This window comes from Rosa rugosa, chromosome 6, assembly GCF_958449725.1.
Source record: "Rosa rugosa chromosome 6, drRosRugo1.1, whole genome shotgun sequence".
Classification (NCBI taxonomy): domain Eukaryota; kingdom Viridiplantae; phylum Streptophyta; class Magnoliopsida; order Rosales; family Rosaceae; genus Rosa; species Rosa rugosa.
The window spans coordinates 47,548,882-47,653,902 of record NC_084825.1 but is presented as its reverse complement, the minus strand read 5'-3'; the positions used below and the strand labels follow the sequence as shown (position 1 = coordinate 47,653,902).

The 105,021-nt window shown below is 37.5% G+C and overlaps 10 protein-coding genes, 4 long non-coding RNA genes and 1 pseudogene across 17 annotated transcripts in view; 4 read left to right on the top strand and 11 right to left on the bottom strand.

The window, feature by feature from the left end:
* Window positions 1–7,092: 7,092 nt before the first annotated feature.
* LOC133717180 (probable LRR receptor-like serine/threonine-protein kinase At3g47570) lies at window positions 7,093–12,296 on the bottom strand. Its single transcript, XM_062143844.1, has 3 exons — window positions 9,475–12,296; window positions 8,589–9,064; window positions 7,093–8,476 (listed from the first exon to the last, which is right to left on the bottom strand). Exons 1-2 carry the CDS (start codon window positions 12,281–12,283, stop codon window positions 8,589–8,591), a joined length of 3,285 nt encoding a protein of 1,094 aa, XP_061999828.1. The 5' UTR covers window positions 12,284–12,296; the 3' UTR covers window positions 7,093–8,476.
* A 1,405-nt stretch (window positions 12,297–13,701) lies between these two features.
* Window positions 13,702–18,311, bottom strand: LOC133716897 (probable LRR receptor-like serine/threonine-protein kinase At3g47570; annotated as a pseudogene).
* Window positions 18,312–21,985: 3,674 nt separating this feature from the next.
* Window positions 21,986–24,714, bottom strand: LOC133717181 (uncharacterized). The gene is made up of 4 exons (XR_009849455.1): window positions 24,134–24,714; window positions 23,994–24,046; window positions 23,465–23,525; window positions 21,986–22,351 (listed from the first exon to the last, which is right to left on the bottom strand). It is a non-coding gene; the product is annotated as an uncharacterized LOC133717181 (long non-coding RNA).
* Window positions 24,715–31,746: 7,032 nt separating this feature from the next.
* LOC133717228 (uncharacterized) lies at window positions 31,747–35,758 on the bottom strand. 2 transcript variants are annotated; one of them, XM_062143906.1, is made up of 8 exons: window positions 35,643–35,758; window positions 35,472–35,545; window positions 35,229–35,355; window positions 34,629–35,035; window positions 34,316–34,543; window positions 34,132–34,224; window positions 33,541–33,654; window positions 31,747–32,656 (listed from the first exon to the last, which is right to left on the bottom strand). In XM_062143906.1, exons 4-8 carry the CDS (start codon window positions 35,031–35,033, stop codon window positions 32,063–32,065), a joined length of 1,434 nt encoding a protein of 477 aa, XP_061999890.1. In that variant the 5' UTR covers window positions 35,034–35,035; window positions 35,229–35,355; window positions 35,472–35,545; window positions 35,643–35,758; the 3' UTR covers window positions 31,747–32,062. The 2 variants fall into 2 exon arrangements, with proteins under 2 accessions (XP_061999890.1, XP_061999889.1); XM_062143905.1 differs by lacking the exon at window positions 35,229–35,355.
* Window positions 35,759–37,859: 2,101 nt separating this feature from the next.
* LOC133716896 (uncharacterized) lies at window positions 37,860–40,028 on the bottom strand. The gene has a single exon (XM_062143539.1). It carries the CDS (start codon window positions 40,026–40,028, stop codon window positions 37,860–37,862), a length of 2,169 nt encoding a protein of 722 aa, XP_061999523.1.
* Window positions 40,029–42,243: 2,215 nt separating this feature from the next.
* LOC133717723 (uncharacterized) lies at window positions 42,244–43,843 on the bottom strand. The gene is made up of 3 exons (XR_009849897.1): window positions 43,428–43,843; window positions 43,137–43,202; window positions 42,244–42,474 (listed from the first exon to the last, which is right to left on the bottom strand). It is a non-coding gene; the product is annotated as an uncharacterized LOC133717723 (long non-coding RNA).
* Window positions 43,844–44,630: 787 nt separating this feature from the next.
* Window positions 44,631–53,562, top strand: LOC133718241 (uncharacterized). 3 transcript variants are annotated; one of them, XM_062145061.1, is made up of 24 exons: window positions 44,631–45,096; window positions 45,452–45,567; window positions 45,855–45,939; window positions 46,101–46,154; window positions 46,296–46,387; window positions 46,482–46,585; window positions 46,922–46,997; window positions 47,496–47,955; window positions 48,236–48,571; window positions 48,767–48,976; window positions 49,113–49,211; window positions 49,302–49,374; window positions 49,820–49,947; window positions 50,057–50,612; window positions 50,749–50,990; window positions 51,072–51,196; window positions 51,381–51,498; window positions 51,684–51,739; window positions 51,860–51,947; window positions 52,038–52,227; window positions 52,306–52,374; window positions 52,450–52,556; window positions 52,645–52,707; window positions 52,869–53,562. In XM_062145061.1, the coding sequence occupies exons 1-24, from the start codon at window positions 44,857–44,859 to the stop codon at window positions 52,974–52,976; spliced, it is 3,795 nt and encodes a 1,264-aa protein (XP_062001045.1). In that variant the 5' UTR covers window positions 44,631–44,856; the 3' UTR covers window positions 52,977–53,562. The 3 variants fall into 3 exon arrangements, with proteins under 3 accessions (XP_062001045.1, XP_062001047.1, XP_062001048.1); XM_062145063.1 differs by having other exon boundaries at window positions 44,633–45,096; window positions 52,453–52,556; XM_062145064.1 differs by lacking the exons at window positions 44,631–45,096; window positions 45,452–45,567 and having other exon boundaries at window positions 46,279–46,387.
* A 1,945-nt stretch (window positions 53,563–55,507) lies between these two features.
* LOC133714669 (omega-3 fatty acid desaturase, chloroplastic-like) lies at window positions 55,508–58,092 on the top strand. The gene is made up of 8 exons (XM_062140838.1): window positions 55,508–56,214; window positions 56,305–56,394; window positions 56,495–56,561; window positions 56,655–56,747; window positions 56,866–57,051; window positions 57,146–57,226; window positions 57,419–57,556; window positions 57,646–58,092. Exons 1-8 carry the CDS (start codon window positions 55,733–55,735, stop codon window positions 57,817–57,819), a joined length of 1,311 nt encoding a protein of 436 aa, XP_061996822.1. The 5' UTR covers window positions 55,508–55,732; the 3' UTR covers window positions 57,820–58,092.
* LOC133714670 (N-(5'-phosphoribosyl)anthranilate isomerase 1, chloroplastic-like) lies at window positions 58,039–59,735 on the bottom strand. The gene is made up of 5 exons (XM_062140839.1): window positions 59,549–59,735; window positions 59,207–59,272; window positions 58,764–59,119; window positions 58,509–58,672; window positions 58,039–58,398 (listed from the first exon to the last, which is right to left on the bottom strand). Exons 1-5 carry the CDS (start codon window positions 59,556–59,558, stop codon window positions 58,173–58,175), a joined length of 822 nt encoding a protein of 273 aa, XP_061996823.1. The 5' UTR covers window positions 59,559–59,735; the 3' UTR covers window positions 58,039–58,172.
* A 2,813-nt stretch (window positions 59,736–62,548) lies between these two features.
* Window positions 62,549–64,398, top strand: LOC133718617 (uncharacterized). Its single transcript, XR_009850415.1, has 3 exons — window positions 62,549–63,230; window positions 63,307–63,370; window positions 64,088–64,398. It is a non-coding gene; the product is annotated as an uncharacterized LOC133718617 (long non-coding RNA).
* An 888-nt stretch (window positions 64,399–65,286) lies between these two features.
* Window positions 65,287–73,402, bottom strand: LOC133718779 (uncharacterized). The gene is made up of 4 exons (XR_009850574.1): window positions 73,142–73,402; window positions 72,512–72,685; window positions 66,028–66,160; window positions 65,287–65,694 (listed from the first exon to the last, which is right to left on the bottom strand). It is a non-coding gene; the product is annotated as an uncharacterized LOC133718779 (long non-coding RNA).
* A 2,868-nt stretch (window positions 73,403–76,270) lies between these two features.
* On the bottom strand, window positions 76,271–79,224 carry LOC133717403 (zinc finger CCCH domain-containing protein 29-like). Its single transcript, XM_062144108.1, has 2 exons — window positions 79,011–79,224; window positions 76,271–78,595 (listed from the first exon to the last, which is right to left on the bottom strand). The coding sequence occupies exon 2, from the start codon at window positions 78,583–78,585 to the stop codon at window positions 76,573–76,575; it is 2,013 nt and encodes a 670-aa protein (XP_062000092.1). The 5' UTR covers window positions 78,586–78,595; window positions 79,011–79,224; the 3' UTR covers window positions 76,271–76,572.
* Window positions 79,225–88,989: 9,765 nt separating this feature from the next.
* LOC133715880 (jasmonate-induced oxygenase 2-like) lies at window positions 88,990–91,576 on the top strand. The gene is made up of 3 exons (XM_062142570.1): window positions 88,990–89,657; window positions 90,138–90,468; window positions 91,198–91,576. The coding sequence occupies exons 1-3, from the start codon at window positions 89,167–89,169 to the stop codon at window positions 91,447–91,449; spliced, it is 1,074 nt and encodes a 357-aa protein (XP_061998554.1). The 5' UTR covers window positions 88,990–89,166; the 3' UTR covers window positions 91,450–91,576.
* Window positions 91,577–97,237: 5,661 nt separating this feature from the next.
* LOC133717202 (PHD finger protein ALFIN-LIKE 2-like) lies at window positions 97,238–100,171 on the bottom strand. The gene is made up of 5 exons (XM_062143875.1): window positions 100,039–100,171; window positions 99,872–99,904; window positions 99,408–99,630; window positions 97,830–97,950; window positions 97,238–97,729 (listed from the first exon to the last, which is right to left on the bottom strand). Exons 1-5 carry the CDS (start codon window positions 100,124–100,126, stop codon window positions 97,481–97,483), a joined length of 714 nt encoding a protein of 237 aa, XP_061999859.1. The 5' UTR covers window positions 100,127–100,171; the 3' UTR covers window positions 97,238–97,480.
* A 162-nt stretch (window positions 100,172–100,333) lies between these two features.
* LOC133717200 (protein SMAX1-LIKE 7-like) overlaps window positions 100,334–105,021 on the bottom strand; it is a 5,620-nt gene continuing 932 nt past the window's right edge. Inside the window, exons 1-3 of the mRNA XM_062143874.1 lie at window positions 104,218–105,021; window positions 102,955–103,198; window positions 100,334–102,433 (exon numbers count right to left, since the gene is read on the bottom strand). The exon at window positions 104,218–105,021 is cut by the window's right edge and continues 932 nt beyond it. Of these exons, the coding sequence (XP_061999858.1) occupies window positions 100,601–102,433; window positions 102,955–103,198; window positions 104,218–105,021 (2,881 nt within the window). The 3' untranslated portion in view covers window positions 100,334–100,600. The remainder of the gene's footprint in view (window positions 102,434–102,954; window positions 103,199–104,217) is intronic.

The window sequence follows — 105,021 nt, the reverse complement described above, 5'->3', positions numbered from 1 at the left end:
CCTAGATCGTCCTAGATCAAGCGTTGAAGTTGGATTAATCTCGTGCGTCTGATCAGATTTCAGATTAAATCAGGGACGTCGAAAAAGTCAAACCATGATCTAGCGTTCTATACACAAAATCGTGATGAAAGGCTTACATGGGGATGATCAGCATGAAGAGGAGATCACGAAAATGGGAACGATCGGCCCATGCAACGCAGGAAAAGTGGTTTTCCGGTCGGGTCGGGTTCTAGCTTCGGGGGGGCTTCGATCCAGGTCTGGGGGCAGCGGCGGTGCAAGGGGAGGCCACGAGGCGGCTGGGCGTGGCACGGCGAGTCCGGAGAGGGCCGGGTCGTGGCCGGAGGACGCCGGGAAGTGCCCTTTCCGGCCGGGTCGGGTCGGCAGAAACCCGGCGGGTCTGAGGCCGAGAGAGAGAGACCGGAGGGACTGTTCCGCAAAAATGAGATTTTTTCGTCCTTAATGAAAAATTCTGATTTTTCTGCTATTTATAGAAAAATCTCAATTTTCAAATATTCATAACTTATTCATACGAACTCCGAATATTGCGTTCCACATATGCACGCGATCGTATCGACGAGCTCTACAACTTTCATGAAGGAAGTTTTCCCAAATTTTGAACGCATAAAAAGTCAACTTTGTTGACCCCCTAAAAAAACGTTCGTTTTCGAAAATAAAATCGTTCGAACTAATTCCACAACTTCTCCAAGCTCCGTATTCGCTCCTACTATCGTAAAATCATTTCTAAAAATCCATGGAATTTAATTTGGATTTTTCGGGGTATTACAAGATGAATCACCAAACCAGTCAGCTGCTGAAGTGTCAAAACCAATCAAAACTAAAGCATGCTCAACAAGACAAGCTCCGGATAAGGATAACCTGCACAACTCAAATGGAGCTCAGAGACAAAATACAACTCTGCAAAACAAAGCCAAAAGACACATTGCCATGGTGCAACAGATGTAGCAGAGACCAGACCTGTGTGTTGCCATATTACTGATGTAATTAGGATCACACAAGTGTCAATACACAGATGAATAGCAATAGGACCATTACAGCCTTCAGAAGGCACTCTAGCTTGTATAAATACACACCAGATTGTAAAGTTCAAGTATTGAATGAAACACAAAGTTCTCAAACAAATTTTAGTCATTCAATCATGCTTTTACTCTGTTTATTTATGCATTTCTATCATGGTATCAGAGCTGATGCCTAACGGCCTGATTCACCGTTCTTCAAGTTCATTCACCCATTAATCTTTGTTCTACTCCACTCCTCAATTTTTCTATTTCTACTTCAACAACTCAATATCCTTTTTTTTTTTTTTTTCTCTTCATAAACACCTTGTCTCTTCTTCTTTCTGCAATACTCAACACACTTTCTCTCTCACATCAGTACACCCGTATTTCATTCCTTCACCATCAATATGGTTGATGCAACGAATCCACAGGCTACTCCACCAAATACACCTCCAAACATGAACAACACCGCACCACCAGTTTTTCAACTTTCTCCTGAGGTCAGTGCCCAACTTCTTAATCCAACTGTTACCCCTCAACAAATTTCGTCTCTTGTGCCTATCAAATTGAACACGGGCAATTATGTGCTATGGAGATCTCTTCTCACTCCCATCCTACAACAATACAATATGTTTGGCATTGCTAATGACACAGAACCTTGCCCTCCCATTTTTCTATCAGATTCAACCGAAATCAATCCGGCATATACAGAGTGGTTGAAGCGAGATCGTACCTGTCGAATATGGTTGACTGCTACCCTCTCTGATGCTGTTCTTCCATTCCAAGTGGGCACAACGACAGCTCAGTCTCTGTGGGTGACCCTTGAGCGACGACTTGCGGCCACAACTCGCTCCCATGTCTTACAGCTACGCCGTCGACTTCAAACTCTCCAGAAGGGTAACTCAAGTATGCATGCATACCTCCAACAATTGAAAGAGATCTCTGATGCTCTCGCTCATGCTGGTGAACCCCTTGCCGACGCTGACCTCGTGGCTCACACTCTCCATGGTCTCCCACCAGATTATGATGCATTTGCAACCTCAATTAGAGTCAGAGCAGACCCAATTTTACCTGAAGAGCTTCATGGCTTTCTTCTTAGCGAGGAGGTTGAGCTCCTTCGCCGAACAGAATCCCTCAATCCCCATCTCAACCCTAACCCACCTCAAGCCTTTGCTGCTTTTACTCAGCACCAAAACCCGGCCCGGCCCAATAACAACACTTTCTTTCGACCCAGAGGTCTACCACCACACCCAAATGTTCAGCGCCCACTTCAGCCACGCAACCCCAACACCCTTCCACGCTCATTTTTCAGACCACCATCCCACACACCACGTCCCTCCTTCAACTCCGGTGGTCCAAGGGTTCGCTGTCAAATCTGTGGCCGTAACAATCACATTGCCCTCAACTACTTCCAACGCATGAATTATGCGTTTCAAGGACGAGCACCACCTGCTCGATTTCAGGCAAACTATGCTACTCAAGCTCCACCACAACCACCATCTCTTCCGGCCTCTGTCACCACTTGGTATGCTGACTCTGGTGCTACCAACCACATCACCAATGACCTCTCCACCATGTCTATTGCCTCAGAATACACTGGCCCTGATAATGTCTCAACTGCAAATGGTGAGCAGCTCCCCATCACACACATTGGCTCGTCCTCTGCAACTCCTGCAAACATTGGGTCCTCTGCTCAATCTGGTTCAGTCCTTAAACTTAACAACATTCTTCATGTTCCATCTGCTTCACAAAATTTACTTTCCGTCAATCAATTTTCTCATGACAATCATTGTTACTTCGTTCTTACTCCATATTCTTGTGTTGTAAAGGAATCTACATCGGGGAAAGTTCTGTTTCAAGGCCTTATTTAAGGAGCCCTCTATCCCATTCATCTCCACATTCATCGACCGTCCCCTCCAGCAGCTCTTTTTACCTCAACTGTTTCTTCTTCTCTTTGGCACAGTAGGCTTGGTCATCCTTCCACTCCGGTGCTCAACCACATTTTGTCCACCTTCCAACTCCCTGCATCCAAGACCAAGAACAAGTCTAGTTTTTGTTCGGATTGTCAGCTTGCTAGAAGCTCTAGATTACCATTCAGTCTTTCCAAATGTAACAATACTGCTCCTCTTCAAATCATCCATTCGGATGTTTGGGGGCCTGCACCTGTAACATCTTTGAGCAATTTCAATTACTATGTTACTTTTATCGATGATTGGTCTCGTTATACTTGGATTTTCCCCATTCATTCCAAAGCCAATGTCTTCCATGTTTTTAAACAATTCAAGAGCTCAGTAGAGAAACAATTTGATCTCTCCATTAAAACATTGAGAACGGACAATGGTGGTGAATATTGTAGCAATCAATTTGCTAGTTTTCTTGCCGATCATGGCATTTCTCATCAGTTTTCTTGTCCCCATACTCCTGAGCAAAATGGCTTGGCGGAAAGAAAACACCGACACATCATTGAACTCACCAGAATTTTATTCTCCCAATCTGGATTACCTCATCAATATTAGGCAGAAATTGTGCATACAGCTGTCTATTTGATCAATAGACTTCCCTTTAAAACCCTTCAGAACATCAGTCCACTTCAAAAGTTGTTACATTGTGCTCCTGACTACAAATTTCTGAAAGCCTATGGATGTGTGTGTTACCCTTGGCGTCGACCCTATACCAGTAACAAATTTGATCTTCGGAGCAAGGCCTGTGTGTTCATTGGTTATGCCATTCATCACAAGGGTTATAGATGTCTTGATCCTCAATCTGGCAGAGTCTATATATCTCGGCATGTCGTGTTTGATGAATCTCAGTTCCCATTCAAGATCCTACAATCTCAATCCTCTCTCTCAAACACACAATCTCAACCTTCTCTCTCAAACACCACTTTATCACCCACAATCTTTCCACCAGCTCCTCTTCTGTTTTCGCATCAAATTCCTTCACACCAATCGACTTCGCTTACACCATCTTCCCCTGAAGCACCAATCGAACCTCCTACTTTTAATCCTCCACTCTTTCCTTCCTCACCATGGTCACCGCCATCTGATTCACCTTCTCCGCCACCTCCTCGTCAAACTTCTAGACGACAACCCAAACCACTCCCACCTCCTCACCCAATGACTACCAGATCCAAAGTTGGTATCTTCAAGCCAAAGGTATACCAAATCAAACATCCATTTCATTCAGCTTTTCTTTCTTCAGTTAACACTTCATCCCTTCCCACCACATTCCACCAAGCTGCCAAAGATTCAAATTGGCTCCAAGCTATGCATGAAGAGATCAATGCCCTTCATCAGACTAACACTTGGTCTTTGGTCCCTTACCAACCTCATATGAACTTAATTGGATGCAAATGGGTTTTTCGAATCAAACAAAAGCAAGATGGGTCAGTTGAGAGATTCAAAGCCCGACTCGTAGCAAAGGGATTTCATCAACAACAAGGCATCGACTTTACCGAAACTTTCAGTCCTGTGGCAAAACCTGCTACCATCCGATTGATTCTTACAATTGTTGTACAACATGACTGGTGCTTAAGACAACTTGATGTGTCCAATGCCTTCCTTCATGGGACCTTACATGAAGAGGTCTATATGATCCCACCTCTTGGTTTTGTCGACCATGCTCGCCCAACACATGTGTGCAAGTTACGCAAGTCTATTTATGGCCTCAAACAAGCACCACGGTCTTGGTATGAAGAATTGCACCACATTTACTTTCTTTGGGTTTTAGAGCATCCATTTTAGACACCTCTCTTTTCATCAAAATGACTCCACCATCACCTTTCTCTTGGTCTATGTTGACGACATAATACTCACAGGCAGCTCTCCGAGCTATTGTGATTCTCTGATTGCCCAACTGAGCACCAAGTTTGCTATGAAAGACCTAGGCCCCTTGCACTATTTTCTTGGCATAGAGGTTACTCGTGATTCGAATGGCCTTTACCTCTCTCAATCCAAATACATTTGTGATCTTCTTCACAAAACCTCCATGATTGAGGCCAAACCTTTTCCCTCTCCAGCCTCTCCCACTAATCTTGATTACCATAGTGGAGAACCCCTCAAAGATCCTTCCTCCTATCGGTCAATAGTCGGTGCCCTTCAATATTTAACATGGACGAGGCCTGATATAGCCTTCTCTGTTAACAGGGTTTGTCAATTTATGCACAACCCGAGAACTTCTCACCTCATTGCCGTGAAAAGAATCTTGCGTTACCTCAAAAGTACACCAGACATGGGTCTTCACTTCACAAAAGGGGCTGCTGCACTAACCATCTTCTCTGATGCAGATTGGGGGGGTTGTCCCACTGATCGCCGCTCAACTACCGGGTATTGCATCTACTTAGGCAACAACTTGATCTCCTGGTGTGCCAAGAAGCAACCCACTGTGTCCAGGTCATCCACCGAAGCTGAATATAGGGCTTTAGCATACTCCCTTGCAGATACTGTATGGACTCTCAACCTCCTAAAAGAGCTTAGCATTTTTCTTCCTTCTCCACCCTCCTTTTATTGTGACAATGTCAGTGCAATTGCCCTCACAGCCAATCCAGTCTTTCACTCTAGAACCAAGCACATCGACATGGATTATCACTATATTCGCGAGTTTGTAGCCCATAAGTTGATCACCATCCATCATATTCCCTCTCTTTTTCAAATAGCCGACATCTTTACCAAACCTCTCCCAATTCAGCGTTTTGCTCTTATCAGTTCCAAGCTGACATCTCTCATTCCCAATGTCAGCTTGCGGGGGGATGTTGACAGTATGCATCATAACTCACACATCATCACTGACCTGGACAGAGTAGAAGATGAATGATCACCAAACCAGTCAGCTGCTGAAGTGTCAAAACCAATCAAAACTAAAGCATGCTCAATAAGACAAGCTCCGGATAAGGATAACCTGCACAACTCAAATGGAGCTCAGAGACAAAATACAACTCTGCAAAACAAAGCCAAAAGACACATTGCCATGGTGCAACAGATGTAGCAGAGACCAGACCTGTGTGTTGCCATAGTACTGATGTAATTAGGATCACACAAGTGTCAATACACAGATGAATAGCAATAGGACCATTACAGCCTTCACAAGGCACTCTAGCTTGTATAAATACACACTAGATTGTAAAGTTCAAGTATTGAATGAAACACAAAGTTCTCAAACAAATTTTAGTCATTCAATCATGCTTTTACTCTGTTTATTTATGCATTTCGATCAATTTTCTCTGGAGATGCCTAAATTTTTGTTTTTTTGGTGTAAAAGAAAATGCTTCATTGTTTAGGGAAAAAAGAAAGTGCTTAATTGTGTAGTTTTGGGGTTACTGATGCCTCTGGCAAGGGTGTCACGAGCTGATTTGGATCCAAGAATTGTTTTTCACTAGGGGATTCCATCTACTGCATCAATTCTTGCACTTGATTGCACACAGAGCTTGTTGGCAATTGGAACCCTGTGAGTTACTAATTTACCATCCCTAGTAATGTTTTTCCGAATTTCTTATATTATAAGTGTCCAGAATGCGTTTTATTTGCCACATTATCTTGTTCACTTTAGTTGAAGCGTTCATTGATCAAATAGTAGTTCTCGAATGTGAGGTGGTTTCGCAATTTATTGGAAACTTTTGAGTGTATGGACTGCGTAGAAAAGCTAATGAGTCCGGCGGTATTATCCAAAAGATAGGAGCTTTTTAACTTTGTTGACTTTATTCTGGACTGAATGCAGAGAGCAGTATAAAAGTGATCCGCGGTGATAATATTGAAGCCTGCAATTTGAATTTTGAAGGGCTTCTGATAAGATGCCATTTAAATACTTGGTGGTTAGTGACGTAGTGTTATAATTGCAGTTAGTAGTTAGTATGTTGTTTTCTTCCTCCCAGTAATCTCTGTTCGGTGTACCATTGTTGTCTTTTATGTGACTTTGTCTTGCTCTTGCTCATACAGACAGTATGATTATTCCCATCTTCCTTTTCTCTGACAGTTTGTATTTTTATTCTAATTTTTTGCAGTTCTTAGAAAATCAAGGTTTTCTAGCTAGTGTCTCGAGTTAAAATGAAATTCAGGTATTAAAGCAGATCCAGATTTGTAGTTAATAATACATCAGCTACTAGGGACTATCCAGTATCAATATAATTCTGTCATCTTCAACATCCGTTACGGTACTAAAAGTATTGATTGGTTTAATCGAAGAGTCTTCTGTGGACCAAGTCCACCTGCACCAAGCCGTAATTCCGCGCCTGACTGACACGCGCGGTTACCTAACCGCATATGGGCATCTGGTATACAACAGCACGGAGCACCTAACAAAAAACCATTAACACAGCAGCGTTGCCATCCAAGTCCACTTCGTCTCTCATTCACTCCAAACCATGGCGTCAGTGGCCACCATCCTCCGCCGGAAGGTCACGGGCAAGCCATTCCACTTCCGAATACCATCACTCCGATCATTCTCCGACTTGCCGGAGAGAATCGAGAAGATTCTGATAGCCAACAGAGGCAAAATTGCGTGCAGGATCATGAGGACCGCAAAGAGACTCGGAATTCAAACTATTGCGTGTCAGATCTGCAGACGAGGTCGTTCGTATCGGTCCGGCTCCGGCTCCGGCTCCGGCTCCGCTCAGGTACCTCAACGCCTCGTCGATTCCTGATGCCACAGTTCGTACTGGTGCTATAGGTGTTCGGTGCCGGCCTGGGTTAATGGAAGAGGCTAGGACGTAAGATTGGGGACCCACGACGTCTGAAGCAATGGTATTTCACTTGCCATATAGCCGCGCGTGCTGTTCACGCGCCAAACATAACCATGGTCCATAGTAGAATTTTCGTTGGTCTAAATCTTGTGTCCAGTGGTAGAGAGGGCTTCTGATATTCGCCCCCAAAGGCGATATATTGACGTTGGCAGGTTTGGGATTTGGAACAGAAGCAAATAGCTGGTTCTTTACAGTGAGAATGCTATATAACTGCCTTCTCTGTTATTTATGGCACAAATTACATGTACAGCACTTGTAGAACTGGTTATTGTGCTACATCTTCATTTGATATTCATTGGCTGCGTTTAGTAAATTTCGGTGATGTAATATAACACCCACATTTCATTACTCCAAGTAAAGATAGTGTGATTTCCATGCCAATGTGTGAATGTTTATGCATCAGGATTCAGGTGTTTGATTGCTAAACAATCGTATTACCTTCACTAATATATTACACATAATTAAGCTACAACATGGCTAGTCTCCCTTAGCTCTTTCAGAAAATCCACAGAAGAAAGACCTCATAAACTAGAATTTGAAATTAAGCACTCGCATTATTTAGCTACAACATATATATTCCACATTATCAGGCAGAGTCAATAGGACAAAGCTGCACGTGCACGTTCAGGCTATCATGTTGGCTTTAGATTTTAGAAGCCTGCAGTACTACCAGGATTCAATGCCATGTAACTTGCAGGATACCAACACCTCGCTCCCATGCCATACTCTGTTAGTTATTTGCACAAAAAAGAAACATGGATTATGCGGTCGTACATTAAGATTTTGAAAAAAGAAAAATAATTTTCTGGCAAATGTCACAAAGAAGAAAATAACAGCACCTATCTTCTTCTTGGTCTCTCTTGACGGATCTGAACACCATTGTAACCTTTTTGTATATGGTGTAGGTCCTTGTGTACATCCTCCATAGACATTCTGTTCCTTGGTAATTCTTCCGAGCATGCAAGTCCGATCTTAAGGATAGGAAAAATGCAGTTCCACAGATAAGCATTCATCTTGCACAAATCATCATTATCTGTGTTCTGTTCTCCTGCTTCAACTTCGTTGTTGTAACGACTCATCTTGGTCAATTCATTTTCTGTGGTTGCAGTTGCTGTCTCTTCTAAAGTGGCTAGAAGAGCAGGGTCCACAATCTTCACAAGCCTTCCTGGTATTGCCATCTTAACAAAATTGTGGAGATTCAAACCGTCTCTGAACAATTCGTCGGTGGGCCGTCTTCCTGTGAACATTTCCAATACAAGGATTCCATAACTATATACATCTCCTTGTTTTGATGCCTCCACACCACTTGCATACTCTGTAAGTACAGGATACAATTAAGTATATCAATGTTCTGTATGTCTGTATAGTATATGCAAACTTTCATCATGAATGGTTACTGAGTCAGTGATCAACATATGAATATGTTATCTAACTAAAAGAATTTCATTATCAGGATGAGACACAGAGAATCATATTCATTCTATCTTAAATAAACTAATAAAGTGATCAAGCATATCTTATCTTTTACCATTACAATGATAGAGATGTCATGTCTTCAATCATATCTATAGTTTCCCAACTTAACAACTTTCTCATTTGTTGTCTGTGCATCTCAGATTATAACCTACCATACTCCAATTTTTGAATACTTGTGTCCTTGTTTATATTTATCTTCTTCAATAATTATGTAAAAAGACAATAGCAATTTATGTAGAAGATTGTTACCTGGAGCAGCATAACCGATGGTTCCCTTTATTCCAACGGTGCTAGTTTGATTTTGAGAGGAGTCCATGATGAGTCTTGCTAACCCAAAATCACCAACACGAGCAACCATGTCATCGTCGAGAAGAACATTACTTGGCTTCATGTCACGGTGAATGATTTGTGGTTCACTATGCTCATGAAGATAACATAATGCAGAAGCCACATCAACAGCAATGTTCAGTCTTTGAAGAAGGTTCAAGCTCCTTGATTGGTCTTCACTATGCAGCCACTCCTCTAAGCTTCCGTTTGACATATATTCAAACACTAGAGCTTTGAATTCATTACCATTGTTATCCATGCTGGCGCAACACGTTAGGATCTTCACAAGATTTCTGTGTCGGATATTTCTCAGTGCATTGCATTCTGCTGTGAAACTCTTGGAAGCTCCTTTCTGTTGAAGGTTGAGGACCTTTATGGCAACCGCCTTGTTTTCTTCCTGGTCAAGAATCCCTTTGTATACAGAGCCAAAACTGCCTGATCCAATTAGAGTGCTTGGGGAGAATCCACCGGTAGCTTGATAGATTGTCTGGTATGAAACCTTTGAAAGGAAACTGATTGATGATTCTGCAGATAATGGTTTCTTCTTCTGTTTTCTCCTCCAATAAAGAGCAAACAAGAACGCAAACAAAAGAGAGCATCCAGCCACTAGAGAAACTGTTAACTTTAGGTTGAAACCATGGCTCTTTCTCTGGTTTGGTGCTTTGACGGGGCATGCTGGCAGCTGCAATTCCGAAACACCACCGCATAGTTTGGGATTTCCAACCAACAATATTGCGCTAGTATTTCGAAAAGCTCCTTCTTTTGGTACCTCACCCTCCAGATTATTGAAAGAAAGGTTCAAATGTAGCAAGAATGGAAGTGTTTGTAGATTTTTTGGAATTTTTCCTGAGAAGTTGTTTCGGGATAGATCTAGATACTCAAGGTTTTTCAAAGAAGCCAAAGAAGAAGGTATGATTCCTTGAAAGAGATTTCCTTGTAGAAAGAGAAATTGAAGGCCCAGACAGGTTCCAATGATATCTGGAATTTCTCCGGACAAATTGTTATCAGAGATGTCCAGTGTATTGATATTCTTCAGCTTACCCACTTCCACAGGCAGATTGCCAGTTAGTGAGTTTTGTGATAAGTTGAGTAAGAGAGATAAGGAGGAAAGACCAATAACCTGTGGTGGTATATTTCCACTGAGGCTATTATGTGAAACGGTCATGTACTGCAAGTTTTGGCAGTTTCCAATACTTTGGGGAATGCTACCTTCTAAGTTATTTTCTTCTAGGAGGAGTTGAAATAATTGAGTGAGGTTTCCTATGGAAGATGGGATCTGTCCTGATAATCGATTAACATCTAAACCCAACTTTTGCAGCTTTTGGAACTTTGAAAAAGAAGTAGGAATGACACCTGTGAAAAGGTTATCATGCAGGTCCAGTACTATTAGATTGTTGAGATTTGCTAAGGCTGCAGGAATCATTCCTGAGATATGGTTGACACCAAAATAGAGTTTAGTTAGTTGGGTTGACAAATTGGCTACAGAGTTGGGCAAAATACCTCCAAAATTGTTTTCACTCATATCAAGTACTTCTAGTTTGCTGCAATTTGTCAAGGATGTTACAACTCCCAAATCATTAGATGAATTACTTCCTAGATTATTGGTACTTAAACCGAGCCACCGGAGATCTGGAAGATTTCCAATACTTGAGGGAATTTGCCCCACAAAAAAGTTGTTGGGAATATCAAGTATTTGAAGGTGAGAAGAATTTGAAAATGAAGCTGGGAATTGTCCAGATAATTCATTTTCACCAAGTTCAAATATTTGGAGATTAGGCATGGTTACGCCTACACCAGGTGGAATACTGCCCTTAAAATTATTACTTGTAAGTGCCAAGTCTTTCATAGATGATATATTAAAGATGGAGGGAGGTATCGTACCAGAGAACTGATTGTCATCGATGTAGAATACGGATAAGCTTTGCAATCGTCCAATCTCCTCTGGAACACTACCCACCAAATTGTTAAATCCTAAGATGAGACGGCTAATTGATGAGAGATTTCCCAAGGAAGGTGGGATACGTCCAGTCAGATTGTTTTTGTAAATTTCAAGATGCTCAAGCTTCTCCAATAAGCCAATCTCTGACGGAATTTGGCCGTTAAGGATGTTTTTTGCAAGACTTATGATGCTCAATTCTGGGCAGAATGTGAGGTTGACTGGAATTCCCCCCTCCAACATGTTGTAACTTAGGTTGAGATGGCGCAGTCGGAATAAATGATCTACTTGTTGTGGAATCTTGCCGGAGAAGCTGTTATTTCGAAGGTTGATGAACCTAAGAAATGAGAGGTTGCCAATGTAAGGTGATATGGTTCCATGCAAATCAGAATGAGAAAGGTTCATGGCTACTACTCTTTGATGCCTTCTGCCGCAAGTGATCCCATGCCAATTGCAATAGTGCAAGGAGTCATTCCATGAGTTCAAGAACCCATATGGATCAGTGGCTATGGCTTCTTTGAATTTCAGCAAAGCCAATCGATCAGTGTCATTTCGAATTGCCTTTACATGAGTGGTAGGATGGAAAAGGAAAAGGATTATGACGTGAAGGTACATATACCAAAATGCTGAAAAATTGGGTACATGAGAAAGCTCCATTAATTTGGTTTGCAGAAGCAGGGAATCTAGATGGTGAGAAACTTGTGCATGGCATACTTGAACTATCAAAATGCCGTATTTAAAGACACATATAGGGAGAAAAGTCTTATTGGAAGAAATGGCAGCAGACATGAACATGTGATGGCTTGTTTGCGTTATGGTCTAGTCGTCCCCTCCTGGCCCAGAACTGTTGTCAACCATAGTGAAAGAAGACTTCGTTTAATTTGTAGACAGAAATCCTATTAGACCAAAGCAATAATATCTTGATGATATTACAAGAGCCCAAGAAACCAAAAGGGTAGTTGGAATGTTATAGAATCTTGATCGAATAGGTTGCCTATGGCTCACGCAATTTGAGAGTTTAAACTAACAACTACACGAAGGTAGTGTATCAAGACTAAGAGTGAAGACTTGGAATTAATTGGACAGAGGATGGCTCCACGGGCATCAATTTGGTGGAAGAAGAAACTTGTAATATGTGCCAATCATCTCATCAGATATACTTTGTCATAATGATCAAATTAACTTCAGTTAACTTCAGCCATACCTTATCTTCGTATGGATGATCTGGGATTTCCTTACCTTCGCCATGTTTAACTCTCTTTCTTGCATGGGTTGGTGTTGGACTTGTTTTAACAGTTGGAAGTTGGGAAAATTTGAGGTTCTGCTTCAATTTTTTCACTTCCTTTTGTCTTTCTTTCTAGCTTTTGGGGTAAGGTTTATGCCCCCCCCCCCCCCCATTCTTTAGGTTGTATTTTCTTTTTATGTTATTAATAAAATAAAAATAGAGGGATGGGCGGTGGGTTCCCAGAGTGTGGCAAACCCCTCTCCTTCGGGATAGAGAGTGGGACTTGTTCCCTACATCGTTTGCCTCCGAAGAGCTAATATCGCCTAATCTCTTATTCATTAAAAAAAAAAAAAAACGTGGTACACGAATCTTGAAATCCCACCACGACTAAATGGATCACTTACATAAGTCTTTTGTACTAACGCCATAAAACAAGCCGTCTCTACTTAATGAAAATGATTGACTTGAGCTTTCTGTAACCCAAATAACAAGTTGAGGCAAAGACTCAAGATAGGTTGATCCGTTGATGTGATACTTACGCTAATAACTTAAGACTCAAATTTTTCATCAAAAAAAACTTAAGACTCAAATTTGATTGGACTGTGGACTATTTTCTAGCTTGATTACAATGTGATGACCAAATCAGTAACATATAGCGATGGGACTCTGTTGGGGTGGAAAACTTGAAATTTCGAAATGCATAATTTTGGTTTTTTTGGTGTAAAAGAATGCTCCGTACGTTGCGTGTATACTATAATTTTATTTTACTCGTGAAAGTTAAACGTACTTTTCCCCTTTTCTTTTCACTGCAATGGATCAACGACGTCGGATGATGTATGATGAAGACGCTGATTGAATTAGAACCATAGGAGAAAAAAGATTAGAGGCTATGGAGCCTAAGATGACCTTCAAATAAACGAGGACCAAATTGATCCATGAACGACTAGGTACTCCCAAGAACCCAATTGTATTGTTAAACATAATTAAGCTACTTATAGTTTCCCTTTGCTTTCTGGGAAAACCGGCACAACAAGCAATACATAACCTACAAATTGAAATTAAGCACTTACATAATATATAGCTACAACTATTTTCTTAATTACATACGTTCAGGAAAGAGTCATGGAGATCATCCTAGCCTGTTGCCTTTGGACGTCTCCAGTACTCCTAGGATATATTCCATATCTATATAACGTGGAGACTAATCACACCTCGCTTCCCATGCCATCCTCTTTAATTTATTAGCACAGAAACCTATGAATTATACAGACGTCATATGTTCGAATTTGAAAAGAAAATTATAATCAATTTTCTGGCACATATGATAAAAGAAGAAATTAACACCTGTTGTTTAGGTTCTTCTTGGTCTCTCTCGACCGATCTCTTCAGTGTGGTAAGCTTTTTGTCCTTGAGCACATCCTCCATACACATTCTATTCATTGCCATCATTGGTGATACTTCCGAGCATGCAAGTCCAATCTTAATGATAGGAAAAATGCAGTTCCACAGATAAGCATTCAAATTCTCAGAGTCAGTATTTTGTTCTTCTGCTTCAATTTCGTTGTTGTAACCACTCGTGTTGGTCACTTCATTTTCTGTTGCTGCAGGAGACAATTCTAGAGTGGCTAGAAGAGCAGGGTCCACAATCTGCACGAGTCTTCCTGGTATGGGCGTCTTAACAAAGTTGTGGAGATCCAAACCGTCTTTGAACAATTCGTCGGTGGTTCGTCTTCCTGTGAACATTTCCAATACAAGGATCCCATGACTATATACATCTCCTTTTTTTGATCCCTCCACACCACTTGCATACTCTGTGAACTCAGGATACAATTAAGTATATCAAATGCTCTGTAAGTCTGTATAATATGCAAAAAATTTCATCATGAATGGTTTCTTACTTTCTTAGTCGGTGAACAACTTATGAATATATTATACTAAATAGATGAATTTCATTATCAGGATGAGACGCAGAAAATCATATTCTTTCTACCTTAAATAAAGTGATCAATCGTATCTTATCATTTACCATCACAATCATTGAGATGGTCATGTCATGTCATCAATCATGTCTATTGTTTCCCAACTTAAAAACTTTCTCATTTGTTGTCTGTGTATCTCAGACTATAATCTTCCGTGCTCCTATAATCTTCACATTCATGTTAAAAAACATAGCAATTTCTAAAGTGGTATGTAGAAGATTGTTACCTGGAGCAGCATAACCAATGGTATCCTTTATTCCAACTGTGCTACTGATGCAGGAAGCGTGAACACGATAGTAAGAGGCTCCGTCAAGCGTCGAAAGTCATATGAGATTAGCTAGAATCCACTAGCAATTACAGGCACAGCCGTAAGACACATAGAGAAACTTCTCTAATATTGGGTTTTTTTATTGATAAGTTGAATGAAAATTACAATCTAAGAGGTGTCTTATATAAGAGGGCACATATAGCATAAACCTAATACAACTAGAAAACAAAAAGAACATTTTATTGTAGACTAAAACTAGGAAACCTAATTAAACCTGATTAAATAAAAATCGAAAATAGAATCCTAGATACTAAAGAATATTACACTTGGAATCCCAATCAAGATTTTGCACGAGAATCCCGATATATCCAAAAGAGTAATTTATGATTAATTCCATCATTAAGAAGCCTATTTGAATACCAATTTCCAATATTCAAATTATTCTTCTTAATGTGAAAATGCTTCTTCCTTTTCGAGATTTTTTGTTGAAATTGGCTAAAATCTCATCCTACATCAGTCTCCTCCACTTGAAAAGAACTCGACCTCGAGTTCCTCTTGTATGCAGCTCGATCATTAGTAGGAATAAAACATGATAAGCCATCAACTTCAATATTCTCGAAATTAAAAGGTATCACCATGAATCCAATACCGTAGACAAGTTTAGAATAAGCATCTTGAAACTTGAACTCCTTCACTTGAAAAGGAATGGGCATTGGCTTCTCTTTGGGTTGATCTTGAACACAATTAGGCGTGCATGACATGGATATCGATGTGATGAATGAATCAGCTTCCTTGTCCTTAATGAGTTTCTCTTCAATCTTCAAAGTGGTTTCTTCATGTTCATTTTCACACACCTCAGGATGGTCATTCTTGATGTTCTTCCTTCCTGGCTTGATTTTAATTTTGTGTGACTCCCACCTAAATAAATATGTGTTGTCTTTGCAATAAGCACCTTTGACGCTTTCATACCATGGTCTTCCAAAAAGCACATTAGTGTCGTCCATGTCAATAACATGACAAGTAATCTCTTATTTATAAAATTTTCCCATAGAGACAGGAACTTTACAAACCTCTGTTACTTGTGCATATTCATCCTCTCCAAATGAAATCTAGTATGGATCACTCAGCTTCACTGTCGATAATTGAAAATAATCCACAACTTTGTTCGCTACAAAGTCCATGTCTTTTATGATACATGTAGTTCGAAAGTCGTCATAATCCGGCGTTGTGAATATCCAACGTTCCATGTTTCTTCTTCTTTTTTTTCCTTTTTTTTTTTTGGATTGATGAGGTTGTCCTAGGGCGAATCCCTCAACATGTTCCTCTTCAACGAAACTTTCTTTGATAGATCTCTACGACCAGCGTCGTTGAGGTTGGTGGTAGTGAACTTCTCCCTTGGATCGTCATCTGCTAAGGAGCGGGCGATACCCGCTCTGATACCAAATGATGGGGGAAGCGTGAACACGATAGTAAGAGGCTCCGTCAAGCGTCGAAAGCCATATGAGATGAGCTAGAATCCACTAGCAATTACGGGCACAGCCGTAAGACACATAGAGAAACTTCTCTAATATTGGGTTTTTTTATTGATAAGTTGAATGAAAATTACAATCTAAGAGGTGCCTTATATAGGGCACATAGCATAAACCTAATACAACTAGAAAACAAAAAGAACAATTTATTGTAGACTAAAACTAGGAAACCTAATTAAACCTGATTAAATAAAAATCGAAAATAGAATCCTAGATACTAAAGAATATTACGCGTGGAATCCCAATCAAGATTTTGCTCGAGAATCCCGATATATCCAAAAGAGTAATTTATGATTAATTCTATCATTAAGAAGCCTATTTGAATACCAATTTCCAATATTCAAATTATTCTTCTTAATGTGAAAATGCTTCTTTCTTTTCGAGATTTTTTGTTGAAATTGGCTAAAATCTCGTCCTACATCAGCTACTTTGATTTTGAGAGGAGTCCATGATGAGTCTTGCTAATCCAAAATCACCAACATGAGCAACCATGTCATCATCAAGAAAAACGTTACTTGGCTTCATGTCACGGTGAATAATTGTGGTTCACAATGGTCATGAAGATGACATAATGCAGAAGTCACGTCAACAACGATGTTCAATCTTTGAAGAAGGTTCAAGCTCCTTGATTGGTCTTCCTTGTGCAGCCACTCCTCTAAGCTTCCGTTTGACATATATTCAAACACGAGAGCTTTGAATTCATTACCATTGTGATCCATGCTGGAGCAACACGTCAGAATCTTCACAAGATTTATGTGCCGGATATTTCTCAGTGCATTGCACTCTGATGTGAAACTCTTGGACGCTCCTTTTGTTGAAGGTTGAGGACCTTTACGGCAACTACATTATTTTCTTCCTGATCAAGAATTCCTTTGTATAGAGTACCAAAACCACCTGATCCAATCAGCATGCTTGGGGAGAATCCACTGGTAGCTTGATGAAGTGCCTGATATGAAACCCTGGGAAGGAAACTGATTGATGAGTCTACAGATAATGATTTCGTCTTATGTTTTCTCCTCCAACGAAGAACAAATAAGAATGAAAACAGAAGAGAGCATCCAGCAACAAAAGAAACCTTGAACTTTAGTATGAAACCATGTGCCTTTCTCTGCTTTGATGCATTTACCGGGCATGCAGGTAGCTGTAATTCTGAAACACCACCACAAAGGTTTTGATTTCCGACCAATGATATTGCACTTTTGTTTCGAAAAGCTCCTTCTTTTGGTACCTCACCCTCCAGATTATTGAAAGAAATATTCAAATATAGCAGGTATGGAAGTCTCTGTTGGTCTTTTGGAATTTCTCCTGACAAATTGTTATGTGATAGATCTAACTGCCGAAGAGCTCTCAAAGAAGTCAAAGATGAAGGTATCTTACCTTCAAAGAGATTGGCTTGTAGGTCGAGATATTCAAGGTCCACACAGTCACCAATATTGTCTGGAATTTGTCCAGTCAAATTGTTTTCACTGATGTCCAGTGCAAAGGTATTCTTCAGCTTACCCACTTCTGCAGCTAGGCTGCCGTTTAGTGAGTTTAGAGATATGTTGAGATAGAAAAGTGAGAAAATACTAAAGACCTGTGGTGGTATTTCTCCACTAAGCCTATTATGTGTTATCTCAATCTCCTGCAAACTCTGGCAGTTTCCAATACTTGGAGGAATGCTTCCTTCTAATTCATTTGCTGATGAGAAGAGTTCATATAATTAATTGAGTGAGGTTTCCTATGGAAGATGGGATATGGCTGACAATCTGTTTTCATGTAAACCTAATTGTCGCAGGCTTTGTAATTTCCCAACTGAGGTAGGAATGACACCTGTGAACATGTTTCCATTAATTCAGACCCAAGGCTGTTAAATTGTAGAGATTCTCTAGAGTTGCAGGAATAGTTCCCGATATTCCATTGTTCCCAAGGTATAGATAATTCAAATGGGTTGATAGATTGGCTAAAGAGTTTGGTAAAACACCCCCAAATTTGTTGGTAGACAAACCAAGATAATATAGTTTGCTGCAATTTGTCAAGGATGTAATAAAATCCAAGTCATTGGCTGAATAGTTTCCTAGGTTGTTGAAATTTAAACCCAGATATCTTAGTTCTAAATGATTCCCAAAAATTTTAGGAATTTTCCCCACAAAATAGTTTTTGTAAAACCATAGATACATGCTCACAACATATGCACAACAATCATAAAAGGATTAAGGCTTACCTTCAGCAATAACAGGCATGGATTCCATCTTATGCAACTGCTTAACTCGATCACTGAATGTGGTCTTCTGTTACTTACCAACTTGCTTCTCAATGGACAGAACTTATGCAATAGTCGTGGTAGTAATCAGGGACCAATTCATCTGTATATATATGAGACTTAGACCTCAATAAACTTCCCATTAAAGCATTCCTTGTCGGTTTAGGTTTCACTATTAGATTCCTAATGTATCACAACTTGTAGCCTTTCTTGTCGACTAAGCAATGGATTACTATCCTTAATGAATTGATACACTACTTCATTAAGTCACTAGTATTGATTTACTGTTTGTATCCATGTTAAACTAGGATTGATATTAAGCTAATCCTCAATTACTTTATGATGATATGTGTTATGTCCATATTTGATCTTACAATCTCCCCCTTGGACTCACACATATCATGCTCGATGATTTGCACCAGAGAACATCAAAACCTACTTAACTTACTGAAGTGCGCGCCAGATAACAAACTCAAATCGAAAATCCATTCCAACATAGTCAGATCACAGTTACTTATGCAGAGCAAGAAACAGTATACATTTTAACAAAAATGCAGAGTTTCAAAACCACTAACACAAGCTTCTGCAATCCACATATGTTCAACCAGAAGTGATACAATATATGTTAATGTGTATCAACAAGTAAACATATATTAGGTCCTACTTTATGTTTCTAAAACCAGAAACTCAAGCAAATTCACTGAACACTGATGGCTTAAAAATATTGCTTGAACCTTAACATCATGCTTCACATGATTTAAGCCATCTGATAGCAAGTATAACTTTAAACACAAAATCGATAATTTTCAGAACATTCAACAAAAAACTGCAGCAATAACCAGAATCTGAAAATACCTCAAAATTTATTAATAATAAAATCTGTCATTACAAATAAGTTGTGATAAATAAAGTCAAAAGATCACAACTAAAAAAATACAAGAACTCAAAAACCTTAGAAATTTAAATTGCTCCAACTGGATTAACTCTCTACTGAACCTAAGCATCTAGATTAGCTAAAACTCAAATGCTGGCTGTATGTTTCTGGAATGCTGCTACTGACAAGGCCTTGGTGAAGGGGTCTGCTAGCTGCGAATTTGTGTCAATGCTCAAAACAACTATCTCACTATGCTTAACCCTTTCTCTAACACTGTAATACTTTAAATCAATGTGTTTAGAATTATTTAACCTTTTACTGTTCTTACTGAAGAAAACAGCTGCTTCATTATCACAATAAATCACAAGTGTGCCTGCCACAATGTGACTTAACACTTTGGTCTGCATCAAGAAATTCCTGATCCATAGTCCTTCACACACAGTTTCATATACTGCAATAAATTCAGCTTGCATGGTGGAGGTTGAAACTAGTGTTTGCTTCATGGTTTTCCAAGCAACTGCACCTCCTGCTAGCATGTACACATATCCACAAGTTGACTTCTTGGAGTCTGGATAGTTCCCTGCGAAATTAGAATCTGAAAATCCAACGAGTTTCAGATCCTCCACTTGCCTATAAACTAGCATGTAATTCTTTGTTTTCTGCAGGTACCTCAACACTTTCTTCCCAGCTACCCAATGTTCATGGCCTGGATTAGACTGGAATCTCGATAAAATCCCTACTGCAAAAGACAAGTCTGGCCTAGTGCAGACTTGTGCATACATGAGACTTCCTACAAGTCTAGCATAAGGCTTTGACTCCATATCTTCTTTCTCAACATCACTTTTGGAACTTTGCTTCTTGGTTAGTTTATCTCCTTTGGACATGGGGACTTCTCCAGCTGCACACTTCTCCATACCAAATCTCTTCAAAACTTTGGTAATATAATTCTGTTGAGACAAACCAAGTAGTCTCTGTGCTCTATCTCTTTTAATCTCAATGCCTAGTACATAGGATGCTTCTCCTAAGTCTTTCATGTCAAAATTCTTTGACAGAAAGCTCTTGGTGTCTTTAAGCAGTTTAAAGTTACTGCTAGCCAAAAGTATATCATCGACATAGAGTACTAGGAAAATAAAATTGTTCCCAACTGTCTTCAAGTAAACACACTCATCAACAAGATTCTCTGTAAATCCAAAAGTAGAAATCACAGAATCAAATTTCTTGTACCACTGTCTAGAAGCTTGTTTAAGGCCATAAATTGATTTTCTTAACCTGCATACTAAGTTTTCACTTCCAGCTTGCACAAAACCTTCTGGCTGCCTCATATAAATCACTTCATCTAGTTCACCATTCAAGAAGGCTGTTTTAACATCCATTTGGTGCAGTTCCATATCAAAATGAGCCACTAAAGCCATGATTATCCTAAACGAATCTTTTGTAGAAACTGGAGAAAAAGTCTCAGTAAAATCAATGCCCTCCTTCTGTGTAAAACCCTTGGCAACTAATCTTGCTTTATGTCTCTCTACATTGCCATGCATTTGCATCTCTTTTGGTTTTGAAAACCCATTTACAACCTATAGGTTTCTGATTAGGGTCAGGTTCAACTAATTCCCAAACTGCATTTTGGCTCATGGAATCAATTTCTACTTCCATTGCTAGCTGCCATTGGTGAGATTCATTACTTTCAATAGCCTGGTTAAATGTAGTTGGATCATTGTCCTCTGCACAGTCCATTTCAATTTCTGCTTCTTGCAGATAAACAATGTAGTCACTATCTTCCCCCCCATAAGTTGGTTTTCTTGCTCTCTGTGATCTTCTAGGCTGAGGGTTGACAGGGACTTGATCAGTTACAAGGTCAGTTACTTGACCAGTGACAGTTACTTGGTTAGTTACTTGACCAGTGACATGGTCAGTTACTTGTCCAGCGACAGTTACTTGATCAGTGACTTGACCAGTGACAGGTACTTGACCAGTTACATGGTCAGTTACATGACCAGGTACAGTTACTTGGTCAGTGACATGACCGGTTACTTGATCAGGGACAGTTACGTGGTCAGTTACTCGACCAGTGACTCGATCAGTTACATCTTGTTCTAAAGGCAATACAACACTTATATTCTCATCCGACACAATTTCCTCAAAATCTGAGGTTAAATCCTCAAGGTTTGTATTGTGAACTCTTTCACTTAGAAACTTTACTTGATGTGTTTCAAAAATTCTAGGTGAATGATGAGCAGAATATAATTTATAGCCTTTAGATTTATCTGGATAACCTATAAAATAGCAACTAACTGTCTTAGGATCAAGTTTATTCAAGCTTGGATTATAAATCCTAGCTTCTGCATGACATCCCCAAACATGGCAGTGATGAAGACTAGTGACAGGACCCGCCCCAGATTTCACCCTGAAATCCGAAGTGGCCCTGCGGGGCCCACTTTAGAAGAGATTCTACCAAAAATTTGGCGGAACTTCCCCTAAAAGTAGGCTACCCAAAACCTGTAGGAAAACATTTACACTTCTAAATCATCCATCCTTAATCTTCTGGAGTCATCTGCTCCCCAAATCACAACTCCAATTTCACAAATATCAGTCTTAACCCAAAAACAATATTAATCCCATAGGTTATCAGAGCAATACTAATCCACTAGGTAACAAAGAAAAACAGAAATAGAATGAGTACGCGGAAGTAATGCTGTTGGCTATGCCTCGACTCCATGTACACCCGACCTCAACTAATTTCGCCTGCAAACTGGGCATTTGAAACCGAAGGGCCCAGGGGAAAAGTATTGAAAAACACGTTAGCGTGAGTGGACAAAAATAAACAAATTTTAACAAAAGGAAATTTAATACTTTCCCCATTTATTTCTCTAAAAACTCCCGATGCATGCAATGTTTAAAGACAACAAAACAAGAGAAGTTCTGTACAAGAAAAATCGACTAGCCCCGCTAGTCACAACTAAAAGAAAAGATTGAAACTCCGGTACTCAATAAAAATAGGACCAGCCCCGCTGGTTAAACGGAAATCGAACTAGCCCCGCTAGTCAAAAATAGTAAAGTGAGTAGGGGAAGACGATAGCCATACGAGTGAGCCTCCTAGGCTCGGGTGATAGCCTCCCAGGCTAAAGTACTCCCATTACTCCCGTAATATACCCTTACGCCACTATGTGTAGCGATAGGATACTGGGCTTGAGAATTACTGTCACAGAGACAGTAACCAGCGCCACAAAGGCGGAGGGCTTCGGTGATCCCATCACCTCGCCACAAAGGCGGAAGATCAATGCTAGCAATGATAATAGTCACCCAAAGTATGGCAAAAGAAATCCGAAAACCAAGTAAATCCATAAATACATAAGGCTCCCCCATCTCTCGTAAAAGAATTTCCAATGACGTGTCCCACACGCCAAGATAAACTCAAATTCAAAAGTAAATAAAAGAAAATAAGCATAGTCCAATGACGTGACCCCGCACGCCATAAAATCTTCAAATAATCAAAGTTCTCAAACCGACATTATTGCTAAGGCATTCCCAATGCCAAAACCAAGGATCAAATAAATAAACAAGAAAATAATTCCATCGAAATCCCATTTCGAAAACCTTTCCAAAAATCTCAAATCCATGAATAGGAATATAACTAAAAAGTAAAATTCCGGAAATCACCTCGGAAATAAATAATTCATCAAATAAAATTATAAATCATAAGCAACTTCGGAAACGAATCATTATCGAAAGTAATTATATGAGATAAAACGAAATCCATCTCCGAAATCGAATCACATGCTCGAAATGTAAAATGATAAATAATTAGAGCATAATCAAAGAATAAATGCATGCATCATTTACTTAAAAACAAAAGTCCACTCACAGTACTATTGGGCGACCACGCAAACGAGTTCCTCCATTTAACCGTAGCTCGCGGCATTGCCCTGTACACAATTATATTTCCGTAAACGACAATCCGATAAAATAATTACGAACCTAAACGAAACCCGAAAATCCCAATCTCCATCACTTCTCAAATTCAACCCAAATCTCTTCCACAACACCAATTCCTCAATTTATATATTCCACAACGAAAACGAGGGAAATCCGACGGCCGGATTTCCCACAATTCAATCACAAAACTTCAAACTTCGAAAATTCACAAATAATTCCAAACCCCTCCAAAATTCACCAAACTTCACATACAAGCTCTACAACAATTCTACAATTTAATGGGCTAAAAAAACTGAAATTAAAACACTGCCCTACACGCCTCCACGCGCCACCAACAGTGGCAGCGCGTGGGCCCCACGCACCACCGGCAACCACCTCCGATGGCCACCAAAATTTGGCAACATCATCTACTCAACAAACCCAACCTCTTTCTAAACTCCAACAAGTTCCAATTTTACCTGGAAGAGCTCCAATTTGGCCGTTGAACACAAGCCCAGAAAACCCAAGAACCCTAGAAATTGAAATTGTTAATTCGACCTCTACACTGCAAATTGAAATGAAAGACCTTAGGGGAAATTATCTATGTCAAAAACCGAACCTTCGATGCCAGTTTGGTGGCCGGAGACTTCCGGAATCGGAAAATATCGGCGTTGACTCAAAACTGCTACAGTGACCGTCCTCTTCTTCTCGTTTCTGCACCTTCCACAGTTCATATTAAGCTACGAAACGAACCCAGAAATGAAGAATAGGAAGAGAGCTTTCCAACGACATCTTATACGTCAAAATCCGTCGCCGGATGGAGGAGTTATGGCCGGAAGAAGGTGAAGAGGTCGGAGAGGAAGAGAGGGTCGGGGAGAGAGAAGGGAGAGGGCTCGGTAAGTTTCCGAAAATGGAAACTTACCACAGTAACTCGGCTATTTATAGAAACTTACCATATGAACAGTAACTTTAGTATTTCGCTTATAACTTTCACATACGAACTCCGATTTTTACGTACCACATATGCACGCGCTCGGTTTAACGTCCTCTACAACTTTCATGAAGAACATTTTCTCAAATTTTGACCCGAACAAAAAGTCAACTTTTAGGGCCACTAAAGTTACCGAAAAAGAGTAAAAGTAAATCAAATTGTCGTTTACTGTCCAAATGACTAGTAAACCGGTGAATTAAGATACGGGATGTTACAACTAGGTTTTCTGCCACACCAAAGCTCAAAAGCAGTATTTTCTATGGCTTTGCTAGGTGTTCTGTTGCAAATATAATTTGCAGTTTTTAAAGCCTCACCCCACAGAAATTTAGGCAAACCTGTTGTACACATCATACATCTAACCATGTTCAAAAGAGTCCTATTCTTTCTCTCTGCAACACCATTCTGTTGTGGGTTATAGGGTGTTGTATATTGAGCTTTAATTCCATTGTCTTGCAAAAACAAGGAAAATGGACCCTTTTGTTGGCCGGATTCAGTGTACTTGCCATAGAACTCACCCCCTCTATCTGATCTTACTGTTTTGATTTTCTTTTCTAGTTGATTTTCTACCTCAGACTTAAAGATTTGAAAAGCTTTCAATGCTTGTGCCTTTTCTGAAAGTAGATAAACATAACTGTATCTAGAAAAATCATCAATGAATGTGATAAAATACACATTCCCACAGATAGTTTGATGCCTAAATGGTCCACATATATCAGTGTGTATGAGTTCTAATAAATTTTGGCTTCTATATGCAGTCTTCTTTCTAGTATTAGTTATTTTTCCCTTAAAGCATTCAACACAGTCTGTTAGATCAGAAAAATCAAGTTAATTTAGGATGTTGTTTTTCACTAAAATTTTCAGTCTCTCTTTTGAAACATGGCCGAGTCTTCTATGCCATAAAAATGCAGACTTTTCATTTAGTTTGGTTCTTTTAACACCTGTTAAAGTGCTAGTACTGTTGGTGTTATTTTCAACAAGTAAAATTTCTTGTTGAGCCATTGAACAATTTAACTGTAAATAATCATTCATAATAACACCAGAACCAATTTGAACAGAATTTTTAGAAATAAGAATTCCATTACTATCCATAACAAGTCTACAACCAGATTTTACTAAAAGAGAAACTGAAACCAAATTCCTTCTCATGGAAGGTACATAAAAAACATTGTCCAGAACTAATAATTTTCCTAATCCTAAATTGAGCTTTAAGGTTCCAATAGCCTTGACTGCCACTCTCATGCCATTGCCTACACACAGGTTCACTTCATCACTTTTTGGGATTCTCCTCCTTATGAATCCCTGCAGAGAATTAGTAATATGAATAGGTGAGCCTGAATCTATCCACCAAGACTGTGGTTCAACATTTATAAGATTAATTTCTAAGGAAAAAACTGTATTAGAAAAAATCTTACCCTTTTTGGCTAACCAATTCTTATAGCCAGTGCAGTCCTTTTTCATGTGTCCTACTCTTTTGCAAAAGTAGCACTTGAACCTGAATGGCCTGTTTTCCTTGGCCACTGCAGCTGTTGAACTCTTAGTTATGGCTTTGGTAGGCTTGAGCTTATTCTGGGGCTTTTTCCTTTTAGGCTTCTCAATAAGGTTAATGGTTGTAGCAAGTTCCTTTTCTTCCTTGATCCTAGATTCCTCATCCACACAGATGGATATAAGTTCATCTAGAGTCCAGTTTCCCTTTTGAGAGTTGTAACTGGTCCTAAGATGACTAAAACTGTTAGGCAAGGAATGTAGTGCATAATGCACTACTTGCTCATCCCTAACCCCCATTAAGAGTTCCCTGAGTCTGCCATTTATATTGATCATCTTCATAATATGCTCTCTAACTCCCCCTGAACCCATGTACTTCAAATCATGAAACTCCTTGGTTAGCCTAGCTGCTTCTGCTTTTTCACTTTCTTTAAACTTAACACCTATGAGTTCCAGAAAATCTGATGCTAGCTCAGGCTCTTCTATACTTCCCCTGACAGTCTTAGACATAGATGTTCTGATGAGGTTCTTAGCCATTCTATTGGATCTATGCCACTTCTTGTAAAGGTCAGTATCTTTCTTGGTGCTCTTTTCATTTAACTCTTCAGGCTTATCCTCAGTAAAGCAGTAGTCTATGTTCTCATGCATTCCCATATAATTTTCCACAGAGTCTAGCCAAGCTCTATAGTTGGTTCCAGTTAACATCATGACACTGTTCAAGTTCATGTAAGAGTTACCTAAGGAGCAAGACAAAAATTCGAGTGAGTTCTCAGTTTGTAAAGAAAATATGTTTAAGTTTTCTGTGTTTTATTTAGCTTTAAGTAACCAAAACAAGAACATACAGAAAACCTAAACAACCATACTTGCATTCATGTCAGTCCATAACAAAAACAATATTAAGCATCACTTTTGAGCAGAAACTTAATATCCTGGAGTTCTTTATCAATATGCCATGTTCAATGAAAACAAGTTATCCAAAGAAATTTATCCACATCTTTAGACAGAAGAAAAATTTCGAAGTATCTGTATTTATTTTCATCAAGCATGCATACTGCTGTTTTGTATTCTAAAACCATACTTAACCACTTCTTTGGAAGACAAAATTGAAGCATAGTTTTAAAACACAAAACACAATTTCAGTTTTGTTACTCGATCAGGTACAGTTACTTGGTCAGTTACTTGACCAGTTACACGTACCTGATCAATGTTTTCTGCCAACATCAATGAAGGATGCTTTGTGCATCATAATCACTTATGCCAACAGAAAACCACAAAACATATGAGCTCTTTTACTTTACATTCTATCCAGATTCATCCTTGTAAGAAAATTAAGCTCTTGTATCTGTCAACTTTAACAACGTGTAAACAAAATCTGGGAGATTTCTGTTCTTCATACAATTTTACACAATCACAGATACAATACCATATCATCAATCAATTCAACATGCATATTCAAGCATAACCAAAATTGATTCGATTCCAAGAAACCACAGAACAATCAAGAAATTGTAAATTTCATCCGGTCACCATCTACTCTAGCCTAACGCACGCCGGGAATGCAACTAGGGTTCTTGGGCACAATCAAAAATTCAATTATCATGCTATGAATCAAAATCAATCTCACAGAAAAACCTGTTTTTGCTTTTTCCCCAATTTGCTGCTAAAAAAAAACATAGCGGAAGCGTGAATTTTATAATTAACCAGATGCAGCAGTCGACTTTAAGTAACTTTTTCCCCAATTTGCTGCTAAAAAAAAACATAGCGGAAGCGTGAATTTTATAATTAACCAGATGCAGCAGTCGACTTTAAGTAACTTACCTTGATCAGGTACCTGACCAGTTACTTGGTCAGTTACCTAGTCAGTTACTTACTTGGTCAGGTACCTGATCAGTTACATGACCAGTGACTCGGTCAGTAGCCTTATCAGTTACTTGACCCGTAAAGCGAAAAACCCTTAAAAAAAAAAAATTTATGTTTGTTTTGCAAAACCCTAAAACGATTTTTCATATTTGTGAGCCTATGCTCTGATACCAATTGTAAAACCATAGATACATGCTCACAACATATGCACAACAATCATAAAAGGATTAAGGCTTACCTTCAGCAATAACAGGCATGGATTCCATCTTATGCAACTGCTTAACTCGATCACTGAATGTGGTCTTCTGTTACTTACCAACTTGCTTCTCAATGGACAGAACTTATGCAATAGTCGTGGTAGTAATCAGGGACCAATTCATCTGTATATATATGAGACTTAAACCTCAATAAGCTTCCCATTAAAGCATTCCTTGTCGGTTTAGGTTTCACTATTAGATTCCTAATGTATCACAACTTGTAGCCTTTCTTGTCGACTAAGCAATGGATTACTATCCTTAATGAATTGATACACTACTTCATTAAGTCACTAGTATTGATTTACTGTTTGTATCCATGTTAAACTAGGATTGATATTAAGCTAATCATCAATTACTTTATGATGATATGTGTTATGTCCATATTTGATCTTACAGTTTTGTGTCATATCATGTATTTGAAGCTGAGAAGCATTGGCAAATGAAGCTGGGATTTGTCCAGAGAATTGATTTCCACCAATCAGAAAAACTTGGAGATTAGGCTTGTTCAGGCCTATATCAGGGGGAATACTGCCCTCGAAATTATTACCTGAAATTGAGAAGTAGTTCATGGATGATATGTTAAAAAGGGAGGGAGGTATCGTACCAGAGAGGTTATTAATTGGAAGCAATTAAAAAAAAGGGAGAATAGTCACTTTGGTCACTCAACTATGACTCATTCGATACTTTGGTCACTCAAGTTTCAAACGTGTTGTTATTGAGAAGCTGTTGTTTTGAAGGTTGAGAAACCTAAGAAAGGAGAGGTTAAGGCCGTTACTCTTTGATGTGGTGCCATGCAAATCATGGCCTTGTAGGTTCAAGGCCGTTACTCTTTGATGTCTTCTGCCGCAAGTAATTAATTCCTTGCCATTTGCAGAAGGGAATAGAGTCATCCCATGAGTTGAACGACCCTTGTGGGTCAGTGACTATGGATTCTTTGAGCTTGAGCAAAGCAAATCGATCAGTTTCATTGTCGAATGCATCTACAACAATGATAGGTTGGAAAAAGGTAATGAAAAGAAGAATGGTAAGCACATAAATGTATAGAGATCAGCAGAAACTGGGTATACGAATTAGCTCCATTAATTGAGGTTGCAGATACCTGAATGGTTATACTGCATGATCAGCTTATATATAGTGTAAAGGTGGCGGTAGTTTAAGGTAGAGTGAACTATCAAACTGCCATTATATTATCACTATATAGGCTTTGGCTCCTCAGCCATCATCACTACATTAAAGAAAGAGCAACTGTTTCTTGAGGAGAAACAGGATGTTATTTTTTCTGTTCTTTTTTTTTTTTTTTTTTTTTTTTTCTGTTCAGTATTGGCATGGTTTATAAACCTATTTTTTATACGCATTGCCATTCTGTTAGAATGTTACTGAAAACCATTCAATTCAAAATGTGTCCATACACTAGGTTAGAAAAAGTTGTTTAATCCCACCACGATTAGATTATTGTAATGTCTTACAAGTTTGACCGAAGTACGTAGCTGGGGAAGTACATGTCTACAAACCTACTCAACTTCTAAGTTTTTTGAGAAGTCTATGAAAAAAGAGTTTTCCTATTGGAACCTCCAAATTTACTCACTTGACCTCTATGCTTTTTACACCTCTTATCAAATTTTCAAATACTAAATTTACTTACTAAACTTCCTCAAATAACCTCACTCATATAATTTGCAAACATATAATTTCCAATTAATTTCACTACATTTTATTTGAAAGACGGACCTTTTTTTCATGAGAGTTTCTATTGGGACCTATTATATTTGTTTTATGTAGACTTTCCAATTTAATAATATTATTAAATTATATGAGTGAGGTTATTAAATCTAATATTCCTTTTTTTCACTCATATAAGGAATACAATCTAATATTATTAAATTGAAAAGTCTACATAAAATAAATATAATAGGTCCCAATAGAAACTCTCATGAAAAAAAGGGCAAGTTTTCCTTATCTTTGCAATCAATATGAAAGACGGACGTTTTATTTGAAAATTTTGAAGTTCGCGAATTATACGCGAATTTACTAACTAGGGTTATAACTAAAAGTACAAATCCATACACATAAGTAATTACTAGCCTTCCTGCACGCGCTATGCGCGTGCGAAAGGACTGCGCTCGCGCGTGCGAGTTTTGTTTTTGGACAATACATTTCGCTTATGCACATTGTCATTCCTCTCTTACTATGCGTGTGTCAGATTTCCTCGGGAGTGCAATATAATTTCCGTATTGCACATTACCTAACTCTCTCAGATGCAAGCATTATACTATAGTGGTATTTGGTTTTAGCAATTCATTAGTAAAAAAACCATTAAACTTTTTTTTTGAGAATGGTAAAAAACATTAAACTTCATATAAATATATGCACCAATATATACAAATGTTTACAATAGGAACATACTTTTTAAAAAGAAACTCCTATATACATATTTTTATACATGTTTGTTTAATAAAGTCGACATGCTCCAATCAACTCCATCTCCTATATACATATTTTTATACATGTTTTTTTTTTTAAGCGGAAATGAAACGAACAATATTTGTGTATTGCGTGTGATGGTTCTTTTGCTTTTACACATTTACTAAAATTATTTTCGCATGGTGTTAAGACAGTAATTGACAAATATTTTTTGATTAAAGCGTGTACAATTAATGCGATTAGGAAAAAAAAACAATAATTTATCAAGTTAGCTCTTTTTTTCTTTTACTGCTTTGACCCATATAATAAATTTTGTGTTGTTGAGGAAGGCTACTCTCAGAGTGGAATGCTACTTGCACCCACGAAGCTACGGTCAAAGAGCTTTCTTTAGCTGAAGATGAATGGATCATAAGTCTTAAATTGAGTTTAGTACTTAACAGAATTTTAACTTGTTAGAGACAAAATCATTCCGCTTTAAATTATATAATTGTTTTTTGGGTCTCCCTCTCCCGTCTATGATAATTATTATGCCATTTGTTCTTTTGCCTGTCAGTACACCAAAATAAAAAATTACACACAATTTTGTAAACTAATACAAACTGTTTCCAGTCATGTAAGTCAATAGGTATAAAAGGAAAAATCTTTCACAAATTAGGACTACAAAAGAACATGAAAATCTTTCCCAGAAAAGCTAATTAAAAAGATTCAATTGCTCAATTGGTTCACCCAAGTAGCATCTAAATTACAAATCGCACATCAACCACATATTTCTTTGAACACACTACTAGCAAAACTGACTTTACACACTGATTCAAATCAGTGAATATAAACTCAAATAGCCACTGATATCTGTGTGGGAAGCCCTATAGCCACCCTACACTCACACATTTAATTTCTGTCCCATTTGAGGGGGGTGGCCTTTGGTCTCTCCACACTGATAGAAAAATCAGTGTGAATTATTTTGTGGGACCCATTCGTTTATCAGAATATATAAATAAAATTAGAATGTAAAATTAACTTCAAAAAATCTGTGAGAACTATTACAAAACTAAAATCAGTGAGGCAAAGTAAGAAACATTAATCTGTGAGAGAGAGTAAAATTTCATTCTCCACCTTCAGTAATTTATTACACAGTAAAAAAGTAAAATTCAAATACACTAGGATTTTTCCAGAACCTGTACCAGTAACTTATTGCATACTAAAAGACCTCATTCCAACACATTAAATCGAAATAGATATTAATTTCTCATTTCTAAAGCATAATTGTTCACATAATTACAAAATACAATTCATATAGTTTCCAGAATACATTCCTTAATGCATTGAAAGTTCTTGGAAATCAAAACAAGGTAATTGTTGATGAAGGTGGAAGACCACTATGACTTTCCCCTTCAACAACAAATTCCTTGTCCAAGAACATCACTATTCTAGCCCACCTATATTTACCATGTCCACTTCATTAAGATTAGGCTGAGAGTAGTTTATCACAAAAACAAAAGCTACTCTCATGATATTTACATTGCCATAACTCACCATGTCAGTTTGTCAAAGTTCTTGGCATTTCTGGGCGATATCCATGCTGCATAGATGGAGTTGGAATGACTGGAATATTACTTTGTGGCTGGGTTGAAGTAGCTTGTGTAATCTGCTCCACAAACGCTTGTGATGCGGTGTCTATGCCTGAAAATCCAGCTTCTTTCATCCATTGACCCATTCTTAGAACTGCTCTTTGCTCCACCATCTTCAAGTTATCTTCCATTATTCTCATCTGATCTCTTTTAAATTTTTCCATCTCTTCAACCATTTTCTTCTCCCGTTCAGCAAGTTCAGATCTGATCCTTTCCTCTCTCTTAGCAGCCTCAACCTTCTCCCTTTCAGCTTCACTTCTTAATCTTGCAGCCTCCAACCGTTGTTCCTCGAATTTAGCTTGCAAAGCCTCCACAGTTTTTGAAACTGCCCTCTTTTCAGTATGAATGTAAGGAACATCCCGCCATTTGACTCCTGCTCCAAGCCCCCTCACTATATTGCGCTTTTCTACCCCAAGAACTTCCGCGTATATATCTTCTCTAACTTGTGGAGTTATTTCAATATTCAACTTCTTTCTTTCCTCCTCGGCATGTTCATATTCCATCTGCAATCAAGTTATATAGAGTATGAACTACTGATTCAATGATAACAAGCAGCAACAATAGTTTAACAAGCTTGATCACAAACTGCAGTATAATAAATGGCAATGATATTTGCTGCAATATATGATTGCTTTACAATGTTATCTATCTTATACATTTAATATTTACCATAACAGAACTTCAGACTAATATATGAGAGGGCATAATGTGGATAAGCAAGTAAAAATAAAAAAATAAAAGTTTAATAACTTAAACTAAGATAGACAAGTAATCTCATGCAACTTCAGACCAAATAAGCTTCAATCACTTAAACTTAGGCCTCAAAAGTTGGAAACAACCATGAGACATCCAAAAGCACAAAAAATAAAAGAATAATACACAAACAGAGAGAGAGAGAGAGAGAGATCCCACTACATTTCTTTATAGTGCATAGAAAACCATGCTCAGTATAGCAATTCATTTGCTAAATCATACTTGATTTATTGGGGACATATTAATTAATTACAGAATCTTTTACAGTTATGTTAAGACCTTTTTGTTCTTTAGTTTCCATCTGACTTACAACTACTGATAGAAGTTGCAACCAGATACAATCAGATTGATTGATTAAGATCTGTCTTCTGTTTGCTTTCTGATCAAGATCCTTTACAAAGTTCCAAAAGTCACTGAACTCAAATTACTTGAGCAATACATTGTGGATATGACTTAATCTACAATCTGTTTAACATATATCAATACTAAAATAGAAACTGATACAAGAGATGAGCCAGATCTGTTTAACATATCAACACTAAATCAAAAGCATTTTCAGAGATGTTTCTTCAATATGAGTACTAACTTGAGTAATAATGAAGCCACAACTTAAAAAGAAAAAATCAATACTCACCACTGCCTTGGTAGATGCATCATCAACATATTGGTCTTTACAGCCTTTCTTAGAATGAGTCAACTTGAATATCTCCCACCTATCAGGTTGCTCCTCAACTCCATTTTCAACTTGCTGCAAATCAGAATGAGTTATTATATCAGCAATTATTATATTTCATTCTATTATATATTGCATTGAAGTTGTGATTGTCCAACATTATAAGTCTACGTATTTTTCTTATTGATACTCAACCCCAAAAGTTTATAATTAGCAGATTACTTGTGTAGATGAATGAAAATTGAACATATTGGAAAGTTAGCACATGTTCATGATGAAGCAGATATATATACACAAGAGATCGCAGAAGCATCCACCCTACCAAACATTTTGGCAACTCTAGTATCAAATATTGCTCTTAATGCCCATGCTAATGGGTGATAACAAGTATTAATGTCTGATTTGAAATTTTTCTGCCATGTAATGTTGGTACGGCTGAAAAACTGAAATGAACAAACAGAATTATGTCAGGAATGCATGCAAAATACTATAACTATTAAATCCTTTAACTAATATGCTTCCTATTTGAAATGCACTTTTATCAACACTTACCCATTCATGTACAACAGCCGGAAAAGTCCTTGTTCCTGTGCTATGATGCATTATCCTTTGAGAACGATTACTAACATTTATGGCAGCCTTCGTCTGTCAAAAATGACAAGTAATATGTTAATTAGAATTTGAGTTCAAAACACATATTTATAGCTTACATTACTTTGACAATTATTTCCATTACCTGAGTATCTTCCTCATCCAAATATTGAACAAACTCCTTCCACTGAATTTGATCCACCAATTCAAGATTGCAATTAAATCGTTCAGGTTTCCCTTGATTCGGTAGCCAATATTTCTGCTTCAATTGTGACTTGTGATGCTTCCAACGGTCCTGAAGCCTCTTAAAAACATAGCTTTTTATTGCAGATCTCCTAGAAGCCGTATGTGGATCTGCCCAATCAATAGTGCCCTACATTTGATTCAAAATTTCAGATCATGAGATATTCACATTTCGTGTAAAAAAATCAGTGAAATAACGTAAATCATATCCATACCTTCACCCGTTCCCATGCCCTTTTATGACTCTCACTTTTCAAGTGACGCCAATCACTAATATTGATAGGATAGAACCCACCATCAGCAGCTAAAGACCCAATAAAATTTGAGAATTGTGCACACTTCTTTCTTGGCCACAAAGGCGCTCCAAACTTGTCCCACTTAATTCTTTCTCTAACTCCATCTTCTCCCCAATGAATAATATTTGGACCTCTTGACTTTTTTGTACAACTTACATTGACTTCTACATTTTCATTGACTTCAACTTGAGCATTATACAGACCTCCTACATCTTGTGTTTCACTATCATCAAAAGGCACATTGTTGGGAAGCTGTGATTGGTTTACATTGTCCAAGTCAATGTCCTCATAGTTAAAGTCCACATTGCCGTCATAATTTGACATTACTACAAAACAACAAGGACAGATACAACAAAGACAAACAATCAAACCAGAATCTAACAAATAGCGTGGAGAAAAAACTAAACTTCAATTAGCCTTTCCACTGATGTACATAACACGATACAACAATAATACTACCACTCATTTCACAAACAAATAGAATACCACAGAATACCACAGCAAATTTACAAATATTACCTGTCTATTCCTTTTTTACTTCATAAAAGCCAAATATGATTCTCAAGAAAATTAAGCACGAAGCTTCAGAAAATGACTCCGAAAGCTAACCCAAATACTAATATCCAAGCCTATTCCTTTTTTTCATCTAGATAGAGAGAAAACGATAGAAGAGAATTAAGGCAACTCAAATACGATTCGAGCATTCACTATAACCATAACACTCACAAAAAACAATAGACTAACTCAGCTTGAATGACTTACATATTGTAGAGAAAGTGAACCTTCAACTCCAGAATCAATTTCGCTGATAATCAATTCCCCCAAAATCGTATGTCCTGTAACCAAATGAAAAATAGAGATTCAATAGAGAGACAATCAATTTCAATTAAATGAAAGGATTTCAAGATTGAGAAAGGAGATTGAGAGAATTACCTCTTTCCTTGCAAGAGGAAACATCAATTTGGAGGAAACGGCAAAATGGGTTTTGGGTTTGTAAGAAACGGCAAAATGGAATGGCTGTGAGTAGTTATGATCAAGGAAACCTAAATGGCTAGATTTAGGGAAATTATTAAATATTATTATTATTAATTTTTAATAAACGGCTACAGAAATCAGTGTGACCACCCAAATATAGAGCGCGAACTAAATGTCCCCTACCCCGCTTTTGAGATTTGGTTTTTTCAAGTCCCGCTTTTTTTATTTCATTTTTTTTTCGCAATGAATTTTTTTTCTTCTTTTTTTGGTTACATGCAATGAATTATTTTTTCCTTTGGAAGGAAAAATGAATGATTTTGAAACTTTTACTGACGATAAAAGAGTATGAATTTTAGTAAACGATAATTATTTTTTGTTGATAAAAAAAATTAGTTTTTTGCCACAAAGGGTAAGATCAAATAAAATTAATTTTCTAATAAAAAAAAGAGATTAATTACATTATTCACTTATTAGTGGATTTTAAAATTTATAATTTTTTTACCATATTGATCAAATTATCTCTATTATTCTTTCCACAAAGCATATCAATTCTGATTGAAAAAAAATAGGTAATTATCTCTTAGCGTATAAATCAAACAAGATTAAACTCATTAATGGCACTTGAAATGTTATACAATCTTTACCATAGAAATCAAATCAACCATAATTATCCATCCACATTATAGGTAAAGATTCCACATAATTCAAAATCTGTCCGAACTTAAATTCAAGATGACCTAGTCCAGATTAACACTGGCCATATCTGTCCGTGCTATTGTGACATCTTCTTCGTCATTGCTTGCACGGGTTATAAGCTGAGGCGCGTAAGGCTCTGGATCAAGATTGATACCCATATCAAAAAAATCCCTCGGTTTTGTTGTCACAACAACTTTCCAGTCTGTTTCAACAGGATCTTTCACATAGAACACTTGTAGCGCTTGGCTTGCAAATATAAACGTATCTGGTGGTGGAAGCAAGTGATTAAAGTTTACTAAGATGAAACCAAACTCGTCCTTCTTAACCCCGCGATTGGGAACCCTTCCATCAGCCCAATCTGCTTCAAATAGCAGCACTTTCCTATCATTGTAATAGTCAAGTTCTATAATATCCGATAGTACACCGTAGTAGTCGAGCATGGCATCTCTTGGTCGACGATCATTGGCAGTAGCATAGCAATTACTTGAAGCATTCACAAAAACTCCACTGTTTTGTGCATTTGATTCAGTGTCAAGTGACTTAACGTGAAATCGATATCCATTCATGATGTACTTCTTGAACCGTTTGACTTCGTTGTTAGGTCGGTTAGCCAATGCACGAATGTCCGGGTCGATATCCTCACCTTGATTTATTTTTTCTTCTATCTACATAATAAAAACTACATTTAGTTAAAATCACCCAACTTTTGAGATTTTCAAGCATCAACTAGTATTGTATATAATGAGTAATTACCAAATCTTTAAAATACTCATGAAATGATAGATTCGCCATTTTCTCAGAATCTTGTACTGAACGTCTACCCTTTTTTCTTTTCTCGATTTCCACGTGTTGTCTATTAATAGAAACATATAAGGTAAAACATCAAATTAGTTATATGAATTTATAAATTGAAGACAATAGTATATAAAAGCAATAGTTTACATAATTTACTTGAGGTGGTGACTGATTTCTGGACAGTTGATAAGCACATGCGTATGGGCACGATTTCGCTCTTCATCGGTCAACTTTACCTTCTGTGGACGTTCTAAGGCACGTCCTTTTTTAACAAACAATGGTAATCCGGGCCTTATGGTGTTTGTTGGGTCGTCAGCATTGCGACCTAATTTTGTTCGTTTTGACTCAGTTTTATCAGATAGATACATGGAACAAAATGACAAGCATTCATCTATAAGGTATCCCTCAGCAATGCTTCCTTCAGGATTACTTTTGTTGCGCACGTACTCCTTAAGAGTATGTAGATACCTGTATAAATTTTATAAATAAAATGGATATATATAAACAATAAAAACTTAAATGTTTAACTATTAAATAAAGTGATCAAAATATACCTCTCAATCGGGTACATCCATCTATACTGAACAGGGCCTGCTAATGCAGCTTCATCAGCTAGATGAATGGGGAGATGCTCCATTATGTCAAAGAATGCAGGCGGCATTATGTTCTCCAAGTCGCATAGGGTTAAGGTAAACAGATTGTCCAAATTTTCAAAATGCTTTGCTGAACCAACTTTGGTACACAACTTTGGTACACAATTTTCAATTCTAGCAACACCTTAATCAACTTCTTGGATCTAATGGGCCGCCGAATGGCAATTGGAAGTAGGTGTTGCATCAATATATGACAATCATGACTCTTCAAACCAACAAGTTTTCTTTCCTCGACACGTACACAATTTTTAATATTAGATGACCACCCATCTGGTGGTTGAACATCAGAAAGTACCTCACACATTGTAGTTTTCTCCCCATTTAACAAATTAAAGCTAGCTGGAGGATATTTTAGTCCATTGCTTCCTTCCGTAGGATGAAGACCATGCTTGACATTGAGAAGAACCATGTCTTTTCGAGCATTCACACTGTCTTTGTTTTTCCCTTCTATCCCAAGTAATGTACCAACTACACTGTCTGTTACATTTTTCTCAATGTGCATGACATCCAAATTATGACGTAACAACAAATGCTCCCAGTAAGGCAATTCGAAAAATATACTTTTCTTCCTCCAATTACCATAATCCAGCTCAGGGGGATCTTGAGTTGCTCGTTTGCGTTTGCGAGGCTTGTTCTTCTTGTTATTCCCTTTTCCAAATTGAACTTTCAAACCATGCAATGACCGTAGAATTTCAGAACCTGTCTTCGGTTTTGGTCTTGTCCTTCGTTCAGGAAAACCATTGAAGTTGTTTCTCCATCCACGATAGTAATGATCATTAGGCAACCACCTACGATGCCCCATAAATGATTCCTTTTTTCCATTTTGCAATCTAATGGACTCTGTATCTTCAGCACACACCGGACAAGCTTTTTTACCTTTTGTACTATATCCTGATAACATGGCATAAGCAGGAAAGTCATTGATTGTCCAAAGCACAGCAGCTCGCATGGTAAATACCTCTTTATTAAATGCATCATATGTTTGAAGCCCTTCTGTCCATAACATCTTTAACTCTTCCACTAATGGTTGCAAGTACACATCTATATTATTACCCGGTCCTTTTGGACCCGGAATGAGCAAGGATAAGATCAGGTAAGGTTGCTTCATGCACAACCATGGAGGTAAATTATAAACAGACAACACAACAGGCCATGTACTGTGAGAAGAGCTCATAATTCCAAAAGGGTTGAAACCATCACTAGCCAACCCCAACCGAACATTACGATACTCATGTCCGAAATTTGGATATTTGTCATCCAATTTCGCCCATGCTGGAGAATCAGCTGGATGTCGGAGCTGCCCATCTTTAGGCCTTTTATCAGAATGCCATGCCATTGACTCTGCAGTATGACGAGACATGTATAAACGTTGCAATCTAGGACCCAATGGAAAATAACGTAGAATTTTGGTGGGTTTTTTTTTTCCCCGCACAATTGCATCATTGCCCAACTTATTTTGTTTCCATCGGCTAATTCCACAAACATTACAACACTCATCATTTTTATGCTCTTTCCAATATAACATACAATCATTGGGGCATGCATCAATCTTCTCATATGACAATCCAATGTCCTTAATCATTTTCTTTGTCTTATAGAAACTATCGGGAAGAGTTTCACCCTCAGGAAATGATTCCTTCAATAGATCCAGTGTTTCAGAAAAAGATACATCACTATTGTTGTGTAAACACTTAATCTTGTACAACCTGACAATAAAATCAAGCTTCTTAATTCGTGCACCGGGAAACAAATCAGTGTCAGCATCTTTAAGTAGCTCATAGAATTTTCTTGCATCCGGGGTTGGACCAGAGTCATGATCATCAATTGGTTGTGTCGAAGATTCCGGCATATTGTTATCACTATGAATCCCAAATGCATCCTCCAACATATCGGGCATATCATGGTCGGGCATAGGATGGTGTGTGCCTGAGGGACCGGCCATATCGGGAGTAGATGAATGGGGTAATTGCTCACCATGTGACTGCCAAGGCATATTTACATATCTATTCCACATGCCGATATCACGCATATGTTCCGCTACCACCATTGCAGTTTTATAATACCGATTCTTACATTCCTTACAAGGGCATTTGATCTTATCTACAAAAGGAGAAATTTCGAGTGAACGATTGATAAATGCCTGTAGCCCTGAAATATATTCATCGCTTCTTCGATCAAGAAATACCCATTTCTTGTCCATCTTCGTCAACTGTGAACTGTGATCAACAACTGCATGATAAGAAAATTATTAAAATCTCACATTATGAATGAATCAACTATCACCTTATATCTTCATTCCTAAGGTGTAGATCCTAACCCATTCAGTAATGTTATATTATGTATTGCCTTATGGACACCTATTCATTGCTACATGTTTTTGAAAAATTCGGCAGCACTCCGCCTCTGATCCCACATGTACACAAACTTAATATGCACAAATGGGATCATAGGTTCGAGCCGACAAAAGTTTCAGAAACATATAACAACAAATAGATATCATAAGCAATACATAATATAACATTACTAAACTGTCCAAAAATGGGACAATTCAAGAATTAGGCATGGAGGCATCAAATTCCAATACCTAATTCTTAAACGGGTACTAAGGTTCTAATGAATGCATATTCTGAAAAATTGAATGTTAAAATAGCATTCAATTTTTCAAAGAGAGATATACCATCAATAAAATATTAACCTTTGAAAAAAAAATCAAAATCAATCTAAAATCTGTATCTTGAATATATTGGAAATACACTCTATAACAATCAAACATTTATAACAAGCATCAGTTATAACATGAATATACATATCTGATCCAGCATTTATAACAAAAACATTCTATAAATAGAAAAGGCAATATATCATCATCCTCTACAACATAAAACTAATAAGTAACTAATTTATGTAATGGAATTTTTATTGAAGAGGTAGAACATCTATTTTATCCAAAAAGATAAAAACTCATAAATATGACAAAAATGGTAGATTTCTTCTAATATGAAGTGGATAGAGTAAAGCCAAACCTCTTCAAAATTATCTAGGAGCTATGATGAGGGAGGGCTTCCATCAAAATGAACAAGGAGAACATCCATTAAAATGAAGAGAAGATCAGAATGATGAGCGAGAGAAGATAAGAGACACAAAAGGGTTTAATCTGTTCCTGATTGTTTTTAATCCTCAATTCACACTGATATCTGTGTGTATTAACAAGAGTAAAGAAACTGATATCCGTGTGAGATGAAAACATGTCACGTCATCTGTCAGTCAAAGATTCGCACGGTTATCTGTGGGAAAGTAGCAGTTGCTACAGATAACTGTGTAAATCTTCATACAGATATCAGTGCCCTTTGACATTCCTCAATTCACACTGATATCTGTGTGTATTAACCTCAATTCACACTGATATCTGTGTGTATTAACAAGATTAATGCTGTGAGAAATGCATACATGTCATCTCCATATATGTCAATTAAAGATTCACACAGATATTTGTGGGAACCAACAATTGCTACAGATAACCGTGTAAAATTTCCTACAGATATCAGTGCATTTTTGACATTCCTCAATTCACACTGATATCTGTGTGTATTAACCTTGACATTCCTCAATTCACACTGATATCTGTGTGTATTAACAAGATTAATACAGACTGATACCTGTGAGAAATGTAAACATGTCATCTCCATATTTGTCAATTAAAGATTCACACAGATATTTGTGGGAACCAACAATTGCTATAGATAACCGTGTAAAATTTCCTACAGATATCAGTGCCTTTTTGACATTCCTCAATTCACATTGATATCTGTGTGTCTTAACAAGAATAATACAAACTGATATCTGTGTGAGATGCAAACATGTCATGTTCCTATATCAATCCAATATTTAGACGGATGTCCGTGAGATAGTAGTAATTTCTACGGATAACTGTGTAAAACTTCATACAGTTATCAGTGCCTTTTCGATTTTCACACAGACAACAGTGTGAAAACTCATTGTAACAGATGTATGTATGAATGAAAATTAGTTTGCAGATTATAATTTTATTATTTTTGACTGATATGTGTGTATGAATGAAAATTAGTTTGCAGATTATAACTCACACAAATATCAGTACAAATTAAATAATTAGTGCATACAGACATCTGTGTGTAAATAACTCACACAAATATCAGTACTAATCAAATACTTAGTGCGTATAGACAACTGTGACAAAATAAAGTCACACTGATTTCAGTGAGAAAAAGTGTAAACATTTGCTTCCATGGGACCCATATAATTAGTTCACACGGATATCTGTTTCTATAAGTTAAAACCCACTGATTAAAAATCAGTGTGAAAGTCAGTGTGTTTAAAATCAGTGTGGATTGCTGATTTTGCTAGTAGTGACATTTTACGTAGTGGTAGCCCTCTGAGCAGCCAAGTCTTCTCTTGTTCCCATCTGCAATGGCCAGCTCAATACCTTTTACTCGAGAAGGAACACTCAAGCCTTTGTACTCTTACAAATGCGGAACACATTACTGAGCCATGGAAGACGCAAATAATCACAGCCCTGAATATATGCTTCTCCCTATCATCAATGACTTAAATACGTCCCCCTGTGTCTTGTGTCTTCCACCAGTGACCACAACCTTCCCATGATCAAACTGAAGGAATGAAACTGTTTTGAGAAAGATATTACATTCAATGAAAATTACACACCAATTTTGAGAGCCACTTAGACATGAGCAGCATCAAGGACACACTAAAAAAGAAAAAAGAAGCCATACAGACTACAGTACATTGCTAGTAGCCACTACTAACTGTTCATACCCAAACCCACGAATCTGGGATATGAAGATGAAAAAAGGTAAGCCAAAGAAAAGAATGAAAAAAGTGAAAAATTAATGGAAGGGAGCAAACTCTATCACCCAAGTAGTTTATACTCCTTTTCGGTCTTCCACTCTGTTCCATCCTATTCCCTCGTAATCTGTATAGGAATAACAAAAAAACTCTAGAAGCCAATAACCAAGAGCCAAACCCTCACTTACTAAATAAGTAAATAGTGAATAGAACTTAATTAGAATGCTATAGATGAATTCATTTCTACACCTAGAATGATGCAGATATATCTCACATGCTGCAAAAAGGTTTAATGAACCTTGGATGCTTGAACTAATTAACCTCAACATCATCCCAACCTGAAGCATAATACTGTAATGATCAAACCTAGACATCTGACTATTTTTCAAAGTGAATTGTTCGAGTGCACCCATAGTATGAAGCAGGAAAGATTTCAAACACACAACATGCAAAATGATGAACCTACCAGCTTTATACTTCTTTCTTCCCCAGTTCTCCGATTTGTTATACAGGAAATACCATAGAAAAGAAACTACAAAGAATAAGAGGAGAATAGAATTCAATTAAAGAAAACCAACCACAGAAAAGATAGTACGTAGGACTATTATAGATTGATTAGAGACCGAGCAGTACAAATACAATCACTGCAATCCATTTAAAATGAAATTTAACATAATACTGCATGTTCAAGATTCCCATCTACTTAGCATAGAGAAACAATATTGAACACATTTAAGACTCAAAGCAATAAACACACCTGTGTCTTTGTTTTCCTTCTTCACTGACCCGGTTCAGAGACCATCCAAATGACAGCCATCTTATATCTTTACAAAGACCTACATAAATCACTGGAAAACAAAATCTCAAAATTACCCAATGACAATTAGGTGAATCTGTAATCAGGTTTTGTAGGAGGAAGATGAGGAGGATAGTAACTGCAATCAGTTTGGGTTTCTCCGGTGTTCAACCGAACGTGGGAGTAACTGTGTTTATCCTCTTCTTTTCCGCTACATAGGTACAATTTTGCCCTTCTTTTATTTAATCCATTTACCGTAGAGTTATATATTTGGAGGGGCAATATAGGAAAACAATACCACCGTTCAGAAAACAATTAATCAATATTAGAGTTGTATAAGACTGTCTTCTTATCTTCTTCTGTTAGTTCAATCAATATTTACGTAGTAAAGTAAACTTATGGGAACTTCACCTGTAGGAACTGTTCAATCAATAAGAACATCAAGTCCCACTGGTGCACCCAGATCTATTCCTCGGGATTTGGCAAATTCATAGAAACATTTGTACCCGAAGAATGCAAACAATCAGTTTCTTATATGCAATTGAACAATAATACTTTTTAACTCATCAGCAGTAAAATCAAACAAAGTCCTTGTGGCCACAATATACAGATAACAGAGAACACGAAGAGAAGACAGTAAACAAATGTGTAGCATCCGACTGATTTCACTCGCAAATCTGGTGAACACTCGATTACTGGAGATGAATTAAAGTAATGTCACAACACTCAGAGCATAGCAAAATTCCTTCGTTTCTATTATGCAAATCACAACATAACAGAGACCAAAACAACAATCAAGCAAAATCTCGAGTTCTGACCCACAAATGATTTAATGGGCCCATTTATGATGTGTCAAAACTTATGAAAAGTCATCATGTGAGTTAGTATTATTAAGAAGGAAAAATCGGCAGCTGTACCACGTGGATAATGTTGTTGCCGATCAAAATCCAACACATAATTTAAAATTTCAGAAATTGTCTTACTTATCCACTATAAAATACCAAAATCACCCCACATGATTGGTCCATTGTACCATCCACATAGCACAGCGAACGTACTGAAAATTTTTCTAATCCAATTTCAGTATCGGCATGTCAGCCAATTTTTTTTTAATTCGGAATGCCATTTTGTTGGACTCGATTGGTTTTCCATTCAATTTTATTTTCTTCGTCTAAAATGTGTTCATCCACCAACAACGTACTCTTTTCAATCTCACCACTATTCGTTGCTCCCAGTATCATCATCAATTTATTATTTTCCACTAATTAATTATCCCCTAATCCCCTATGAACTTTGAAGTAGTTATGCCTAATCCATGACAATGAGACTCAAACAACAACACTAAACTAGACCAAGTCATATATATAAAAACGCTCTCGTTTTTGAATCAATGAATCGTACGGTCGGTGAGTCCTCCTCCGCCCTCGCATCACCGTCCACCTCACACTCAATTCGCGCCTCACCATCGTCGTCGTCCGAAACGTTTCAGAAACCGAAACCAAACGCCATATTCTTGTTTTTCCTTCCCTCCTTTCAAATCAGACCAAGAACACGAAACAGTAGCTGCATTATCATCACTATGTTGGCTAAACTCTTCAAAAGACCCTCACAAAATCAACATCATCCTCAGGTTCTCTCTCTCTCTCTCTGTAATTTGATTTCAGGTACCAACGCTGCATTTCTTTATCTTCTTCTTCGTTGTTTACGGATTGAAAACTGCCGACGACGTCGTTTAGTGGAGACCCTGATCGGATTAGAATGATTAGAGGCGAACAGAGCTTCTACGGAGCTCAATGTCGATCATGAATTATTTGAATTTTTATAACAAATCAGGATCGAATGAGATAATGTACCAAATGTGATTGATTTTCTCTGGAAATGCTTAAATTTTTGATTTTTTTGGTGTAAACAAAACAATGCTTGATTGTTTAGGAGGGAAAAAAAAAGTGCTTAATTGTATAGTTTTGGGGTTACTGATGCCACAGGCAAGGGTGTCACAAGCTGATTTGGGTCCAAGAATTGTTTTTCACTATGGGATTCCATCTACTGCATCGATTCTCGCACTTGATCGCACTCAGAGCTTGCTGGCAATTGGAACCCTGTGAGTTACTAATTTACCATCCCTAGTAAAAAAATTCCGAATTCATTTCGTCTATTCTAAATGTCCTCAATGCGTTTTATCTGCCACATTATCTTGTTCAGTTTAGTTGAAGCGTTTATTGATCAAATAGTAGAGTTCTTGAATGATGAGGTGGTTTCGCAATTTTGTTAGAAACTTTTTGAGTGTGGACTGTCTAGAAAAGCTAATGAGTATATGTCCGGCGGTATATATTGTCCAAAAGATAGGAGCTTTTTAACTTTGGTGACTTTATTCTGGACTGACTGCAGGGATGGGAGGATAAAAGTGATTGGTGGCGATAATATTGAAGGGCTTCTGATATCTCCTGAGCCATTGGCATTTAAATACTTGGAGGTTAGTGTTTTAATTGCAGTTAGTAGTTAGTATGCTGTTTTCTTCCTGTTAGTACTCTTCCTGTTAGTAGTGTTTTCTTCCTGAGCCATTGTCGTCTTCTATTCCATCTTCCTTTTCTCTGACAAGTTGACAGTTTGTATTTTTATTCTAAATTTTTGCAGTTCTTAGAAAATCAAGGTTTTTTAGCTAGTGTCTCAAGTGAAAATGAAATTCAGGTACTGCTTTTAATCCAAATTTATAGTTAATAATACGTCTGCTACTAGGGACTGTCCAGTATCAATATAATTGTGTCGTCTTCAACATCTGCTATGGTACTAACGGTATTGATTGGTTTAATAGGTTATTGATGTTGGCAGGTTTGGGATTTGGAACAGAAGCAAATAGCCGGTTCTTTACAGTGGGAATGCAATATAACTGCCTTCTCTGTTATTTATGGCACCAATTACATGTACAGCACCTGTAGAACTGGTTATTGTGGATACATCTTCATTTGTTATTCATTGGAGGTGATAGAATATAACACCACATATCATTACTGTCAGGTATATTGGAAGCGAATATGCAATGGTGTCTATGGTGAAGTATGATGCTGAAGATCGAAAAATCAATTTACTGCCATATTATATTACTGCAAACTTCATAGCTGGTAATTTCATAATCTCTATATATGTGGTTGATGCCATACTTTGTTGTAATGCAAACCTCGCATTAGTCTCTGATTGGGGAGCAGGGGGTGGGATAATTAGCATTACTATTTCATCAGCCTGACAAATCAAGTAACATCTCTTACACGATTATTTTGTGTAATTAAAGAAATTCAAATTTTATAATATTACTGAGAACCACAAGAATTTAGAGATGAATTTCATTGCCTTTTACTACAAGAATTTCAACACTATGGCCATTTGTGCTATGTCAACACTTCTGCAGCTATGTATTGTCTACTATATTCAAATGCTAAACTTATCTATCAATATTGCAGAAGCAGCTGGAATGTCATTGCCTGATAATCTTTCTGTTGTTGGAGTTCTCCATCAACCTAGTTCTCAGGGAAACAGGCAAGACAAATCCTTATGAAAACAGTGCCGAGATTTTTCTATATAACCAATGCACTAGGCTGTCACATGTTTTTCTACTATTGCAAACTTAGTTTCTTGTTGAGATTATAATGCTTCTAATCCAAAAGCAAATTGACAGGCTGAACTGGAGGGGCAAGAACATGAGGGGTTCAGCCTTTTAGGCATATAGTTTATAAATTGAATTATTCTTTTAGTGATTATCAGAGTCGATACGGCCTCCTTTTAATTTAGGGCCTAAGCTTGATGCATCACTAGGGAAAAAAATATGTTTGCACACACACTCGTGCCCAAACAAACACATTGACGCATGCGCATATACACACATATAAATTTATGTGTATAGCTACTGTCATGTACATTTTCTTATTCACATCAACTAAAATACTAATTCATAGATGAAACAAGATGCTGCAGTTTCATATGTAGTTGGGTTATTTGTTCTAGTTAGCACATTTAGAAAATTATGTCCTTTTGCAGACTGCTGATTGCATATGAGAATGGTCTGATTGTTCTCTGGGATGCTTTAGAAGATCGAGTTGTGCTTGTAAGAGGTTCCAAGGACCTGCAAGTGAAGGAAGAAACAGTCCATAATTCTTTTGAAGGCACAAGAACTGAGCTGACTGATGCTACATCAGACAGCAAACAGGTGGAGAAAGAGATAAGCTCTCTTTGTTGGGTATGCGATAATGGGTCAAGTCTTGCTGTTGGCTATGTAGATGGTGATATAATGTTTTGGGATATATCAACTGCTGAGTCTACCAAGGATCATAGATCTAAAAAGTTAGCTAACAATGTTGCGAAGCTAGAGTTATCATCAGATGACAAGAGACTCCCTGTCATAGTTTTACACTGGTCTGCAAATAGGTTAAGTCATCATCCTAGGGGCCAACTCTTTGTTTATGGAGGTGAAGGAATTGGGTCTGAAGAAGTTCTCACGGTATGATTTCAACTCAATTGATCTTGTTTTGTACTTTGTTGTTAGTTCTGTTACTTATATCTATGTTCCTGTGATACTCAATATTACTGTTAGAGGTACTGGTAATAGTATTTGTTAAAGACAGATTCATTTCAGCCCTTGACAATAACAGTTAAGAATTCATGTAAAGCATTTCGCCCTGGAGACTTGCATAATTAACTCTGCATGTCTGCTCCTGGATCTAGATATTTCATTCGTCTTCTCTAATTCAACTTTGCAATAATTTCTCTCTAAATCACAGGTTCTGAGCGTGGATTGGTCTTCAGGAATAGAAAGTCTGAAATGCATAGGTCGTGTGGACCTTACACTTGTTGGTTCATTTGCAGATATGGTTTTACTTCCAGCTGCTGGTGCCATGGAGAACGGTGACACATTGCTATTCACTTTGACAAATCAGGGACAACTGCATGTCTATGACAAGGCTTGCTGGTCTGCCTTAATGTCTCACCAAAAGAAAAGGACTGATGGGACTGCAGTGCAGTATCCTATGTTTATACCTACTACTGAACCGTGTATGACAGTGGCAAAGCTTGCTTTGGTGGATAGAGATGGGAAATACTCCTCAGCTCTGTCCAAGGTAGTGTTCTTTTGTGACACAATAAACTCTAGTTACCTTGCATCTTGGTACTATCATCAACCATCACTTAGGTTTTCTATAATAATGAGATTGTCTCGGCTGAAAAACTTCACGAAGCATATAGAAGGAGAATTCAAGTATTCTTCCTCTTCCCTGTCTCTTCCTTTGTTGATTTTGTGTCTTTTGGTCATTAAGGAAGTTTCTGTTGACAAGTCTAATGCGAAACACACTTTGAAGAAGGGGGGTGCAAAGTGGCCTTTGACTGGTGGTGTTCCCAGCCAACTTTCTGATGCTGAAAATTTTCATGTCGAGAGACTATATGTAGCAGGATATCAAGATGGATCTGTTCGAATATGGGATGCCACCTATCCAACTCCGTCGCTTATATATGCTATAGGTCCTGAGGTTGGTATGCTCTCAAAACTTTTGTCAAGTCTACACAAACAATTTTTATGTTATCAAAATCATTATTTTCATTTGACAGTGTACTCGAGACTAAATTTCAGAAAGTCATTTTTTTCTTGTTTTTTTTGGATGGAAGGTAAAAGGCATCAGATCTACAGGTGCAAATGGAACAGTCTCAGCATTGGAATTTTGTTCTCTTACTTTAAAATTAGCTATTGGTGATGTGTGTGGTCTGGTAAGAGTCAGTTGACCTTGTAGATACCTTTCTGTTAGGTGATCATCGTATGATACTTCAATGATTTTGTTCTTGTTTGAGATGATGTAGGTTCGTCTATATAAACTAATAGGGAGTTCAGACGAGGCAGAATTGCACTTTGTGACAAAAACAGAGAAGGAAGGTTGGTTAATTACATATCTATTTATTGCATGTAGATGTCTCTACATATTTCTTATAAATAAAAGAATTTAGATATATAAAAATCCTTGACATTTAACTGAACACAGAGCAGGATGCAATATGCAAGTTTAAAAACTTTGTTGAGAGCTATGAGATGACTTTCTCTCTCCCTATAGGTGTAGATGTAGATTAATGCAATGGGCTCCTAATGGTTGTGATGGAACCAATCTGTAATAAACTCATATTACATCATGTAAAGATGAAGATTTATCATCTTCTTAAAATACTATGTGAAATAAACTCACACATAGTTTTTCATGCTAGTATCATGATTGAAGCTAGTTCTCTCTTCAATAGTTCCACAATAGTGAAACTTGCTGGTGTACCTTATTGCTTTCACTGTACCTGTTTATTTTCTTTTCTAATAAGAGCTATACTGGTTGCAGTTTATACTTCACAACAAGGTAATGGGCCTCAGTGCACAGTTGTGTTTTCTATTCTTGATTCTCCTATATCCACACTACAATATGCAAATTTTGGAGCAAGACTGAGTGTGGGATATGAATGTGGCCGGGTGAGAATCATTTTTTGAAATTTACAAAACTAAAACTGTGCTCTTAGTTGTCAATTGAAATTGAAAATTAATATATTTCAAGAATTTATGTTTCCATTTCACAATACAGGTTGCAATGCTTGATATTAGTACATCGTCAGTTTTGTTTCTTACAGACAGTGTCTCCAACTCAATTTCCCCAGTCATCTGTCTGTCTGTGAAATCATTTTCAGATACTAATAGCTTATCACAGAGCCCAAAGGGCTCTGAATCCAAGAATTCGACTGATCCTCAAAATGGAATGAATCCAAAGGATTCTGAATCCAAAACTTTAAGTGATTCTGGAAATGGGTTGGCAATCCCAAAGGACTCTGAATCCAAGAATGTGGCTGACCCTGAACATGGAATGAGTGTAAAAGATACTGAATTTAAGACTTTGAGTGATTCTGGAAATGGGTTGGCAATCCCAGAGAACTCTGAATCCAAGAATGTGGCTGATCCTGAACCTGGAATGAGTGTAAAAGATCCTGCATCCCAGACTTTGAGTGATTCTGAAAATGGGTTGGCGTTCATTATGACCAGAAATGCACATTTTGTTATTTTAGATAGTGCCACTGGCAATATGATCAGGTCTTGGCCCATGCATCCAAAAATGGATTCTACTGCAATTTCGATGTACATTATAGGTGAGTATTTTCAGTCGAAACATAGATATCTCATGTTTTTTATTCTTTTGCTTTCCTTTTTGTTATTTTTTGGTTGGGGGCAAGGGTGCTGTGTTAGAAATTTAGAATAAATAAACATAGATATCTTCCTTTGCAGAGGATGGTGATGTTTTATTTGATTTGTCGAGTGCAAAAAAGGATTCTTTAGACTTACCTCAGAAAGGCGTAGCTAAACATGATGACGTACCACCTAATGCTGACTCTGGAGGGACACAGCTTGTAGTTGACCAGGATACCTCCACCAAAACTGCATATTTTTTGCAGAGATCGGTGAACATATGTGTTTTACTTTGTTGTGACTACACATTGCACTTATGTTCATTGAAGTCTCTGCTTGAGGTGCCTTTTTATCCTCTTTCCCATTTTAATTTTCAACATCTCGATATCTCTTTTTACAAATAACTGAAATATTCATTCTAGGGTGACAGTAACTGCATTCTGAAGGTGAATCTTGTAAAACCGTGTTGTTGGACTACAATCTTCAAAAAAGATGGAAAAGACAGTGGATTGGTTATACTAAATCAGACAGGAGTCTTTGAGATCAGGTGAAGCACAGGTTACATGCCTTCTGTGCTTTGTTGCTGTGAACTCTGATTTCTTCTTTATCAGGAAATACATATAGCATGTAGTGAATTTAATGCTTTCGGCACTGATTCTTTTTATCATTATATTTGGATTATATTCATATCATAAATTCTAAGATGGAAGTTGAGACCGGTTTTCAAGCAGGTCTTTTCCAAATCTTGAAGTGGTGAGAGATATATCATTAATGACGATTCTAAGATGGAACTTCGTGATCAACATGGATAAGACATTCTGTTCCTCTGATCGTGGGCAAATGATTCTGGTGGGTTTACTTTCTTCATTCTTGTTATTAGGTGTAGACCGTGTAGTATATCATTTACTACAGGGTTGCATCTGCTTCACTATCTCGACACTCTTTAACTGATTCACCATGCTAATTGTATCCCAGAGGTTGGCACAGTTTTGTGTTGGACTCTCTAACATGAATTTGTTAATTTTTTTTTTCAGGTACATGGGTGTGAATTAGCTTTTGTCTCTATTTTGGCCTACGAAGATGACTTCAGGTCTCTCTCTCTCTCTCTCTCCCTCTCTCTCTCTCTCTCTCTCTCTCTCTCTAAACTTGGAAGAATGAATTCATTGCAAGATAATACACTTACACCTACTCAATGGAGTTTGTCACTTAGGATTTCGGAGTCCTTCCCTTGTCTTCATGATAAAGTGCTTGCAGCTGCTACAGATGTCATTGCCGATTTATCTCAAAGACAGAAACAGGTTCAGTGTATAACTTCAACCTTCATCATCATTTGTTCTTTTGGTGATATGAAAGTCTAATTCTCCTTTGCTGGACATCTTTCACTACAGAGTGCTGCCCATAGGATTTTAGGAGGTATCATTAAGGGCTTAAAAACTAGTAAAACGGATCAAAACATGGACCCGACTGGAAATCATGAAAAATATTGTGCGAATTTGGAGAGCTTATTTTCAAATCCCCCATTCTTAAAACCATCCACAGATGTGAAGGATGACCAAGAACCTGTGGTGCTTAACCTAGGTACTCTATCTCTTGTGTTAATCATCCTTCCCTCTACCTTCCTTCTCTTTATAATTGCTTTCAACTGTTCTGGTGCAGATGATATTGTAATTGATGGCCCTATTACTGTCTTGCCTAAAGATCCAAACAAGAAGAATGAAAAGAAAGGTATTTATGTGTACCATATTATATTTTCCAGGTAGACAGTGTATTTAGTGCTGTTGATGTTTCATGTTTACTTAGCAGACAAGGGATCAGAGAAGAAAAAGTTATTTGAAGGCGCAACTAGTGGTACAAAGCCAAAAATGAGGACAGCTGCCGAAATCAAGGCTAAATATAGAGAAACTGGGGTAATCACCATCATTTATATTCGAAAAAAGTTTAAATGCAACATTTCTATGATCTTATGTTGTGATCATCGGTCATCAATGGTTGCAGGATGTCTCTGCAGCAGCTGCACGTGCAAGAGATATGCTTGCCGAACGTGGGGAAAAACTTGAGGTATGGTTTTCCACTGATGAATGCCTCAGCTCCCAATTGACAAATCTGGTTTTTCTTTTTATGTGGTTTTATTCAGTTGTATAGCTTATTTTCAAGTAGTAGGGCAATCCATGATTCATCTGGCTAATGGGCATCTCATGTCTCTTTTTTGCATATATCAGAAACTCAGAGAAAACACAGAAGAACTATCGAGTGGAGCTCAAGACTTCGCATCGATGGCAAAGGAACTCGCCAAGAGAATGGAGAATCGTAAATGGTGGCACATATGACAAGTTAGCACCACCTTCTCTATCAATTAGATACTTAGTTTAGTTGAATCTCACTCTTCTGAATGAAGAAAGATACCCCCACTGTGTGTACTTATTTTTTTGACTCATATCCCACTATGCATTTGATCCATGTTTCTTTGTACATGGGGCATAACCGAGTGTAGGCAGTGTGTAAATAATAGCTCAATAAAACGTTCTACTCGTTTTCTATGTTTCTGGTTTGATCATTCCGACCAAAACGAGTAAAACGACTCGAGAAAAACTGGAAAAAGGAAATCCAAAAAGAAGAATTTTCATGAAACACGTGCGGTTGAAGTTGAAGTTGAAGTTGAAGTTTGAGGTTGAACCTTTTATTGTGGACCTTTTCCAAAATGGATGATGGATACTCCATTACGGAGTCACCTTTAGTTATAATATCGGGACAGCCAGTTGGCTGAAAGCCACCATGTGAAAATTTGTGGCGACTTCATGCCTAACTTGTATATTTTTCTCCAAAAGTTATCAAACACTCAATTGATCATAGTCTTGTAAAGAAAAGAGGTTTCCCTTATTGCTAAATTATTGGAAGGGAATAGTTCATTTTTCATGCGCTGAAGTGTTCGTGTGCACGAGGAAAATATATAGATATTTGTACTAGTTCAATTCTGTGGTATAAAAAAAAATAAATAAACAAAAAAGTTTGAAGGATAGCAAAACTTCACCGTACAAACATGTGATCAAATGGAGTTTTTCTATTGGAACCTCCAAATTTACTCACTTGACCTCCTGTGCTTTTTACACCTCCTATCAAATTTTCAAATACTAAATTTACTCACTAAACCTCACTGAATTTCCTCAAATAACATCACTCATATAATTTGCAAACAAACTATTATCTTTAAAAAAAAAAAAACTTAGTTAATTCAATGATTAATTACTCTATAAATCTTAATTACATATCTATTCCTTAATCAGACAACATAAATATTTTTTTTAATAAAAAAAAATTAAACACAATGTAGTGAGTTTTAAAAATTAATTTCTAATCAACAAGAAAATAACATGAACTATTTTGTGGTTTTTTTTTTTAAACTTTTTTTTTTTTTCTGTTTTAGCTCTGCAAAAAAATGAAGATTAATCATTTTTTCTTAATGTTTATTTTATGTACCTCATGATTAATTATTTAAATATTTATTTATTTTTTTAATTGCTAGCTCTTTTTTTTTTTTTTTGCAAATATAATGGATAGACTTAGATTTAGGTTATAATATGATTTGTTTTGTTTTCCCTCACCAATATGTGTTCAGTATGTATATCATACATTTTTATGTCACATAATCATAGTTTTAATTCTTATTAAATATATATGAACGCTTTAATGAGTATGTAGTGAAATTGAAAAATGAAAATAGATAAGGAAAATAATAAATGCAATCTAATATTATTGAATTGGAAAGTCCACAGAAAATCAATGTAATATTTTTTGGTATAATTATTGTCCTTAATAGTCATTTTATAGTAGGTTATATATGTCATTTAATAATTGATAATAGAGCGAGGTTAAGTGAGCAGATTTAGAGGTCCCAATAGTAACACTCAATCAAATGTTACAAATGTACACTGCATAATCTATTTTTAGTTTAAAAACTGATGATAAGGATAATTGAGTAAACTTGTTCGATAACTCATTTGCAATTGGCGAGTTTTCATCTTGAGTTTTTGTATCCAAACCACATGAAGATCATCTATAAAACTATTTAATCAAATATGAGGTCTTTTAGTCATCATTTTTGTAGAAAATGAATGGACTGTTAAATTTATTAGTCTTAATAATTTTCATTTATTTGATATGATTTGATCAATCACTAATATCAGACTATGAATGAATTTATTTCAGAGGTGATCTTTACATTATATTCTAAAAAACATGAACAATTTTGATTACAAAAATTCAAGATGAAATCGTCAATAAATGAGTGGACAAGCAAGTTTATCCCGTTCCAATAAGAACTGTCCCAATAATAGCACATCAATTTATCACTCACAAATGAGATAGAAGTCAACTTCAAACGAGGAAATCACAAGTAAAGGCCAATCAATCACTCTTTGTTTCTCTCTTGATCATCACAAAGTTATGAGAACACAAGAAGCCTGAAATAATTATTCTCCTTAAAAACTGACACCGGCCAAAAAAGAGAGGAGGAAAATATAAAAAATGACTCTTTGATGGTTCAAGTTCAACAACAACGTTTTTGACATGGACCAAAAAGAGTAAATCCCAGAGAAAGAGGAATTCCAAATTTCCAATTAAGTTCCAACCCCAGAATCTCACATTCCCCGCCAGAATTTGACCGCGTCTCCCATTTCACATCCATGGGTCCCGCTTTATATAAGTCCCATAATGGTCCAAATTCAACCTTATTAGTTTCATTTCTGTTTATGTTTGAATAATTGAACTAGATTTTTTTTTTTTTTTTTTTGCTTTCTATACCAAAGACTTGTTTCACGCGCACAAATTGCATATATAAACAACTCAAAGTCTGAAGCTAAGTGGTAGAATAATAGATACAATAGAGAGGACAAGCAACAAGAAGCACAAGTTGTTGGAAGTGGAGGAGAGAAGCCCTTAGCCCTTGTGTTATCTTCTCACTTTTCGATTTCCCTAGCTCACGTTGCTCCACGTTCATTCACATTACTTCATAAAAGCTTGAGGCACCCAAAAGATCAAGTCTTTGGGGTTTGCTGCAACTGGGTCTCTCTCTCTCTCTCTCTCTCCAATGGCGAGTTGGGTCATCTCAGAATGTGGCCTAAAGCCTCTCCCTAGAATCTACCCTCAAACCAGAAATGGCCTGACCTCAAAACCCATTAGGCCATTGCTGCTCAGCAAAAGCAAGAATCTTGGTTCTGCTTTGAGGCTCTCAAATGGGTTTAGAGGGCAGAGTTGGGCACTCAATGTCAGTGCTCCACTGAATGTGGTAACTCTTGGAGAAGATAGTGTAAATGGGGTTGATCAAGATCGTGGGGAGTTTGACCCTGGTGCAGCTCCTCCGTTTAATTTGGGTGATATTCGGGCAGCAATTCCGAAGCATTGTTGGGTTAAGAATCCTTGGAAGTCTATGAGTTATGTTGTGAGGGATGTGGCTGTGGTTTTTGGCTTGGCGGCTGTGGCGGCTTACTTTAACAGTTGGGCTGTTTGGCCTCTTTACTGGTTTGCTCAGAGCACCATGTTCTGGGCTCTCTTTGTTCTTGGCCATGATTGGTAAGTAAAATTTGGTTTATTCTATTGAGTTTGGTTCAAATGAGTGGTCTTTAAGCTGACTGATTGAAGTGAATTGTTTTGTTGTTGCAGTGGTCATGGAAGTTTCTCTAACAACCCAAAGCTGAATAGTGTGGTGGGTCATCTTCTTCATTCTTCAATCCTTGTCCCATACCATGGATGGTTAGTTATATTTCTAAAAACCCTGAAGAAGCTATTCTTCATTGTTATATTATGCTTCATTTTTCATTCTTCATTCTAACATGTGTCATTGTTATTATAGGAGAATAAGTCATAGAACTCATCATCAGAACCATGGTCATGTCGAAAATGATGAGTCTTGGCATCCGGTAAGTTCACATTTATGGTTATATGTTTGTTCTTATTCTTTTTTCAGGCATTGAGTTACTGAATTAGCAACTATGCATTATCTGATTTTGCAGTTAACTGAGAAAATTTTCAAACGTTTGGATAAGGCTACTCAGATATTGAGGTTTGCCTTGCCTTTCCCTATGCTCGCTTACCCCTTTTATCTGGTAAGCCTTCTGCTGCTTGCTTCTTAAGTTCTTAGAGTTTTTTATTACTAATGTGCTTGGCAATTGAGAGATCCTTTTCTCATTTCGAGTGTTTGATTAATGCTGATTTTGATCACAGTGGAGTAGAAGTCCAGGAAAGAAAGGTTCTCATTATAATCCGAACAGCGATTTGTTTCTTCCAAATGAAAGGAAAGATATTATTACCTCCACTACCTGTTGGACTGCAATGGTTGCCGTGCTTGTTGGTCTGTCCTTTATAATGGGTCCAATCCAAATGCTTAAGCTTTATGGAGTTCCATACTGGGTAGGTTCTAATTCCTCATGCTTTGATGCGCTTTGGTATCAATCATCCTTTTTTGATTGTCACATTGGTTTCTTTGAATTTGGTGTAAATGCAGGGGTTCGTCATATGGTTGGACTTGGTGACTTACTTGCATCACCATGGTCATGAGGACAAGCTTCCATGGTATCGTGGAAAGGTAAAGTATTCAACTTACTGAGTTAGATGTTATTCACGCGTCCTTAAGTCAATTTGCATTTCAAATTCAATACTTTTTACTTTCAAATTCATAGCAGCACGAGTACTGTTGCTCGTTCCCTACACTGCAAATGCTTTCTTTTTCTGTAAAATGAATGATGCTAATATGTGCTTCTCTGCTAATAACAAACAGGAATGGAGTTATCTAAGAGGAGGGCTGACAACCCTTGATCGTGACTATGGACTGATCAATAACATCCATCATGATATTGGCACTCATGTCATACATCACCTGTTCCCTCAAATCCCACACTACAACTTAGTAGAAGCAGTGAGTAACACCTACTTTCACCTAAACTATTTGGCTCAAAATTCAATTAATTTTGTGCCCAATTCTGATGTGCTTCTTGTTACTTTCAGACGGAGGCAGCCAAGCCTGTGTTTGGGAAGTACTACAGGGAGCCAAAGAAATCCGGGCCTCTCCCGTTCCATTTATTGGGAGTCCTTGTAAAAAGCTTCAAGAAGGATCACTATGTAAGTGATACTGGGGATGTTGTATATTATCAAACTGATGAGAAACTCTCCGGATCTTAGGATCTAGGACATGAAGTTGTGAAGTTTTCAGGGTACGAGAATTGAAGGATAGCAAGCTTTAAATTCTTTCTCCAACTTTGAACTACTTACTACTGCCATGGGCAGCCATTCTGCCCTCACGTACATTGTTATTGTATTAAGAGGATAGGTGCCTAGCCTAGATGACTATCAGGCTGTTAAATTGTAACAAAGGGCATATATGTAGTGTACTCTATTGAATTGTGAACGAAATAACCTTTCTCTATTTGACAAACCTCAAAGTATTAAGATCAATTGTTTTTTAGCATACAAGGTTTACATTGTTAAAATAACTTATATCTTAAATCGTTTCCTCTCCGTCTAACCTTGATGGATCAATAGATTACTGTATGTACTGCACTCATGAATGAAGATATTCGCAACGGATCTTTCTGGATGCCATCTTGGCCACAAATGCCACTACTAACATCAATTCCTTGGGGTTTGAGGGTAGAAAGAGCCTCAGAAGCATTCTCTGGTTTTATCCCTCCTGCCAAAAGCCAACCATGCTTGCTTCTAATACTTGGTAGCTTAAACTGTGTCCAATTGAATCCTTTGCCACTGTATCAGGCATTTCAATGGTGAAATGAATCAAAACAAGATCATATTATGTTAAACAGCAAAAGATGGAATTTATTTATGTGACTTGATTAAGTAAAAAGGTTTGTTACCTGCCACCCTTTGCACTATCCACAAGAACCCAATCAACTAGAGAACACTCTTCAGTAGAAATTTGATTCAAGAGTGTTCCATCTTCATTAGCATGAAGAACATATACTATACGGTTCTTTTGGACTAATGCCGGAAAAGCAGCACGGGAACCATCTCCATGAAGCTGCATAACCTCAAAACATTACCTTCATAAGCATTTTTTCTTTTTACCTACTATGTGCCAGTAATCATATTCTTGGCTAAAAAATGTATACCTGAACAAATTCAAGGTCTGCTGCATCAGAGGCTCTTAGTATTGTGTCCGCATCGTCATCCACAAACACCCCAACAGGCTGTGCCCCATACTCCCTTGCAGCTCTCGAAATCTCCTTTGCAACCGAAAGTGAAACTGAGCGTTTAGAGTTGGGCCAAATGATCATCCCAATAAAATCGGCACCAGCTTCTGCTGCCATTGCTGCATCTCTTGCAGATGTAATGCCACACATCTTAACCAAAGGCCGTTTCTTTCTAAGTTCCTCATGCTTATGGGAGGCATCATCCTCCTTGACAACTCTGCATGAAATTCTAGACACCTTGGCACTTGACAAGCACAATAAGTCCTGCTTCAAACCTACAAATACATAACAACACCGACAAATGTTGCAAACATATACTGAAGATTTCATATAAGTTCCAACAACGATGGCATTAGAGATACCAGGAATTTGCCTCTGGCCACCAATTTTGACGACTCCAGGCTGAAAGTAGCTTCCAGTAACTAATCCTGAAAACAAAGAGAACAATAATAGAACCCAAGAATCCCATTTAGCATATGTCAAGTTGGGGGTTACAAACAACACATGAAACTAGTGAACTGTAACGCACAAACATTCGATGCAAACATTGGATTTCATGGCAACCAAACTCATTCACAATGTTCTAAGAGCAAAGAATACAGGGTAGCAATCAAAATTACGAAAGCATCTCTCAGGGGCATTTCATCGAACAGTTGGAGTGCACTTGAGCTAAGCACGTAATATGCAGAGAGAAAAAGACAGACCTGCGAGCATGGTTTCCCAGTCAATCAATTTTGTGCGAAGATTACCGCAGGGGGAACTAATGATTGGTTCCCTATGTTTGACCCATCAGACCTGTTCAATTTAGAATGTCCGCAAAATCTAGTTTTGAAATTTTCACCTTCTAAAAAGACTTCTAAACGGAACAAAATTCAGATATCTAATTTAGAATTTTGTTTTATTTCGAAATGCCAAATATATTTTAGAATTTTGTTCCATTTAGAAATCTTTCTTCTAACAACGTCATGCTGACGCCATATTTGTATGTAAAGGTTTTTTTTTTTTTTTTTTTATCATTTCAAAATGACGTCATGCTGACACCATTTATAAATTTTATCCGTAAAAATAATGCAAAAAATATATTTGTTTGTAAAAGTCACATTCATATCATTTTAAAAACGCTATTCGACGAAATTTCATTGGCAAAGTATCACCCAACAGGAAACAAAACATTTACAAATGAAATTTCGTCAGCAAAACCTCTACCAACGAAAATAAGCCGACAAAAGTTGCTTTAGTACCACTTTAAAAACTTTTTTCCCCGACACGGACTGCTTTTATATCATTTATTTATATTTATTTATTACATATTGGCCTGCTAAATTCTAGTCGTCGGATGAGAGGCAGTTTATGACATTTAATGATAATTTTAAAAAATTAAATAATTATCTTTAATTATTATCGAAATTCACCGGCATTGATGATTTGATATTTAACCAATAGATGGTTTTACATACCAAGTATATGAGCGGTGTTAAATGACAAGAAATCAACATTTATGGCTAATTGGACGTATTTAGAAGCATTGAAGACACGATTATATATAGAAAGCAAATCAAGAAGAATAATGTTGCAAATAGCAAGTGACTGTAAAAGATAGAGGTGGGCATAAACCGATCCGGAAGTGCAAAATCGGCTTGAGGACCGAACCGGACTAAATACTGCAAAAAAAGTGTCATTTCCGAACCGGACTAGATTTTTTCAGTTCAGGACCGAGTTCAGTCTTTGAACTGACCGGAACAAAACCAAACCGTCCGAGTAATTAATTATTTAATTTTTAATGGTTGTCGAATTCTTATTGCCTGAAATTAGGTTATACATAGAACCTATTGCAATGAATCCTCTCCTTAGAACAAAACCCTAAACTCTAATTTAGCCTCTCATTTCTCCTCTCATCTCTCTCGACAACCACTCTCTCACAACCGCCGACCAACAAATCCATTACCGCCTACCAACGCCTTCGATCTGCACATTGCCGAGCCCGACCTTCAGCCTTTGATCTGCAATTCCGCACAACGCCGCCTACCAACGACGACGCCGATCAATCAAAACCGAACTGAACGGACTTGAAAATTCGAGTCACCCGAATTTTTCGGCTCAGCCCATTAACATTCAGTTTTCGGTTCTAAAATTCAACCCACTGAAGAATACGGGTCGGATGCGGTTTTGGTCCAAAACCATCCGACCCGACCCGCGCCCACCCCTAGTAAAAGATCCCCAACCCAGAGAACAACTTCAATACAATAATAATTCCAACATCTTTTCTCTCTAGTTTACTCACAATTATCTATTTTATAGCTTTTTTTACATTACACCATTTATCCTCATTTATTTTTCAACCTTTGAATTCCATGTCATTTAAATCCGCTTATCTACTTTACGCTCATGGCATGTTGTAGGCAACAGTTGCGTCAGTACCAATTTAACAACTTTTTGCGATTGTTTTCGTCAGCAAAAGTTGCTTTCCTATCTTTTAAAGTTTTTAACAACCTCTTGCAGCAACAAATTTTTTTTTTTTAATAAATTAAAATAGAGGATAATGCCATATTAGCCCCTCGTTAGTGGTCATTGCGCAAGGCGCCTACCCTCTCCATAATAGAGAGGGGACCACTACACCCGGAGACCCACCCCCGTCCCTCTATTTTATTTTATTAGAATAATAAAAAATAAAATACAAGATGGAAGAGGGGGACATAAACCAAAACATCTCCCAATACCAAGAAACATTACAACTGGACTGAAATTTCCAACATTAAAGATAGCAAATCGTCCTATCTGTAAAGAAGAGAAAAAATTGAGGACTAAGAAGGACCCCCAAAAGAACAACCCAAGAAAAGCAACCAACATCCACTATGCAAACCTGAAATTAGGAAGGCCTGCCAAATCTCGGGAATATGCTGCAAGTGCACAAGGAGGACAAGAGTCCCACCAATGAACACCAACCTTATTTGCCCCAAAATTAGCTAAAGAATCCGCTACCTGATTGCCTTCGTGATAGATATGAGAAACTTTCACCGGCATAGATGCAAGCATAACCCGACAGTTGAACCAATTGGTAGAGTATCGCCATGGTACATCACTCTGAAGAGAAGACAAAAAATGAATTACCAAAGCCGAGTCACTTTCAATCCATAGGGAACGCCAACCTTTCTGTGATGCAATATGAATAGCATGAATCACTGCCTGAAGCTCAGCCTCCAAAGCATAGGCCACCCCAAGAGCCCCCGCAAAACAACCAAGCACACGCCCCAAATGATCACGAAAAATGCCACTGAAACCTGCTGGATCGAGAGTGCCTCTAGCTGCGCCATCAGTATTAACCTTAACTTGTAAAATAGAAGGAGTATGCCACATAACCTCTATAATGAATGGAATAGTTGCCGCAACAAAAATTGCTTCTCTATCATTTTAACAACTGTTTGCCAATCAAGCATTCGTCACCACAGGTTATTTCATATCAATTTTTTTTGCTCAAATTTGAATCAGGTCTCCGGACTTCGAACCATCATGCTACTTATTTCATTGAAATCGTAAACTCATACTCATAACTTTCTTAAAAATAAAAAATAAAAAAATGTTCTAAACCATGATTTCTCATTCAAAACTGTGGGATAGCACACGATTTTGGCCAAAATCGCATTTTCTTATTTTCCCACTAAAATTTTCTCAACCTTAGAGTATAATTTTAGGGCCAATGATAAAAGAGGTCATTTTGAAGTACCTTATTATAATTCAGATAACACAAATGTTCTCATGATAATTAAGGTTACCTCTTAATAACTTGCCACTAAAATTAAATGTAATTACCAAAGATGCCACTGGCAGCTCTCTCTCCCTCTCGTTATCCAATCTCGTCTGAACACTCTCGACCCTAACCAATCTCTTTCTCTCTATCTCTGCCCCGCCTCCGTCCGCACCTTCAAGGAGCACTCCTACTGCGTCAACTCTGCCTCCGGCGACTGTACCGCACGCGTCTCGGACGTGCGTGAGCCTAGATCCACCATGATCATCCCGGCGAACGAGTTCGAGATCCTCTCTTGCGATTTGAACAAGTACGACGACTGCGTCATCGCCATCACCTTCGTCGACAAATCGATCAAGGTTTGGGACGTCAGATCCATCAGAGCTCCGATTTCGGTGCTCAACGGCCACAGCTACACCGTCAAAAAAGTCAAATTCTCGCCGCACCGGCAAAGCTTGATGATGTCGTGCTCGTACGACTTGTCGTTGCTTCAATACAAGGACTAGGCACTGGCGATGGTTCCGATAGCTACAGCTCCGGCCTTAGATCAATGACTGATCACTTAGGGTTTCGGTCCTCCCATTCGCTCTCAAAATGCCTTCAATTTTGTGATTCCCTCACTTGAAGAGTACCGATTTGCTAAGGTTATGATTCAGTAGTAGGATAGGGTTAGGTTTTTTTTGCTCTATCAGAGCTCTGACTGTGTCTCTGTGCTTGCAGCAAGAGGATGAAGAGGTGCTGGTGCTGCATACGGATTTGGTCGAAGGTCCTCAGCCGATGGAAGGTTTGTATTTTCAACACTAACACCATCGTTTACTGTTTTGATTTCTTAATTTTTGTGTTTAGAGAGTTGGGTTGAAGCTTTGTGTGTTGCGTAGTTGATTTGGATAATTGAGCTTTCTGCAAATTTGGTGCAGTTGGGTGATTAGAGTGCAAGTGAATGGATTTTTATTAGGCTTTTGTTTGATACATATTGATTACAGATGAAGCATATATGTAATGTTTAGAATCTCATGTCCTGTTGCTTGCTGGGATCTCATTGAGTTTATGAAATCTGTAACAAAAGTACTAATTCAGTCTTTAAATTGTATAGTTTATCTATATATGGAACTATCTGTTTGGGTATCTGCGTGTGACTGTGACTGTGACTGATCGAATATTGTGGCATACATGTATATAAATGAATGATATACGTGTATATAAATGAGCAGACTTTGTTTGAATTGGTTTGACCTTTTATAAACCAGAACTCATGAGACAACATGAAAATCTGCATCTTGTTTAAGAGAGGTTGACCCATTTGCTGACCTGTTTTGTTTTAATAAAAAATATCAATGTCATTTGCATAGTGGTCACTCCCAATTCTGGGTTTTCATGCCAAGATTGATAAATATGATATTTTATTTTCCGCATATATTTTCATTTCAGCCATGATCAACATGTGCATCTCTACATGGTTCTTGTTTTTGTTTTGGACTTTTATGGTATTTGATGTTTATAGTAGCTCAAGTGGAGCCGGCTAGTACAGTTGATAATCAGCCAATGGAGGAGCCTCTAACCGTGAAATTGACTTGGACAATTGAGAGCTTGTCTAGGTTGAACACCAAAAAGCACTACTCTGACATGTTCATGGTTGGTGGTTATAAATTGTATTCTTCCCTTGACAATCATCGTATGGTCTAATTTAGCTCTTGAGCTACAGATGAGTTTTTACTAGCATAGGGGTGTGTTATTTGTATAAATTTGTATTCTTATGCTTCTTTGGGATGTAGGTAGTTTTCATGGAATTTTATATCCTAGAAAATGTGTTCAATCAAATATGTCGGTTGCCATGATTCTTTTGTGTTGATGGTGCCGATTTCACCGACAAAGTCACTGGCCATGTCACAGTTATGAACATGTCACTGTTAATCCCTGGCCAAGTAACTATTAATCTCAAGTCACTGGCCAAGTAACTATTAACCTCAAGTCACTGACCATGTCACTATTAATCCCTGACAAGTAACTAGTAACCTCAAGTCACTGACCATGTCACTGTTAATCCCTGGCCAAGTAACTACTAACCTCAAGTCACTGACTATGTCACTGTTAATCCCTAACAAGTCACTGACCATGTCACTATTAATCTCTAACAAGTCACTATTAACTCAAGTCACTGACCATGTCACTATTAATCCCTGACAAGTAACTACTAACCTCAAGTCACTGGCCAAGTAACTGTTAATCTCAAGTCACTGACCATGTCACTGTTAATCCTTGGCCAAGTAACTATTAACCTCAAGTCACTGGCCAAGTAACTATTAACCTCAAGTCACTGACCATGTCACTGTTAATCCCTGACAAGTAACTATTAACCTGAAGTCACTGGCCAAGTAAGTATTAATCTGAAGTCACTGACCATGTCACTGTTAATCCCTGACAAGTAACTATTAACCTCAAGTCACTAACCATGTCACTGTTAATCCCTGGCCAAGTAACTATTAACCTCAAGTCACTGACCATGTCACTGTTAATCCCTGGCCAAGTAACTATTAATCTCAAGTCACTGACAATGTCACTGTTAATCCCTGACAAGTAACTATTAACCTTAAGTCACTGGCTAAGTAACTATTAACCTCAAGTCCTGCACTCCATACTCAAACAATAATCACATAGAGCTAGAAGAACAGATATTACAGAAAGGGCAACTTGTATGGCAGATTAGGAATGATTCTATTAGTGGCTTCAAATCTTAATAGATGAAGTTGTTTTCGAATTCTAAACACAACTTTAAACAAGAACAACCTTTTTTTACAACTCAAAATGGAACCAAACTTCATTCATTGGATACCTAAACTGTTACAGAGAGATGTCAAAGGGAAAGGAAGGTGGCATTCTACTCCTTCGAACTAATCATTAGAATAATATAATGACTATCTTCTTTTGTTTTTTCTTCCTAAGAAACCATGTTAGCTACACAGGTCCTGTAGCTATCAATAGACCAGCCAGTCCAACAACTCTACCATCTGAACTTGCCAAAGAGACGCTCATGCCACCTGACCTGCTCTTTGTTCCTTCATTCTTAGTTGGCATATATGATCCAGACAATGAAAGTATCTCAAATCGGCCCTGTAAATAACATTTCAAGTAAATCATGTCAACCTAGTCAAAAACTTGAAAGTTAAAATCGGGTTGAGACAAAAATACAGAAGTCATATATAAAAACAGTGAGATGCAATAATGTACTATCTTCTACTTGCCAGAGTTGATCCATTTTTCACAGTAATGTTGATATCTCCTATTTACTAATACAAGAACATTTAAACAGAAAAACAATATTATATGCACAACAGTAAATACAAGAGTAGAAATGAGAATACTTTGCAACTAAGAAGTTACATGATGCAGTAACTTCATATGTTAAAAATTACACAAACACTCGCAAAGGACGGAAGGTCGTACCTCGTATGTTAAAAGTACCTCCAGAAGTACTGGGCTGTCGAAGTGTGACATTTGATATGGTACCATTTGCAGAAAGTATGCAAATAGCATGAGATCCTTGTTGAGAGAATGTCATAATCTTCATCGTGACATCCTGCATAGAACAAAAGACACATCACAAATCAAGTATAGCATAGATCAAATCACTAAATATTTAACGCATGCTTAAGATATCTTGAGATATGGGACCTGAATCAACTTTCCTTTTCCTTTTTTCTCTTTTTCTTTTTGCTCGTTATTAAAACTGATTTCCCATAGAATCCATACTTTAAGATGACAACTTACATTATCCATTGGGTATTGTCTTGGTGATTTATACAGAAGAAACCCATACTTGATTTACAATGGAAGTATACCATTAGGCCTCCAGAAAGCTGGGTGTACTAATAAATTTGTATTCATAAACACTTCAGTCTCAAACAAACAAGCAAGTTCTCAAAAAGAAAGAGTAGATTATCATCCAAAAACCGGGAACAATTCAAACTATTAATACAGACACAGACATGGAAATCCTCAACTAGTAAAACACTAGGCTAACAAGTTAATAACCAAGCAACTTAGTACCACTGGGAATCAATTCATTATATTTGCATGTATTCCAACCAATTCTAGCCAATGCAAGAAAACAACATCAACCGGAAAACTAAACAAATAATCAGTTCAATGGACACTAGTTTGACAATAAAGAATCCTTATACAACTAGAGAAATAACGCAACAAGTACAGAACCCCTCATTCCAAAATCCAGATTGATATCTAATTACAAACTTCACGGACAACAAAACAAAGTAAGATTACCATCATTTCTATTCTCATACCACAAAACTAAGCATTTCAAGCTATTTTTCTAGAACTTAATTCCTCAGGACAAAAACCAAAACAACGGTCCGGAGGTCACAAAATCCTCACCAATATATCCAAGCAGAATAACTACTAATATATTCGAGGCAACCATACATACACTTCCATTACAGTCTATCACTAGGCCAATAACATCAATATACAACACTTTTTACACAACGAATTTTTTTTTTCTGTTGTGTGATGAAGGAAAGTGAATCATACAACACATTTAAGAAACTTTCGTCGTATAAGGTCGTTAAAATTCAAAAGTTCTTAGTTAGAAACTCATTGCACAATACTTATAAGAAAGGTATGTTGTGTGAATGGAAAAAAAATAAGAGGCACATTTCCCTCCTATTTCTGCTCAAACTTCCCTCCTCTATAGTACAACAGTCTATTTGTATCTGTTGTATGAGTGTAGCTTGCAAAATGTCATACAACAGTTTTTTACTTTGTGTTGTCCAAATGAGGAGGATATATTGGGAAGGTTTAGATGTATCCCAGAATGACATTCATTTCCCCCAAAGCGAACAAATTTTGATTGAAATGTAGGTTACATATATGTACTCCTACAACGTAATTACTTATTTGTGTTGTCTGAATGAAAAACGCCTATGCCTAGCGCCAAAAGTGATACTTTGATTGCACATAAGCGGGAATTTTCCCTCTTTGCTCCCTCATCTCAATTTTAATATGTAAATAATCAGACAACATAACTTGATTTATGTGTTGTCTGAGTCACGGACACAAAATAAAAGAACCAAATGCGCGCCTTTGACAAATTAATTAGGGCTAGCTAGCTACCTTCTCTATTATGAGATTCTCTCACTCCCACTTAAAGCTGTTTCAACACTTTGACAAAAACTCTCCCTTTTCTTCGTGCCAGCACCCAAACTCTCCCTCTTCAGAATTTCATTCGAGCCAAACAACCATCACTCACCCAATACTGAAATTGGTCTCTTTGAATCACCCAATACTAAAGGGAAATCTTGGATTGGGAATCCGGGTCTTCAATTTCGAAACCCAATTAGGTCATTCTCTCTTTCTCGCTCGTCTTCTCCGGCACGACACCAACAACTTGTCTTCTTCCCTATAACAATCATCATTTCTCACTTCCTGTCTCAACTCTCACCTTCTTCACCTCTACAACACAACGGAGGAGAGAGAAAGCACGCAGATGAGAAAGAATTCGAGGAGAGAGAAAACAGATCTGGGATTTCTCTCTCCTCCATTGCTAACGATGCTGGGTATGGGTAGAGCTCCTAGTAGCGGAACCTCTCTTTTCAATCATCAAGTTCTCTCTTGACCTCGCTGGTAACCTCTCTTTTCAATCTGTTTATTTTCGAATCTTTAAATCTGTGGGTTATTCTCTGGTTTTAAAGAAAGTGATTTAAATGGTTATTAGCATCGCCGCAGTGGCAGTGGGAAAACGCCACCGCCTGCGCCGTCGCCTGATTCGCCACCGTCGCCGCTATGCATCCCCTCGACGTTGTGTGCACCAGGTTTCAAGTTAATGAGGTCGAATCTTCAATCTTCTGACTTGCAATAACACTGGGACGCTATCTTCACCATTGCTCGATATATTGGAGGTAAAGTTAAATCCGTGCTTCACCTCCTGGGTTTTTGATGATTTACTGCTTCATATTTCTTTCTGTTACAGGGACTGAGAGGATCTATGCCTCTATGGAGGCTTCTTTCCTGCTGTGATCGGTTCTACTCTATGGAGGTTTATATTTCTTCATGTTTGAGAGCCCCAGTATGTTCTTGATTCTCTAACCTTTTCATTTCCCTTTTCTTGAATTAGGATTTTTATTATATGAGTCTTTTTCTTTTTGGTGGTTTCTTGAGATCTCTGTTTGTTAAATGTTAGATTAGTAATTGTGCTCTTGAATATAAAGAATTTGTTGGAGAGAGAAAGGGAAAGACGTTTGTGACTCTTGATATTGAACCCAAATTGGATTTGGTAGAAAAATTGTGGTTATTTGGTTTAAAATCATGACCTGTTTTGTTGGAATTGGTTAGTGGAACTATACAATTGCATTAATCTGTTTGTTTGGTGGCTTCTTGAAATCTCTGTTTTTAAATGTTCCTTGAGTATATTGGGCGTCAGAAAAGAAGCTTATGAGTCTTGAAATTGTAGCCAAATTGAATTTGGTAGAACTGTTGTAATTATTTGATTTTGTAATACTAAGCTGTTTAAGATTGGTGAATAAATGAACTGGTTTTGTTTTTATGTTGAGATTTTGATGCAGGTGACGAGATGAAAAACCCACACATTGTGCTGCTTTCGGTTTCGCTGCCGGAAACTGTGTTCTTGAGTGGGCTTCCTGCTGGGGCTATAGAGGCTATAAAGGCTGCGTATGGATCAGTAGTGCAGATTCTTGACCCACATAGAGATAGCAGGTTTAATCTTACATTGAAGCTCAATCTCTCTAAAATTCCTACAGATGAAGGTTCAACGAGTTCCTTTTCTAAGGTCAGTCATTATAAGCTTGCTATATTGCCATGAAGATGCTGAAACATTGTAGGACAGTGTCAAAGTCAGTGAATGCAATCAACATTTCTCGCTTGTTATGTATATGAGTATATTGGGTAGAATGATGAATTTTCGGAGAGGTTTTCTTCAACTGTTTTTGGTACTGTTGTTGAGCTTTTTGGATTGCTTGCTTCTCGTATAAAACCTGCCTAGTTCTTTCTCGTTATTTGGATTGGTTTAGATGATCTTTTAGTGGATTATAGTCTTTTAGGCGTCCCTTTGTTATCCATGTTCCAGATTATGTATTTTTCCGTTTGATTTTGTATTTTGGCTGAGTTTCTAATATTTTGTCTTGTCATGTTTTTTTTGTTTGATGTTGATGATGTGTAGAGTACAAACATGCTCTTTTGGTAAAGATTGCATCTGTAAGGGAAGTGGTGCTAGGAGCTCCATTGAGAGTAATTCTGAAGCAGCCTGCTTTGAGGACTTTTGCTTCCGAGTTCCGATGTTGATCCACTTGTTGCTCTTGTGCATCGGCCAAAGGAATCCTTTTTCCTTATTCCTCAGGTAAAGTTACATATTATGATGAATCCTATCTGTTTTCTGTATTCTCTGGTTTAGCTACTTAGGAGGACAATACTTGAAAAATTTGCTGGTAAATTTTTATAATTGCCTGATTGTTCTATTTTATCCATTCTGGGTGACCTGTATTCATTAATGGTTTAGGTTTTCTTCTGGTTTCTTTAAGTTTATCAGTTCTGCAATTGTATGTGTTGTTGCAATTCTATAAGTTCATCAGTTTACCACTTCTTCTGGTTTGTTTTTCTTTCTGTCTTTTATATGTGTTGTTGCAGTTCTATATTCATTGTGGATGTTGAGTATTATTGAGTTCTCAAGTTTTGAATGCAACCTGAAGAGTGATAGGCAAGCTGTTTTGCAATTACAATGTGAAAGTTTAGTTATTTGAAATTGGGGTGTACGTATATATAAACTAGTGGAAGAGGTAGAATTAGGTGTTTCTAAGAAGCACTTGCTAACTTTTGAGTCTTTGGGATTAGTGGAATATATAATTTACTTTGTTTAGTAGTTTTATGTAATGCACGTATGGAGGTGTTTGAGAGATCAGTCTTCTAGGCTCATCCTCTGTATTTCATGATAGATCAAGGATATGTTATGGTCATTAAGCTATATCTATTACACCTGTATCATGTAGCTTAGTCTTTGAGAAACTTCAAAGTGAACTAAGAAGCAACAGGTTGTGTGCATTCTGTGTTTGGTAAATTTTGTAGCCAGATGCATTCCTTTGTTTCGTTAATGATGTTAAAGTCAGTAATACAGTTGACCAAAGGGCTCGTAAAGTCAGAATTTTTTTGGCTTTCTCCATTGATGCTAGTTGTACAGAAAAATCTTGAGGTGGGCAAGGTACTATCTGTTGATGTTTCTTGTATAGTAGTTGTGACTAGCTACAATAGTCAACGTCCAAATCAAATACAATGGGCCCATGAGAAGAGCAGTGTTTGGTGTAAGTTGCTTCAATTTTTAGAAATTTGCAGTCTCCTTGTGTTATTGCTGCCATATTGATAATGTACATACGGTCTCCTTACACATAACTCATGAGTTAGTATAAGGACATGAAAGCAAGTATTATGAGGAGATTGTATTATATCTCTGCTTGCAATATAAAGAGGTCGTTTTAGAGCCCTTTATTGTTTTCCCTTAGTGTCTTCAGCTCTAAAATGACCACATGAATTGAGTTCCACTTTAAATTGTTCCAGCATATTGTATTATGTATTCTACTTGCTGCATTTTTAGATTAACATGAGATTAGATATTTTGCAATGTGATAATCATCTGCTCACATTCTGTGAGATCTCCAATACCAGGATATAAAGGGTCAAATTTCTGGTAAGTTTTTGCAGAATGTATAAAATTTTGCTAGGATGCATCTTAAAGTTGTTTTTGGACATTTGTATTTTCTTTTGCTTCAGCTAATAACAGAGGTTGTGGACTTAACTAACATAGTAGTATCACTTTGAAAGTCCCAATTGTGCGTACATGTACAGATTAAAGTTCTATATTAATCCAGCCTATCCTCTTGCTTTTGCAGATAACTGAGATCCTCAAGCTAGTAAGAAGGCTTTACAGACTCATTCTAGATTCTGCAAAAGAGGGAAAATATTGATGGGCGCACCATTTTCTGCGTCTGCTGGCATATAGTATTCACATGCAGCAGCTGCTCATATTTTTGTCAATAATCATATTAATTTTTGATGGTTTATTGATATTGATAATGGCATGGCACTAGAATGCTATCTTGTTTTGGAATAATTTGTATCAGTTTTGGATATCCCAAGTAGATGGGCATGTATTAGAATACTTTTTTTCTTTTAATGTTGGCTTGGATGATTGAGAAATGCTCCCTTTTAACATTTGATATATATAGAATGGGTTGGATTACTCATTTGATGGTTTGTAATGTGTTTTCTTTCCAATTGATTGCGTTCATTAGGTAAAATTGAGCATTATTGTGCACAAAATATAGAAAATGAAAATGATTGTACAACAGTTTTATAGTGCGGCAATTCAACATTGTTTGAATACACAAAATTAGGCCATTCACACAATGCATTCATTATAATCACACAACGGTAAAAACTAAACTCTATTGTCCAAAACCAATTCACACAATAAGCATATTGCAAAACTGAAGTGTGATGGTATATCAGACGATGGTGAAATTAAAAAAACTGTTGTCTGACTAGGCTTTCCAACAACAGTTTTGGAACAAGTTCTGTTGTCTGAAGGATGCACATGCCACACACAGCATGACTGCGCGGCAACTGTGGCTGCCATCTGCCGAGAGAAGGCACAACACTTTTAACAAATAAGTGTTGACTGTTTGTGTTTCACACAACGGGTTTCCACCGTTGTGCCATTTTTCATCACACAACGCTCCGATACACAACGGAGATCGTCCAAATCACACAACGAATTTGGTCCGTTGTCTGTTAGCTTTTTTGGCCTAGTGTATAATTCATATTCATTCAATCACTAAAACATATATAAACGAAAGAAAATGACCAAGAGATCCACACCTTGACACATATATAGAAATTGAAGGCTTACCAATTCCAGAAGCTCCGCCGGTGACGAGAGCTGAGAGACCTGGCTTCAGCTCCATTTCGTTGGAAATTGAAGAGCTAAGGTGATGATGACGATGACGATGATTCTCTCCTCTAAGCATGTTATATGAAAATCCACAACTCTCTTACACCGCATTGGAAGTGAATGATACATTGCCTGACACAGAAAACAAAATTTCACAACTCCTAGTCTACAAAATTATGTTCCTGATCGTCAAATTTCATCAAAAGAGAGAATTAATCCAAAGCTGTGCGCGAATTTGTGTGATAATTGAACGAAAACGACTCTGATTTATACAGATGAACTGGAAATTTCAAAACAAGTACAAAAAACATATTCAACCTACAATCACAGTCACTACTATTTCTCACGAGCATCTCATCAAACACCTTATATGCACAAAAATCTATGCCTGATTCAACGAACCACTCTTTGGAGTTTTTGCCGGAGCTCATTGGAGAAAGCTAATTCGGCCTGAAATTCCTGCAACCTCCGGCCATATTCTTCATCGGATTGCATATGTTTTCGTATCCAAACACTTAAATTGATATGACCGAGCAAAAAAAAAAACTTCAATCGAAAAAAACCTTAAAGTGAATTTCAGAGCAAAACCTGAACAAGGAGTGACGAGGCGTCGATGACGAACACATTTTAGAGCTAGGCGGCGATCGTCGACGACGTTCTCGTCAGCCATTGTTTCAGAGATCTAAAAAAAAAGAAGAAAGCTGTGGATTGAAGCTCCAAAACCATTCAAAATTGAGATTTCAGATCGTCGTAGAGAGACCAAGCGCAATCTGAAGCTAGCGGCGGAGAGAGAATCTCCAATCAAATTGAATCAAGATTTCTGATTGAAAGATAGAGAAAATTTGAGCTGATATTTTGAATGAATAGCTATAAACGTGTATTACTTTAAGGGCAAAGTCGGAATCAAAAAAATTAAAAATTGACCTTTTTTAACATCACATCATTATTCATAAGGACTAAATTAATATTAGTAACAATTCACAATGGATCTTTTTATCAAGTGGAAAACTTGGTGATGTTTTTATCATTTCACTCTCTAAAGTGACATTTTCCATCATTTCCCTATAATTTTAAGCACTTCTCAAATAGATGGAATTCAACAATTACAATGCACTTCTTTTTTTTTTTTACAATTTTTCAAATTTAGTAAACAATAAAATTCATAAAATACTTTTGTTTGAGGTTTTGGTGTTCCATCAATTGAAACACCTTTGGAAAATCATGATATACGAATATTGAACTTATGATATAGAAGAATTTCAAAAAAAAAAAAAAAAATTCTCAATAAGATTTAATGTCATTGCATTCCGTGCCCCACTTTCAGACATACTAAATTATGGCAAGTCTCATATTTATTTAAATTTTTACGTTGCTTAATCTCACTCTTTTTTTTTAATAAAAGCCAGTGTGGCTGCTCTTAATTATTGATTAATGAAACCGCAAAATACTTTTTTTTGGGGGGGGGGGGGGGGGGGGAAGACATGGTGCCTAAACTCCGGATTACAATATTCATCAAGAGAACTTCTTAAAATAATAACAAGAGTCTCAATTAAAAAAATGTATTCTAGCAAGCACCAACTAGCGAAGAGTGATCTACTAACTACTCCATTCACTTTAAAATTATGGTGACATAGCGGAAATATAACTCTATTACGAAAACGCATAATTACAAATAGCACAGCTTTCCTATGGTGTTATCACCAGAATATAAATCATGTGGCATTTAGTTTCATCCTGCCACTAGGAGGCTACGATCATTTGACCAAGCAAGGAACTCGCCGCCTACCTAGAACAAACACGTTACTACCACCAGGAGGTTGCAACCATTTTCCAATGCAAATAACTCACCGCCTACCTAGAGTAGACAAGGCACACAATGTGCATAAATAGGGACCACGCCCACCTCGTCGCACCAAATAAAGGTAGCAACTTATAAACTTATTAACCCAACCAACAAATAAACATAAAAACAACCAAAAACAGTCAAACAAAAAACAGCCCATCTTGGACCCAGAGTAGTACCCAAGGCCCAGGACAGGCCCACAACTGAGCTAGGGCAAAGAAGGCCCAATCTGTGATTTTAGTCCAAACACACATTCCCCACCACCACAAAGGCACAACCCCAATGCTCGAGTGCCCAATTCCATGATGAATATCAACACCGGAACCTGTGCTCCCACCGTCTCCATCCCGAAGCCCACCCTAAAGTAGGGCTGATATTGCAGGATCCGAATCCCCGACTCGGTCACCACCTTGCAGCCACCACCATCAGACGAAAGCCAAATCCCACCGCCCCAGTCTCTGATCTCCAGCCCAATCACCTCCGACAGCATCCCGTCCGGCCGCACTCGACGCACGTCGGAAAGACCAGAGGGCATGCGCCAACACGACGGTGCAGCTGGAAGAGAACAAGGAAAAGCACTAGGGTTTTCACTGTGGAGCTTCTGACCTAGTTTTCTCTTAATGAGACTCACTGTTAGTAAAATATAAATTTTTAGAATGTATTTAAATTGAAAAAAAAAAAAAAAAAAAACCAAAATCTCTACGGAGCATTAAAACTGTTTTTCGTGGAAGGCCGTTCAACAGATAAGTTGTATTATTGTTTGGTTGATTTCAAATTCATGGGCGGCTGGACCACAATCCCAAAACTTTCTTGCAAGGACAAACGTCAAAAAGCCACTCGGGCCCCACACGATATTGCTCTCCAGCTCCATCTTTCCTGCCACTCCATTAGATTAGTAGGAGCTTTCCTGGCACTCATGCCACTCCAGCAAGGATGTGGATGTAAATATGTCACTTTCCTAATCGAGAGAAACTTGCGTGGGCCACCCGCACCACGTGTACCTACGGCAGACCAATCACCTCCCAGCAGGGGGGTGTTTTGGGTATTGTATATTTAATGAGCAGGAGTATTTTCGGAAAAAACAAAAAAATTTCTTCCTCCTGATTGGCCTGCAGTAGGGACACGTGGTGGGGAAACCCCCACCTAAGTATTTGCCTTCCTAATCATGCTCTACAAATCTACAGCAGAAATGACTACCCAACTCCCATTAACGAAAGTAGATTATAAGTTTGTGCTTTCACGTAGGCAATTAGCAATTGCGTAATTTGGCGTTCATGATCATTTGGTCTACTGACATAACTCTCTATCTCTCTCTTTTGACTTTTTTCTTTCTTTTTTTTCTTTTTTTTTGACTTTGTCAAGGGGAACCCAAAGGCTTCCTAGGCCCAAGATAAACCCCTTCGGCGCATGTGAAATGCTCCAACTGTGCATTGCAGCACAGTGCCTCGCCACTTTGACAGCTTCGGGGTTCGAACCTAGGTTGGGGAGCACACCCAACTAGGTAAGAACCACTAAGCCACTTGCAGTGGTTACTTATCTCTTTCTTATAATTGCGTAATTTGACGTCCATGATCATTTAATCTACTGACTACTGACATAACTCTCTATCTCTCTCTTATGACTTATCTCTCTCTTATAATTGCGTAATTTGACGTCCATGATCATTTAATCTACTGACATAAGTTAATGCTCCAAGTGCAGAATCTTCAACTCTGTACAGTGGATTATGAATCAAGAACAGCTGACCAAGCAAGAATGACAAAGATTGAGACCCTTCAATAACATGAGCAAACTATGAAAGTCAAAATGAAATTATTGATAGATTGCAAAACAGAATACTCTCGCACAATAATTTTCCACATGAGTTACAAGACTGAAAAAAATGCATTCCTGCAACTGATTCATTTATCTCTTTGGAGAACTGACAATTAACATCTCCCAGATGGAAGAGGAAATAAATAAATAAATACAATATAATTAAAAAATACAGTAGCTCTTCAGTTCTTCTATCTAACTTCATCTCCTTCCTCCTGTCCAGAACTAAAGGGTCTTGATTGAATTGAATTTGGTTTCGGTGTAAACTGCCTCCTTCTCTTACATTACAAGTAAACTATGATTAATTAATCGAATACTAATAGTATCTCCAAAGTATTAGCTTCTCCAGCAGCATTGTTGCTTATGCCCTCTGCTCCTGTTCTATATACATCTGCTCCGCCCATGACGGAAGCATTTCATGAACCCCCTTGTTCAACTGACGATAGTTCTGCCTCTCTGCACCAAACATCTCGGACCTCTCGGAAGAAACATCTTTCACCAGAGAATTGACCCAAGACACATCTGGCTCGTCAAGAGCTGATGGCATCATGTTGTTTGGTGTTCCAGCATTGTTGCTTCTGAACCCAAAAGAAGCAGACTTCCTCAGCTTGTTCAGATCATCTCCTTGAATTCCCCAATCCAATTTCCCACTAGGTGAGTTCCAATCCGAAGACGACATCATGGTGTTTGAGTTAGCAGCCGATGTAAACCCTGGATGATGGGTTACTGCTCCACGGTCAATGAAACTATGGCTCCGCTTTGCAAAGGCAGCAGACCTTGAATTCATAACTGCTGCTGCCAATGCTGCAGGTGAGTCAAGCCCGAATGACGAGGGCTTCCTCACAGGAGAGGATGACAAGTTGGATGGGTAACTTGAACGGAGTTGGTTCATGTTTTGGCGACTCTGAAGCCCAGGTGAAGATTGTAACTGGGTTTGTGTTGAGAGTGCCTGCAATTGGGACAATAAAGAAGGATCAAATGATCCAAAAAGGTCGTCAAGGTTAGTTGGCTTCAATTCTCCAATCCTGCTGTTATTATAGCAGGATGGAGAGGAGAGACGAGACATCTCATCCCACATATGCTGTTGTTGTTGGTTAGCGTGGTGATTATCACGCCCTAGAAATTCCATCTCCAAGTCCAAATCACGAGCGCTTGAAGCACTCTTTAGCCTGCTACCTGGAAGCTGCAAGGCAGGTGGGGTGAGGTTAACCTTGTTCTGCCACAGACCTCCATTCTTAGGAGAAGAGGCTGCAATTGGAGACATGGGTGGTGTTGATGCGGTAGGCATAGACAGAGATGGTGAACCAAGAGCTAATGGGCTCATGGTTGTCATATCTCCAGCGCTGGCTGACATAGACCTAGGTGAAGGCATGGCTGAACCCGTGGAAGCATACACTGGGCGCAACTCTTCAGGTTTGTGAGCAAAGAAGCACACCTTCCTTGTGCATCCAGTTTCGTCCTTGCAAAGGCGAGTGCGGTATTGAGCAGGATGAAGCCAGGACTCGAAAACACCATGAGCATATTCACAGACATCTCCCTTCTGGCATGAGCCTTTGCGGAACTCAGGGCAGGGGACACAGCTGTATGGATACTTCCTTGGGTCTCTCCTCCTTGCATTCTCACCGGGGTGAACAAAAGGGCACTCGGTCCAGTCATGAGAGTAGGCCCTGGAGCACGGCTTCACCTTGAAAGTGTACATTCTGAACTCATCTGAACCATAAATCCCATTGTTGATATCTGGCAATGCAATATCAATAGGATATTCTTTCTTCTCGCTTCCCTCTTTCAACAACTGAAGGCTTGGAACCTCTTGATCATCAATATCACTTCCCAAAAGTGACATATCGCCCTTCAACAACATCTCCATGGCCTTTCTTCTTGAGTTGCAAGGTGACTTCAAAGCGGGGGCAATCAAGTCAACAGGCTTGTTTCCATTAGCGGTGACACAATTAGCATCAGCAGATGCATCAAGCAAGAGCTTGACAACCTCAAGCGAAGAAGAGGAACCGCCAGCAGTGGCACAGTGAAGGGCAGTAACTCTATCAGAACCACAGGACCTATTGACATCAACCTTGCCAGAGTCAATTATATACTTCAAAACCTTGGTGCTACCAAACATGGCAGCGATCATAAGCGGTGTCCTCTCTTCGAACCCCATCTTCTTTGACCCAATTCTTCTTCCATACCAAAAGCTGGCCTCATCAACATGGAAACCTTTCTCTTCTACTTCACTCCTGAAAGCATCGAGATTGTCCGAGGCAGACAACTCAACCAAAACCGATGACTTATACAGGCTGCCACCGTTCTGATTCTGAAATTCATTTTCCATGATGAAATTTGAGGAGATAACTCTACTCTTAGAACCCTTGCACATAATAAAAGTCCTGCATAATTTCAACAATAAACGATCAATATCCCATTCAATTGAAACGATTTGACACAGTACTGTATATTGCTTAGCTGCACAGTGTGAATCTAAGATTCTAGCTGAACAAGGAAATCTAACCCAACACCCCAAAAACAACCCAAAACTACATCTATATGCTTTCACATATTGTGAAGAATCATCATAAAGGAGAGAACTTTACATATTCCTACTGCTAATATTGCACCAAAGAACAGCTCCAAACAAATAAACCAGATCCCCAATATCAAAACAACTGAAAACCCACAAAAATTTCACAAAACCCACATCAATTCATGCAAAAGGGTATCAGAAAATCCAATCCAAACATAGAAAGCATCAAAATTTAATCTTCTAGCAATCCCAAACAAACAAATCCAGAAGCTTTTGCATACCTTGTTCAAGTATATAGCTTGATTATCAGAGACACGGAGAGTGTGTGAGAGAGAGAGAAGTTGGAGAGCTGTGTGTGTTTGTTAAGAGTGTTTTGGACCTCGAAGTAGAGGAGCTTGAGATTGAGGAGAAGGGTTGTGAGGCTTTATATTCTTGGTGTGGCTCAAGGAAGAAGAGAGGAAAGTGTGACTTTTTCTTTGTTTCTCCGCGCTTTCTTTCTCTGCGTGTGTGTGAGTTTTGGTCCAAGTCAAACCTTCAAACCCAGAGGCCAATTCTTTATGACTATCCTATCTTTCTTCACCTAAATGAAACCCAAATTCGCCTCAAATCGAAATTCACATTCAACCTTGGACTGACTGCCTGACTCCTAACTCTGTTGGATGTTGACTGCAAAACCCTTTAACGAGTTTTCTCCCACACGTGTGATTCTGCTTCATCATTCGCACGCCTGCACATCTCTCTCTCCTTTCTATTCTTTTTTTGGTTTTGTGAGAATATCACCTTTCAAAAGGAAAATATTCTTCCTAGTTTTCACTCATTTTTCTTTTTCAGATGGAACACTCAGCATTCTTTTTTTTTTAGAAAAATTCCATTCGATTAGTTATTAGATTCGAAGCACATGTCGAATTCGAACTTTCAATTTAGAATCGAGCTCTAAACTTTAAAGTACGAACCTCAATACCTCATTGAGATTAACAACGCTCTAATCTTCCAATGACAAATTATCTCATTTTCTTTATCAAATGTATAAGGTCCATGGAGGGGAAAGAACCGAACTTCAATATCGGATGTAGGGTTAAGCATTCCTAACGGCCTAACCTCAAACTTGAATAAGATGTTTCATAGGCACTAACGATCTTGCAAATTACAGTCAATTCTGTAAGAAAAAATGTTCATCTAACCATCAAATTTAAGCATGTGTTTTTAATAAATAAATTTTGTCGCAGATGTTTTTGTAATCTGACGGCATTGGCCGAGAGTTATTTGGTTAACTTCTCCTCTAATTTATGTCATATTTATCATGCCTTGATTATCTCCAAGTATAATAAGCAAGAATAGAGTGGATAAGATGAAAATGTGTGAAGGTGTTAGACCAACTCTATAAGACTGCTGGATTAGGAATCAAAATATAAGAAAAATCAGCATGAGGAGGAAGCTGTCACCATTTTAGCGCGTTGTTTTTTTCTTCAGCGGAGGTGGACTTTAGGTGGTGAGGGGAGGGGACAGCAATTTCATTATTGGAATCCTCTGACTCGGCCTTCCACTATGGACGCTCCAAATACAACTACTTTGTGTACTAGTTTATACTTTATACATCCCATTCTTTTATATAATTGAATAATTTATATATGTTGGTTTTGTCCAATCCACTCATTCTCAAGTTTCATTCTTTTGGGTTTTGCTTTCTTTAGGAGGAGCCTTTGGACTTGTGCTTTTCCACCCGTTTGATGATTACATAAGGCTAAGAAGTTGTCAAGGTTGACACAGAGACATGGAAAGGGCTTTCAGGTTTTCCCAACCTTCTTGTCTAGTGTGGAGATATTTTCAATGAGCAGAGGATTCTTGTGCTGGCACAACTCTTCTTATATGGATAGCTTGCTACCTTTGCTAGATATATACGGGACATGGCATGGTCTTATGGGCTAATATGTGGGCTTAGAACGCCCATCATAGTTTATTAGGCCAGAGTTTTGTCACCCTCTTTCACTTAATTAAAGTGGAATGATCATTGAACTTGCAGAATCGGTTTTATTTGGACAACTACTAAATCTGTGCATCGAAGAGAAATAATTGGACTAGTGCAACATGCAGTTTGGTGCTTGTGGAAATCACTCTTCCAAACTGAATCACCGCTTGAAATTTCAAACATTTAGAGCTTTCAATGTTGTAATTTTTCGTGAATCTTGTAAAAATTAGCCAAACGAACAACGAAAACATGATGATTTTGGTTGTCTGTGTTATGTATTCCATGCTTGAATCGAACCATATATGATTGATCAGTTCGACGTACGATATAGGATAAAAAATCGAACCCACTATGGAAAATTCTACAATGTGTTAACGTATGACATGCATACAATTGCCTTAAAAGTGGTAAAATGAGTCCTTAAAATAGTAATATTAGTCCTCAAAGTGGTAACATGAGTCCTTAAAGTGGTAAATTTTCTTAGTTTACCACATGAGTCCTCAAAATAGTAATATTAGTCCTTAAAGTGGTAACATGAGTCCTTAAAGTGGTAAAAATAGTTGATGTATGAGAAATGTTAACATACCATAGCTTTACCCACCAAACAATGCTCATCTCTGCATCTAACAAAAAGTCGATTACAAGTCTTTGTCAAAAGCGATGCTCAGATGAGTGCCTTACCATTTTGACCTAAAATTTTACAATGCACTTGATGTATTGATGCTCTATTTAAGACGACATCATCTTTGTGTAAGCCTCTATTTTTTAGGTTCTAATTAGTAATTTACTGTTTATTTTTATTTTTTTGAGAATGATAATTTACTGTTTATTTATTCTCAAAGTAACAAAAAATAATAAAAAAATTTATAAAATTAACTAGAGTTCTTGATGCAATCTCGTGGAAACTTAACAGCTTAAATTTCTCCAAGGAAAAGCTTGATCAGTTTGGAGGTTAGGGCATGATCGTCACCTATGTGTGCGCAATCAACCAGTGTTCATTGCATCAGTTTCTTATGAGTCAACTATGCAGATCGGTGTTTTGAATGTAAGGAGGCTAATGAGTCCAAAGGGTGTGGTATGAAAGAGAAGCAAAAACAATGGCGTCCTACTTCTTATGGAAGGGTGAAGTTTAACACAAACGGTGCCTTTGTGCCCACAACAAGAGATGTGGTACTGGAATTGTTTTACAAAATAACAAAGGATCGGAGAAGTTGTGATGGTTCATATCATTCCTCTTTCCAGTATCTCCTCTCCTAGACAAGCTGAAATCATGGCGATTTCGTACGGGTTACAACTAGCATTAGGTGTGTGCAATCTATCCATGAAAGTGAAGAGAGTTTGGCTGCTGATGGGCACCTAATTGAAGGGGTCAAAGCTCTGTTATGGCACATTCTCGTTTATATATATCTTGCTCTTACGTGCCACGCTACTGCAGTTGTGTTGCTCATGAGCTAGTTTCCTATGCCGTCAAGTATAGAGGACAGCAAATTAAGTTGGTATGGAACGATACCAGGATGGTTGCATCCTTATATTAATATGATACAAACATGTCATCATTTGTAGTAGGAAGGTTATTCATCCTCAATCCTCCGTACTTTTGCTTCCCCGTTAATGGTTTTCTTTCCAAAACCCATGATTCTTACAAAACTTATCCTACCCTAAACTCGACTTAACGAACTGAAAAATCATGACACATATCTTTTTAACAATTTTTTGAAGTCAGATTACAATAAAATTCTTTTATAAAAAAATCGTTTGAAATTTTAAGATTTCGTCATTTAGAATAATATTCTACAAATTGTAAGTTTTATAATCCATGCATCCAACAAAAAGGTATCCAAGTCATTGTGAATTACAGAACCTTGGTATTTTGGAGGCCGCATAAGTACCGTAAGAAATGGGCTCAATTAGGGTCTTCCAGTTTATTGGGCTGAATTCCTTAATGAGGCCCCAAAATTAACTGGCCCGAATCAATCAATCTTTCTTTTGGGGAAAATGGGCTTATATGAATCCAAGAAGGACAGGCTTTTTAGTTTCAAACTTTTCTTTAGGGTTTTTTTGTGGCCAGAATAAAATAAAAAATCCAAGAAAAGAAAACATACCTGGATAAGATGTATTATATTCTAGGTCACCTCAAAATTCCAATAATACTGGTTTACAACTTGCAATTTAGAATTAAACACGTGTTGGAATAGACAGCAGAAGAGAACAAGTTGCTCACATAAGAGAGATGTTTGTTTGTTTGTTATTGTTAGGCGATGTATATAGCCAGCACGAGTTGGTTAGTCTCTGTCACTGTTCGATCAAAAGAGTGGAACTTTGCAGCAACCATACCCATTTCACACCTCTGAAAGTGACCACATACTGATGACTCACTCAGACAACAACCCAATAAATCATTAAATCCAGTATGTGTCCATCATCCAAGTCTCGATCGTCCGACGATCACTGTCATTTAACGTGGGTGCTGAACGCGCTTGTAATCGTGACCATTGAGGGCCGTGATCGACGATCAAAAGCTAGCAATGAAAAACGAGTTTCGTTTCAGACTCATGTCGAACAACATGAGCAATCATTAGTGTCGTTCGTTTATGGCTTGAGAAGCAAGAGTTAAAACATTTTTCAACATGAGCAATCGCCCCTAAAACGTGTGAACGCACGTCATGAATGATGAAAAATATCGATCATTTTGCCTCGCTTTCTACCTAAGTAAATGGTAAATGTCACTTTTAGGAGCGATTCGCAGGTACTGATTTGTACTGAAGGGAGTACTGCTCCTATTGGTAGGTCTATGAACTATCCACGCGTGTTTCTTTATCATTTCCACGCACTCACCTACAACTCTACAAGATGTGCTAGCTAAGCTTAATTACAGAATAATAGTATAGCTTAAACAAAATGGCTTGGAGAAAATTAAGTAGCTTTGCATGCTTCCCATGAGCTAAAGTTAATTGAATTAACTAATCTCTACTACTTAATTTCCATTGTTAGATTAATGCGTCGTGCATGCGATGACAGGAACATGCATGCATCCTAAAAATAGCAAAGAATCGAGGCATAAATTTACTTCGCACCAACCAAGATCGAACTTAATTATCTGAGATTTTACAAAAAAAATTAAGCAACTACTGGTTTAATTAATTGAAGCAAAAGTAACTAAGAACGCATAAAGGGGTTTGTCTAACATATAGCCAGATATAGGAAATTAGGAATATAGATTTGTAATTTAGTAGTATTTTCTCTTTCATGAAACGGATAAAATCTCAAGTTATTTTTATGAGTGTTAGCATTGAAGTCACTCTCAAGTGCAAGAGGATATCAAACCTATGAGGATTGGCAAATCATTTTCTAACTAGAGAAAATTTAAGGAAAGCTAGAAATAATGCACACAATTCACAAATTCATCAAACTAAAACTCATTACAAAATATGGCATGTGAAGGATGATATGCACAAAAGGATAGTGAATGTATGTTGAGATTTTTGGTTGAAAAGTTACACTAATTGCAATGAAAATAAACAAGAGTAGACTAAGCTAAAATTGTTATAAAATGGATGGGAGTTAAGGTTTGAATGGTCTACCACTAACCTCCATTGATGTAACGATGAATTGAATATGAATAGTGCTAAATCAATTGTCCAATTCCCCTCTTAGCATTCGATTAAAACTACTAACTCCTAACCTCCTTTGATTTTATCAATTCCAACCAGTTGTGTCTAGAATAAACTACCTAATAAGAAATCTTATTACCGGTTAAGTCTCAATTCATTGTTCCTAGATGCATAAAGATTAGAGTTTAGATAACAAGCATGCAAATCAATCATAGTTCTAGATGATTTTAACTCACTACCCTCACAATTTAAGGGACATCATTTGGCCCGCGGGCCCAAAAGCCAATGGGCACTCGCCCGGCCCAGTGGGCAAAAACTCGGCATAACCCGCAGCAAAGCCTATCTTGGCCCTGCCCGTTGGGCATGAGGCAAGGCTAGGGCGGAGGGTTCAAAGCCCTGCGACCTGGACTTATAAGCCCAGCACAAAAGCCCATTCAATTATAATATTAATATTTTTTTTATGTCGTTATTAGTTGGATATTTGAACTATTATTGCATAGCATATTTTTCTTTAATTTTGTATTTTATCTTGTTCAATCATTAAAATATCTTTTTTTTTTTTTTTGAAGCTTTTTGTATTATTTTTAATAAAAGAACTTTACATATAAATATAATGGGCTCGGCCATGCCCACCCAAAAAGCCCGGCCAGAAAAGTTGTAAGGCCTTGGGCCTTGATTTTTAAGAAAAAGCTCGACGCTGCTCGACCCGAAAATAAGAAAAATATGTTGCGGCTTGTCCTGAGCTCTTTGATTTTGGGCAGTGTGCTTGCATGCTCTTAATGTCCAAAGGTGACTAATCTCAAAACACTAATCACAAGATGACTAATGCATTATACTTAAACTAGTCAAATTCAAATATAAGCATTCACTTTTTGATTTAGCATGTGAAAGCAACAACATAAATTTCATCAAATCATGAACGAGACGTTCATTACTATAAAATCAAGTTTGACTGCGGCTTTCAACCCTAGTCCCAACAAGTTCATCACTACTTACCCATAACTAAATAAACAAGGTTTGACATACTACAACACATCAAGTAATTAAAGAGAGAGTGTGACTATTGATGATGGTGGAGATGGGTCTCTCATGGCATGGTGTGGTATTGTGGTGGTTGTCTCCTCCTCCTTGCTCCTCAAGCTCCTTGATGTCTCCTCCTCCCATTTAGCATCTTTCTCGCTTAAATTCTATGTCTTCTCCTCCTACCTTTGATTCTTCCACTTTCAAGTTATAAATTGGGTGTTTTTCTCTATTTGCATCATTTCCTACAAACAAAAGGCAAATTCCATAATTTTGGAGCACAATTACACAAGTAAATTGTGACTTAACAATGATCTACTATCAATTTATCAAAATATTTTCTTAAATCACTCACACACAAAATACGCAAGATTATCAACTATCAAATACCCTCCTTGCAAGAATATTATCAAATCGAACTTGAGACTTCTTTTGACTTTAGAATTAAAACATGTAATTAGTATCATTATCGCAAGACTATCAAATCGAACTAGAAACTTCATCCGAGATTGTGAAAACCAAACATGCATACATTAATTCCTGATATTTCAGCACCCACTCCATCCACCTAATTAAAATCTTTTTTTTGGGCGGTAGATCAAAATTGATACTTCATGTGATAGCATGTGATCTTCATGCAGGTTGTTAATGCAAATGCTTGCGTATGGCTTTGCGTCAGAAAACGTATACATAATATGCTTCAATCATCATATATAATCCCTATCATGGAGAGCTGGATTTATGATAACGTACTCGATCGTAATTAACTTAGCCGACTTTCCCATAGGACGCGGGAATTGGGATCCCTAATATATATTTAGCACATGTCACTCGATCTAGGGTTAAATATATTTAAATCACTAAAATTTCACATGTCCTCGCAAATTTTATTTATTTTCATATTTTTTATGAACCCGAACAATCTTGAATCTGTTTCTTGCAATAAGTGATCTTGAGCCAAAACAAAAAGAAGGTGGGTAAGGTGAGTTTTGCTTGTTGTATATTTGATAAGATATCAATATAAATGAATATAAACTTTAATACTAGATAGTAAGAGTGTAACTATGATATGCTTTATGTTTGATAGCTAGGTTCCACTTGTATACATGCGAGTATAAACACATATATTATGTGGGAACTATTGGAGCATGTCAGCATGTGTATGGAAGAATACAAAAACAATTGTGGAGTATATTGTCATAAAATAGATTGATTAGGCGATTTATATATCACTTGATTTTCTTTTTATCCAAATTCCAAATAGTTAACAAAGATCTCATGACCCATTCTTTCTGATTTTTTCTTTCTGTTAGTTTTTGATTGGAAGAATCCCACTTCCTAATGATTGAACGGTGGAATCGATCGAGCAAGTGGAAATGGTCTCTAATGATTTCAATGATTAATAAGTTGCACTAAACTATTAGGATTGAGAAAACCATGGACTCTATTAGGCTATTATTTGAATTGCATTTGCATCTGTTTTTATTTTGTTTTCTTTACATCAAAGAAGCATTTGCATGTATGGTTAGATGAGACTGCAGGATGTATTCTATGAAGATTATTGTAATTATTTTGATGCAGCACGAGGTTCAGGTTTTATGTCTCCCCGTTGCAAAATTTTACTATTAATATAATAAATGGAACCGGGCGGAGGGGCCGAGCCTTCTCCAAACCCCTTTCAAAAAAAAAAAAAAAAGCATTTGCATGTGGTTTCGTTAGAGAAACAGCAACCAATTAAGCTGAAGCATTTGCTCAGTTAACTCAATATGCTTATAAAACTACGTCCCTTTAATATAGATCCAAGTAAACATCATTTTTTTTACAAATATCGAATTTTCTTTAAATTATCTTTGCTTAGTCAATATTCATTTTTATTGAAATTCTGCTGCACTATAATTTCATTATTGATACAGCATAATTTATAGGATACTTTCCAAGTGATGTACAAAAATGTCGCTTTTTTTTTTTTTTACGATTTTTCAAAATCGCAAACCACCAAAATCATAGAAAATTTGATATTTTTAATACCATTACTAACATGTCGTAAACATCATTAAAGAATGGACTGTGGCTGAGATGATTTGAATGAAATCAATTAGCTTCTAGTCCCTTCTACACCGATGCCAAATCTGGAATGCATAAAACACATAATTAGGATTTGGAATTCCTTTTTCAAGTCGATCAATATCTGCGTGAATTATACTTGTCTTTTTCATTGACAAGTCAGTAAGTTGGTTCCGGTAAAAGAAGAACCAAGGAAAAAGATGGATGAGAAGGTCTTGTGTACGGCAGCTGTACCACGTGTTTGGTACGGCTGACCAATCAGAGACTTAACAGGAGATATTTTGGATATTTTACTTTAAGAAACATTGACAGTTTCAAAACAAAGATAAATTTTGTTGGGTTTTAATTGGAATACGTAAGAATTTTCTAAGATGGATACATGTCGTCATCTCAGCTCGATTATCTGTAATAGGATAATAAATATAAAAAAATAAAAAAATCTAGCTAGATGACTAGGTAGCTCCGTAGCTCCATAGTTGGAATTTCAAAGTCAGTATTATCCTCATCGCGCTCCTTTGTTTGTATACAAGACTAGGGGCAAATAAAGTCGTTCACGGCGCCGAAATCCCCGGGGACCAATCCCTCTCAATCTAGAAATATGTAATTACAAGCCTAAATTAGTTTAGTTATATATATTAAGCACGTGTATATTTATGCCTGTCAACCTCAGCAAAGAAACACATCCACTGACAATATTAGTCTCCACAAAGCAGTCACTTTGAACATCTCAGAGTTAAGATTGAACTTGCTTAACTTTAGCGGTTTGTAGTTTTCGTGGTGAAGAATTTATCGTTTTAGAATTCGTTGAAATATGAATTTTTATGTTGAATACAATTGCATAAAACAAAAATAAAAGTTTGGATAACAGTTGTGAAACAATTTTGATGACTATGTAATAGTTAACGATGTATTTGTAACGCAGTCTCATTCAGCATGTCTACTTTTATTCTTAATACAAATTGTTTTGAAATTTCGTCTTTTTAAACGAGTGGTACTCTCCCTTAGCAGTCTAGTCACTTTGTTTGTATTATTTATTTGAATGGGGGAGCTCCTTCGAATGCTCGCTAGTCCATTCCTCTTTCAATATCTATTTTGAGACGCTGGTACGTTTTTGGTCATTTGCTTTTTTCAATTTCTCAATACTAGGCGAATTAAGTCTGTGTGTGAACGACATCTTAAACATGGAAAAGGTGCATTAGTGGTCCAGGTCATGTACTGCATTTTGGTCATTGTACTGCATAATTTTATTATCATTTTAATCCTCGTAAAAATGTCTCATAATCTTCCAATATTTCTTCTATTAAATTTCGACTCTTATTTATAAGCTTTAAATAAATACATACGTTTGTTGGGAAGGAAAAAAAATCTAGACAAATGAGCTGGATTTAGACCGTAGATGGTAACGGAAGTAAACAACGTATATAAACGAAAATGACAAATAGAAACCCAGACACTGGTTTATATTGTATCAATCTACAAGGACTAATAGTGAACTTCGGCCTAAAACTAAACAAACCTAGAGTTGTCCTAGGGCTTTTGGTCCTTGGGTCCCCTACTTTGGCCTTAATATAGAAATAGCCCCAAACTAAAAAATTCGTATATTTCACGTTTCTCTTTCACGTCCAAATCACTCCCCACTACTAAAAACCTCCTTTAACTACCATTCCCGCACTCTCATACCCATATCATCTTCTCTCTTTGAAAATTATAACTTTGTGTCATGTATAAATAGGATCAACCTTGGACGCCAAAAGCAGCAGCACTAAAATACCCATCATGAATTGCCCACAGGATTGGCCCGAGCCTATTGTCCGAGTACAGTCCCTGTCAGAAAACGGCATCGTACCCGATCGGTACATCAAACCACTGACGGAAAGACCAAGCTCCGATCACCCCACCCACGCCAACATCCCCATCATCGACTTCCAACCCTTGCTATCATCAGATAACGGCGACGATGGTCTCCGTGCCGCCACACTTGCTAAAATCTCAGAGGCTTGCCGGGAGTGGGGCTTCTTTCAGATAGTGAACCACGGCGTCAGTCCGGAACTGTTGGACCAGACGCAGAAGGTTTGGCGGGAGTTTTTCCATTTGCCGATGGAGATGAAACAGGCCTATGCCAACTCGCCCAAGACTTATGAAGGGTATGGGAGCAGGCTTGGAGTTGAGAAAGGCGCCATTCTTGATTGGAGTGACTACTATTTCCTTCACTTTCTTCCGTTTTGTTTGAAGGACTACAACAAGTGGCCTTCCATCCCGGACGGCAGGTAATTCAAACATATCCAAACTCTCCGACCTATTCTAGTCTCAACTCATTTTTATACTTTGTCTCGTAAGCAAGAGGTCAAAATATATATCTTATTTGGTCTAAACAGTGTAAGTTTGTGCATGCAGTAAACGCTGTCATATATGTCTCAAGGTAAATGAGATCTACTATTGGAGTTTAAAGTCCACCTGAGGGATCTCTCATAGTACATGTTAAATATGCACATGCTACAAAAACGTTTTATGACATGGACATGCATTACGTACGAAGATAATGATATAATATGAATGGTTGAGGACTTGAGGTGCATCTGTGATCTCAACTGTTGATAGAGATAATTTTAAAGATTTGTCGGTTTTTCATTATTCCTAAAACCAATTTTATTAGGATGATGGACTAATAATCATGTATTAATTATCGTATCAATATCTTATTTAAGAATCAACATGAAATACTTATAGGTGTTTTCATGGCTTTTCAGGGAAGTGATAGATGAGTATGGGAGGGAAGTAGTGAAGCTGTGCGGGAGATTAATGAAGGCTTTATCACTAAACCTTGGATTAGAGGAAGATTTTCTTCAAAACAAATTTGGAGGGCAAGACATTGGGGCTTGTCTAAGAGTGAATTTCTACCCAAAATGTCCTCAGCCAGACCTCACTCTTGGTCTCTCATCACACTCGGACCCAGGAGGCATGACCTTGCTACTATGTGATGAACATGTCGCTGGTCTTCAAGTCCGAAAAGATAACAGTTGGATCACTGTGAAACCAGCTCCCCATGCTTTTATCGTCAATATCGGAGATCAAATTCAGGTGAATTTTCATTCTTGGTTTTATTTGTATTTTTTTTTCTGGAAAAAAAATTTGGACAATTTCTCTATTCATTTGTATTCTTTTTATTTATTGTAGTACTTTCTAGACCAAAATTAATATTCATGAACCAGAAGCACATGGAGGGGTCATATTTGTTTAATTTGATGGAGTACTAGAAGCTAATTACGAGTCATGTAGACTATTTTTGGTCAAAACGTGCATAATCATTCAATTTATATTCATGTGATGGAGTCGTGTTTCTGAAATCTGAACATGCCCATAAGAGTAGGGTGGTTCTTGAACATGTTGTTGTTCAAAGTATAGTTTTTTTGGAACCTAAGCGACATCCATTATCTTACTATTCCAAAATAAATGAAACTAACATAATTGTTTACTAAAATCTACTCGTGGGGAAAACATATTCATTAAGTTTTTATCAATCTTTTTAAAGTCTCAAGTTGCTACTTGAAAAATGAAATTCAGATACAACCTCTGAGATTTTTTGGAATTCATTTGAATAGATGTTTTAGTAATAAAAAGGAAAAAATGGATAGACACTAATTTTTTTTGGTTAAAAATACATGCTACATGTGCTTGCAAGTTGCTAAACGTCTACACTCATTTTTATAACATGTTCTATTGTCTAACGGTTTTATCTTTGTCTTATAATCTTCTGTATTGGGTCAATAAGCTTATGAGTAACTGATAAGCAAAATTTGTTTGACATAGGTTTTAAGTAATGCAATGTACAAGAGCGTTGAGCATAGAGTGCTCGTAAACCCAGCCAAAGAGCGACTGTCACTGGCATTCTTCTACAATCCAAAGAGTGACATACCCATCGAGCCGGTAAAAGAGCTCGTCACGGCGGATAGACCTGCACTATACCCGCCAAAGACATTTGACGAATACCGGCTTTACATAAGAATGAGGGGTCCGAAGGGAAAATCCCAAGTCGACTCCATAAAATGTCCGCGGGGATAATAGTCATACAAATTTAATTTCTTCACTGTAAATTACATGATGAACATCCTCGATCTCTTGATTGAATTAACAGTACAACTTGTAATTATTATAAGAGTTTTTCTATTGGGACCTCCATATTTGCTCATTTAACCTTTTATGCTCTTTACTGCCTTTACACCTCTTATTTGTTTTTTAATAAGTAAAATTTGCTATCTAAACCTCTTTCAAATACCTAACTTAACCTTATTTATAAATGGAATATTTCGAGCATTAAAGATGGGTTTTAATGCTTTCATAATTATTTGTTTGCCAAAAAAAGAAATTTTTTTATTTAACTTTATCTTATATGCCGCTTCACAGGCTTATTTGGTTTAGTTTACACGATGGCTCTCTATCCCTCGTTTCATGATCTTGTTATACTAATGAGAAGAACATTTATCTAATATTCATCTATTGCATCATAGCTTTGTTCTTGTATAATTCACCAAGTAATTTTAAATGCATTTTCTTTTGAATCTTTTTAATCTTCGAAAGCTTTCATGAACAAATAAAATCATAAATGAGATTTGAAAATGGAAATGAATAATAAAATTAGTATAAAGCTTTGGAGAGAGAACAAAAATGTATATTTTTTCTTAATATTTTGTCGTCTGTAACAATCTTTTCATATAAGGATATATAGGTCATTTAATAATTAAAAAATAAGGGAAGTTTAGTAAGTAGATTAAAAGGTCCCAATAGAAACTCTCTAATCATAAAGGGATGAGACGGATGAATCGGATTGAGTCATTGAGGTCATCACCAGTGAAGTATAGTGAAAAATTAATTAAGTAAAGAAAAGTTATTGGAGAGGCTTCAAGTTTCTTTTTATTTGATTATTACGATCAATGTGTTTTGGGGTCTACAAAGATCCTAGTTAATTACATCTCATGACAAAGCTTTATCACACTTAATTGTCTCCATTGATTGTGGTAACAATTAAATACGTTGTTTTATTTAGGCCGTTAATTAGTTAAACATAATGTATAGTATAAGGATTAGTATAATGGCCACATTTATAATACCTCATATGCATGCATGAGTTATTCCATGCATTGTAGTATAACTTTGTAGTATGTTTTTTCTTTGACAAAAAAAAAAAAAAAAACATTGTAGTATGTTTTAAATTACCACCCCACCAAACACACACACCCTATACACAAAGTTAACATTAGGAGCAAAAGAGAAAGAGTATAATGGTCAAACACTACTTTTGAGGAATCTAAGTAGATAACCATGGATTATAGTTGCATCCACCTTGGATAGTTTTGCCTCCCTTCATTTGGGCGTTCGATTCATGCTAGCAACCCCATCTAGTTCATTAAATAAATTGACTAGATTCATCATTGTTAAGCAGTAAAGCACACTATAAGAGACAAGCATGTATGTGTATTACTCACTTAATTAACAACCCTAATCTTGTCTTGATCCCACTAAACAAAAGTATCATGGTTTATAGAATTCACATTCATCTTTATATATACATAGGACCCGGATCCTCTCCTAAGCACATTTCTCTCCTAACCTACCTAAGTTTTCATAGAGATGAAGACACGTTTAAATTTTAACATCCAATGATCTACCATCTCTCTCAAAGTAAAAAGTAAACAATTTTGCAAAAATACCCTCATAATTTTTGTCTGTATTCTCCCCCACTCTCAAGGGCGTAGCTAGCCTAGGGCGAGAAGGGTCAATTGACCCTTCTCAATTAAAAAAAAATCCTTAATTAGTGTTAATGATCTATGTACCTTTTAATGAAATGAAATAAAATTGACCCCTTCTCAATTTTTGAAAAATCCTTAACTAGTCTCAATTTTCAAAATTCAATACAAATTTATCTTAATTAGTTTTAATTATCATTGAACTTTAATGGAATGTAATAATATTTTACACTATATATATCTAATTAATACGAATCTTTTCAAGGTTTTCTTACCCTATTGATCGATATATGCCCATATGCGCATATTTATGATTCTTTGTTAATATGCTAAATTGAAGTAACACATAATTTTTTCTATACTTTGATCCCAAAATTTATTCAACATGATTTAAGGATCTTTCAATTTCAGCATTAGTATAAGAAATATTACACCTAAATTTTCTTAATTATACTAATATTATTATTTTTTTGGGCAAAAGATTGTATTATTTTTAGAAGACGACTGGAAATGAGTATATTTGTTAGTTAATAAAGTTTGACCCTCCTAAGTGATATTTTTGGCTACGCCACTGCCCACTCTCTTCTGAGTCTTCTCTATTCTTTCTGATCTTCTTCCTCCCTCTCTCCATATTAAAGACAACTTTATCATCCTTACTGTCAAACCCAGAAACAGAGAGAGAGAGAGAGAGAGAAGAGAGCTAACCGAGAGCCTCAAACCCATCATGTATATGCTGCTAATAAACCATCACCCAATCCTATAGCAAAACCCAAAAACAGAAATTAAGACTTGAGCCGATCGAAGAGAAAATTCTTCGATAATTACAACCCCGACAACCCAATCCTATATGCTGCTAATAAACCATCACCCAATCTTTTTCCAGAATCAATAGATGCATATAATTCAAGTCTTTATTATAACGTCTATGTTTTGCCCTTTTGCATATATGATGGTGTCATAGACAATTAAATGATAAAAGGCAATCCATGTATAGATCTGGGTACAATGTAGAATGTAGCTCTATATTCAAATTGGTTTTCAGTTTCTGACTTTCTGTGGTGGCCAGGTTTTTGTCGATCTGGTTACAATCTAGAACACAAAGGATCATCCCTCCAGAATTCATTCTGGAAGAAGATTAAGATATTATCAAGTTCCATTAATTAATTGATGGGTTTCTTCCCTGTAAAATTTCATTCATTGATTGATCCTTGAATTTCTCTCTTCAAGCATTGCGGGATCAACAGTACCCATTAATTTGGTTGTTTTATTTTATTTTCAGAAGATCAAAATTAATGAAAACCGCAAGATTAGCAGTTGGTATATTTATTGGTGTTGAGAGAAAGAGTAAAAGAAGAATGAGAGAGAGAGAGGAGAGAGAAGAGAGAAGAGATCAGCACTTTGGCGTGAAATGAAGAGGAGAGAATAACATAGAGAATAGAAAATGAAAAGAAAAGATAGCTTTGTTGTAGACCATTGGATACGAAAATTAACAGGTGCCATTATCTATGTGAAAGCGTAGGTAAGTTAGGGGAGAAATGTGTTTAGGAGAGGATCCGGGTCCTTTCTACTAAAGCCTAAAGCCTAAAGCCTAAAGCCTAAAGCCGTGCTCTCATAGAAGTTTGTTTTTCTATGTTTCAATCATGTTAAAAGTCAGAGTAGTATAAAGTATTAAGGTTCTTCTCGATAGAAATAGTATATGTTTAATCCGAATTTAGCACATGTGTGCTTCTATTTAAGTAGTTTGTACACATTTAATAATTCATTCAAATATCTAATAATTTTGTCTGGTAATATACATAAATACAAATGGACTCGTCTTATTCCCATTTTATATTGTTTGTAGAATATATGTTGTGGTCGACATTTCGGGCAGTTTTGTTGGTTTGAATTCTGGATTTGAATGGCTATTTTATATTTGCTCTATCACTGTATTGAGTGTATTCTCTTCATTGTGATATGTGATGCAATAATCTTAATGGTCCTTACTCCTTAGCTGCTAAAGATGTTTCTAATAGTTAATATTCTCAGGCGCTTACAAAACTAGTCAACTGGATCATCTAATTGCTGGAGTTAGAATTGTTCAATCTAATATGATTCATTTAAAGAGATTATTCTTTCAACTCATACTCACTAAAAAAAAAATGAAACGAAACATACTTTGGATATATGTATAAGGGACAACTTATTTGAACCGCGTATGATTATTGTTTAGGTATTTGAACTGGGTTTTAGTCTAGGGCTGCATTCGATTTTGACGAGTGTACAGCGACAAGTGGGTCAGTTATGAGCTCATGAGGAGCCAAACAAGAAGAACAAAGTTCCTCACTCAGATGAAAGACACGCAGCTAGCTGGAAGATTAGGATGATATAAACAAATGAAGAACGATTGGATTATCCATCTATATCTGTCAGTATCAATTCTGTATCACAGTCCTATGATAACTCGGCAAGTTCTTGGAAGGATACAAAATGATGAAACAAACTGGTAAAAGGTCTTCTATCTGATGATGACAATACACATTTTTAGGGTAAGAGTTGGATATAAGAAAACAATGGCAACCTAATGTCAGTTGGATGATTCAGTCCTCCAATAATTGCATGAATTAGGCATTTGATATGGCTTGAGATCATGTCTTTGCATTGGAGATATTTGTGGCAACAGATCATCTGGTCTTTGTAATGCAAATAACAGTGATGGATTCATCACCTACTATATCTATATTGGTACAACTAACCCTAATTATCGGTATTTACCAAATCTCTGTAACAGCAAGAGGGATCATTTGGATATTTTCTTCATAAACTTTTTCCTGAAAACTCCATGTATCATTATGTATTCTTAAGATAAGCATAACAGTTTAACTTGATGATCGAAATATCTCTAAGGAACTGAAGTAAGAAGGTGTGGTTCTTCTTTGCCACTCCTATAAAAGAAAAACTTTTGGTACGTCATATTTTCATTACATATAGTTGAAAACTGTGTTACATCTACTAAGATTAATATAAGAAAGTGAAGTTTATATTCCCTATTTTACAATCCACGCTCTCTCTTCTCATTTTTAGTAAGTTAAAGATTTGTTTTTAATCACTTAAATTTTGTATATTTATATGAATTATAATAAAAAATGAAAAGAAAGACTGTAGATTATAAAAATGGACTAAATTTTAAATCGAGAAAACACTATAAAAGACATGATCGATCGAAGTAAGACCACCTTTAAGAAAAAAATTCTTTAATCCATCACCGTCTCCTTATCGTATTCTTAGTGGCATTTTTTAAGAACCTCTAGAAACCATTCAGATTTGAATTCCGTCACTTGATTACAGAGAATGGTCATGACTCATGAGGCCAAAGGTTCATGCATGTTATGTAGAATGCTAGTGGGGGATGATATATTATTAGGAAGGAAGGTACGTTGCACACTTGCACCACTAGGTAAGAGAAGAGAATAAGTTTCAAAGGTGGAATTATTATTATTGTTAGTGGGGGCCATGCCCTCTCTGTTCCGGGACAAAGGTTTAATAATGTTGGGAGTTAAAGTCAATTAAGCACGTGTGGTATTTCACCAGCACGTTTATTTTCTGGCCGGAATATGCTGTGGTCGGCAGTGTACCACCACCACCATCAATAATTGAAAGAGCTAGGTTCACCTGGGTTTTCATTTTCATATTTGGACAGACAGAAGAAAGTTCAAAACCCACGGGCCCAAGTTTTCCTTTTCCACAACGCACGTGAAAGCGTCAACGCCTATCTCCAAATTGCTAAGTGGTCATCTAAAATTTCATTAACAAATTAGAGGTGGCAATTTCTGGGACAACATATAGATACGAATACGAATCAAACTCAATATGAATTTGACATCCTACTTTAGAGAGTGTATTTGCAATGCTCCGTTTCAATTTTTCTAACCCATGATGTTAACAGATTGAACACATTTGCGTATAAGATTAACCTCGAGTACATTGATTGGCAAAGACTAGCTCAATGCAATGGCTAACAATGATGGTAGACAGCTCTAGAAGAATAAGAAGCCGATCCACCACTTGCGGAGTTGATTTACCAGTACATCCCCTCAAGTATAGTATTTAATCTGTCAAATCGGATGTGCAAAACAGAAATATATCAAGGAAACTTGAATGAAACAAAATCGTTTCTATACAATGAACAAAGAGGAACGCAAACAGCAGGGGTGAAAAACCGTAGTTTAAACTTCTGAGACTAAGAGAGTACCTACCAGCCTATCACAGTCATAGAATATGACAGGTTGATGATTTAAAAAGGATCCCAAGATGCAATAAAATAAATAAAACCTAGATTTAGATCACTAATTCATGTTGGATATCAGTCATCACTGCCTTCCCTTCTTTGAGCAAGAAGGGCATTTGTACTGCTGGATGTACTCGGCCTTGGATGGTGTTATCTTCACACACTTCCCATGGTACCATCTCTCGCAGATGTCACAGCCAATCCAAAACTCATTAGCACTGTAATTTCCCCCACAGCTTCCACATAGAGTTTCACTATGCTCATCTTCATCCTCCACGTAATTTTCATCGAGCAACGTACTATTGGTCCTCATAGGTCCATCAGTTGATCTCTGCAAAGCAGAGGTGAGTCTATAAGCTCAAATTTTGCATAAACGGGAAGAGCATCTTAAAAACCCAAAAGCTACTTTATTGTCAAAGAAAGAGCATCACCTTTGCATTGTTCCTGGATTTGCTTCCACTATCTGCACTGGGTTTGTCTCTAGCGGGCTTCCTTCCAGTTACGACTTCAAAGACTGTTGGCAGATCATTTGTCAAGCTAAACAGACGCTTCCTGTTGTTAATATAAAGAACACAAATAAGGTTATTTCTGCACACTTGCAATCTCCTGTGTTTGGGGATACCATGATTGATGGCCCAGAAATCACAATTTAGATATGTTGGGCCATTGGCCTTTACAATAAGGTGGTCCAATATACCATATTATACAATCTATACCAAGGATCTGAAGAAGAATGTTCATTGAATCAGGATGTCAACGGATATAAAGCTCTGAATGAAACAGCTTAAGAAGGGAGTGAAAAGGAAAGCTCTGAATTGGATGTCTGGGGATACTAAGAGATAAATACACATAGAATCAGCACACAGACTAAAAGACACTTCCTTTAGTGTCTGAGTATAAGAAGTATCGAGAATTATTTGCAACCACAATTTTTTATTTTCTTTTTGGTGATATGCAGCAACAAAAAATATATTGAGGATCGGATATGTAAAAAAAAAAAAAAAAAAAAAAAAACAGCTACATGTGCACTCAATATATTTCCCATCAATTAGGCATGATTCCAAATCCATGATTCAGAGAATAGAAAAGAATCAGCACCAGGCTTAGTAGAGTTGAGTTAAAGCAATAATGGGAATTCACCCTGGGGAAATCAGCAAAATTGCTTAAACATAGAATTATGCTTGCATAATTCCACAATATCATCAAACAAAAGTAGTTTGTTTAAGACTTGCAGAGGAAGTCCACCCCAGTGCTGAGGAAAGTGTTTTGTTTCATACATTCTCCAACAGGGAAAACATCTTTCTTGATTGACAGGCACATACTCTCATCGGGTCCTTAAATCACGTCTTATTTCTTAGCTACTAACTCAGATATGAGAACTGCAGATGCATTGAGTCTCACCGACTTAAACATCTTGATTTGATCTAATGACTAAAAAGGACCTTGAAAAATGAACAACATATAGGTTTTCTATATTGCTTCATGTTTAAGAGACAACAAGTTATTTTCATTATCGAAAAAAAACAAGTGTCATAAGAATTAGAAGTCTTACTTAAAAAAAAAAAAAAGCATGAATCAAAGAGACGCATGTGACTAAAGCTAGTTCTCTACCTATGTTTTCATGTAAACAATTTGCAACTATACAATATCAGGCCCCCTAAATTATCGTATGTTCTACTCCTATTAAAAACAAAGTAATCAGCCGTCTAATCCAAATCTTTGAATTTATTTAAAAAGAAAGTAATCAGCTGTCAAGTCCAAATCTTCAAAAAATCAAAACAAAGAAACATTAGTCTTTCCAAGAGGCAATTAGAGTTCATCAAAAGGGCTAAAATGCCTGAAACACAGATCTTTGGTGAGTGCATAAGAATGTAAAAAGAGAAACAATGGCATTATTTGCACATAAACAAGAATGGTTACAAACAAGTTGCACAAAAACCACTCTAACGCCACCACATCCACTTAAACATTTAAATCCACGAAAAGCATCAAGGAAAAGAACAATGAACCTCTCATTCCGATTAAGGCGAGCACCAAAGTAGAAAGACACAGACAACAACCAAGAATCACTATGCACTGCAATCAAAGACAGCCAATCTTGGCGGTTCATCCCATCTCTCGCAAAATTAATCCCCAAAGCAGGCTCCGGAAGCTCCGGCGGCACTTCCTCCGCCGGCAGATTCACCTCCCACGACTCATCCGGGTGTCCATACAAGCACAAATTCTCCTTCTCTGAAACAGAATAACCAACAGTAACTACACCAACTAACCAAAAAAAAAAAACTGAAATTAAACTAAACCAATACAAAATTTTACGCCTTTCCACATTTCAACTCAATCAAAACCTACCCTTCACTTAAAATTATCCTTGATATTCCAGTACCAAAAAATTAACTACGTAATCATATACTAAAGACTCAATCTTTACTTTTACTCTATATATATAGAAAGAAAAATCGAAGCAGGAACAGACCTGGATCGCAAAGCGCATAGAATTCATCCACATCTGAAAACCAAAAAAACCAATGTGTCAATCACACACACATATATATATATATATATATATATACACACAGCTGAACCTCACACACACACACATATATATATATATATATAGCATTATCGAGAAAGAGAGAGAACCGTTGGTAAGGGCGCGAACGATGCCAGAGCGACGAGCGCTGTAGTCTTTGAAGATCTCTTCGACGCTGCGAGGGCTCGAAGATGGCATTGTGTTAATACTATGATAATTTTTTTTTTTTTTTTGACTGATGGGTTAGATAAGGTGAAAGATCTGGGCTTTAACATTGGGCCCGGGGAGAAGTTATCATTAGATGGGGCATAGTTGGTTGCTTTTAGTAAAAGTGCTTTTGTTCTAGCAAGGCACTTTTTCTTTTCCGCTTTCTTTTACTTTCACAGAAGCACAATACAGTTTAGATTGATCACATTCACATTCACATTCACATTCACATTCACATTCACACATACACACCTGCTGCAGATTATGTATCATGCACAAGCAAAACCCGATTACAACCGTGGGGATTAAGACGCTAAGTTCGGACCAAGGGCCCCCGGAAAGGGCAAACAAAAGAGCTAAACAAGGGTTTACTACCTTGCTACAAGTTTACAAGCTACAAGCTAGTAAGCTACCTTATACATCTAATATACAAGGATAGATAGACTTTTCTAAGCAAATGCCTACTCACTTTAGTATGATTTTAGGTGGGAGGTAATTTTCCTGTGATGACTCCTCCTCCAAGCAGATGCCCTCGCAAGGTTTAAGTTTTACAGTAGTATGAGCATTGAGGTTATGTCTCTTCTGAACCTCTGCAAATCCTCTGCTCAACACTTGCTCCACCCAATCTTCCACCACCCTGTACCTGTCTGACAAATATGCGGCTGCAAGTAGTTGTTCTATGACTTGTGTGTCGATTTCTAGCAAACAGTCTGAACCAACAAGCTTGTGGAAACTGTTTTTGATCTCCTTTGATATTTTCTCAGCAAGTGCATCGAAATCAACCGGCTTGAATGCCACTGTTTCATCCACCTGATCGGTGAATTCTTGCAACCAGGAATTGGAATTTTCAGAGAAGCAGTCATTTTCGGAGGTCTCATCATCTAGGCGTTGCACTGCATTCTCTTCAGCTGGAAGGTTGAGATCCAGATACCTAGTCGACATTTTGTTAGGCCGTTTACTCGTCTCTGAGACTAGCTCTAGAGGTTCATCTGTGCCAGACAGCTTCCTTTTGTTCAGAAAATGAGGGATGCTTTCTTTAGTTGTATTGGAGGATGTCCTCCAGTTTTGGCTTACTGTAATGCCTTCAAGCGCGCATTCAACTGTAATCTGCAATGGCCACCCTTTTGCTTGTGAGATTCTTTCCTCGGAATAGTTGGAAGGTGCCTTTTTAGAAGTGAGAATGCTGCAGCCCTTTTCTGTAGTTGTAATAAACATTGCATTACTTGTGCTGACTTGTCTTCCATGGGAATCTGAAAATTTACCGGTCAAAACAGCCTGGGACAAACTATTTTGAGCCACGACATCAGCCTTGTCTACATTTTCTAGGAAGACAATGGACAATGGTTTCTTGCACAGTTCTCCAGCAACATAATCAACAACTGTCTTACCTCTATACTTTGCATCATAACCATTCAACACTTGACAACCAAACATTGTGTCTGAATGCACCATCCCATCCTGAGAATTCAGATCCACACAGATCAATTGTTTCTGGCTCCCATATAATACCTCAGCAAGCACACTAGCAATTTTCTTTTTACCATACCTATCTGGTCCAACAAAGTTGAACCACATATCCCTTCTGTGCCTAGCTCCAGTCTGATGTTCACTTCTTGAGCGGCAATGAACTATTCGTTGGCTAATGGCAATTATAGCTTCAGTTTGCCAGCCCACTCTCTCAAAGAGGGCTCTGAAAAGCATCTTGACATCACTTGGATCAAAATGCCCATGTTTGTCAGGACTTGAGCAGAATGATGACTGAGCAGTATAAATAGAGGAATTGCCATTGAATAAATCTACATCAGAAGAAGAGAAACCTGAAATGTCATGTTGACGTCCTTCATCCAGATTTAAGTTCAACTTACTAGCAGGAGAAGAGCAAATTCCTAATCCTAAATCTGTTGTCACAGAAGTCGAAGATGTTGGAGATGTTCGGCTACCCTCAACAATGCTTGAATTGGACAAACTGTAAGAGGACTTAACACTACCCGATTCAATATCTTCATCTTTTGTAGGTTTTTCCCATACTCCAGAGGAGAAACTTTCACTCTTAGCCTTCGGAGGAACGCTGGACTGAGATGTGGATATCTCTTGCACATCTACGGGGATGCATGAATTTTCATTTGAAGAAATATTGGTCTTGTTGCTGTGATTGTGCTTCTTGTCTTCAGCAGACTCAAAGCCCACTATAGTTGGAAACAAGTTTGCTAAAGGTGGGGGGTGAGATTCATGTGTATTATCCCCTTTCCTTTGCAGTCCTGTAACTTTGGAACTCGATAGCACTCCATCGTCTTTGGTCTGCACTGAAGAGAGATAAACTAATGTTCAAACGAATAATGTAAAAACAACATAATAAATTTATATATATATATATATATATATATATATATATATATATATATAAGGGCTAGTGCGGCCGCCATCAAGCCTATTTTTCTTATTATTCAAAAGACCTGTAATTTGAAGTAGAGATTTCAAAACTTTCAACACATAACAAATAGTCGGACACCCGGTTGTCATCTAAGCAACCAAAGCATGAGATATTCTACACCCCATACTGAACAAAATATTACAAGGCATAACTTTTCGTACCATATCCAAGAAATCATAATTTAGACTGGCACAATTATTGGAGAAACACTGGAAGTGCAAAAAGAGAGAAAGCTTTTGATGAACGTGGTTGTACATGTAGCCATGTAGGAGTTCAGTTAGCAATATATCAATCATATGTTCAAACTAGCAGCTGTGTATCTCTATGGTCACTCTAGTATGATGTTAATGAATTGCAGATACGTTGATTGTGATTTTGTGATACACACCTTCATATCCGACCCCTTGTTTGGGCCAAGTGGAGCCATCTGCATCCATGAAGGCAAGCTAGCTTGGTGCTGACCTGTCACTGAAGCAAAAAAGCCTTTCTTTGGAACAGCATATACTTCTTGCTCATATATTTCATTGCACTGATGATTGCAGGGAAGGCACCGATTTGAACAGCTTAATGGAAGCTTTGGGTCAGAAGGTGCTGAAAAGAACCCACCAAATGGAACAAATGACTCCATCAAGCTGTAAATACATCATAAACAAGGAAATATGAGAGAGATTTAACTGGCAAATAGAGTCAGGAGTCAAACCGAAAATAGAATTGCAACAAACTGTTCCAAACACATGACTCCAAACGGAACAAATGACTCCATCAAGCTGTAAATACATCATAAACAAGGAAATATGAGAGAGATTTAACTGGCAAATAGAGTCAGGAGTCAAACTGAAAATAGAATTGCAACAAACTGTTCCAAACACATGGAAAAAAACTAATATCCAAACTCGGGAAAAACTACAAAAAAAATTCCATAATTGTTTATACTTGTTTTATTGAAATATTAGATAACAAAGTAACACAACCCAGTGATTAACACCACGGTGAAGTTTAAACCCACAACACATGCACAAAATAGTTCAACAGACTTTAATTTCTCAAATAAGCATCTCATGGCGGATGGGATATATGAGCAAGTATAGAGGTAAAGAACCAGTCAATGGTGCCACACAAACATATGTTCAATCTCCGATTACAACTTCATGCTTAGACCGAGCCTAAGTTGAATACAACGTGAAGGCCATATGATTACAGCAGCGAAGAAAAAAAATGACTTTGCTTCTAGAGACATCAATTATTTCAAAAGCCAAGGAAAAAGATTTTCTCTCATCTTTTGGTCTGCAAAGTTTCTCATATAAATCCACAAGCATGAAACATATGGCCTGATACTTCACAAACTCTAAGTATTGCTCAGTATTTGACCCAAAAAAAAAAAAAAAAACAAATACTTTGGCCTATAATCTCACACCTGCAAAATACTATTCTATAACAAAAAAAAGTACCGTCATAGGAGTAAGAAGAAAATGATGAGAGCACAACTGATTCCAATATTTTATACCACAAACTGCGAGCAAGAAATAAGTAGAGAACATAGTATTATAAATATCTTCACAAGCAAACAGACTACCAAATTAAAAACTCCAGAGGTCAAGCAACGGCACCCAAATTTCAAACTAACATAGAGTCTTATAGAGCAACAACTCACCTGGACCTTGGACATGATTCAGCTCCAAGCGAAGTGATCGGCAGAAGCTGCAAGTCCCAGTCTTTTTCGACCGTCGGAAACATACCCACAAACTTCAGGTAGCTCCCATAGCTAGCCGTAGCGCCAATCAACCAGACTCTTCCACGGTGAAGCTCCACCAACCTCGTCAACTGACCAACCGCATAGCTCACCGAGTCACCCAAAGAGTCTTCAGCAACGAACATCTTCAAGTCTCCAATATTCAAAACAATTCCAGGTCCCAAACACTGCTCTGCCAACTCCCCCACCTCCCTCAGCCTCGAATTCAAGCACCCACTGTCGCAATGGATCGTTGTGAACTTCGATAACTCCTTTTCGATCGAGATTGAGCTCAGCCCGGATAGCTCCACCGGCAAAATCCCATCTTTAGTTAACGAGCCTATGAAGATGTGAAGAGCATCGTAAGCACATACACCCACAAGCAGAGGATTTCTATTCCTCCCTAGAACTTCTCCAATTCTCCGACAATTCTCGTCTCCGTCGGGGAAACCCGAGAAGGGGAAAACGGGCCGGCGACGACCCGGACCCGGACCCGGGTCCGGATTGCAGAGAAACAGAGGAGGAGGAGGAGGAGGATGCCCCTGGGAGCGGGAGTATCTGAGGAGGTGAGGAAAAGGGCGGAGAATAGCGAGCCTGAGTTCGGAGCTCCGGAAACCCGCTTCGCCGAAGACCCGACTGACGACCGGGTCGTCGAGAATAGAGAGAATCAGGTGCTGGAGCTCCACTTTAACGCAGGACATGGACGGCTGCTGCTGCTGGAGGTGA

Coding starts and splice junctions, on each gene's coding strand:
- LOC133717180 (XM_062143844.1), bottom strand. CDS start 12,283: ATGTTCATGTCTGCTGCCATTTCTTCCAATAAGACTTTTCTCCCTATA. Junction 9,065..9,474: donor CATCGGTTATGCTGCTCCAG/GTAACAATCTTC, acceptor CTGTACTTACAG/AGTATGCAAGTGGTGTGGAG.
- LOC133717228 (XM_062143906.1), bottom strand. CDS start 35,033: ATGTCAAATTATGACGGCAATGTGGACTTTAACTATGAGGACATTGAC. Junction 34,225..34,315: donor TGGATGAGGAAGATACTCAG/GTAATGGAAATA, acceptor CATTTTTGACAG/ACGAAGGCTGCCATAAATGT. Junction 33,655..34,131: donor CGGCTGTTGTACATGAATGG/GTAAGTGTTGAT, acceptor TCTGATTTGCAG/CAAGTTGAAAATGGAGTTGA.
- LOC133716896 (XM_062143539.1), bottom strand. CDS start 40,028: ATGGACAAGAAATGGGTATTTCTTGATCGAAGAAGCGATGAATATATT.
- LOC133718241 (XM_062145061.1), top strand. CDS start 44,857: ATGAATCGTACGGTCGGTGAGTCCTCCTCCGCCCTCGCATCACCGTCC. Junction 45,940..46,100: donor TGGCATTTAAATACTTGGAG/GTTAGTGTTTTA, acceptor AAATTTTTGCAG/TTCTTAGAAAATCAAGGTTT. Junction 49,375..49,819: donor GACAAAAACAGAGAAGGAAG/GTTGGTTAATTA, acceptor TACTGGTTGCAG/TTTATACTTCACAACAAGGT.
- LOC133714669 (XM_062140838.1), top strand. CDS start 55,733: ATGGCGAGTTGGGTCATCTCAGAATGTGGCCTAAAGCCTCTCCCTAGA. Junction 56,395..56,494: donor CTTGTCCCATACCATGGATG/GTTAGTTATATT, acceptor TTGTTATTATAG/GAGAATAAGTCATAGAACTC. Junction 57,227..57,418: donor TTCCATGGTATCGTGGAAAG/GTAAAGTATTCA, acceptor AATAACAAACAG/GAATGGAGTTATCTAAGAGG.
- LOC133714670 (XM_062140839.1), bottom strand. Junction 59,120..59,206: donor TGGCCAGAGGCAAATTCCTG/GTATCTCTAATG, acceptor ATGTATTTGTAG/GTTTGAAGCAGGACTTATTG. Junction 58,399..58,508: donor GATAGTGCAAAGGGTGGCAG/GTAACAAACCTT, acceptor TGCCTGATACAG/TGGCAAAGGATTCAATTGGA.
- LOC133717403 (XM_062144108.1), bottom strand. CDS start 78,585: ATGTGCAAGGGTTCTAAGAGTAGAGTTATCTCCTCAAATTTCATCATG.
- LOC133715880 (XM_062142570.1), top strand. CDS start 89,167: ATGAATTGCCCACAGGATTGGCCCGAGCCTATTGTCCGAGTACAGTCC. Junction 89,658..90,137: donor CCTTCCATCCCGGACGGCAG/GTAATTCAAACA, acceptor ATGGCTTTTCAG/GGAAGTGATAGATGAGTATG. Junction 90,469..91,197: donor ATATCGGAGATCAAATTCAG/GTGAATTTTCAT, acceptor TGTTTGACATAG/GTTTTAAGTAATGCAATGTA.
- LOC133717202 (XM_062143875.1), bottom strand. CDS start 100,126: ATGCCATCTTCGAGCCCTCGCAGCGTCGAAGAGATCTTCAAAGACTAC. Junction 97,951..99,407: donor CGCCTTAATCGGAATGAGAG/GTTCATTGTTCT, acceptor TATTAACAACAG/GAAGCGTCTGTTTAGCTTGA. Junction 97,730..97,829: donor AATCCAGGAACAATGCAAAG/GTGATGCTCTTT, acceptor TCTGCTTTGCAG/AGATCAACTGATGGACCTAT.